General features: G+C 47.0%; 2 protein-coding genes across 9 annotated transcripts in view; both read right to left on the bottom strand.

The window, feature by feature from the left end:
• Nucleotides 1-17,341, bottom strand: part of LOC138358928 (uncharacterized) — an 82,213-nt gene extending 64,872 nt beyond the window's left edge. The window contains exons 1-2 of one of the 5 annotated variants that reach the window (XR_011225649.1): nucleotides 15,114-17,330; nucleotides 4,018-4,103 (exon numbers count right to left, since the gene is read on the bottom strand). Coding sequence is in view for 1 of the 5 variants with exons in the window: in XM_069317374.1 (XP_069173475.1) it covers nucleotides 4,018-4,103; nucleotides 15,114-15,342 (315 nt within the window). In the remaining 4 variants the exon portion in view is untranslated. Of the gene's footprint in view, nucleotides 1-2,067; nucleotides 4,104-5,135; nucleotides 5,349-15,113 lie in introns of those variants that run through there. The other 4 variants (XR_011225648.1, XR_011225647.1, XM_069317374.1 and 1 more) reach the window with 4 other exon arrangements.
• A 55,908-nt stretch (nucleotides 17,342-73,249) lies between these two features.
• Nucleotides 73,250-126,708, bottom strand: LOC138358925 (uncharacterized). Of its 4 annotated transcripts, XR_011225634.1 has the most exons (3): nucleotides 126,408-126,549; nucleotides 125,118-125,203; nucleotides 73,250-73,994 (listed from the first exon to the last, which is right to left on the bottom strand). XR_011225634.1 is itself a non-coding variant. In XM_069317366.1 (2 exons), the coding sequence occupies exons 1-2, from the start codon at nucleotides 74,338-74,340 to the stop codon at nucleotides 73,601-73,603; spliced, it is 594 nt and encodes a 197-aa protein (XP_069173467.1). In that variant the 5' UTR covers nucleotides 74,341-74,372; the 3' UTR covers nucleotides 73,282-73,600. The 4 variants fall into 4 exon arrangements, 1 of the variants encoding a protein (XP_069173467.1); XR_011225640.1 differs by lacking the exon at nucleotides 125,118-125,203 and having other exon boundaries at nucleotides 73,282-73,994; nucleotides 126,404-126,708; XR_011225630.1 differs by lacking the exons at nucleotides 125,118-125,203; nucleotides 126,408-126,549 and adding an exon at nucleotides 86,710-86,875 and having other exon boundaries at nucleotides 73,282-73,994.
• Nucleotides 126,709-144,179: the final 17,471 nt, after the last annotated feature.

The raw sequence follows: 144,179 nt of genomic DNA, 5'->3' as shown, positions 1-144,179 counted from the left end.
TCACACATTCGTTTACACATTTGACTGCTATTCGTCTATTAGGTCACTAAATAATTAGGCAAAGCAAAACTAGACCAAATTATGTTTTTTTTTTCACAGCCAGGATTGTGCAGCAAACACTACTGACAGAACTCATCAATAGCATCAACTGAGAGAAAACATGAAACCAGGAAGTCTGTTCTATCCTTGTTTGTATGTGATAATGATGGAACTAGTACTCGGAGCAGACCTAGATGAATTATGGACTTTGACTATAGATTTCAAAGAGTACACAGGACTAAGATTCTTACAGCAGGCACCCAGGACACAGCAGAAAAAGTATATTTCTGTCGATTGAAAGAATAAAAGATTGTCGATTGAACAGAAATAATGGATAAGGCAAACAGGCTGGAGACAATGATAGGCCCAGACCAAGAGAAGGAGACGCCTGGTCACCAGGACCAGTTACATTACAAAGCAGCTATAGATGAAACAGACCATGTAATGTCCTGCGGGTATTTGATAACAGGGGCCATCCCCTCCCCCAGAAAAGGCTGTGGTTCTCCCCCCGAAATAGGAACCAGGTCAACTGATTCAACAGTGTGTGACAACCCATGGAATGACCGCCAATTGTAACATTAGCCTCAGAGGGGCATTACACTTTTGAAGACTGTCACTACGAAAAAAGGAATTAGAGATACGAGAGCTACACAAGAGACAACGACTATGGGTACAACGGAGAAAAAATATTGGTACAACAAAATGAGGTAAAGTCCCATACAAAAGATTTGGTTCCTTAGAAGATTCTCTGGTGCAAGTGTTACGACCTAGTTGGTCTATGTGATAAGCAGTATATAATAAATACATAAAAATATTGTTATACAATTAGTATACAGTGCATATTTAGGCATTAGTTAGGTTAGGTGTTTAGGTTATGTTGGCAATTATTTGTATTTGTAGTACGTGGGTGACGCATTTACAGCATTGTGGTTCAAACAAAAGTCGTCAACGAATCAGTGTTAAAGATGTATGTTTGAACGTCGTCAGTTGTGACCTACCTGATCAACCAGGCTGTGATTCGTACGTCAGACTGCGAGCAGCAGCGTCCAACGGGCTGGTTCACCAGTCCAGCTACCAGGAGGCCTGGTCGACGACCGGGCCGCAGTGATGCTAAGCCTCGGAAACACCTCAAGGTGAGACATGTGAAAACAGGTTTTTCATTCAAAAACCTTGGGGGGGGCGGGGGGTTAGTAGGTGTATGGAATGTACTTTAGCCTTTGTTTACGAAGACGAGCTTTTACACTTGACTCTATAGATCGTGTGCGAACGTCTCAGTGCCTAGCTGGCGACCTCTATTAGAATTCCAAGCTCTAACTTTCATTTCACGTACTTCTAATATAAGTTATAGCCAACAGAACCTTAACACCTAATCTAACCTACCCCCTAACTTTACATTGAAATTTAAATTATAATAACTCTTGGCAACCAATTGTTTACACAATGTTAAACGCGGATGAATACATTTGACCGGGAGGGAAGGAGGGGCGGTCACCACCAATGACCCTAACCCGAGGACGGATGCTGGAAACGAACATTTGACCTTTGTCGAAAAAGACAGGTTGGTTTACTACAGTTTACTGCAGTTAAACCCATCCATGAATGGGCTAAGGGGCCATATCACCCGGATTTAAAAAATTGTTGTAGGGTATTCATAATTTATTATCCTGATACATGTGAAAGGTGCTGCACCTAGGCCAAGTTTCAGCATCTCAGCCTAAATAGAGACGGAGAAAAAAAAAAAAAAAAAAAAAGACGAATTTTTCAACCATGTTCAAAAAATTTCACAGCCCACAATTGTGAACCAAAATCATTTATACGACACTCAGCTATGACCTTACTATATAATAAAGATTTGCATGTCACATTATTATCCCAGATGTATTTAGTGCAATAATACATTTTATAAAAGTTTCCCAAAAACGTATGCAACAAAATGAGGTGTATCATTATTTATAAAAAAAATAAATCTACGTAGATAAGAATAATGACATGCGTTTATAGAGGCGTAAACTCTACATATAATGTGCAAGTTTCATGTAAATAGAATAATAAATAAAGGCTGTGAAATTTTATCTAGTTGTAAAAGTTGGAGTTGCGTAGCGCGCTCTCAAAGTTTCTCAACCTGCGGTCACTCGTGAGTGGTGATTTACGCATTGCGGCCAGCTCGTATGGAGAGCTCGCATGCATCTAGCTGTCAATGCTTCTCTCTTGTTCGTTTGGCAAGTCATATTGCAGTACAAATAGCTAAAAATAGCAAAAATAGCATGTTCTGGGAGATATTGTGTGAGCGCGTCAGCATACATCCTCTCTCCATGAGAGACACGCAGTCACTGACTGCACCACCCTCGTGTCAGACCATATGTGTTAGTTTATATTCATTTTATGCATAACATGTTATTTTCAACGCTATTACGAAAAATAAGACATCTACAACGTAAGATACAATACCCCGCGGCGTACTCACGGCGCGAGGACCAGATTCACGAAAGTTGCAGCGGGAAATTTGACTAATTACGTTATTTTTCAAGATATCATTAAACGGTTTGGACCACAGTGTTGCCAGAACGTTGTAGTATTTTTCGTAATTTTTCGTAAATATTCCATTTTTCATCGGATTTTCGGGTGATATGGCCCCTAAGTTCATCCAGACCTGAAATTTACCATTTGGAGGAGCTGCCATTCCTAGGTACCTGTGTATATAAATATATATATATATAGATGGAGAAAGAGGTCCATAAAAATTTATTACAAAGTCTGAAACCTTCACGTTTATAAACATCCTGCCACCTGGTTTCTCTCTCAAGAGATCTACCTTTCTCCCTGGGAACCCGAGTCAAAGGTATAACTAGTGATCAGAGTAATCAGGGGAAAGGCTTGGAGGAGCTCTGGGGCAGTCAAGTGACTGCCCAGAATCTACCATAGGAAAAGCTGCCAAGAAACTGGCCCCTCTTCAGTGACAACATTTTGTACGGGAACACACATCCAGTCTATAGAGGAAGGTTTTACCCAAGTTACACATTCCAACAACTTCAGAAAGCATCCGAAAGGAAGTTAACACGCTCTAGTCTTGGATGAAGGAAACCTTCGGTGAACATCCGGCCTGGAACTCGCTTCCTTCGGAGCCTCCTTTGTTAGCATGGACAAAGGGAATATCCCCCAGTGACATTAGTAACGGCTTCATTCCCATCAAAACCATAGACCCCTTGAGTAGTCTGGTGTCCCTGCTTTAAAACCTTTTATCCTGTGGTCATAGGAGCCCTGCCAATTATATAGTCTCTTCTTGCAATAATGAGGGACACTTAGCACTAACACCACACCAGGTAAACTGTTACGCAGTTCTGGAGACCCAGAAACGTTCACCTCTAACACTTCACAGGGCTTCCACCTGACCACAATATCTGTTGATCTGTAGAAATGCTGCAGCGTTCCAGAGCTACCAATACCTTGTGCAAGATGCGGATGATGGCCACGTAGCTGCCAAGTGGTCAGCCTCCCGAAACTGTGCCCGACGGTATATTCAGCTTGTAAGGTTTTGCCCCGACACTTTCCCCTCATGCAATAACTTTCCTCTCGCAGGATAGTCTTCTAACCCCAGCTGAAGCATCACCCTCCTGGGTAATTTTTGTCTATAATTGATTGGACTGGTGGGATAGAAGAGACTAACAGAAGGGTGGATGGAGAGGGGAGGCAAGAGGATTGAAAGGTACCCAAAAATGTTAGATTAACATTAACCATGTTACACTACCTACCACTAAATGGTCAAATTACTGGCCAAAATAATGGTTTACCACTTAAGTGGTTGATGCACAAATTACATTAGACTATACCTGTTAGAAGATCACTGCCTCATGGTATAGTGAGTTAAATGATTAAAATTATTAAACCCTTCACTTATTGTACTTGTGGGAATATATACACTACATTATGACCACTGCGATTCGAGAGAAGTTTTTCCAAGTAACTTTAATCCCTCCATACCTGCAGTGCCGTTGTACGAGACCAATTTCTTGGGTCTGATTGACCCTTGCTGCAGTGCCGTTGTACTGATGCACTCTCGTACATATCTGAAATTACAAATTATATTAAATGCCTCAATAATAAAATGAACACATCTTCATGTAAAGTTTGAGAAATATCCCGCTAAACAATCCATCAGGTCAGACATTGGTTGATCTAAAAAGCCGACTTACCACTATGGCAAAACCTAACCTCAGACTTGACTCGTCCACAAGCCGTTCTCAACAACGGCCAAGTGATCGTTAACCCGGGCAGCCAAACATGAACGTGAAGAACGCTTCACACACAACTTGTCCTCAATCTATGCTCCTCCGTGCTCTGACCCACAACAGTTCATACATTTTAACACTAGATTTATTTAAAATAGTTTTTCATACGTGAACTATTATTATACATAGTTATTTATTACGCGAGGGAGACTGGTTGGAATACACTCGGGAGCTATAATGTCCAACTATCAGACCTATACACTATATAAATATACATTAATATTTACTTGTATTGGACAAAATATAGTGCTTAGTTACACAGGAGGTTAATGTTAATTATGGCGTCTCTGGTATTGGCTGCAGCGTGGACGACATTGAGTCAGGATGGCTAGTTGCATTCACATAGGATTGTCGAAGGGGGGGGGGGTGAAGAGTGACACTTTCTAAATTAAAAATCTTTGGTCTGAATTTCAAAGCCTGAAGTCTGATAATTCACAAGAAACACCTTGTAACTGCCAGAATTAAACTATAATTGTAAACTTTTTCCACCTGCTTTTGGTCGAAGGTTCAATTTCACTATAAAGTTAACACGCCGCTGTTATGGAACAGTTAATCACGTAACCAGTCATTTTAGAATTTAATTTTGTTTTAATAAGCTTCATGAAAAGTCTTGAGCAAGGTAAAAGTGTCTACTAATAGACAAGGGTATATTACACTATCATATTTACTAACAAGTAAACCAGAGCTAATTGAATTATTTTAAATAAAGTTTTAATATTTTGTAGCCATGGTTAATTAGAAAATCAGCAAATATTGTTCTACCAACAGAAAACAATGTGATAAAATAACTAAACATCTAGAGTAACTTGCCTGTAAGCTTGGCGCAGGTAACCTGATCTACAGCACTGTCCAGGTGACTAATTAGTAACACCAGTGAGGCGGGCGGTGAGCAGCACCTCTCCCCACGACGGCCCGGGCCACACTGCCCGCCGCGCCTCTTGACTACCTTGACCTGATGGGTCAACTACCTGTGACGTCATTCACCTCACCTCACATGAGGCCACCTCACTTACAAATAATTCACAAGTAACAAGTCACTTCAACAATATTAATATAGTTTATTTCTATTAATGTGAAGTATGAGCAGGTATGAGTATGTATTAAGGGCACATATTTCACTACTGGACATTAAACCCACTACCACACCCACCAAGTAGCTTGGAGGCTCCATAACGCCTTCTGTAACTGTTATGTTGGGGTCTAGGCCAGGGGCCAGGTACAGTAACCGGTTATGGTGTTCAGCCTCGTGTGTGTGTGTGTGTGTGTGTGTGTGTGTGTAACTGTTATGTTGGGGTCTAGGCCAGGGGCCAGGTACAGTAACCGGTTATGGTGTTCAGCCTCGTGTGTGTGTGTTGGGGTCTAGGCCAGGGGCCAGGTACAGCAACCGGTTATGGTGTTCAGCTTCGAGTGTGTACTCACCTAATTGTGCTTGCGGGAGTTGAGCTCTAGCTCTTTGGTCCCGCCCCTCAACTATCAATCAACTTATATACAGGTTCCTGAGCCTACTGGGCTCTATCATATCTTCACTTGAAGCTGTGTATGGAGTCAGCTTCCACCACATCACTTTCTAATGCATTCCATTTCACTACTACTCTTCAATGAAAAAATCTTTCTAACGTCTCTATGGCTCATTTGGGCACTCAATTTCCACTTGTGTCCCCTACTGCGTGTGCCCTTGTGGTAAATTGTCTGTCTTTATCTACCCTACCAATTCCACTGAGAATCTTGTATGTGGTGATCATGTCCCCTCTAACACTTCTGTCTCCCAGTGACGTGAGGATTAATTCCCGTAGTCTCTACTCGTTGCTTCCTCATGACCCATACGAGGCATCAACTATTGACCCACACGAGGCAGCTACTATTGGCCCATGTGACGCAGCTACTATTGACCCACAAGAGGCAGCTACTATTGAGCCACACGAGGCAGCTACTATTGACCCACACGAGGCATCAACTATTGACCCACACGAGGCAGCTGCTATTGACCCATGTGAGGCAGATATTATTAACGCATACGAGACAGCCACTGTTGACCCTTGTGAGACAGCTACTATTGACCCAAACGAGGCAGCTACTATTGACCCATACGAGGCAGCTACTATTGACCCACGTGAGGCAGCTACTATTGACCCACACGAGGGAGCTACTATTGACCCACATGAGGGAGCTACTATTGACCCACACGAGGGAGCTACTATTGACCCACATGAGGGAGCTACTATTGACCCACACGAGGGAGCTACTATTGACCCACACGAGGCAGCTATTATTGACCCACACGAGGCAGCTATTATTGACCCACACGAGGCAGCTACTATTGACCCACGCGAGGCATCAACTATTGACCCACACGAGGCAGCTACTACTGACCAACGAGGCAGCTTCTATTGACCCACACGAAGCAGCTACTATTGACCCACGTGAGGCAGCTATTATTGACCAACACGAGGCCGCTACTATTGACCCACACGAGGCACCTTCTATTGACCCACACGAGGCAGCTACTATTGACCCACACGAGGCAGCTACTATTGACCCACACGAGGCAGCTACTATTGATCCACACGAGGCAGCTACTATTGACCCACACGCGGCAGGAACTATTGACCAACACGAGGCAGCTACTACTGACCCACACGATGCAGCTACTATTGACCCACACGAGGCAGCTACTATTGACCCACACAAGGCAGCAACTATTGACCCACACGAGGCAGCTACTATTGACCCACATGAGGCAGCTACTATTGACCCACATGAGGCAGCTATTATTGACCCACATGAGGCAGCTACTATAGACCCACGTGAGGCAGCTTCTATTGACCCACACGAGGTAGCTACTATTGACCCACACGAGGGAGCTACTATTGACCCACACGAGGCAGCTATTATTGACCCACACGAGGCAGCTATTATTGACCCACACGAGGCAGCTACTATTGACCCACGCGAGGAATCAACTATTGACCCACACGAGGCAGCTACTACTGACCAACGAGGCAGCTTCTATTGACCCACACGAAGCAGCTACTATTGACCCACGTGAGGCAGCTATTATTGATCAACACGAGGCCGCTACTATTGACCCACACGAGGCACCTTCTATTGACCCACACGAGGCAGCTACTATTGACCCACACGAGGCAGCTACTATTGACCCACACGAGGCAGCTACTATTGATCCACACGAGGCAGCTACTATTGACCCACACGCGGCAGGAACTATTGACCAACACGAGGCAGCTACTACTGACCCACACGATGCAGCTACTATTGACCCACACGAGGCAGCTACTATTGACCCACACAAGGCAGCAACTATTGACCCACACGAGGCAGCTACTATTGACCCACATGAGGCAGCTACTATTGACCCACATGAGGCAGCTATTATTGACCCACATGAGGCAGCTACTATAGACCCACGTGAGGCAGCTACTATTGACCCACACGAGGTAGCTACTATTGACCCACACGAGGTAGCCACTATTAACTCACAAGAGGCAGCTACTATTGACCCACAAGAGGCAGCTACTATTGACCCACACGAGGCAGCTACTATTGACCCACAAGAGGTAGTGACTATTGACCCACACGAGGCAGCTACTATTGACCCACAAGAGGCAGCTACTATTGACCCACAAGAGGCATCTACTATTGACCCACAAAAGGCAGCTACTATTGACCCACACGAGGCAGCTACTATTGACCCACACGAGGCAGCTACTATTGACCCACACGAGGCAGCTACTATTGACACACAAGAGGCAGCTACTATTGACCCACACGAGACAGCTACTATTGACCCACACGAGGCAGCTACTATTGATCCACATGAGGCAGCTACTATTGACCCACAAGAGGCAGCTACTATTGACCCACACGAGGCAGCTAGTATTGACCCACAAGAGGCAGCTACTATTGACCCACAAGAGGCAGCTACTATTGACCCACAAGAGGCAGCTACTATTGACCCACAAGAGGCAGCTACTATTGACCCACAAGAGGCAGCTACTATTGACCCACACGAGACAGCTACTATTGACCCACAAGAGGCAGCTACTATTGACCCACAAGAGGCAGCTGGTCACTCCCAGGAAAGTGTTATCATGGTATTCACACACAAGTGACTGAGTCTCTGTATGTAAACAAACGTTGCCTCGCCTCTTACAAACGTCAGTCTTTAATATCCCTCGTGCTCATGTTCTACCACTGTGTCCCTTTGGTATTTGGTGTTGTGTGGGATAGGCAGCCCGTCCGGCGTACCAAGGTGGCCGTTGTCAGTGGCTCATCGTCCCCAGAACGCAGCTCACATGAGTTAGCTCACCATCACGTATCTATCCACCAAGGCCTGATGGACAAAGGCATCCGCTCATATTATCAGTAAAACGTTGACAAACGTCTCACCAAGCCCGGGATTCGAACGCCAGACGAATGTATTGTGGCCCGGTGGACTAGCTCCTGCTCTACTGGTGCTCCAGTGTTGTTCCAGGACAATGGATTGTGAGCCAGTGGACTAGCTCCTGCTCTACTGGTGCTCCAGTGTTGTTCCTTGACAATGTATTGTGAGCCGGTGGACTAGCTCCTGCTCTACTGGTGCTCCAGTGTTGTTCCTGGACAATGTATTGTGGCCCGGTGGACTAGCTCCTGCTCTACTGGTGCTCCAGTGTTGTTCCTGGACAATGTATTGTGACCCGGTGGACTAGCTCCTGCTCTACTGGTGCTCCAGTGTTGTTCCTGGACAATGTATTGTGAGCCGGTGGACTAGCTCCTGCTCTACTGGTGCTCCAGTGTTGTTCCTGGACAATGTATTGTGAGCTGGTGGACTAGCTCCTGCTCTACTGGTGCTCCAGTGTTGTTCCTGGACAATGTATTGTGAGCCGGTGGACTAGCTCCTGCTCTACTGGTGCTCCAGTGTTGTTCCTGGACATTGTACTGTGGGCCGGTGGACTAGCCTCTGCTTGTGAGGGAATGAATGTTCCCTCAGCTAGTTTTTCTAGTTTTCTAGATAAGGCTAGAGTAGCTCTAGGGATTCTAGACAAGAAGTTTTCAAAATACATGCACTTGTGTGGTGCTGGATGAAAGCTTATGTTAAGGACCATCTTTTAAGACTAGCCAAAGGTCTGTGATTGCTCTGTAGAGAGAGTTACAGAATTTTTCCTGTTTTTTGGGGAAAATGAGATTTGAGAGTGAGTGGGTACTTGGGTACTTGAGTGGGTATGAGAGGGTACTTGACTCTTAACGGTTTCGAGGGGGGGGGGGAGAGAGGAGTGAACGTCGCCTGCCCCACCATGTGAGACAAGGCACCACTGTCCTAGGCCTCCCCCTTCTTGTAACGTCACGGGACTACTCATGTTGATGGCGTCTGTGATTGGTCTAGGCACCTCCGCCTCTAGGTGAGTTTTGGCGCGAACAGCTGTACTTGGAAGCAGCACCATAGGGTTGTACCGGCTTTGTGCTGATTGGTCAAGACAAGGTAGGGGGGGGGAGATACGGGTATTTTGAGTTTCCCTAGCCCACCAAATCACCAGTCTGAGCTGGGCGGCGAGCTGGGGAGAAAGGGACTCTAGGTGGAGGTGGCGGCTGCCACCTCCACCACCGTTAATCTCTGTGTCATCCTTATTATTCATCGTGCATGGCACTCCTGACATCATGGGATGTGTCAAGGCCCAATTTGCGTGAAATGGGGCCAAAGAGTACGGAAGTAAGAAGTGAAAATCTAAGAGACAGTTTACAGTGTTCACCCATGAGGCAGCTGGCAGGCCTCATGGGGCATCAGATTGGTTCCTCACATCGCGTCCGAGTATCCTGTCTATGTTAATGGACAATTGGTGGAATAAGGGCAGGGCCTCTTAGTGTAATTGTGGTGATATTACAGGCCCCTGTTGGACTTTGAATTCCACCTTGCTGTGTGGGCTATGTGGTGACGCCGGCCATTGTCACCCCCAGTGTATGAGCGAGGCATGCTCTGGTATGTTGCGGGTGTGGGTGCTAGCCAGCCAGCCTGAGGCAAGCCCCATGTGCGCGCCACCCCGTGCCGCACCAGCCCCGCACTGCCCGCGCCACCCCCGCGCTACCTCAGCCCGGGTGGGGCGCTGTGATGCCACGCGCTTACCCCGTGGCCACTCCTTAGGGCCACGCGGTGGCCACATGCCTTGGCCACCCCCTTGGGCCATGTTTGGCCACCTGCCCTGGACACCCTAGGGCCATGCCTAGTCGACGCACGTGGAGTGAGCCAGGTGTTCTTCAGCCAGTGAGGTTGTGACCGGGAAAATGAATGAAATGAGAGTGGAAAGCGTTAGTACCATAATCATTGTTAAGGAGTCTAGTCCTAGCTTCGGAAGGGGAAGGACGTGGTGAATCGGCGCTCCGGCTGTTGGTGGTGTTTACCTATTTGGCCGGTTGAGGGCGGGTGTGTCTCTGCCTGCCTGTGCTGACGTGGAGTTAACGATGGGGGTCCCCCTCCCCCCTGTACTGCGGGCTCAGTCTGTGGGCCTCGAATTTTCCGGCCGGGCTGGGTACCCAGAGATAGCGCTGGTGTGTGAATTGCTTCATGTCCCTGTGATAAACATTTATGGGGTCGAGCTGGTGACAGCTCGTCGAGCGATATTAAAGTTTACTGAGGAATTGGCATATCACGACTTTCTCCGTCGTTACGAGGGGCGGAAAATGCCCCTGCCGGATGGTGCGGGCACTGTGTCACTATCTGATTGGAGTGGTGCCCTCACGTACGTCAGTGTGCATGGGGCTCCGTTGGAGTTTCCAGAGAGTCTGCTACGGCGGTACTTCGGCCGGTATGGCACAGTGGTTAGTGTGCGAGTGAACGTGGTGTCTTCCAGTCCACTTAAGGGTGTGAGGACCAACATTTACACCCTGGGCATGAGGCTCCAGGAAGATGTTCCGTCCTCTGTGCGGCTTATGGGCTACAACGTTCGGGTGTTTTACGCCCGCCAGCTGCGGACGTGTTATCGTTGTAGCCTCTTGGGCTATCAGGCTGCTGACTGTTCTGCGCCTGCCGTTGCACCCGTGAACCTCTTCAGTGAGGAGAATTTTCCACTGCTTCCTGTGGAGGAGGATTCAGTGGATGTGGACGTCTCTTCAGCCGCAGATGTGCCCCGTGTATCGCCTGTTGTGCCGCCTGGTGCGCCCCCTGTTGTTGTCGCCTCTCCTCAAGAGGTTGTGGCATTGCAGGGTGATCGTCCTGCTCCGACTAGTGTCCCTGGGGTTCTTCAGACTGCCTGCTGCTCGATTCCCCCGTCTTCCAGTTCGTCCTCTGCTGCGTCTGACCCTGTCCCTGCACCCTTGCCAGCTGTTCCGGCTTTGCTGGGTGATGGGGTGGATCCGGCGCTTCCTCCTGTGCCTGGCTTGGTGCCCCATGTGGTTGAGGATGATGCCGTTCTGCGACGTGCGTCGGTTCGCCCAACTTGTGTTGCGCGTGTCTCTGAGTCGGCCTCCGGGTCTGATGATGTGCGGCCAGAGCCTAAGCGTTCCCGGCTTTCGTCTTCAGCTTGGGCTGACGTTGGCGATTTCGACGCTTGTGGATCTGCCGGCGACGGAGGGGTGGCTCCGGTTGCGTTGCAGACTATGGTAGTGGCGGAGGTGCATTTGCCTGAAAGTGCCAGTGACGGTGTTTCGGCCTCCACTTCAGATTTGGTGTCTGCGGATCCTGCTTCGGGTGCGTCGCCTGCCTCAGATGGCTCCGGTTCTTCGTGGGGGGTGGTTTTCCCTGCTGAGGTTCGCAGTGAGCGGGGTGGCCTGGTGATGGTGTTGAAAAAGCTCGCTCTGGGGGTTCTGTAACACCTTCCTCGGTCCCCGTTTCATCGACTGGGGTCTCGACGCCTCTTCCGTCTCCGGCCATCTCTTCAGTGTCTCCTGCGGTCTCGGTTGGGACGTTACCATCTCGTTGCTTGTCTCCTGCTCCTGTGCGTACGGCGACGCGGCCGTCCCGACAGCCCTCGTACGCTTCATCGGTGTCATCTGCTACCTCGAAGGACGTGGTTTGCGCTTCCCAGCTTCGTTATGCGACTTGCGTCGGTGACCTTCAGGAGTGGCCGTTTCCACCTGATCTGGAGGTTCCCGAGTTTATGCTGGGCCCACGGCGGCGGGGGATCGCCCCCCACCGACTTGGAGTATTTGATTTGGGAGGCCTATAAGCGACGGTATCCTTGGGATTCGTTCCCTGATAAATATCTTCCTGTCTCTGAGATAAGTATTCCTCACTCATGATTCCTTTGTGTATTGTGGTGCATGGTTGTGGGGTGCGGGTCGGGTGTGTGTGTGTGTGTGGGGTTGGGCAGGTTTGTTTCCCGGTTCCTGCGTGGCCCGGTTTGTGGTTATGGGTTTGTGTGGCTTGTGTGTGTGTCCGGTTCCTGTGCGGTCCGGGGTTTGATTGGTGGGTGTCTGGTTGTGGATGTCGTGTGCTTATGTTGTGCTTTGTGGTTCTATGTTTTTTTTATGTTCCTGCTTGTGCGCTTGTTTGTGTCCTGTTGAGTGCCCTTCAGGCTGTTGGCGTGACCCGGTCTGGGTTTATGCTTTTTGTCGAGTTTTGCCATTGTGCTTTTCTTTGTTTGTTGTATATTTGTTCATTTCTAGTTGTTATATTTATTTTTATTATTATTATTGTTATTGTTATTATTATTATTATTTTTATTGTTATTGTTATTATAATTATTTTCGTTTTGTGTTGGTGCCTCTCTGTGTGGGTTTGAGGTGCTGATAGCCTTGTTCTGAATATATCATATTTTGGTGTGTTATTTCTGCATTGTATTCCACTGTGTTTTAACTTGCTTGTTGTGATTTGTTTGTAATTACTATTGTTTTGTGGTCGGCTCTTCCGGTCGGCGTTTTTGTGTTTAGTACATTTGTTCCATTATGTTTTTGCACGTTTGTGCTTTGTTATTTTGGTCTGTTCTATGTTATTGTTTACTTTTATTGTACTTATCAGCATGCTTGCATGTAAAAATAAATATAAAACAAAAAAAAAATAATCATTGTTACAGTGTCTCTGGACTGTTGTTAATTTCGGTAATAGCTGTGTTGTCCCATAGCGCCTGCCAGGCGAAGGAAGCAGCTGAGAGACAGCTGTCTGTACTGACGTCCAGGTGACTGGTTGAGATGTACCTGGAGATGGATGCTGTACACGGTACCACACATGTAGATGTATATAGATATATGTTGTGTGTAGACTGACTCGAGTATGTAACCGGTCAGTGTAGAGATTTACCATATAAGTGATCCAGTTCTGTCGATTCTATATATTCATTCAATCTAGATTAATGCTATGTTGCCGCATGTTAATTATATCATTGCAGAGGTAGGCAGGCCAGTGTTGCAGGGTTGTCAGTGGATACCCTGAGGTCTGTATAATTATGTATAATTTATCTGGTGATATAATTTTCATTGATTATATGAATGCCATTTCCATGTGTTTTATTTACATGTATATGTATGTACTGTGTTGTGTGGTGAGTCAGTAGATGTGATTGCTGACTGATTGCCTAATGATGTCATTAGCATGTGGGGTATGCTGATGGCATCATTATGTTGTAGGTTTGGGCAGTGTTGTTGTTGGTATACGTAATATTACTGCCCCTAGGATTTGTGTTGAGGATTTAAGGGGTCCCTTTGATTATTCAGGGGAATTCACAGTACTTAATGAGAGCAAGCAATTGATTGGTTAATTGCCTAATTAAGAGAATTAGTGCCAGCTGTCTGCGTAGCGACGGTGTTTTATATTAATGTAAATTGTCTTGCTGAAGTAGTAGTGATTGCACACAGTAGTCCCTTGCAACTGTTGCAAGATTAGAGGGGGTAGTAATGTGGGTATACTTTTGTTGTTGCCTAACCGTGTGTCATTACTGTGTGGGTACAGTAATTAACGTGTTGCAGAAGCTGCAACCGTATGTGGGCTGTGCATTTATGTTGTTATGCATGCCACTGTAAGTGTGACCTATGTAACCTGGGGTTACTTTGTATTCCTTAAGATGTGTTGAGGACTTGAGGATTCAGTGAGTTAATAAATGGGAATTAACTTTATAAGGGGTGCACATTTATTGATGAGTGAAAGAGCTGTTAATGGAGAACAGTGTTGAGCTTGTTGAGATACGTTTCCGGTGCAATTAATTGTTCGTGTGACAACTAATTGACCACTCTAGCTAATTATGTAATTAGCATTCTCATCATGAATTCACATAGTGGGAGAGGAACTGTCAGAGTCGGTCAGTATTTGTGTTAACGCAATTAGCTCGAGACTAAGTACCTTTCTGGGGTATAGCATTAGTGGCTCATGTTAATTAGTGGAGTAATTAACGTTCGGGGTCTTGAGGACTCAGATGACTCGGTAAAGCGAGGTCAGGGAGCAAGCATAACTCGTTATATTAATCATATCCTGTCTGGTGACAGTGCATTAAGATGCACTCTTGTTAATTAGTGAAGTAATTAACTCCTCGCCCGTGAATTCACAGTGTTTGATGAGACCTGCTTAGGCAGTGCGGAGTGAGACGTATTTATGTATGATTAATTATCGGTCCTGGTGACAATTAATTAATTGCTCAGGGTTAATTAGGGTAATTAACACTCATTAAATTCAATTTTGACATAGACTGTTGAGAAGTAACCAAGTTAGTGGTAGGCTTAGTTAACGTAAGTCGATGGGGACTTAATTAGTGGTCCGTTTGACATTAATTAGGAATTACTCACTAAATACTTGCAAGGAGTCAAGTGTGATGTAATGTAAGAGGCTTTGAGTTATTGTTAACAAGATGACTTGTGCTAAGAGATGAGACCCACCTGAGCTGCCGTAGGGTGAAGACGTGTCGTCTGACCACTCCGGCAGTTTGGGGAGGTTGCAGTTTTCGCCAGCAGGGGGTGTGGGTGTCTCTACCCACCCTGCTGTCCCTGCCTGGTGTTGACGTGGCGCTTTTGTGATGAGCGGCCATCTTCCTGCTGTCGAGAGGGTAAACTCCGTGGGGTTGGAGTTTACCTGCCGTGCAGGGTATCCTCTCGTTGAGCAGGTCATGTGTGACGTGCTACATGTCCCGATCGAGGAGGTCTACGGGGTTGAGCTGGTGACTGCTCGCCGGGTGATCATCAAGTTTGTGGGTGAGGAGGCGTACCGTGGATTTCTCCGGCGGTACGAGGGCCGTACCTTGAAGTTGTTGGATGGCACTGGTTCTGTGGCCATATCTGATCGGAGTGGTGCCGTGACGTATGTGAGGGTCCATGGGGCCCCCATGGAATTCCCCGAGTCCCTTCTCCGGCGTTTCTTCCAGAGATTTGGCTCCGTCGTCAGTGTGAGGATGCACAAGCTGTCTTCTGGAAAATATGCAGGGTTGAAAACGAACATTCGTACCCTCAGGATACGCCTGAGGTCGGACATTCCATCCTCTGTCCGACTTTTAGGGTACTACGTGCGGGTGTACTATGCCCGGCCCCCTCCTGTAAGGGTGTGTGGTGGGGACCTGGGGGACGTGTTGCCGGCGTCGGTGATGCCACCGAGTCACTGGTCGGCGATTGCTGAGTTACTGCTGAATGACGAGCCGGGGGAATTTCATGGTGGGGGTGTTCCCATGATGTGGGGGATTGTGGCAGTTACTCGCGTCAGAAGTGATACCATTTGGGTCCCCTGCTTGTGGGTGTTTGTAGCTAGGGTTCCGGATGACATGGCGTCCCCGGTGGGTGAACGAGACCCTTGGGAGTGGTTACGTTGGGAGGCGTTCAATGTGCGATTCCCACGGGTCTTGTTCCCGGGCAAGTATGTCCGCTGATTCCCTGTTTTTTATTTTGTTTTTTTCCCCTATATGTTGTGTTGTGTGCCCCTCTGGCGTTTTGTTTGCCCTACTGTGCATAATATTTGTCTTCTGTGCCCGTGCCTCTCCCTTTGTGGAGGGGCTGGTGTTTTGCAGAGTGTGTATTCTCTTCCTGAATTACTATGTATTACCATGTTGTATTGTGTTTTCTTTTTAATTTTCCTTTTTGTTTATATATATGATTTGTTTGTGTGCGCATTGTCTTGTGTTATGTTTCATTTTATAAATTATGTTGTGTTTTGTTGTCGGTCCTTCAGGCCGGTGTTTGTTTGTTTTGTTTTATATTGTTCCTAAGTTTTGTTTATTTGCTTGTTTGTTATTGTTTTTTAATTTGTCTTGATGTATGCTGTGTTTCTCATGTGTTCCTCCATTTTTGCTAATTATTGTCCTGTGCTGTCGGTCCTTCTGGCCGGTAGCTTCTGTATTTTGTTTTTGTTTTCTCTGATATTTTATTGTATTTATTGTCTTTACCTTGCATGCTTGCATGTAAAAATAAAAAAAAAAAAAAACTTGTGTTAAGAGAGACAAGTGTTAATGATTAATGGAGAGTACCATCATGTTGTTGTCTAAGAGAGACATGTGTTTGTGATTAATGTAGTACTTTGTTGCTGACTGCTGTGATCAGTCAATTCACGTAATTAATCACATAATCAATTTTGTAATTGATTAAGGCAATTTCTTTTGTTTATCGTCTGGTGACGAGAGTAAAGTAATTTAGGGATTACTGGAGCTGTGTCTCAGAATCCCACCTTGCCTGGCTTTGTTTACTGTTTACAGTGCAACTTCTTGCAGGGAGTTGCAAAGAGTGTTCACATTAGGTTGTGATAGGGGGGTCACTGTTGGACTACCCGCCTAGTTACGGTCTCTCCTGTAAGGTTGGAGGACCCGTAAGATTGTGATTATAGTATTTGTTCACCGTGACAATATTGATTGCAAGCTTGTGTCATCAGTGGGCATCCATCATTGTTCAGTTAGTTTATGTAATCAGCCCGCAGTGCGAGGGGCTGTTGAATAGCTGTGTTGCAATTGCCACTCGAGAGACAATAACGTAACGAATTACTCTCTGTGGTGTAACTTAGTCTGTGAATTTTTTTTTTATTAGCAATATTGCGTCGTCAGTGGGCACACCTGTGTTCAGGTTAGTTCAGTGTGCAGCCGCACAGCATGGGTTGCTATTTAACTGTTTGTTATAGTGTCACTGGATGGACATTAACGTAATGTAAACTCGATGTTGTAGTAGTTTAGTCTCTTGTTATTAATAAATTGTTTATTTTATAGAAAACGGTCTTTGATGCCAACCCTTCAACCATTCTTTTCCATCCATGTTCTGCTTTATACGATTGAATGTTGATGTGATCTTTTGATATGACGGCTGTTCTTGGGAATTCGAATTCCAGCTCATAGCACCACATCAAATATAAATATTTGATTGTGAGAACCCGTCGGTTACCCTTTATTAGTTTCAACGTCCTGTTTAACTAGGAGGAACCAGCGGCCTATGTTGACAGGTCTTCACCCTAGTGGTGGAAGCCTGGCGGTTTGCTCCCGCTCTTCCTTTTTCTATTGGACTCATGCTTATCTGCCGTGTGCAGCCTTGAAACTTGAGGCTGCACACGGCAGATAAGGCCGTGTGCCTACCTCCCACTTCCTAAGGGAGGTAGGCGTAGAAAAAATATCACACTGCTCTACTGGTGCTCCAGTGTTGTTCCTGGACAATGTATTGTGGCCCGGTGGACTAGCTCCTGCTCTACTGGTGCTCCAGTGTTGTTCCTGGACAATGTATTGTGGGCCGGTGGACTAGCTCCTGCTCTACTGGTGCTCCAGTGTTGTTCCTGGACAATGTATTGTGGGCCGGTGGACTAGCTCCTGCTCTACTGGTGCTCCAGTGTTGTTCCCCTTCTGTCCCATAGAAGGGGACAAGTGTAAAGCTTGTCCTGGCTTTAGTATCGAAAAAAATGTTATGTCCAGGAATATTATCCAAATATTAAACCACTTTAGGTGGTAATATTTGTTACCCACATATATGATGGAAGTATTAGAAATACTTAAAGATCCAAACTTGTTGGGCACTATCACTTACAATGTGGCTAATCTAAAACCTAGATATTATAGACTAAAATCTGAAACGAATGAAACATTATGAAAATCTATTCCATCTGGGTCAAGTGTTAGACGAATTGTACTAAAATTAACTGGTCAGATCCTATAATTAGCTTATTATCGCTTTAAACATACCGAGTGCGCACACAACTTACAACAAGAAATCACAACTATTAAAATAGTGAGCCGTTTTAGTAAAGGAATCCTTAACAGCGTTCTTATTTTAAATTATTTTAAAGAAATGTGGTACGTAAGACTAAGGGAAGGTTTAGGAGACTAATATGGAGGCTGGCCGTGTTTGGGACGTTACTCTACGTTAGTAAGTATATTTTACAATCTCGTAGATTTAAAATCCATGAACCTTTTTTTAGATTTAAAAATATTTAGGTTTTATAATTAGGACCCAGAGTGGTATCTGTATGTAAAGAACATTACCTGAGAAAACAATGGGCATTATTGATATTTTTGAGCGGTAAAAATATGAACTTTAAGCTAGATAAGCCAAGAAATAAGGAATCGCATGCAACAAGGCAAGCAGAGTAATTGAAGGGTTCTGTCAATCATCTAAGACTGCGGGATGGATAACTGCCAAATCCCTCATAAGGTTGCCAACAATTCTCTAGTTTACAACTAAGAGACATCAATAAAATCTAAAATGATCTAATTTTGCGAATACACAACTAAAAATTCTTGTGTACTACTAATTCTCCAGCATAGTTTACGAAAATAAATTCCATAAATGTAATAAAAAAAAACTAAAAATGCTACTTAATATTTTTACATTAAGCAACAAACAATCTTCAACTTTATCTTCGGCACTCTATGGGCCAGGTTAAGAAGACACTTCAAGGTGTTGAGTGGGAAGAGTGTTCCCATCATTCACAACTTGGAAGTTTCTAAGAGTAGCAACATTCCTCTAATCTGGATAAACTATTTTATTAAAATGGTATATAGCAGTTCCAAATTCATTCCAGAGAATTTGATTTTATGTAACTCAACCTGAAAACCTTTTCTGCTTCAGCATTTGCCTGTGTTAATATTAATGCAGAGATGGCGGCACATTTGATAATTTCTTTAAATGGATTTTAACCGGAAGGCATCTATAAAGTGAAGAAATTCTTTGCAGAAGAAGTCTGAAATTCCAATCTCTTAAATTTACAAATTTATGACGTCTTTGTTTGCCTGCAACACTTGCCATAAGAAGTCTTTGTTTGCCTGCATCACTTGCCATAAGAGGTCTTTGTTTGCCTGCATCACTTGCCATAAGAGGTCTTTGTTTGCCTGCAACACTTGCCATAAGAAGTCTTTGTTTGCCTGCACTACTTCCCATAAGAGGTCTTTGTTTGCCTGCATCACTTGCCATAAGAAGTCTTTGTTTGCCTGCAACACTTGCCATAAGAGGTCCTTGTTTTGCTGCAACACTTGACGTAAGAGGTCTTTGATTGGCTGCAACACTTGCCATAAGAGGTCTTTGTTTGGCTGCAACACTTGCCATAAAAGTTCTTTGCTTGGCTGCAACACTTGCCGTAAGAGGTCTTTGTTTCGCTACAACACTTGCCATAAGAGGTCTTTGTTCGGCTGCAACACTTGCCATAAGAGGTCTTTGTTTGCCTGCAACACTTGCCATAAGAGGTCTTTGCTTGGCTGCAACATTTGCCATAAGACTAGCATACACATCCAATCGAGTGATATAACTTACGTTTTCCATGCGTAAACTCAATAATTAATTGGAATCGTAAAACTCTTGTTCCAGTTCCAATAAGGTTCTTCACATCCAACTTTCTATTCCAGAAGAATTCCCTCTACAGTACTATTAGCGCATATTTCAAGCAGAACCAGTCCAAGATATGTTGACAACTATGATTTTGACTATAGTAAATAATATTACTTCTGAACTGATATGTCATCAGACAAACTGTATTTTTACTTTTACCGTCAACTCTTGCTCAAAATAGCTACACAAAACACTACTTCACGTTGTGCAATGTATCTTCAAATCCGACAATTTTACCGTCACCAATATTGTTCATGCACAACTCAACTAGATGGTGGCAGTTACTCAGAGCAGTGAAAACACGAGTGCCTGGTGACTGCTCTTTGTAGCGTTGACGACTAGTGTTCAGCGAGTGTGAACACTCAAGCAAGTAAGTAATTATCAAAAGAAGGCACCAAACCGGGAAGGCTATGTAGCACCATCAAATGCGCAGAATAATCAGAGGGCGCTAAATATCATCAAGGATGCCAATACGAGAACAAAAACGCATAAGGCGAACAATATCAAAAGTATCCGAGTCACCAAGAATTCTATTGAGGGACAGGTGACTGCGAGGGGCGGTTGGAAAGCAAGACACACGCTCGTCCTGGAAGTCAGGACATTCAAGAAGGACATGCACAACTGTAAGAGGGACAATGCAACTAGGACAATAAGGAGAAGGGCGGCGCTCCATCAAGTGACCATTGGTTAAGCGAGTATGGCCAATACACAACCTCGCCGGAGCTGTTTCCCATCGCCGGTTACAGTGGCAGGAGGACGGCTACGAGGAAACACAACATTTAAGAGTACATAGTTTGTTACCAGTAACAGACGAACAAGAAGCCTGCCAACGGGTTAGGATGGAAGAATGGGTAACCGGGTAAAAGTCGGAATATGGAATACCTTTACGAGAGATGGGACAAGAGCGGACAGCTTCCTTGGCGGCAGCATCCGCACGCTCATTTAAAGACACACCAATATGGCTGGGAATCCAACAAAACTCAACCGACTTAAATTTACTGTGAACAAGAAACAGCCAATGCTGGATCTCGACAAATACTGAATGAACCGGATTAAAGGACCCGAGAGCCATGAAAGTACTACGAGAGTCAACAACAACTACAAAGGAAGACTGACAACGAGAAAGCAGGAGACGAAGAGCATAGAGAATAGCATAAAGCTCCGCTGTAAAGATGCTAGTCTCCGGACGTAATCGACACATATAAGTGCGATCAGGAAAAACAACAGAGTAGCCAACACCGTCCGCAGACTTAGACCCATCAGAGAAGACAGAAACGGAGCGGGAGTGAGAAGAAAAGTGCTCAAGGAAAAGGCGTTCTAGAACCGTAGGAGGGGTAAAAGCTTTAGTGATATGGGTCAAGGATGTACAAAACTGCAGAAAAGGGACTCTCCACGGGGGCAAAGAAGGAACAACACGAAGAGAAACATTAGAAATACGAACGGAAAGAGAATCCTGTAGGCGAGATAACCGGACAGAAAGAGGGAGGTGGTGAAAAGGAACAGGAACCGCAGGAGGGGTAAAAGTTAAAGCACGACAGAGGCGAGAGGAAGGATGTTGTAGGGACCGCGCAAGATAGCGAAGACAGTAGCGATCACGGCGGTCCTGGAGAGACAGGAAGTCAGTGTCAACATACAAGCTAAGGACGGGAGTCGAACGAAAGGCACCAGAACTGAGGCGCAACCCAGTATGGTGCAAAGCATCAAGACGACGAAGAGTAGAAGGAGAAGCAGACGAGTAAGCAGGGCAACCATAATCGAGCTTAGACAGGACGAGAGAGGAATGTAAAGCAAGGAGAGTGCGCCTATCTGCCCCCCAAGAAGTATGGGACAAGACCCGAAGGAGGGTAAGGGCCTTAGAGCACTCAACACGGAGGTAAGAGATATGGGGAGACCAAGACAAACGAGTGTCAAGGAATAACCCAAAAAATCTTGCGCAATCTTTGTACTCAAGGGGATGACCATAAAGTGACAAAGAGGGACGAAGAATGACCTGTTTCCGCGTAAAAGTCATGGCACAAGTCTTAGAAGTAGAGAACTTGAAGCCATGATCGGTGGCCCAAGACGACACGGCATCAATTGCAAGTTGAAGCCAGCGCTGAAGGAGAGGCGAATCATCACCCTGACAGCAAAGGGTAAGATCATCGACATAGAGAGCGGAGAAGACACCTGAAGGAAGAGAGGAAAGACGACCATTGAGGGCAACCAGAAAAAGAATAGTGCTCAGAACACTACATTAGGGCACACCTTCGTATTGCTGAAAAGAGGCAGAGAGAGCGGTACCAAGGCGCACCCGAATGGAAAGACGAGAGAGGAAGCTGCGGAGAAAGAGAGGGAGATGACCCTGAAGGCCAAAGGATTGAAGGTGAGATAGAATATGATATCGCCAAGTGGTGTCGTAAGCCTTTTCCAGGTCAAAAAGGACGGCAACAACGGAGGTCTTCGTAGCAAAAGCACTACGAATATAGACCTCCAAGTTCACCAGGACATCTGTCGTGCTGCGGCACTTGCGGGAACCAAATTGAGAAGGGGAGAGGAGGTGATGGTGTTCCAGGAACCACATCAGACGAACGTTAACCATACGTTCAAAGAGTTTGCAGACACAACTTGTGAGGGCAATAGGGCGAATGTCCTTAGGGGAAATACCCAGAGACCCCGGTTTGCGAACAGGGAGGACAACGGCATCGAGCCAGTCCTCAGGGACTGACGATGACTCCCAGATCCGATTATACAGACTCAGTAAATACTGAGACGTGCACGGAGGGAGATGGCGAAGCATCTCATAATGAATACCATCGGAGCCCGCCGCCGTAGAACCTCAGAGGGCCAGGGCAGAACGAAGTTCAGAGAGAGAGATGGGATCATTATAGGGAAGCTGAAGACGAGTGCAGAAGTCTAAAGGACGAGACTCAAGGACATGTTTACGAAGAAGGAAAGATTGGGGAAGATGAAGACCAGAGCTAACTGAAGAAAAGTGGGAACCCAGTTCGGAAGCGACCTGCAACGGGTCCGCCACAAGAGTATCATGGAGGTAAAGGACCGGTGAAACATCGGGAACGGACTTACCCGCTATCTTGCGGATACGCTTCCAGATCTGGGGCAGAGGAGTTTCGGACATAATAGTTGAGACATAAGATGCCCAACATTCACGTTTAGCCATACGGATGGCCCTACGGGCCACCGCACTCGCTTTCCGAAAGAAAAGAAAAGAATCGGCCGTCTGCCGACGGCAGTGCCTCTTCCAGGCTGCACGCTTACAGCGGACAGCCCGAGCACAATCCGCATTCCACCAGGGAAAGCACTTCGGCGGACCCCGAGAGGAAGAGCGAGGAATAGAGTGGAGGGCAGCGTTGAAGACAGTGACATGAAAAAGGAGGAGAGCACGAGGGAGAGGCAGAAAGGAGGGGTCAGAAAAAGCAGCACTGAGGGTAAATAGGTTCCAGTCCGCCTTAGCAAACTGCCACTAGGGAAGGAGAGGGAAGGGTGAAAAGAGAAAAAGGAAACAAGGATTGGGAAATGGTCACTGCCATGGAGGTCATCAAGAACCTGCCACGTGAAATCTAAGTAAAGAGAAGAGGAGCAGAGAGAAAGATCAAGACAGGAAAGGGTGCGAGTCCGAGAGTCCAAGTGAGTGAGCTCACCAGAATTCAGAGGAGACAGGGAAGAAGACAGGATAAACGGCTCAAGAAGGCAACCTCGGGTATTCGTCAGAACATCGCCCCAAAGAGAATGACGGCAATTGAAATCGCCCAGCAAGAGCACAGGCTCCGGCAAGGAGTCCAGGAGGTGTTTCAAATCAGGAAGAGAAAGCGGGACACTCAGGGGGAGATAAATGGAACAAACTGTGTACCATTTCCCCACAGAGATACGAGCAGCAGAACAATGGAGAGGCGAAGGAAAAAGTAAGGGGACAAAGGGAACATCAGCGCGAATCAAGAGAGCAGAAGAATTAGGAGCCCTAGCATCGGCTGGGGGTGGGGAGAGAAAGGAATAGCCACGAAAACGCCCAGGACGAGCACCAAGCATCGGCTCCTGAAGACTGACACAAAGGGGCGAAAACCGCGAAATTAGAAGTTGGATTTCGAGGAAATTGGCGTAAAAACCTCGAACGTTCCATTGAAGAATAGATATCGACGAGAAGAGAAAGGACAACAACAGAGAACAAGGAAGAAACAAAGGCGAAAGAGCAACAGAGCACGTTAAAGAATATCAGGGTCGGGATCAGGGTCAGCAAAGTCAGGGTTAGGGGGCATGGGTAAACTGAGCAAAGACGGAGGGAAGGAAGCGGGAGAACAGACTAGAGGTGGGCGGGTGGGGTCCGGAGGAGGAGGAAGAGGAGACAACGGAGAGGAGCAGTCAAGGACAGCAGCAGGAAGAGGGGATGTAGAAAGAGGGGAGCGCACCTCAGCAAGGGCAGCAACCGAGAGGGAAGCGGGGGCCAAAGAAACCTCCATAGCAGGAACAGGGGGCGCAACCACTGAAACGGGAGGGGAAGGAGCATTAGAGCCAGTAGTAGGGGCCGAGGAAGAAAGCAAAGCCTTCTTACCCGCCAGGGAGGAGGAAGGAGAGGAGCCAGGCTTACGCTTCTGACGCAAAGAGACCAGTGTCCCAGCAACTACGTACTGGGCAACGGATTCCAGCGTCTCAACAGAAGCTGAACGAGAGCACACACGACGGCCGTTGGGAGAGAGATGGACATCCGCCTGCACCGACAGGTGGCGGGGAGAGTCAATAGATGGAGGAGAAGGATGGGAAGGAGGACCGGAGGGAGACGAGGAAGAAGACACAGGAGACATGACAGACTGGGTATAAAGAAGGGGAAACCCAGACAGAGGACCAGGAGGGGGACCCTTCCGGACAGAATTCAAAGGAACAGAGGAGGGGGCAGTGGGCGCATCAGGGTTCAAGGCCCGGAAACAGTTGAGAGTCTGAGGAAGGTGGGAAGGACGAGGAGAGGAAGAGCGCAACACACGAGCATAAGAGACGTTAGCATAAGGCAGGAGCCGGCGAACCTGGCACCTCGCGTCGGGAAAAGATAAACGCTCCCCATGCTTCAAATTGAGGACGGCAGCCTCAAGCTTGTAATGGATACAGGCACGGGAGAAGGTAGGATAGGCCTCACAGCAGTTGAGGCAGCGAGCTTGGGAAGAAGTGCACTCCGACTTAGAGTGACCTTCATCCCCACACAAAGGACAGAGAAAGACAGTCCCAGAGCAGCGGAGGGCACCATGCCCAAACCTCCAGCACTTGTTACAAAGCCGAGGAGAAGGAACATACTCCTGGACAGAGCATCTGGCACCAGCAAGAATGACAGAGGATGGAAGGGACCTACCATCAAAGGTGACCTTCACAACTCGAAGGGGTTGACGGCGACGACCACGAGGCGGACGAGTAAACGAGTCTATCTGGAGGACAGAATGGCCCTAGGCATCAAGGATATGTCGAATATCGTCGTGGCAGTCTCGCAGATCTCGAACACCGGTCGCAACATGGGACGGGAGGAGAATAGTGCCAACACTGGCGTTCAACTGAACGTTCTTTGAGACCCGAACAGGGATCTCGCCAAGGCATGATAAGGCAGCCAAGCGGGAAGCTGCAACCTGAGAAGGAGCAGCAACGACACGTGAACCGAGACGAGTGGGGTTGAAAGTAACAGACGCATCCACGGAATCAACAAGATGCCGATGGAGGGAGAAATCGTCAGGCGGCACAGAATCAAGAGGGAGGAGATCAAAGAATTTGGCCCACGAAGCAGGACCAAATAAGGCCTGATACGCATGAGTACAGGAAGGAAACGAGCGAGTGCGGCCGTGGCGCTGACGGCGTTGAAAACCCCCAGAGAGAGAGAGAGGGGTCAAAAGGCGCAGTAGTCACAACGAGAGACTTAGCCGCACCAGGGAACGAAGTGGTTACCACTGGGGGCGTTAGGCTCGACCCAACCACAGAGGGAGGGGAGCTGAGGGAAGAATTCAGGACAGTCAAAGGAGGAGCAAGGTCGGGGCCCAATGCAGCGGGGGCTACAGAGCCCGGTCTTCCAATACAGGCCGACTCGGGGTCTTGGTCGCCCACCCCACGAGCCTGAGAGGGTACAACAGAAACTTTTAACGACATAGAGACGTAGAGAAAGAAATTCATCCACGAATGTGCCCCCATACCCCACCATGGAGCCACAATTAGAGGCAGGACACCCAACAGGAAGCTATTGCCATTCATGCCGGGGCCCCCTAGGAGTGCGTCGTGAGTATACGCCCCACAAACGCCACCTTAAGAACCGTCAGTCCGTCGAGATCGGGTTCAGCAACGAAAGGGGGATTGACAATAAAAGGTTCCCCTCGCTCGAGACGTCGGGTACTACAGTTCTACGGGTGCAAGAGTATGCCTCCTCAAGCACCCGGGCATCAAAATAGAAGAAGTCCAAAGGAAGAACTAAAACAAGCAAAAGGTCTGCAGGAAAAGTCAAGCAGATAGGAGAAGAGGGGGGAGAAAAACGTAACAAAAGGAAAAGGAAAAGCGATCCGGCACAATTAGAGAAGACAGCAGCAGGAGTGCAAGGAGACCAAAGGACAGAGGACTGTCCCACGGAGCATCACACTCCAGCAGCTGTCCACTATGCCCCCCTCACGACGCCAACGGGCCGGATGGGGAGGGGGGAACACTCAAGCAAGAGCTGTGTATGATGGGGTGGCAACCACCAGCCGGGTCGGATGCTCCTGAGGTCGCTCCGCTCCTAGCTAGTGTTTACATTGGACGATTGCTGGTTGTCCTGCCTGGTGATGGTTTGCCACTGACAGGATGGCGTTTGGATTTGCCATGGGGACTCCTCGGCCTACAACGAAGACGACATCGTCGGCTGGTCTGGCCTTTACGGAGCATGTGGATCATCTGTTGGTTGGTGTCGCCCTAGTGGACGTGCTACATGTGTAGCTGTCGGACATAGTGGGCGTCCAGGTGCTTCAGGGCAACCGTGCTGTGGTCAAGTTCCGCCACAAGGCTGCCTTTCCGACGTTTTTTGGGTGGTGTGAGGGGCGTGTTTACCCTCTCCCTTATACTGCCGGTTCTGTTTAAGTGGTGAATCTTAGTGTCACCTGAATGCATGTGGCGGTGTATGGTGCCCCCTTCGAGTTTCAGGACGATCTTTTGACCGCCTGTTTTGATCGGTTTGGGACTGTGATAAGTGTTCGTTGGAACAAGGTCCTTGCCAGACACTGTGCTGGGATGCTTGACGGCTCCCACACCCTGACAATGTCGCTGAAGTGTAGTGTTCCGTCGTCAGTGACCGTCTTGGGTTACACTCTCCGCTCTCTGTATCAGGGACAACTGCACACTTGTTATCGGTGTGGTCACGTGAGTCATCTGGCTGCAGCGTGCGACGTGGGACCAACTGGTAGGGTGCACGTTTTTTTGTGCATAGGATTTTCCGCCCGTGTTGCGTTCGGACGGTACTGAGGATGGAGTGGGTACTGTGCTTGAGGCGCCTGATTGCCCGTCTGCTGCTCCGCCTGTTGAGGCGGGTTCTACAGTTTGTGCGCTGCATCTGGTAACTGCTGTGGCCCGTTTCATTTTGTTTTGTTTTTTGGCAGGGATATTCCTGCGCGGGCCCTAAGCCTCTGGCTGGCCCACTAAGTGTTGCTTGTTTCTGTTTTACTTGGGCGGAGTATGAGTATTTATGACTTGTATGGTCGCTTCAGTAAGATTTTACCATGTGTTTAACAACTTCTTCTGCTCTGTTGAATCTAAGTTGAAATCTTAATGGGTTTGTAACTGTGCAGTGTGTTAGATAATGTTTCCGTGGTCCGTCGGGCATTTCTCCACAGTGCTCCTGGGGTTGTTGAGCCGGTGTGTGTGGTTGTCGGGCCATCGCCTGCGCTGCATGTAATGAAGGATGTCCTATTTTTTTTTTATTATTATTTTCTACCACAGACGTGGCCACACATTTACAATGCTAACCAGCATATATACATTTTCTTCTGTCCTCCATGGACAGGGTTAGAGATGTGTTAAACATATAGTTCAAGGGTTTATTGAACAATCAGCCACAGAAGGTGATTCTGTGCTTTTAAAATGCTAAGGTAACCTACATACGTAAATACATAGATACACAGATTTACATATGCCCTACATAAAGTGTTTGATGTGTCTTTTACATAGTGTCATTAATGTGCATTTACAAAGGTGAAATGTAATTCTGATCAGCTTCCATATATACTTTATACACACTCATTATATATATATATAACTGAAAACTCACACCCCAGAAGTGACTCGAACCCATACTCCCACAACTGGTATGTACAGGGACGCCTTAATCCGCTTGACCATCACGACCGGACAAAAGGAAGTGATAGCCAAGGCTATTTGAACCACTTCCCCGCCGGCACTCGGGGAGTATGTTGGAGTTGTGGGAGTATGGGTTCGAGTCACTTCTGGGGTGTGAGTTTTCAGTTGTATATAGTCCTGGGGACCATTCAGGCTTGTTTGCATTTGTGTTCCTCACGTGTGCCCCAAAGAATGAGGTGATTTGATAAAATGCTATGCCCAAGATTACCATCCGAGTGCCGGCGGGGAAGTGGTTCAAATAGCCTTGGCTATCACTTCCTTTTGTCCGGTCGTGATGGTCAAGCGGATTAAGGCGTCCCTGTACATACCAGTTGTGGGAGTATGGGTTCGAGTCACTTCTGGGGTGTGAGTTTTCAGTTGTATATAGTCCTGGGGACCATTCAGGCTTGTTTGCATTTGTGTTCCTCACGTGTGCCCCAAAGAATGAGGTGATTTGATAAAATGCTATGCCCAAGATTACCATCCGAGTGCCGGCGGGGAAGTGGTTCAAATAGCCTTGGCTATCACTTCCTTTTGTCCGGTCGTGATGGTCAAGCGGATTAAGGCGTCCCTGTACATACCAGTTGTGGGAGTATGGGTTCGAGTCACTTCTGGGGTGTGAGTTTTCAGTTGTATATAGTCCTGGGGACCATTCAGGCTTGTTTGCATATATATATATATATATATATATATATATATATATATATATATTATATACATACATACATGTATACATTGTGACGGGAAAGTGTAGATGGTAATGCAGTCCTCACTTTGGCTGATGTTAATGCCTAATCACATTTAGAGAAAAAAAAGAAAAACAAAAATGTTGACTGCTTGGCTTGTACCCTGTGGTAAGTAAGAGGGAGGAACACGTAAAACAAATCGTATAAAAAATGAAACTTTAATTTACTTTAAACACAAATAAAAAGAAAGACAAGTCCCATGGCAATGTACAGTGCAATAAAAAAAACGGAGATAAATGCAAGAATACAATATAAAAAAAATAATGTATATGTAAAACAAAATAATAAATGGTGCTGAGAATATTAGCCTCGGCTGTGACCTTTCTTAGTATACAGAGCCAGAAAGCTTAGTATGCCAGAGAAAATGTCAATTCTTAGAGCACTAGGATATTCTGAAGTCCACAGCTCGTGTGTATCTATTTATATGGGGGTGTAGATGGCGCTGGCGTCGAGTACAGTCGTTGATCCACCAATCGGGAAGAGCGCTGGCTTGGAGTGGTAGTTTGGTTGTTGACGACGGTGGCGAGCCGGCCAGAGGGAGTGTGGAGTGGAGCGAGTTTAGGGTACGTTTACCCCCCCGGAAAAAAACGTTTTGTGCTACTGGTATACGTATCTTGAAGTTAGCATCTTCTTGTTGTATATATATGAGTAACTTTATATAGGGGAAGAGCAGGCTCAATCTCTCTTGAAAGAGATTACCGTCACAACTCTCCCCCGAAGCCTGCTCTTATGGCTTAAGTTACTCCTTCAGATAGTAGAGTGGTATGTGTAACTGCCTCTACCTCATAGACTCTGGAGAGGGCGTCTGCAATGATGTTGTCAGAACCCTTGATGTAGAAGATTTCCAGGTTGAAATTCTGCAGATACAAAGCCCATCGTAGAAGTCGTTGATTGTTGAATTTGGCTTGCTGCAAGAAGCGTAGGGGATTGTGGTCCGAGTAGATGGTGGTAGACCGAGTGCCTTGTAGGTAAGACTCAAAGTGCTGTAAGTTCAGGACGATGGAGAGAAGTTCCTTTTCGATAGTGCTGTAGTTCTTTTGGTGTGTCTTCAACTTGTAGCTGTAGTAGCTAACAGGAAGAACCTCATTGCCTCGTTGTTGCATTATGACGCCCCCGATGCCGGTGCCACTTGCGTCGACATGAAGGATGAAAGGCTTTGTGATATCTGGCGAGGCGAGAATGGGATTAGAACAGACCAGAGATTTTAGTTGTTCAAAAGCAATGGTTTGCTGAATTGTCCAATGATACCGTTGCTTGGGGCTGGTTAGAGTGATCAATGGTGTCGCTACCGTACTAAAATTCTTCACAAACCTATGGTAATAGGTAGCAAGACCAAGGAAGGGCAGGAGCTGCTTCCTGGTGGTAGGCTGTGGGGTAATGCTGGATGGCTTGAGTGTGTATGTTTAACGGAGCTAGGCTGCCACTCTCTATCACATGACCAAGATAACGCACTTTACCTTTAGCAAAGGTTGACTTGCCCAAGTCCGGTCGGCCGAGCGGACAGCACGCTGGACTTGTGATCCTGTGGTCCTGGGTTCGATCCCAGGCGCCGGCGAGAAACAATGGGCAGAGTTTCTTTCACCCTATGCCCCTGTTACCTAGCAGTAAAATAGGTACCTGGGTGTTAGTAAGCTGTCACGAGCTGCTTCCTGGGGGTGGAGGCCTGGTCGAGGACCGGACCGCGGGGACAATAAAACAGCTCGACAGCTCGCTGGAAGGTGGCCGGGGCATTACATAGTCCAAATGGAAGGCGTTCATATCTGTAAAGGCCAAAAGGAGTGGTGAAGGCAGATATTTCCTTAGCTCGCTCTGTCAAACATACTAGGTAGTATCCCTTGAGTAAGTCTAGTTGGCATAAATACCGAGCATTACCAATGGCATCAAGGATGTCATCTATTCTAGGTAATGGGTAAGCATCCTTGACAGTCACAAGATTCAATTTCGTGTAGTTGGTACAAAGCCTCACTTTACCGTGCAGTTTCGGCACCAAGATGCAAGGCGAGGCCAAAGGGGACTCACAAGGGGTGGCCAGCCCATGATCCAGGAGGTACTGTACTTCGGCACACATAACTTCCTTTTTGCTCGGGCTGATTCGGTAGAAAGGTTGACGAATCGGCCGGGTGTCAGGAAGTAGCTGGATGTCGTGCTGAACCACATTACACTCCTGTGGATCATCGCTGAACAACTTCTGATGTTTCTTGAAGATTCTGATTAGAGGAGCACTATTACAGTCCTGCAAATATTTATGAAGATTAGTTAGGATTTCCGAGTTGGAAGGCACTGACTCATTGTTAGTGCTGGGAGGATAAGCAGGCAAGGACTGCTTATCATACCTCCAACAAATTGGTGTTGGCAAATTTATGCACTCTCTCGAGAATGTGCTTTAAGTTTTGAAGAAACTGGGGCACATTCAGATGGTCACTGAAGGTGGCATCACGCAAAGAGTCTTTAAAAGCTTTGAGAGGAGTACGGCACTTACGTCCGTAGAGCATCTCATAAGGAGATACTTCTAGAGACTCATTTGGAAGACTTCTGGAAATACACATGATGCTGTCAAGTTGTTTGTTCCAGTCTTTCATGGTTTCACTGCAAAATTTCTTTAGGAGTGATTTAATCGTTTGGTGACTACGCTCAAGAGAACCCTGTGAAGCAGGATGATAGGGGCTGGACAATACCTGAGTGATGTTGAACTCTTCCAGCGTCTTCTTGAAGTTGGTGCCACAGTCACTTTGAACCTCTCCTGGAAATCCATACTGGGTGAAGAGCTTCAATAGTTGTTTCACCACAGTAGCAGCCGTAATGTTCTTTACGGGAACTGCTTTGGGGAATCTGGTGGTAGGGCACAGGATAGTTAGTATATAAGCGTTGACAGAACTGATCCGGGGTAAAAGACCAACATAGTCTATGATGAGCCTGTGGAAAGGTTCCGAAGGCACTGGGATAGGAGTCAACGGAGCCCTAGGAATAGAGATGTTAGGTTTACCTGCCATCTGACATGTATGACACTGCTGTACATAGATTTTCACATCTTTAACCATACCTGGCCAGTAATAGTCTTGTCTGATGGCGTGATAGGTCTTATTAAAACCGTAGTGAGAAAGTGCTCCATGGGCCAGGTGTAGAATCTCAGGATGCAGGCTGGTGGGAATAACTAGTTGGTCGACATTGGCCCACTCGTCATCCTCCGTCAGCTTACTGGGTCTGTACCTCCGATAGAGCAATTGGTTCTCTAAGAAGAACCCAGGAATACTGTCAGGTTGAGTCTCAGCTTGGAAGAATAATGGTGTTAATGAAGGATCCTCCCTCTGTAACTTACAGAACTCCAACGTAGTACGATTCAGTGGTAGGTTCTGATGGTCTTGAGGGACAGCGGTTGCAGTAGTGTCAGCTGGTTGCGGGTGTGCAGCTTGTGCACGGGTGATCACCAAAACCAGAGGAGAAACTTCATCACTTTCTTGAACCTCTGCTGGAACATACTTTAAGATGGGGTTGTCCACTACAGAGTTACATTCCTGGGGTTTGTCCATGATGATCAGGTTGGAAGGTTGTAGATCTTCGCCCAAGTCATTGCCCAGGAGAAGTTGCACTCCTGACATGGGAAAAGGTTTTTTCCTGATGGCCACTTGGACTTCACCGGTTACGAAAGGACAATCCAGATGGACTCTGGCGAGTGGATACGGAGTGGTAGCAGTGAGGTCAGTGATAAGGACGGTTTCCCCGGTGTAGGTGATGTTAGGCACAGCCGATTTCAATATTATTGACTGAAGAGCCGCTGTGTCCCTCAAGATCTTCACTTTAGAACGTCCCTACGAATCTGTACGGTTGGCAGAGACAGTTCCAGGGTACAGGTGTTTGCTGAAGAGAGAAAGATCATTAACAGGAACACCAACATTCATCACAGGCTTACCGGACTTAGGAGTCAGTTTGGGTTTAGGAGTTTCACTATAGCCTTTGTATTGAGCTTTTCCACATTTATCTAAGGTATGTCCATAGAGCTTGCAATACTTACAATACAATTGGGAGCTCGCTTGATCGGTACTCACTTTGTCAAAACTATATGAAAACTTCTTACTGGAAGGTGGGTCTGGTGTTAGCCGGTGTATGAGGCTGTAGGTGTCAGCCGAATTCGCACATCTGATGTAGTCGGTTTCTTCTTTGTCTGCTAAATATAAACGGATTGAAAGGGGAGCACGTCTAAAGAATTCCTCAACTAGAATGAGGTTAACGAGTTCTGGAAATGTAGAGACATGTGCTGCTTCCAGCCATTTCATGAAATATCTTTTCTTTGTATTGGCAAATTCTAAAAGGTGGTGGTACTTCCCTTTAGATAATCACGGAATTTTCGTCTGTAGCTTTCGGTGGAGAGAAGGTAGGCGTCCAAAACTGCTTGCTTCAGGGTCTGGTAGTCATTCTCAGACGCTAAGGTACTGAGAGTAACCGCATCTCTACCTGTGAGATGCACTCTGAGAAAGGTAGACCATTGATCTTCAGGCCAGCTAAGTTTTATAGCTAGGGTCTCAAAAGTGATGAAAAACATGTCTATCTCTGTCTCAACGAATGGTGGCATTAATTTACTTGCATGGGAGACATTGAAACTTACAGGAAGACTAGCGGTAGCTTGTTGGCGCTGAGTGTGGTGTGCAGTTTCCAAGGTGAGTTCTTGTCGACGATATGCTAGAACACTCTCAGCTTGCTGTTTATCGTGCTAACGTTGCATCTCCAGGTGAAGTTTTCTTGCTTCAAGCTGTTCTCTTTCCAGCTCACGCTGTAGAGCAGCGTCACGTTCCTTTCGTTGCAGAGCTTCTTTCGCTAGGGCCGCCTCGCGTTCCTGTTCTTCCTTCCTTAGGGCAGCCTCCTCTTTCTTTAGGGCAGCCTCGCGTTCTCGTCGTTGTAGAGCTTCCTTCTCATGTGCAGCTTGTTCTTGCAGTTGTTCCCGCTCGATTTTCGCTAGTTCGAGCTTCAATTTCATAGTTGCCCGAGCATGTTTATCTGCAATAGAAGAGTTTTCGTGAGCTTCAGAGTCTTTAGTTCCTTCATCTAAGAGGTAATCCAAGATAAGATTATGCAAGTCATTTTTGTTGGCTCCATGGGAACATCTAGGTGATACTCGTGTGCAAGAGTTTGTAATTCGGTCCTCTTGGCATGACTTAAGTTCTCTACTTCACTTGCTGGGTCGTTACGAAATGCTTGGAGACGAAACATGTTGAAGATAGCAAATAAATGTACAACAAATATACCGGTGATAATGTAAGTGTCAGTAACAGGATGACGTGGCAACTGGTAACTATCCTGTGGTAATTTTAATCATAAATAATTAACGTTAATATTAGTATGGTAAATGCTTAGTCAATCAAAATCGTAGGAAATCTTGTACCCGGTACTCAATATAAGGGCAAGAAAAATCCTACTAAATAAATTAAACCAATAGTTTCTAAAACAAATGAAACTTTTAATTGTTTCAAAAGTGAAAAGGGTAGTCCAAGTATGTAGGGATACCTTGCCGAGTCTCTATAGGAAAGAAGCAAGGGTTTTCCTACTTTAATTATATGATACTTACAGAATTAGCGTTCCTTGTGCTCTGAAAAAAGAAAGCTATTTCCCTTTCTGAGTAAATATCATCATCTCTGACCGACGTATAGGGGTGCGAGTGTCAACTGGTGACAAGAACTGCTGTTGAGGTCCCAACTCAACAGCGTAGTCCGTGCTAGAGGAACTATGGCCCTCTGTATCCTCCTGTGGTCGGATTGCAGAAGATAGGGTGCTTTGGCCCGAAGAGAAATCAAAGTACCAGGGTACCAAAATGATGATTTGCCGAAATTGAGAAATATCCTGGGGACGAGAATAAGGTGGATACACAAGTAATAACACCGAGAGATGAACAACCAATAAAGAGAGTGACTATGGCCACCAGCCATCACGCAATCCAAAGTCATCCAACACTCGTAATATGCAACACTCGGAAAGCAAATACACAGCACCCAAAAATTTAAGTTATGAAAATTAGTGACAAAGCAAAATGTACAAAGTCAGATTCACTTACCACAAATTGAAATGTTAATCTAGAAGCATTACCTGAGTGAGGCTCTTGGACAGGCCCCCATAGAATGTGACGGGAAAGTGTACATGATAATGCAGTCCTCACTTTGGCTGATGTTAATGCCTAATCACATTTAGAGAAAAAAAAGAAAATAAAATGTTGACTGATTGGCTTGTATCCTGTGGTAAGTGAGAGGGAGGAACATGTAAAACAAATCGTATAAAAATGAAACTTTATTTTACTTTAAACACAAATAAAAAGAAAGACAAGTTCCAGTGCAATGTACAGTGCAATCAAAAAACCAAGTTAATGCAAGAACACAATATAAAATAAAATAGTGAATATGTAAGACAAAATAATAAATGGTGCTGAGAATATTGGCCTTGGCTGAGACCTCCCTAAGTATACAGAGCCAGAGAGCTTTTATGCCAGAGAGAGATGTCAACTCTTACAGCACTAGGATATTCTGAAGTCCACAGCTCGTGTGTGGCTATTTATATGGGGGTGGCATCGAGTACCGTCGTTGATCTACCTATTGGGAAGAGCACTAGCTTGGAGTGGTAGTTTGGTTGTTGACGACGGTGGCGAGCCGGCCGGAGGGAGTGTGGAGTGGAGCGAGTTTAGGTAAGTTTTCCCCCTGGACAAAACGTTTTGTGCTACTGGTATACGTATCTTGAAGTTAGCATCTTCTTGTTGTATATATATTAGTAACTTTATGTAGGGAAAAGCAGGCTCAATCTCTTTTGAAAGAGATTACCGTCACAACATACATATATACACACACACATGCATTCACATACATTTGTCCCTTTTACTCTGACAGGGTAAGATAGCTGATAGAGAAACTAGTGTGCAATTAAGCACTTAATCACTGAAGGCGATGAAGGTGCTTTTACAAGCTCAGGTTATATAGTTACATCACATACATTGTATAATTGATACATTACATGGTTAATCTTGGGTACAAGTCCATTATATCATCAAGTGTTCCAGTACTCGTATAGTAATTACACAATTCAACATACCTTAGCCCAGGAGGGCGAAAGTCAGTCAATATGGGACATTCTACAATATAATGTTCAAGAGAGTGCATGTTTTTACTTTCACAAAGTTGACACATTGTGTACTCGACATTTGGGTTTTTTAGAAAGCTGCCAGATACGTCTATATCCCAGGCGTATTCTGGCCACTATAACATCACATTGCCGGGTTCTTGCTCTATTAGTCCCATATGTGAATGTCTCCTCACGATATCTTTCATAATATTTAATGCTACAACTTTCCGGTCTGTGTGAATTTGTAAGGTCTGTGAGATCTTCATTAGATATTTGTTTAAGTATTCTCTTTGTCACTGCTAATGAAACATCCATATCAATTTCTACCACTGGTTTTCTGCAGGTTGTCTCTGCAAACATATCAACAGTGTCATGCCTTGAGATGCCAACATGTGATGGTATCCATAGGAATTTAATTTCAAATCTGTTTTCTTTAGCAGCTAAAACATTCACTCGAATATCACTGATTATTTTCTGGGTGTCACTACTATGTGCGTTCAATGCCAGGAGTGCACTCTGCGAGTCACAGTATATAAGTCCACTGCCTTTGTCTTTTAAAAATTCAGTGGCAAGGTATATGCCTGCAAGTTCGGTTTGAGTTGTACTTGCCCAGTCATTGACGCGCTTCATTGCTGTATGTACGAGAGAAGATTGTTCATATATATTGCATGCACATCCGGTACATCGTCCGCCTTCTTCTACAGAGCCGTCCGTATAGCACTGATACGCATCGTTACCCATTCTCTGAGTACTTTCTGTGATGCTTTTCAGTGTTCACTGTTTTAATAATGTAGAGTGCACACTATCTTTCTTGGGCGCATTTACAAAATCAACTGATAGATCCCAGTTATCCCATAGAGTAATTGGTTGATTAATCATTAATTGAGTTGGGTACATATTTAATATTTTGATGGAGTTGGCTACCTTGTAAACCAAAATACATAATCAGATTTCGTTCTTCTGGTATAGACCTCAGGTGAGTGCAGCATATTAGAAAGTTCAGCTTGAAATTTCATGTGTTGTCTAGACCTATTCAATGCCTTCACGCCAAAAACTGCGCTAATAGACAAAATTCTCTCACTTATGGTAGGTAATTTTAACTCTGCTCTCATATTAACTATTCTCGTGGACTTTGCAGCCCCAAGGATGAGACGCATAGCTTCATTTTTGTAAGGTTTCAAGAGATTTCAGCTCTTTGTCAGTATACAGTGTGAGATGTAGAGCATTGTAATCAATCACAGAGCGAATAAATGATACATAAAACATTCTAGCAAGTCTCACGTTAATTCCATGATTGACACCAACAAGGACCCGCAAGGGGTTTAATTTCTCCCACAGTCTCCTCTTGAGAGAAGAAAGGTACCCAGGGTCGTTAATGGGGACACCAAGGTATCTATAAGACTATCAGTTCTCAAGCGCTCGCCCATCTATATGATAACTGGGTGGTGGAATACCACATGGAATGAGGGCACGAGTTTTCTGTACAGAGATAAGGAGGCCACATTCCTCAGCTCTAGTAGCAAAAGCATCCAGCAGAACTTGCATTCTAGGCTCGCAGGCAGCCTGTAAACATATATCATCAGCATAACAAATGACAATATCTTCATTATTAGTTGGAAGATATTTAATAAGTTTATGCATCAGAATGTTGAACAACAAGGGGCTGAGGACCCCTCCTTGTGGAGTTCCCAGTTCAAAGTGTTTGCTCTCCGTGCTTTTAACACCATTAAACAAAACATATACTGTTCGATTAGACAAAAAGCCCTTTATCCATTTCAGTAATTTTCCTTGTATTCCCAGCTCGGCAAGCTGTTTCAGTATGATTTCCCTGTTTGCTGTATCAAAAGCTGCTGCTAGGTCGATGAAGACTGTTTGAGGGGAAGCTTCAATATGTGCGAAGTATTCAGCAAAACAGTGTTGTGTACTGAGCCCAGGCATAAATCCAAACAGTTGGGGTGACAGGTGCCCCTGTATACGATACATAAGTCTGTTAAGAATAATACGTTCAAGTACTTTACAAACACACGATGTTAGAGATATGAGTCTGGTTTGGGGATGGGAACAATGATACTCTTTGTCCAAGCATCAGGTAATACTCCTTCACGTAAACTCATTCTGTACAACACTAGTAGTGGATTACCTGGTACGTGTGAGACTAATCTCAGTAGACTGTAAGTAATACCGTCCTCTCCAAGAGCAGTTGATTTTCCCATCTTTAGTGCATGATTTAATTCCCATTCAGTTACATCATTAAGGTCCGACACGTCGATAGCTGTACAGGCAAGATTGATGGTTCGTTGTCTGTTGGGGCGTGTGTCATTAAGTTTGTGCTGTATGTTAATTGGGAGTGAGCTGTAGCTTGATGTTATTCCCTATTGATCAAGGAGAATGTTTGCTTGTTCTAGTGGGCTGTGGTGCAGTGGTTTGATTGGGCTGCTTCTAGAGATTTTTCGTATCTTTCCCCAAACTTCAACAAGTGTTGTTTGCTCATTTATACTTTGTAGGAACTCTTCCCAATGTTTATTACGTATAACGTTGCTCATATCTCTCGCCTCTCTATTTGCAACTAGAAATGCATGCAAGTCATCTTGTGCTTTGGTTCGTTTGTACGTATCTCCAAGTTGCTTTACTCGTTCATGTTCTTTAACAAATACGGGGTCAAGGACCCACTTGGGTGGTGGTAGGTGTTGCCCACTTCTGCTAGGCTTATGGCTTGTTCCCCAACACACCCATGTGTCGTAGTAGGTAGTAATCGTATCAACGAGATCTCTAGAGAAGGCTTGTACATTCGTTATTGTGTAATCTTGATACCATTTTGATATACAATTAATAAAGTTTTCATGCAAGCCATATGGAATATTAATTTTCCGTCTCTGATGTCTATTAGGTACATCACACTGTACCTCATAGGAAGCAGAAACTGCATAGTGATTACTAACTAAGTGATTTACCAACGAACATTCCATCCTATCTTGCACAAGGTTTCTACCCATTACATAATCAAGTCTGCCTCCCAATAAATGAGTTTGGGTATCTGTAGTATACATGGTTAATCTGTTGTCATAAACATATATGATAAATTTGCATCCATTATCGTTGTTAGTAATGTCTAACATTAAAATCTCCCATGTATATTGACAACGTAAATTCCTGGCTGCGCCACAAGAGGGTGCAGACGTCGAGCTCTGGCTGTCAGTGGTCGTCTGCCGTTGCTGAGTGGCGGTTGCTGTGGGGGGGTGTGGAGCTCCCGCTGGTCGGGGCCCCACCTGCCAGTATGGACGGGGCTGGTACTAGCCGTATTCGAAGAATAGACACAGTGCGGCTGGATTTTTATGCTGATGCGGACTGGCCCGTTGTAGAAGTTGTCCTCCTCGACGTCCTCCGTGTTGACGTCCCCGAGCTCCTGGGTCTAGAGAAGTTGTCGCCCACCCGTGTTGCGGTGTCGTTCGCCACGTCACATGTATACCGGGAGTTTGTGGCTCGCTGGAATGGCCGCACGCTTCATCTTCCGGCTTTGGCTGTGTCTGTCGAGATCTCGGATCCCTAGGGGTCCTTGACGTTTGTGAGTATTCACGGCGTGCTGGTGACCTTCCCCGAGACGGCCCTCATGGCCTTGTTTAAGCGGTTTGGGTCGGTGGTGAAGCACTGGTTCAACACACTGAGTGCGGGCCGGCTGAAGGGGATCCGGCTGGGTTCATGCACGCTTGTCATGCGGCTCACAAGCCCTATACCGTCCAGGATCTCGTATCTCTGGGCTGTCTCTGCGGACTTTCTATCAGGAGCAGACCCGAACGTGTTTCCGGTGTGGTGCTGAGGGCCACGTCGTGGCCGGTTGTGACGATCCTCATACAGAAGCCCCTTCAGTTTTTCTAGAGGATGATTTTCCTCGCTTATCTGTGCGTGTGGACTCCCCAGCGGATTCTCGCTCTGTGCAGGTGCCTGGTGTGGATCCCGCGGCGGTTCCGGATGTTGCTACGTCTGGACCGGATGTGTCTGCCCCGCCGGTGAGCTCGGGGAACCTGGGGGCGCCTGTTTCGGACCTTCATCGTTCGATGACTGTGGAGGTGCATCCACATCCGATGGCCTTGGGGGATGCTGTAGGGGTGGTGCCTGCGCCTCCTGCTGGAGGCCATGTGCTTCCCGGGGCTGACGGTGCGGTGGTATGTGTGTCTCCACCCACGTCCTCTGCCTCGTCGTCTCTGGGAGTTTCCTCGTTGACGAGTACCTCTTCTCTTCTGCAGGTTCCGTCGCCCTCCCTGGATACCTCACGTGTGCTGAAGTCTTCCCTTCTGCCTGTTGTGTCTCTTCCTACTCCGAATCCGGTCTCCGTTCCTGTTGGTGGCTTTTTGCCCCGCGTTTTTGAGGCTGCTGTTCTGCGTGAACGTGCTGCCCCGGTTTTGGGGCCGCCTGTCAATGGTTCTTCTGGGACACCGCTTGTTGGGGGTGACAGCTCCGATGATCAGCAGCCTCTTTTTAAGCGCCGTCGCTCGGCTCGGGGTGCGTCACCTCGTCGGTCGTGGACAGAGGAGCGTGATGCAATGGATGATGATGCTGTGGCCGACGCTGTGTTGCCTTCTGAGTTGGATGCTGTGCCTCCTGCTGGTGGCTCCTCTCAGTGGGCAGTTGCACCTGGTAAGAGCGACCTGGTGGTGGTGTTTACGAAGGATGTGAGGCGGGGGGCCTCTGCTCCTGTTCCGGTTGGTGGGGGCACTGGGGCCCCTGCAGAGCCACCATCCACGGGTCTCGGTGCGGTTCCTGACACCGAACGGTGTGCACTTCCTAGTGGGCGGGCCGGTGTGCGGCCTGCCGTGCAGTCAGATGTGCTTCCAAGTGTGCGCCCGTGTGTCCAGCGTCCTCGGGGGAAACCCGTCCCTTTCGTCCTCTCGACCGGTGAGGTGCTCCACGGATCTACAGCAACTGCGACTTTTGAGTGTGATGACTTGGTGCGTCCTGTTCCCTGGTGCCCATCTACCATCTGGGTTCCACGAGCGCAGTGTTTTGTCTCGGGAGTGCCAAATTCGATGCCTCGGCCTACTGCAACTCCTGGGTGTCCGCTTCCTGAAGGTGACCAACTTGTTTGGGAGGCTTATCGTTTACGGTTTCCTGCTCGGGAGTACCCGGAGAAGTATGAGTGATTGGTTTATTTGTGTGTTTGGTTTCTGTCTGTGTTGTGCGTGATGTTTCCCCAGTGCTTGAGTACACAGGTGGGTGTCCTTGTCTGTGCGTGTGGGTGGTGTGGGTGTTGTTCTTGCCCCTGCATGGCTTGTTTTCTTGTATGTTTTGTGCTTTGCATTTGGTGTGTGTGTTTGTGTTGTGGTTGTGTGCGGTTGTGGGTGTTTGGTGTTATTTCTTTCGTGTCGTTGCGCTCGCCCTGTGTATTGTGTTGGGGTGGCGTGGGGTGTGGTTGTGTGTCGCTTGTGTGCGTGTGTTTCTTCTCTTGTCCTTGTGACATTGCTTTGTTATGTGTGCGGCGTTGGTGTGTTTATGTTATCTCTGTATTTCCATGTTTATGTATTTACATGTTTTTTTGTTGTTGTTGTTTCCTGTAGCTTTGTACTTTTGCCTCTGTGTCGGTGGTTTATGAGGCCTGTTGTTGTTATGTACTAATCTGCAACCGAGTTTGGGTTGTTGGGATGGGCTTGTTTTGTGTTTACTGTCTGTATTTCTGTACTTACGCTTTTTGTGAATGTGACTGTTTTATGTTATTTATGTCGTGATATTTATTTGTAACGTTCTGTTTTTTGTTTCTTTGTGTGTGTGTGTGTGTACCCTCCAGTGCCCGTTTCAGGGTTTTCTCAGTGTGCCATATTTTATGTGTTTTCTTTTTTGTTTTTTTGTTGAATATGTTTAGTTTGCATCCGTGTTTCCGTACTTTGTTAGGTTTGTCCTGTATGTATGTATGATTTGTTTTCTATTGTCTGGTTTGTATATTGTGTATTTCTTTTATAAAAATAAAATTTTGTATATGTGTGAGTGTCTGGTTTATTCTGTGTATGTTAGTTGTGTCTTTCCATGTCCGTATGCGTCCGTTTGTTATATGTCCATTATTATGTTTACTTTTGTATTCGGACTTATGTCCCTGGAGTTTCTGGGGTCTTGTACTGCAATGTTCTCTTTTATGCATGTGTTTCTGCTTATGTTTTGTTGTTATGTTCTTGTTTATCTGTTCATGTCTTGTATATTGTGCTATACTTTGTATATTTCTTTTATAAAAAAAAGAATGTATATTGTCCCATGATTGTCTAAATCTAGGAGCAATGTTACATTGAGTTTCCCCCTCCCCGCTCAGCTCGTTGTCGCCGTGTGGGGGCTTAGTGGGCGGCTGCCGGAGTGTGATGCTCCTTGGGACAGTCCTCTGTCCTTTTCTAGCCTTGTGCTCCTGCTGCCGTCCTCTCCAATTCTGCTGGGCATCTTTTCCTTTTCCTTCTGTTTCGTTTTTCTCCCCCCTCTTCTCCTATCTGCTTGCCGTTTCCTGCCGACCTTTTGCTCGTTCTGGTTCTTCCCTTGGACTTCTTCTATTTTGACGCCCGGGTGCTTGAGGAGGCATACTCTTGCACCCGTAGAACTGCAGTACCCGACGTCGAGAGCGAGGGGAACCTTTTATTGTCAATCCCCATTTCGTCACTGAACCCGATCTCGACGGACTGTCGGTTTCTTAAGGTGGCGTTTGTGGGGCGTATACTCACGACGCACCCCTAGGGGGCCCCGACAAGATCGGCGATAGCTTCTTGTTGGGTGTCCTGCCTCTAATTGTGGCTCCATGGTGGGTGTGGGGGCACATTCGTGAGTGAATTCTTCTTTTCGTCAAGATGACAACCCCTGTTTCGGCTTCTTCTGGTTTACCTTCTCAGGCTCGTGGGGTGGGCGACCAAGCCCCCGAGTCGGTCCGTATTGGAAGACCGGGCTCTGTAGCCTCCGCTGCATTGGGCCCCGACCTTGCTCCTCCTTTGGCCTCTCTGACTCCCCTCCCTCCTCTGTGGTTGGGTCGAGCCCCAAGCCCCCAGTGGTGACTACCTCGTCCCCTGGCGCGGCTCCTTCTCTAGCTGTAACTACTGCGCCTTTTAACCCCTCTCTGGGGGTTCTCACCGCCGTCCTCGTCACGGCCGCCCTCGCTCGATTCCTTCCAGTTCTGCTACCTATCAAGCCTTGTTTGGTCCCGCTTCGTGGGCCAAATATTTTGATCTCCTCCCTCTTGATTCTGCGCCTCCTGACGATTTCTCCCTCCATCGACATCTCATTGATTCCGTGGATGCCTCCATTACTTTCAACCCCACTCGTCTCGGTACACGTGTCGTTGCTGCTCCTTCTCAGGATGCTGCTTCCCGCTTGGCTGCCTTATCCTGCCTTGGCGAGACCCCCGTTCGGGTCTCGAAGAACGCTCAGTTGAATGCCAGTGTTGGCACTATTTTGCTCCCGCCCCATGTTGCGACCGGTGTTCGGGACCTGCGCGACTGCCACGACGATATTCGACATATCCTCGCTGCCCAGGGCCATTCTATTCTCCAGGTGGACACGTTTACTCGTCCACCTCGTGGTAGTCGCCGTCAACCCCTCCGGGTTGTGAAGATTATCTTTGATGGTAGGACCCTTCCACCCTCTGTCATTCTTGCTGGTGCCAGGTGCTCTGTCCAGGAGTACATTCCTTCTCCTCGGCTCTGCAACAAGTGCTGGAGGTTTGGGCATGGTGCCCTCCGCTGCTCCGGGACTGTCTCTCTCTGTCCTTTGTGTGGTGGCGAAGGTCACTCTAAGTCGGAGTGCGCTTCTCCCCAGGCTCGTTGCCTCAACTGTGGTGAGGCCCATCCTACCTTCTCCCGTGCGTGTGTCCATTACAAGCTTGAGGCAGCCGTCCTCAACTTGAAGCACCGGGAGCGTTTATCTTTTCCTGAGGCGAGGCGCCAGGTTCGCCGGCTCCCGCCTTATGCTAATATCTCTTATGCTCGCGTGTTGCGCTCTTCCTCTCCTCGTCCTTCCCGCCTTCCTCAGACTCACAACCGTTTCCGGGCCTTGGACCCTGATGCGCCCACTGCCCCCTCCTCTGTCCCTTTGGGTTCTCTCCCGAAGGATCCTCCTCCTGGTCCTCTGTCTGGGGTTCCCCTTCCTTCTACCCGGTCTGTCGTGTCTTCTGTGTCTTCTTCCTCGTCCCCCTCCGATCCTCCTTCCCATCCTCTTCCTCTATCTATCGGCTCTCCCCACCGCCTGTCGGTGCGGGCGGATGTCCATCGCTCTCCTAACGGCCGTCGTGTGTGCTCTCGTTCGGCTTCTCCTGTTGAGACACTGGAATCCGTTGCCCGGTACGTAGTTGCTGGGACACCGGTCTCTTTAAGTCAGAAGCGTAAGCCTGGCTCCTCTCCTTCCTCTTCCCCGGCGGGTAAGAAGGCTTCGCTTTCTTCCTCAGCTCCTCCTTCTGGCTCTGTTGCTCCTTCCCCTTCCGTTTCAGTGCTTGCGCCCCCTGTTCCTGCTATGGAGGTTTCTTTGGCCCCTGCTTCCCTTTCGGTTGCTGCTCTTGCTGGGGTGCGCTCCCCTCTTTCTACTCCCCCTCTTCCTGCTGCTGTCCTTGACTGCTCCTCTCCGTTGTCTCCTCCTCTGCCTCCTCCTCCGGACCCTGCCCGCCCACCTCTGATCTGTTCTCCCGTTTCCTTCCCTCCGTCTTTGCTCAGTTTACCCATGCCCCCTAACCCTGACTTTGCTGACCCTGATCCCGACCCTGATATTCTTTAACGTGCTCTGTTGCTCTTTCGCCTTTGTTTCTTCCTTGTTCTCTGTTTTTGTCCTTTCTCTTCTCGTCGTTGTCCATTCTTCAATGGAACGTTCGAGGTTATTACGCCAATTTCCTCGAACTCCAACTTCTGATTTCGCGGTTTTCGCCCCTTTGTGTCTGTCTCCGGGAGCCAATGCTTGGTGCTCGTCCTGGTCGTTTTCGTGGCTATTCCTTTCTCTTACCCCCCCCCAGCCATTGCTGGGGCTTCTAATTCTTCTGCTCTCTTGATTCGGGCTGATGTTCCCTTTGTTCCTTTACTTTTTCCTTCGCCTCTCCATTGTTCTGCTGCTCGTATCTTTGTGGGGAAATGGTACACAGTTTGTTCCATTTACCTCCCCCCGAGTGTCCAGCTCTCTCTTCCTGCTTTGAAACACCTCCTAGACTCCTTGCCGGAGCCTGTGCTCCTGCTGGGTGACTTCAATTGTCGTCATTCTCTTTGGGGTGACGTTCTGACGAATACCCGGGGTCGCCTCCTTGAGCCGTTTCTCCTCTCTTCTTCTCTGTCTCTTCTGAATTCTGGTGAGCCCACTCATTTGGACTCTCGGACTCGCACCCTTTCTTGTCTTGATCTTTCTCTCTGCTCTTCTTCTCTTTACTTAGATTTCACGTGGCAGGTTCTTGATGACCTCCATGGAAGTGATTATTTCCCCATCCTTGTTTCCTTTTTCTCTTTTTGCCCTTCCCTCTCTTTCCCTAGGTGGCAGTTTGCTAAGGCGGACTGGAACCTATTTTCCCTCAGTGCTACTCTCTCTGACCTCTCCCTTCTGCCCCTCTCTCGCGCTCTCCTCCTTTTTCATGACACTGTCTTCAACGCTGCCCTCCGCTCTATTCCTCGCTCTTCCTCTCGGGGTCCACGGAAGTGCGTTCCCTGGAAGAATGCGGACTGTGCTCGGGCTGTCCGCTGTAAGCGTGCAGCCTGGAAGAGGCACCGCCGTAGGCAGACGACCGATTCTTTTCTTTTCTTTCGGAAAGCGAGTGCGGTGGCCCGTAGGGCCATCCGTACGGCTAAACGTGAATGTTGGGCATCTTATGTCTCAACAATTACGTCCGAAACCCCTCTAAACCCAGATCTGGAAGCGTATCCGCAAGATAGCGGGTAAGTTCGTTCCCAATGTTTCACCGGTCCTTCACCTCCATGATACTCTTGTGGCGGACCCGTTGCAGGTCGCTTCCGAACTGGGTTCCCACTTTTCTTCTGTTAGCTCTGGTCTTCATCTTCCCCAATCTTTCCTTCTTCGTAAACCTGGCCTTGAGTCTCGTCCTTTAGATTTCTGCACTCATCTTCAGCTTCCCTATAATGATCCCTTCTCTCTCTCTGAACTTCGTTCTGCCCTGGCCCTCTGCGGTTCTACGGCGGCGGGCTCCGATGGTATTCATTATGAGATGCTTCGCCATCTCCCTCCGAGCACGTCTCAGTATTTACTGAGTCTGTATAATCGGATCTGGGAGTCGTCGTCAGTCCCTGAGGACTGGCTCGATGCCGTTGTCCTCCCTGTTCGCAAACCGGGGTCTCTGGGTACTTCCCCTAAGGACTTTCGCCCTATTGCTCTCACAAGTTGTGTCTGCAAACTCTTTGAACGTATGGTTAACGTTCGTCTGATGTGGTTCCTGGAACACCATCACCTCCTCTCCCCTTCTCAATTTGGTTTCCGCAAGTGCCGCAGCACGACAGATGTCCTGGTGAACTTGGAGGTCTATATTCGTTCTGCTTTTGCTGCGAAGACCTCCGTTGTTGCCGTCCTTTTTGACCTAGAAAAGGCTTACGACACCACTTGGCGTTATCATATCCTATCTCAACTTCATTCTTTTGGCCTTCGTGGTCATCTCCCCCTCTTTCTCCGCAGCTTCCTCTCTCGTCGTTCCTTTCGGGTGCGCCTTGGTACCGCTCTCTCTCCCTCTTTTCAGCAATACGAAGGTGTGCCCCAGGGTAGTGTTCTGTGCACTACTCTTTTTCTGGTTGCCCTCAATGGTCTTCTTTCCTCTCTTTCTTCTGGTGTCTTCTCCGCTCTCTATGTCGATGATCTTACCCTTTGTTGTCAGGGTGATGATTCGCCTCTCCTTCAACGCCGGCTTCAACTTGCAATTGATGCCGTGTCGTCTTGGGCCACAGGTCATGGCTTCAAGTTCTCTACTTCTAAGACTTGTGCCATGACTTTTACGCGGAAACGGGTTGTTCTTCGTCCCTCTTTGTCACTTTATGGTCATCCCCTTGAATACAAAGATTCCGCGAAGCTTTTGGGGTTATTCCTTGACACTCGTTTGTCTTGGTCTCCCCATATCTCTTACCTCCGTGTTGAGTGCTCTAAGGCCCTTACCCTCCTTCGGGTCTTGTCCCATACTTCTTGGGGAGCAGATAGGCGCACTCTCCTTGCTTTACATTCCTCTCTCGTCCTGTCTAAGCTCGATTATGGTTGCCCTGCTTACTCGTCTGCTTCTCCTTCTACTCTTCGCCGTCTTGATGCTTTGCACCATACTGGGTTGCGCCTCAGTTCTGGTGCCTTTCATTCGACTCCCATCCTTAGCTTGTATGTTGACACTGGCTTCCTGTCTCTCCAGGACCGCCGTGATCGCTACTGTCTTCGCTATCTTGCGCGGTCCTTGCAACATCCTTCCTCTCGCCTCTGTCGTGCTTTAACTTTTACCCCTCCTGCGGTTCCTGATCCTCTTCACCACCTCCCTCTTTCTGTCCGGTTATCTCGCCTACAGGATTCTCTTTCCGTTCGTGTTTCTGATGTTTCTCCTTGTGTTGTTCCTTCTTTGCCCCCGTGGAGGGTCCCTCTTCCGCGGTTTTGTACATCCTTGACCCGTGTCACTAAAGCTTTTACCCCTCCTACGGTTCTAAAACGCCTTTTCCTCGAGCACTTTTCTTCTCACTCCCGCTCCGTTTCTGTCTTCACCGATGGGTCTAAGTCAGCGGACGGTGTTGGCTACTCTGTTGTTTTTCCTGATCGCACTTATATGTGTCGCTTGCCTCCGGAGACTAGCATCTTTACAGCGGAACTTTATGCTATTCTCTATGCTCTTCGTCTCCTGCTTTCTCGTTGTCAGTCTTCCTTTGTGGTTGTTGTTGACTCTCGTAGTGCCCTCATGGCTCTCGGGTCCTTTAATCCGGTTCATCCAGTAGTTGTCGAGATCCAGCATTGGCTGTTTCTCGTTCACAGTAAATTTAAGTCGGTTGAGTTTTGCTGGGTTCCCAGCCATATTGGTGTGTCTTTAAATGAGCGTGCGGATGCTGCTGCCAAGGAAGCTGTCCGCTCTTGTCCCATCTCTCGCAAAGGCATTCCGTATTCCGACTTTTACCCGGTTATCCATTCCTCAGTCCTTACCGGTTGGCAGGCTTCTTGGTTGTCTGTTACTGGTAACAAGCTACGTACTCTTAAATGTTGTGTTTCCTCGTGGCCATCCTCCTTCCACCGTAACCGGCGGTGGGAAACAGCTCTGGCGAGGTTGTGTATTGGCCATACTCGCTTAACCCATGGTCACTTGATGGAGCGCCGCCCTGCTCCTTATTGTCCTAGTTGCATTGTCCCTCTTACGGTCGTGCATGTCCTTCTTGAATGTCCTGACTTCCAGGACGAGCGTGTGTCTTGCTTTCCGACCGCCCCTCGCGGTCACCTGTCCCTCGATAGAATTCTTGGTGACTCGGATACTTTTGATATCGTTCGCCTTATGCGTTTTTGTTCTCGTATTGGCATCCTTGGTGATATTTAGCGCCCTCTGATTATTTTGCGTATTTGATGGTGCTACATAGCCTTCCCGGTTTGGTGCCTTCTTTTGATAATTACTTACTTACTTACATTGAGTTTCTGGCTTCTGGCATATACGTTGAAGAATAAGAAGTGGCCTGCTGTAGTTTGTACATGAAAGTGATGGTACTGTGTGTGTATATTGTGTGACGTGCTCACAAGAATGTGCGGTAAATCACGTCCGATGTATGTTAATAGGCCTGTGGCGTTACTGTTATTATAGGATGCATACCCTCTGATCTTTGGTGGGGTTTTGTTTATCATGTTGGACGTGTAGGGCTCCTGTAAAGCAATGATATCTATGTTGTTACTGGTAACATATGCAATTAGGTCGTTCAGTCTTTTGTTGATGCTACGAATGTTCCAACTGAGAAACCTAATGGTTCTTGTGTCAACAGCAGCCATCGTCTTGGTGTTGTTCCTCCCTGGGACTGGTGGTCCCATTGTTGTCCTCGTCCCACACACCTCCAAAGGATACCTGTACACACACCTCCAAAGGATACCTGATCAACCAGGCTGTGACTCATACATCAGGCTGCGAGCAGCCGCGTCCAACAGCCTGGTTGATCAGTCCGGCAACCAGGAGGCCTGGTCGACGACCGGGCCGCGGGGACGCTAAGCCCCGGAAGCACCTCAAGGTAACCTCAAGGTAGGTCCCACTTGCACAATGTATCAATAAGTGACTCTACGACGTAAAGAGCCACACCAACCTGGCGTTTGGTGACGTCAGGAATATCTGGGGACATCATCAGTTTCTTGATCACTGAGCAACTCGGGATGGTCCGCGAGTGAATGTTCTCTGTAAGTCGTATGGCATAATTACTGTCACTCAGAGTATTATCTTTTTAATTCTCGTACTTGGCTTCAGCGCGTTCGTTAAGGTCAATAATCATTTTAATATATGCTGATGCAGATCTACTTCCTTTTCCAGTTAATATTTCTGTGTCACTAACACTGCTGTCATCCCTGAGTTGACTGACTGCGTTGCTGCCACCCCCTCCGTTGTCGCTCTCATCTCTGGTGCCTCTGCTGCCGCCGCCGCTGCTGCCGCCGCTGCCACTGCCGCTGCCGACGTCACCACCACCGCAGGAACCTTTACCAGCGCGGGCCACGGCTGTGACACAGCAGTGTGGAGGCTGCTGTATCTCTTGTTAAGGAGCCCGACGTAGCGTCTGTATAATTTCAGCCAGTTCTGCTACCTGTGCTTGCAAGGTTGCCAACTGTCCTTTAACTGTTGTCTCAGGCTGTTGTGTTTACTAGTTGTGTTTACTAGTTGTGTTTTTACGGGGGTTGAGCTTTGCTCTTTCGGCCCGCCTCTCAACTGTCAATCAACTGTTTACTAACTACTTTTTTTTTTCCCCACACCACACACACACACCCCCCAGGAAGCAGCCCGTGACAGCTGACTAACTCCCAGGTACCTATTTACTGCTAGGTAACAGGGGCATTCAGGGTGAAAGAAACTTTGCCCATTTGTTTCTGCCTCGTGCGGGAATCGAACCCGCGCCACAGAATTACGAATCCTGCGCACTATCCACCAGGCTACGAGGCCCCTTGTGTGTTGTCAGGAGCGTTGCTGGTACTGTCACCACTATGGGATGGGTCAACAGTACTAGAGCTGGCATCAGTAGGCACTTGTTGTCCTAGTGGAGGTCCTTGTCCCGCCCCCGCTAGTGGATGTGGTCCCGGCTCCCGGGGATGCGGGTTCTTCTGTTATAGAGGGGGTGCTTCGGCAGCGGGAGGTGCCCTGCCGTGCCTGTGTGTATCAACGACTGTAGTTCTGATGCTTTCATCCCTTTGTAGAAGCGTGCACGCCAGTGTTTTGAGGTTGTTTCCCTGGATGACGTGGACAGTGTGGGCGATGTGGCCTCTGTGGATTCTTCGGACGGTGAGGGTGTGGACCATGGGGACGCGAAGATGGTGGCCGTGCCTTAGGAGGGGCCTGGTGGGAGTGGTGTGGTGCGGCCTGTCTTGAAGCATTCATGGCAGGCTCGGAGTGTGTCTCCCCTTCGTGGAGTGCCTTGAGAGGAGGTGGGGAGGGTATGGTGCTCTGGCGTTTCCCGCCGTAGATGACGAGACTTTGAGAGGGCTCTGAGTTGCTTCCTGTGCCTCCTGCTGTTGAATCCCCGCAGTGGGGGCTTGCCCCTGATGATCGGGACCTCGTTGTGTTGTTGGGGAAGGATGTGTGCCGGGGGCCTCAGCTCCTGTGCCCAGTGGTGGGGTCGATGCCGCGCCTGCATCCCCTGTGGTTCCCCCTACTTCGTTGTCCGGTCTGGGGTAAGCCTTGTTCCGGTTGCTGGGGTTGTTTCCCGTGAGAGTCAGGTGTTTGGCCCTTATCGGGATGCCCGGGCGCTTCCGATCCCTTGGTGCTCTACCACTATCTGGGTGTCACAGGCGAAAGAGTTTGTTTATGGGGGTGCGGATAAGATGTCTCAGCTAAGGGTGCCGCCTGGTGGCTGGGTGTCCTCTGACACGTTGATGATTAGGGAAGCGTACTGTTTGCGCTTTCCGATACGGAAGTTCTCGGATAAAATATTAGTAGACGTGTCCAACTCCTTGGATCAACTGACACCATAAACACAACATACTGCCCTACGGTGCGGCAAGTCTCCCTCTCACATCCACCTCTGTTTTAGTCGCCGTTCTTCTATCTGCAGCACAACGCAACAAGCACTTTTGACACACTAATCCTCCTCAACATAAATGCGTCTGCCAACATCAGTACTGGTGCAGTCATCAAGAAGGTAAACCCTTCATGCAAACTGTACCTACCATCATGAAGAAGAAAGAGCTGTATACGTCTTTATCCCAATTTCAATGATGCGTTTTACAATTATTTTTCAAGTCTACATTTTCCATTTAGCTCAGTTTTTTAGTACTTTTAGTGTGCTCTTGTCTCCTTGAAGAACCATTATCCAATCCTTGAGAATTTGGTCTTGCAACCACTTCTGAGTTATTTTTATCATATTGCATAACTTTTGACATTATTGTAGAGGGTTATAAACTGCAAATGATAATATCCAAGGCAATAAACTTTGACAACAAACGTTTATATAAACTGATCAGCATATATATGTATAAGCTCTCACTGTACACCATTACTCAAAATGTGTTGCAAAGCCGCAGACGCCACTGTCACTGGTTGTACTGTTCAGTCCTGAACTAGGCTTATGTACTGTATTCACCTAGTTGTATTCACCTATTTGTGCTTGCGGAAGTTGAGATCTGCTCTTTCGGCCGGCAACTGTTACTAACTAATTATTTTTTCCTCCATACACACACCTACACCCAGGAAGCAACCCGTAGCAGCTGTCTAACTTTCATGTACCTATTTACTGATAGGTAACAGGTGCATCAGGGTTAAGGAAATTTCGCCCATCTGCCTCCGCCGGATGCAGGGATCGAACCCCGGTCCCTAAGTCCACGAGTCTAAAGCGCTGTCCACTCAGCCACCCAGTCCCCTACTCAGCCACCAGGTCCCCCAGTCCCCCAGTGCACTGTGTACACTCATGCTAGTTGCTGTGTACACTCATGCCAGTTGCTGTGTACACTCATGCCAGTTGCTGTGTACACTCATGCCAGTTGCTGTGTACACTCAAGCCAGTTGCTGTGTACACTCATGCCAGTTGCTGTGTACACTCATGCCAGTTGCTGTGTACACTCATGCCAGTTGCTGTGTACACTCATGCCAGTTGCTGTGTACACTCATGCCAGTTGCTGTGTACACTCATGCCAGTTGTTGTGTACACTCATGCCAGTTGCTGTGTACACTCATGCCAGTTGCTGTGTACACTCATGCCAGTTGCTGTGTACACTCATGCCAGTTGCTGTGTACACTCATGCCAGTTGCTGTGTACACTCATGCCAGTTGCTGTGTACACTCAAGCCAGTTGCTGTGTACACTCATGCCAGTTGCTGTGTACACTCAGGCCAGTTGCTGTGTACACTCAGGCCAGTTGCTGTGTACACAACAAGACCTAAAAGTGAAAAAAGAACACAACAGCACGCTGAGACTTCCGCTTATCTGCTCTTGTACAATTTGGGTAAAATCTGTAAATCAAAGTTTCTATTAAAATCATCTAAATTTACGTCTAAGACGGAAAGAGCATTTTCTGCCATCCAGACATTAATAAAATCTTGAAGCAAAACAAAGGTTGGCAACACTGCAGCAATACCCCAGAGGTCTTCAGTGAACCAAGGAGCCAGGTGAAGGTTGGCAACACTGGGGCAATACCCCAGAGGTCTACAGTGAACCAAGGAGCCAGGTGAAGGTTGGCAACACTGCAGCAATACCCCAGAGGTCTTCAGTGAACCAAGGAGCCAGGTGAAAGTTAGCAACATGGCAGCAATACCCCAGAGGTCTTCAGTGAACCAAGGAGTCAGGTGAAGATGGACCAGTGGCTGTCCAGCACCTCCACCTGGCCCCTTCCTCACCCTCATCTGCTCCCACACCAGAAGTTTGTACTCACTTTACCACCTTACTGTAGAGCATCCTTGGAGGGAGAGGCGCGCTGTGAGAGTAACCCACACGCTGTGAGAGTAACCAGCAGGCTGTGAGAGTAACCCACACGCTGTGAGAGTAACCAGCGGGCTGTGAGTGTAACCCACACGCTGTGGGAGTAACCCACACGCTGTGAGAGTAACCAGCGAGCTGTGAGAGTAACCCCACAAGCTGTGAGAGTAACCCACACACGCTGTGAGAGTAACCCCCACACGCTGTGAGAGTAACCCACACGCTGTGAGAGTAATCCACACACGCTGTGAGAGTAACCCCCACACATTATGATAGTAACCCCACACGCTGTGAGAGTAACCTGCGGGCTGTGAGAGTAACCCCATACACTGTTATAGTAACCCACACGCTGTGAGAGTAACCTACGGGCTGTGAGAGTAACGCAACACGCTGTGAGAGTATTCCGCACGCTGTGAGAGTAACCCAGCACGCGGTGAAAGTAACCCCGCACGCGGTGAAAGTAATCCACACGCTGTGAAAGTTCCCACACGCTGTGAGAGTAATCCACACGCTGTGAAAGTAATCCACACGCTGTGAAAGTAATCCACACGCTGTGAGAGGAACCCACACGCTGTGAGAATAACCCACACGATGTGAGAGTAACCAACACGCTGTGAGAGTAACCCGCACGCGGTGAGAGTAACCCACATGCTGAGTGTGTAACCTGCACGCTGTGAGAGCAACCCCGCACGCGGTGAGAGTAACCTCGCACGCGGTGAGAGTAACCCCGCACGCGGTGAGAGTAACCCCACACGCGGTGAAAGTAACCCCGCACGCGGTGAAAGTAACCCCGCACGCGGTGAAAGTAACCCGCAAACGGTGAGAGTAACCCCGCACGCGGTGAGAGTAACCCTGCACGCGGTGAAAGTAACCCCGCACGCGGTGAGAGTAACCCCGCACGCGGTGAGAGTAACCCCGCACGCGGTGAAAGTAACCCCGCACGCGGTGAGAGTAACCCGCAAACGGTGAGAGTAACCCGCACGCTGCGAGAGCAACTCGCACGCTGAGAGTGTAGCCCGCACGCTGCGAGAGTAACCCACGTGCTGTGAGAGTAACCTGCGGGCTGTGAGAGTAACCCACACGCTTTGAGAGTAACCTGCGGGCTGTGAGAGTAACCCACACGCTGTGAGAGTAACCCACACGCTGTGAGAGTAACCCACACACTGTGAGAGTAACCCACACGCTGTGAGAGTAACCCCACACGCTGTGAGAGTAACCCCACACGCTGTGAGAGTAACCCCACATGCTGTGAGAGTAACCCACACGCTGTGAGAGTAACCCCACACGCTGTGAGAGTAACCCCACATGCTGTGAGAGTAACCCACACGCTGTGAGAGTAACCCCACACGCTGTGAGAGTAACCCGACACGCTGTGAGAGTAACCCCACATGCTGTGAGAGTAACCCCACACGCTGTGAGAGTAACCCGACACGCTGTGAGAGTAACCCCCCACGCTGTGAGAGTAACCTTCGGGCTGTGAGAGTAACCCCACACGCTGTGAGAGTAACCTGCTTGCTGTGAGAGTAACCCCACACGCTGTGAGAGTAACCTGCGGGCTGTGAAAGTAACCTGCGGGCTGTGAGAGTAACCTGCATGCTTTGAGAGTAACCTGCACGCTGTGCGAGTAACCCAACTCGCTGTGAGAGTATCGTGCACGCTGTAAGAGTAACCTGCGGGCTGTGAGAGTAACCTGTGGGCTGTGAGAGTAACCTGAGGGCTGTGAGAGTAACTTGAGGGTTGTGAGAGTAACCTGCGGGCTGTGAGAATAATCTGCGGGCTGTGACAGTAATCTGCGGGCTGTGACAGTAATCTGCGGGCTGTGACAGTAATCTGCGCGCTGTGAGAGTAACCTGTGGGCTGTGAGAGTAACCTGAGGGCTGTGAGAGTAACCTGAGGGCTGTGAGAGTAACCTGAGGGCTGTGAGAGTAACCTGCGGGTTGTGAGAATAATCTGCGGGCTGTGACAGTAACCTGCGCGCTGTGAGAGTAACCTGCGCGCTGTGAGAGTAACCTGCACGCTGTGAGAGTAACCTGCGCGCTGTGAGAGTAACCTGCGCGCTGTGAGAGTAACCCTCGCGTTAGTGTGTACGTCTCAACATTTGTGGATATATTAGTAAGTAGTGTCCATGGGATGAAATGGCGGGGCAAGATCTTGGTACAAGTGTACCAAGTGTACCAACTTGGTACTCTCAGGCGACCCTCCCTCCCTCCCAACCATCCCCTCCTCCTCTCTCACCAGCCAACACCTTACGGGGTCCAGATAAAACAATGCCGCCCGATATGGAAGCAATGATTACCCAAGTGATAAAAAAAATCACCCATTCATGCAAGAATTAATGACCAAGCAAAATAAACTTGAACATATCCTATGTACAATCCAAAAGACCCAGAAGGACATACATCAAATTCTTCAGGGTCTGAATTTGTCTCAGGCGAGTTCAGTAGGTTGCAACTTGGTGCATGAGGATGCAACACGAGCAACGGCACATAATAGCAGACTCAGTGCTATCGTTGCCCCAGTGAACACATCAACACAAGTGAACGTAACACCTCTAGTGAACACATCAACACCAGTGAACACAACGACACTAGTGAACACACCACCACCACCACCAGTGAACACACCGCCACCAGTAAACACACCACCACCACCTGTGAACACAACGACACTAGTGAACACACCACCACCACCAGTTAACACACCACCACCACCAGTTAACACACCACCACCACCAGTGAACACACCACCACCACCAGTTAACACACCACCACCACCAGTTAACACACCACCACCACCAGTGAACACAACGATACTAGTGTACACAGCACCATTGATCACTGGCACCCATACAAACAGTACCACCAGCACATGACGGTGGTGCAACACCACATTCAACACCAGTGCGCACACTCTCTCACCAGCAACAACACCGCACATCTGATGGCCAACACCTCCACGATTGATAACCACGGTGAAGAAAGTCTCACTATCCTACAATGGAATTGCAATGGCGTTCGTGGTAGACTTAATGACATCATACAATACGCTCGTGAACACCAAACTGACGTCATAGTGCTACAGTAGACACTGGTGGGTAATGACTTCAACCCAAGGTTCAGCAGTTATCGCAAGTTTTCCCTGCCCTCTGGGGACAGGAAACGGGGTCTTATTATCTATGTTAACAATAACATACCTGCTCAGATTATTGATGATCTTCACGTGGAGGATGACTATGAATCACTGGGGGTAACCCTTCACTTAAACAATAATGCCCTAAATATAATCAACCTATGTGCCACGAAGTAAACTTGACCTTGACACACTACCTGAATTTGTTAATGAAGAACCTATCCTGCTGGTCGGTGACCTTAATGCCAGGCACCCACACTTTGAAGACAACTATCATCAGCTCAATGTCAGTGGACGAAAACTGTCACTCTATGTCAGGGGGAGTGAAAACCTTGAAGTCCTGGGTGATGAACAGCCAACTCACTTGAGAGGCAGAAGATTGGACTATGCTTTCCTGCTGAATGTAAAGGACACGGATTCCAGTACACACATTGTGCCCAGTTTATGTAGTGACCACTGGGCACAGATTACTACTGTCGACATGTGCAAGAGAAGGAAAGAGACAAATAAAAGAAAAACGTTATCACTCGGACCAGATATGAGGCCGCTTTTCATAAGCAGGATGAGTGACTGGTTCACAGAATACCAAATCCCAGAAGACACTGATACATTTGTTGATGACTTTAATAACCAAATTGAGCACTGTCTCGGAGTTCCGCGCCGTACGCCTGGGCGCAGTAACCCTCAGAAGAAGAAAATAAAATGGTATGAGAATGACAACATAAAGATGCTCAATGCAAATGTAAGGAGCATGAGCAGAGAGTACCGGAGACATCCCACTGACAGCAACCAAGAGCTGTTTAAAAGTGTTTGTCAAGGAGCCAGGAAAGAGAAGATTAAGAGTGGGAAAAACAATGGCTTGAATTCACTAGCTCTATTGGAAGAGAAACATCTGCAAGACAAGTGTTGGCAAAAATTCAGATAGCTAATGGGGGCAGAACCCGGCTGAAGACCCTAAGGGTAAGGCTGAAGAACTTATTCACAAGTGGAGTGATGCAGCATACACCACTTCCCTCCCTGTAGAAGTAAGCAGGGAACAGCTCCTCCGACATAATGACAGAAGGATTAGGATAACAAGAGCACAATCTAGTGATGACGAGTATGGGGAACCAATCACAGCCCAGGAAGTAAAAGGCGCTATTAAAAAGGGTAAAAGTAGAGTGTGGGACATTTGGGGCTTGACTATTTATTTAAATATTAAAGTAATGAAATCAATTACGAAGGACCACCCGCTTTTATAGAAAAGAGGGAAACTAATAAAAAAGTGATCATTGGAAATTCCAGGAAGAACCAGTGTTTATGGCTAAATATTAGGAAGTATAATCACTTAAATAATTAATGGGCTGTATAGATAATTAACCTGAATCAAAGCCTCAAACACCTACATTGGGGGGTTATTGCTAGAACTTCATATACGTCTAGGAACTAGTGTGGTTCGTGCACCAGTTCATTGTGTAATAACTAATCTTATGACCAAATTAAAGAAATCTATAGAAGATTATCACCAGTAATTATAAAGATCATTAACATCAGAAATTAATTATTCTAATAAACACGTATTATCTCCAGTGTACATGATCAGCATCCAATTAAATGATAGGATAAAAGTAATGAAAATTTGAATAAAGAAATGAATACGAAAAGTCTTAGCTTTAAGACGATTTCAATGACATCATTTACGAATCATCCTCGGGATCTCCGGAATTCCTCGTAGAACACTGGGAGATGAATAACACGGGTAAGGTAACAGCTCGTGGATTCCTCACACGCGAGCTGTAATTTAAGGGATATTACGTAGCATTGAACTAGGCTACGGGAATATCTATATTCATGGAAATGGAAAATAATATAATTATAATACTAACATGGGTTTTGTTTAGGTCACTCGATGTAATGACAAGCTGCCCCGACATATACAATCTCTAATGATGCATCAAAAGGGAAGTATATATACTTAGCTAAGGGGTACAGATTATGTTGAGGCTTGCCGAAACCGCATCCCAAGCTCCACTCTCACAATGGCGGACACGTGGTTGATAGCTTGGCTTGAATGTCGACGCGTTTTAGTTGGCCGGTCACGATAGATCACATAGAACAATATTAACTAGTTCTATGATGAGTATCAGGGTAATTCTTGCTGACAACTTCACCGTAAAGTGTCCCAGACTCTGACACCAAGACCTTGTTGCTCAATTCCGCAACACGAGACTCCACGCCGCACTCAGGCGTCTCGTCCTCAACAAATCACAATGGCTTCTCTCTCTCACCCACTAGCGTCCCGCATTCGCCACAGAAATTATTTATCACGAATAATATTATTTCTCGTAATTGTGGCTGAAATGCTTTAATAAAGACTGGGTTGTAATTCTAGGGAGTTAAATATTATTACTTTCTCGTCTTATGGTAGTAAACAAGAAATGGAGAAGATTTTAGTTTTCTCCATGGCATTCACGCGTGACGGTAAATTTATTAATTGATAACAATTGTAACTAAAAACTCTCGATTTGAAATTATTTGTGAGTTATGTTATCCGTAAATAATTATCACACGGAATACTGATGATTTTAGAGAATCACATTCAATTCTCTAACACACTGGATATAAATGTTTTTAACTAGGTAGAATCTGACACAATAATGGCGCTTGGTTTCGTAAGAATTCCAGTATTCTTATACAGACATAATAATTAGTTCATGTGAACCCTACTGTTAGTAAATTTTAGTAACTACAGTAATTAGTATATTTTAATACTAGTTTATAATAATACAATAGTATTGTATTAGTGTTGAAAATTTCCAACATAGAGCACCTGGTGAAGATGGCGTCATCTACGACATACTCAATGGTCTGTGTGAAGTGTCTGGGAATTCACTACTCCACCTGTTTAACAAATCAGTCCTAAGTGGTGTGTTGCCCACACAATTGAAACATGTAATAATTATCCCCATACCGAAGCCCAATGACCCTGGCAATTACAGACCTATCAGTCATATGTCATGCACTTGCAAGATGCTTGAAAGGATCATTCTAAACCGACTATTGCTCAAAATAGGCAGGCCAGGGGAGGGGTCAATGGAGTTGTTAAAGGACGGATGTTATGATCTCAGCCTGCAGGAGAAACGAGTCTCCCTTCTTGAGAGTTATTCAGCAAGCCTGACCTAACTAGAAGGTCTAGCAAGTATTGAGGTGATAACGCATATGTAAAATAGTTGGTTGGATATGTGTAACAGTTTGAGATTATGGGCAATGCAGAAGAAAATAGATAAATGACGGGCTAGGAGATGTGGACATTTTGCTGGAGGCTTGAGGCTCGCTTCCGGAGGACCTTGACCTCACTTGAGTGCCAGACATCGCAGGGGGAAGCCGCGCTCCGTTGAGCTCCCGTCAGAAGGGAACCCCTAGTGATATATCTCTAAGAGAAGAGAAGTGTGCAGACGTGCCAGCTGTGGAATCGAGCTGGGGACGTGTGGTCTCAAGTCGTGGACGATAATTAGTGAATATTAAATCGCCCAGAAGCATTATTGTGGGCTGTGTGGAGCGCCCTGACCAGACGCCGTCAGAGGAAAAGCGCCCTCGATCAGTTAATCTGTGGTTTGTTCTTTGGGGAAGAAGTTGCTGAGAACTTCGAAGCCAGCAGAGGAAGTAGCTGATGAGACTCCAAGGTAGTGGAGCAGAGGACCTCGAGCTGTGAGGAGAAGCAGCAGTGAAGAGGAGTGTCACGTGCTTCTGCAGAGGTGGAGAAGTACCACAGTTGCTCGGGGAAACTTCATGGTGTAGCAGCCAAGAGAGCTGTGGAGGAATCTAGCAGAAGGGTGAAGCACCGTAGGTACTCAAGGAAACTTCATGATAGCAGCCTGGAGGAGCTGCAGAGGTTCCTGGTAGTGAAGCCCGGAAGAACCTAAGGATATTAGGGTTGTGAACTTCCAGAGGTGGAAGGGGAAGTTCTGGTGGATTACTGATAGGGAGTTGATAGTGTTTGGTTGTCAGTAGCGTGCAAGACGCAGTGAGAGGTGAGTGACTGTTGGCATCCTTATGTCAAGGAGTTTTTTTTATATTGAAGTATCAATGAACATTTATACTGGTATATGTTATTGCATTCAAATGCTGGTTTTCTATATATATATGTTATCTTGCTGATGGTGCAACAGTGTGTAGGCTTGACCAACTTGAGGAGGTTAATAGTATCAGGTGGTGAACCAGGAGATAGGATACCACTTGATAAGCTGATAATAGAGTTCTGATGGTATTGGAGTGCAACCTGATTGTGATATTATAGAGTATAGGATTCATTATTATTATATGTGTGTATGTATCGTGTATGTGCTTTGTTCAGTAAATGTGTCACAATTTGCTGGTGTTTGCCCTTGTCCTAGTGAGGCTTCCCAGGAGGTAGTAAAGAAGGAGAGAGAGAGAGAAAGAACCATGAACCACTGCTGTGGACAGGGTAGGAGGTAATACTAGTAAGTCATAGGGGGATTGAGGAGATCATATCTCATAAGGAGAGAGTGGGGAGTCACAGCGGCTCGAGTGGGTGTGTGCACGTGACAACGAGGCTAAGTGTTGGAGCCGCATCCCCTGAACGTGTGACGTTGAGCCCCTCTCCAAGAGCCAGAAGCGCCAAGGGTGATCTCCTAGTATAAGCACTCTGCCGAGATGTGGGTTGGGTTGTCCATAGAGAAGGATCAACGACGACAACACCAACCAACCCACAGTCTATAATACGGAGCACAGCAAATTGTATAGTTAATTACCTGGCTAATGACACAGGTAATAACTCTGTATTTGTCGACATGAAAGGAGCTTTCGACAAAGCACAGGGGATTGCGATCCTGGGCGAGCTTGCATGCATGGGTGTCAAGGGGAGACTCATGAAATGGATTGAAGACTACCTCACTGGGAGGAAAGCCAAGGCCTGCTTCAATGGAGCAATCTCAAGAACAATGAATATGGAACTCGGTACCCCCCAAGAAGGATTCTTAAGCCCCACACTATTCAATGTACTTATGAACGCAATTGCAAATATTTATTTTCCGGAAGGAACACAACAAGTAGGATATGCAGATGATGTTCTAATACAAGCTCCCACCTTGGGAAAAATTAAACAGTCCATTGAATTGCTGGGAAGGAAATGTATTGAGCTTGGGTTCACTCTCTTCATAAACAAGACAAAAGTATACTCTCATCACAAGCGGGGAGAAAATGAAGTACAAATTAATAGTGTAACACTTAAATGGGTTGACCACTATCTTTACCTTGGCGTCACTGTCGGCTTTAACAAGGGGAAGAAAGAGGAGCTCAACCAACTCATAGGAACATGCAAAAGTCGACTCAGGGCACTGAAAGCCATGACCTGGAATGGACATGGAGCCTCTATTGCCGTGCTGAAAATGATGTACACAGCCTATGTGCGCTCCGTCATAGACTATGCCGCACCAGTCTTATGCACCTATCCCAAAGCGATATGAAAAGGCTCGAAAGTATTCAGAATGAAGCCATGGCAATCATTCTTGGAGTTCCAAGAACTGCCCAAACGTCCAATCTACGAGAGGAGTTGTCCCTCCCCAGTGTTAAAAGCAAAATTAAGGAGCTGAATGCTAAGCTTGCACTTAGGATAGCCAGAGATCCCCATTACAATGATATTGCTAAGAAAAAACTGAGTTCTGTGCTACTTTCAGGAAGAAACAGAAGAAACAAAAAATGGCATCAAAGATCAGTCTGCTACCTCGAATAACTTCACCTGCTTGAGCAAGCTCGTGAGATCCTGCCTGTAGAGAGGTTACTTCCCTGGGAGGATGACTCATGCAAAATTATCATCAATGAAATGGCAACGAAAACATCCAACATGATACCACAAGAAATGAGGCACAAGTATCTCCAGGAAATTTATAATGAAGCCGGTGATGAACTAAATGAAATCTACACTGACGGGTCATCTAATCCTCTCAGTTCAAGTATGTTTGAACCCCCTCGGGGCAAAATTTAATTTAAGTGTTACACTCTTTTAACTATAATAACTTAAAGTTCTCAATTCTGTTGTTAGGTAAATATATTGGCTAATATATTTAACTGAGAAACCTGACCATGGGCCAGGCAAAGACCACACAACCTGACGACAGGTAAAAGTTCAGAGACTTACTCAAGAATCCTTAGTCTAATGAAGGAAAATACTGCCCGGTTAAAAAAAAATAACACCTATACCTTTCTTCCCTCAGTGCTCAACATTTATTTATATATAATTATGGTATTTAAGAGAATAAAAACGGCTTGAGTAATCACACTAACATGACTGCAACAATGAGAAAATCCGTCTGAGCAGTGATGAGGATCTGAACTTGTGCACTGTGTGTTCCCAGACACACGCATTTCCTAAACGTTTTCTCAAAAACACCAGGAAAGGCGAATTTGACTGTAATTTTCTAACTTGGTTACGTAAAGACAAGGCTTCCCGTAACTAGTGTTTAAACAATCAAAATGTTCTCGAGTAAACTATGATAAAATGTTTCCAGTGCAAGTTAATGGGATTAGCTTGAGTTCTGTATCCCACCTTTTATCCCTGAATTTACCAGCACACAGGTTTGAAAGAATTTTACGGTTTAAGTGCATCACTGAAATGTTACGGGAATTTAGCCACGACCTTGCTTGGAGTAGAACTTAGTTCACTGCCGGTATACCACCTTAATGCATCCCATTTGTTCTGTATCTATTTTTATTTCCGCCGTTCATTCGAGCAGCTATGAACGTTGGGTTGGGTGGTGCAGCAATGTAGCACAGTTCACCCACTTTTTAGCTTTTTCTCTGGCTAAAGGAGAAAAATTAGTGAAACTACTGAGACATAAGGTTCTGTGTATGAAACTTTTCTGAGGAAGCCTCTTTTGTCCCTGTTCCATCTTTTCTGTTCCAACTTCTATTGATTGCTGAGAAAATTGTCAGCATGAAGGGTCCAAGACTTTTCAACACTTTCTACACAACTTGGCGACCGCGCATGGTAATCTAGACGATGCATTCTTTCAAAGATATCTGCTACCTGTGATTCAAACGGTCAGTTCTGCGAGCTGCTGTGTCTGACAGTCTGGCGCCCCCCTCCCCCGCCAATTTCCTCACAAGTATTTCTCTTGTGGGACAAGTGTCATTGTGTTAAGTGCCACTTGTGGGACAAGTGGCGGGGTCGACACTTAACCCACAGGAAAGTAATCATCAAAAGTAGACACCGAACCAGAGAGGCTATGTAGCACCGTCAAATGCGAGGGATATTCAAAAGACACTAAATATCACAAAGTATGCCAATACGAGAACAAAAGTGCTTAAGGCAAACAACATCAAAGGTATCCGATTCACCAAGGATTCTATCAAAGGACAGGTGATTATGAGGTGACAGTCAGGAAGCAAGACGCACACTCGTCCTGGTGTGTGGACATTCATCATGAATATGCACGACCGTAAGAGGCAATACAGTTTGGACAATAACGAGCAGGGCGGCGCTCCTTTAAGTGCATGCGAGTTAAACGTGAATGGCCAATACGTAAACTCGCCAAAGCCGTTTCCTACCGTCGGTTATGGTGGTAAGAGGAGGGCCACGGGGATACACTACTCAGAAGAGCACGGAGTGTGTTACCAGTAACAGAAGAAAAGCGATCATGCCAATGGGCACAGAGTGAGGAATGAATAACTGGGTAGAAGTCGAAATAAGGAACACGTTTGCAGGAAATGGGAAAAGTGCAGATAGCCTCCTTAGCGGCAATGTTCACACGCTCATTTAAGAAAACACCAATTTAGCTGGGCACCCAACAAAACTTTTATGTCATAAATATGCTGGAGATAATAAACAGCAAATGTTGAATTTCGACGACAATGGACAGGATTAAAGAACTCTAGAGCCAAGAGGGCACTGCATGAGACAACTACAACAACAAAGGAAGATTGACAGGGAGAAAGCAGTTGACGAAGAGCATACAAAATTGCATAAAGTTCAGCCGTGAAGATGCTAAGTATCTGGAGGCCGGCGACACACATAGGTGCTGCCAAGAAATACAACGGAGCAGCCTACCCCGCCGGTAGACTCAGACCCATCTCTGAAGATGGAAACGGAGTGGGAGTGTAAAGAAAAGTGAGCAAGGAAAAGGTCTTTCAGAACGGAAGGAGGGGCAAGAGATTTTGTCATGTGGGTCAAGATTTTACAAAACTTAGGAAGAGGGACCTTCCATGGGGGCAAGGATTGATCGGCACTTGGAGAAACTTTGATAACACAAACCGAGAAAGAACGTTGCAAGCGAGACAATCACATAAATAGGGGAATGCGGTGAAAGGGAAAAAGGGCCCACAAGAGGGGTAATGGTCAAAGTACGACATAAGTGAGAGTGTGTGTTGTAGGGACTACAATAAAGTAGTGAAGACAGTAGCGATTACGGCGATCTTGTGGTGACAGGATGCCGGTTTTATCATCCAAGCTTAAGGCAGACTCGACCAAAAGGCACCAGAGCTAAGTCGGAGCCCAGTATGAAGAGCATCAAAGCGACGAAGAGTTGAGGGAGAGGCCGACGAGTATACAGGACAACCATAATCGTGTTTAGACAGCACAAGCAAGTAATTATCAATAAAAGGCATCAAACCGGGAAGGCTATGTAGCACCATCAAATGTGCGGGATAATCAGAGGGAGCTAAATATCACCAAGGATGCCAATACGAGAACAAAAACGCATAAGGCGAACGATATCAAAAGTATCTGAGTCGCCAAGAATTCTATTGAGGGACAAGCGACCGCTGGGGACGGTCGGAAAACAAGACACATGCTCGTCCTGGAAGTCAAGACATTCAACAAGGATATGCACCACCGTAAGAAGGACAATACAATTTGGACACCAAGGAGCAGGGCGGCGCTCCATTAAGTGACCGTGAGTTAAACGAGTATGGCCAATACTTAACCTAGCCAGAGCCGTTTCCCACCGCTGGTTACGGTGGCAGGAGGAAGGCCACTGGGACACACGACTCTTAAGAGTACGCAGTTTGTTACCAATAACAGAAGACCAACAATTCTGCCAGTGGGCAAGGATGGAGGCATGAATAACTGGGTAAAGGTCAGAATAAGGAATACCTGTACTGGAGATGGGACAAATGTGGATAGCGTCCTTAGCGGCAGCATCCGCGTGCTCATTTAAAGAGACACCAACATGGCTGGGAACCCAACAAAACGCAACTGGACTTAAATTTACTGGAGATAAGAAACAACCAATGTTGAATCTCGATGGCCACTGGGTGGACAGGATTAAAGGACCCTAAAGCCATGAGGGCACTATGAGAGTCAACTACCACCATGAAGGAGGATGGACACCGGGAAAGCAGGAGACGAAAAGCATAGAGAATAGAATAAAGTTCTGCTGTGAAGATGCTAGCCTCTGGAGGAAGGAGACACATATAAGTGTGGTTAGGAAAAACAACAGAGTAGCCCACACCGTCAGCATACTTTGACCCATCGGTGAAGATGGGAACAGAGTGGGAGTGAGAAGAAATGTGCTCAATGAAGAGGCGTTTCAGAACTTTAGGAGGGGTAAAAGCTTTAGTGATGCGGGTCAGAGAAGTACAAAATTTAAGAAGGGGGGACTCTGCACGGGGGCAAGAATGGAACAATACGAGGAGAAACATTAGTAATACGAACCAAAAGAGAATCTTTTAAGCGAGACAAAAGGACAGAAAGAGGAAGGTGGTGAAGAGGAACAGGAACTACAGGAAGGGTAAAAGTGAAAGCACGATAGAGGCAAGAGTGAGGATGCTGTAAGGATCACGCATGATAGTGAAGGCTGTAGCGATCACGGCGGTCCTGGAGAGACAAAAAACCAGTGTTAGCGTGCAAGCTGAGGGTAGGAGTTGAACGAAAAGCACTAGAGCTGAGGCGCAACCCAGTATGGTGCAAAGAATCAAGACGGCAAAGAGTAGAAGGAGAAGCAGAAGAGTATGCAGGGCAACCATAATCGAGGTTAGACAGGACGAGAGGAATGCAAATAGAGGAGCGTGCATCTATCTGCTCCCCCAAGAAGTATTGGACAAAACCTTAAGTAGGTTAAGGGCCTTTTAACTTCATGTTGAATGCTCCGAGACATGGGGCGACTAGGACAAACGAGTGTCAACGAATAATCCTAAAGCTTCGTGGAATCTTTGTACTCAAGGGGATGACCATAAAGTGACAAAGAGGGATGAAGAACGACCCGCTTCCGAGTAAAAGTCATGGCACAAGTCTTAGTAGTAGGGAACTTGAAGCCATGATTGGTGGCCCAAGATGACACGGCATCAATCGCAAGTTGAAGCCGCCGTTGAAGGAGAGGCGAACCATTACCCCGAAAGCAAAGGGCAAGATTGTCAATAGAAAGAGCGAAGATGCCAGAAGGAAGGGAGGAAAGAAGACCAATGAGGGCAACCAGAAAAAGAGTAGTACTAAGAACACTACCTTGGGGCACACCTTCATACTGCCGAAAAGAGGCAGAGAGAGTGGTACCAAGCCTGACTCGAAAGATACGACGAGAGAGAAAGCTTTGAATGAAGAGAGGGTAATTACCACGAAGGCCAAAAGAACGAAGTTGGGACAGAATATGGTATCTCCAGGTTGTGTCATAAGCCTTTTCCAGGTCTAAAATAATAGCAACAACGGAGGTCTTCGCAGCAAAAGCAGTACGAATATAGACCTCCAAGTTCACCAGGACATCAGTCGTGCTGTGGCACTTGCGAAAACCAAATTGAGAAGGAGAGAGGAGGTGATGGGGTTCCAAGAACCACATCAAACGGTCATTTACCATACACTCAAACAGCTTGCAAACAACTCGTGAGAGCAATAGGGTGAAAGTCCTTATGGGACGTACCGAGAGACCCCTGGTTTCCGAATACGGAGTACAACGGCATCGAGCTAGGCCTCAGGGATGGACGACGACTCCCCGACCTGGTTATACAGACTCAGTAAATACCGAGACGTGCATGGACGGAGATGGCAAAGCATCTCATAATGAACGTCATCCGAGCCCGCCGCCGTAGATCCGCAGAGGGCCAGGGCTGACTGAAGTTCAGAATGAGAGAAAGGATCGTTATAGGGAAGGTGGAGATGAGTGCGGAAATCTAAATGATAAGATTCAAGAACAGGCTCATGAAGAAGGAAGGATTGAGGAAGATGAGAACCAGAGCTAACAGAAGAAAAGTGGGAACCCAGTTCGGCCACGACCTTCACTGGATCCACCACAGGAGTCCCACGGAGGTGGAGAACCGGCGAGACATCTGGAACGAACTTGCCCGCAATCTTGCAGATCTTCTTCCAGATCTGTGTCAGAGGAGTATTGAACGTAATGGTGGAAACATAAGATTTCCAACTCTCACGTTTAGCTTTACGGATGGTCCTACGGGCCACCGCACTTGCCTTCCGAAACAAAATAAAAGAATCAGCTGTCTGCCGGCGGCGGTGTTTCTTCCAGGCTGCACGCTTACAGCGGACAGCCCGAGCTCAGTCCGCATTCCACCAGCGAACGCACTTCCGTGTGCTCTGGGAAGAAGAGCGAGGAACAGAGCGGAGGGCAGCGTTGAAGACTGTCATAAAAAAGAAGGAGGGCGAGGAAGAGGGAGAGAGGAGAGGTCAGAGAAAGTAGGCCGGAGGATAAATAGGCTCTAGTCAGCCTTGGCAAACTGCCACCTAGGGAAGGAGAGGGGAGGGTGGAAAGAGAAAAAGGAAACGAGGATAGGGAAATTATCACTGTTTTTGGATTTCATCAAGAACCTGCCACGTGAAATGTAAGTAAAGGGACGACGAGCAGAGAGAAAGATCAAGACAGGAAAGGGTGCGAATTCGAGAATCCACATGAGTGGGCTCACCAGAATTCAGAAGAGATAGAGAAGAAGCGAGGACGAACGGTTCGAGAAGACAGCCTTGGGTGTTTGTCAGAACATCACCCCAGAGGGAATGTCGACAGTTGAAGTCACCCAAAAGGAGCACCGGCTCTGGCAAGGAGTCCAGAAGGTGCTTAAGATCAAGAAGGGAAAGCAGGACATTTGGGGGCAGATAAATAGAACAGACTGTATACCATTTACCCACATAAACACGGGCAGGAAAACAATGGATAGGTGACGGAAGATGTAGGGGGACGAAGGGAATATCAGATCGAATTAAAAAACCAGTAGAGTTACGGGCCCCAGCAAGAGCTGGGGGGGGGGGGAAGAAAGGAATAACCACGAAAGTGACCAGGACCAGCACCCAGCATTGGTTACTGGAGACAAACACAAAGCGGTGAAAACTGTGTAATTAGAAGTTGGAGTTCATGGAAGTTGGCATAAAATCCACGAATATTCCACTGAAAAATAGACATTACCAAAGAGAAAGGACAGTAACAGAGAACAAGATAAAAATATAGGTATTAAAAAACACAGTTTATTAAACAATTTCAGGATCAGGGTCAGAGCTCAGAAGCAGGGTCGGCAAAATCAGGGTTAGGGAGGCATGGGTAAACTTAGTAAGGATAGAGGGAAGGGAGCGAGAGGACAGACCAGAGGCGGACTGACGGGGTCCGGAGGGGGAGGAGACAACAGAGGGTCAGGCAAGGACAGCTGGAGGAGGAGGGTGGGGGGGTAGAAGTCAGGGAGTGCACTTCAGCAAGGGCAGCAACCGAGAGGGAATCGGGGGTCGAAAGAAACCTCCATATCTGGGACAGGGGGTTTGACCACAGAAATGGGAGGGGATGTAGTGAGAGTTAGAGGGAGGGGGTTATCTTGAGATGATTTCGGGGCTTTTTAGTGTCCCTGCGGCCCGGTCCTCGACCAGGCCTCCACCCCCAGGAAGCAGCCCGTGACAGCTGACTAACACCCAGGTACCTATTTTACTGCTAGGTAACAGGGGCATAGGGTGAAAGAAACTCTGCCCATTGTTTCTCGCCGGCGCCTGGGATCGAACCCAGGACCACAGGATCACAAATCCAGTGTGCTGTCCGCTCGGCCGACCGGCTCCTTTGTGAAAGTGAAACCTTCTTACCTGCTGGAGAGGAAGAAGGAGAGGAGCCAGGCTTACGTTTCCGACTCTAAGAGACAAGCGTTCCAGTAACAACGTACCGGGTGACTCACTCAATGGTCTCAGCAGGAGAAGAGGAACAGGAGCGAACAACACGAAGATTGCTGGGAGGATGATGGATATCAGCCAAGACAGACAGGTGGTGTGGAGGGTCAAGAGACTGGGGGGAGGGTCGGGAAGAAAGAGTGCGGGGATATGGGGAAGAAGACAAAAGAGATATGGTGGACTGGGTAGGAAGGGGAAAACCCCAGATGGAGAACCGGGAGGGAGACCATCCGGGACAGGAGGCAAAGAAATAGGGGAGGAGGGGGGGTGGGTGTGGTCGGGTTTAAGGCCTGGAAACGGTTGTGAGACTGAGGAAGACGGGAAGGACGAGGAGAGGTAGAACGCAACACGCGAACGTAGGAGACTCCCGCGAAAGGGGCGAGACGACGAACTTGGCGTCTCGCTTCAGGAAAAGACAGACGATCATGGTGCTTCAAATTGAGGACGGCTTCCTCGAGTTTGTAGTGCATACACGAGCGTGAGAAGACAGGGTGGGCTTCAATGCAATTAAGGCAGCGAGCCTGGGGAGAAGTGCACTCTGACTTAGAATGACTATCGACCCCACACAAAGGGCATAGATACACAGTACTGGTTCATTTGAGGACACCGTGCTCGAACTTCCAACACTTATTGCATAGTGTAGGAGAGGGAATGTACTCCTGAACGGAGCATCTGGCACCAGGAAGAATAATAGAGGGCGGAAAGTCCCTACTATCAAAGGTGATTTTTACAACTCGAAGGGGCTGACGGCGACGATCACGAGGGGGTCGAGTAAACATGTCCACCTGGAGAACAGAATGGCCTTGGGTTTCGAGGATATGTTTAATATCCTCATGGCAATCTTTGAGGTCCTGAACACCAGTTCCAACATGGTGTGGGAGGAGAACAGCGCTAACACTGGCATTTAACCGAGCGTTTTTGGAGACCCGAACAGAGGTCTCTCCAATGCAGGACAAAGCGGCTAAGCGAGTAGCTGCATCCTGAGAAGCAGCAGTGACGACACGCGTACCGTAACTGGTAGAGTTAAAAGTAACAGAGGCATCTACTGAATCAACAAGGTGTTTATGGAAGGCGAAACAGTCAGGAGGAGGAGTAGAATCCAGATGGTGAAGATCAAAGTATTTAGCCCACGTAGCGGGACCAAACAAGGCGTTACAAGTATTATTACTGGAAGGGATCGTGAGAGTGCGGCCGTGGCGGGGACGGCGTTGAGAACCCCCAGAGAGCGGGTAAAAGGCGCAGTAGTCACAATGAGAGACGAAGTCTTGGCAGGGGACGAGGTGGTCACCACTGGGGGCTGGGGACTCGACCCTACCGCAGAGGGAGGGAGGGGAGTAGTCAGGTCGTCGGGGCACAATGCAGCTGGGGCTACAGGGCCTGGTCTTGCAATACAGTCCAACTCGGGGGGCTTGGTCGCCCACCTCACGAGCCAGAAAGGGTACAAGAGGAACTTTCACAGACAAATACAAGAAACACTTTCATTCACGAATGTGCCCTCACACCCACCATGGATCCACAATTAGAGGCTGGACACCCAACAAGAAGCTATCGCCGATCATACCGGGACCCCCTAGGGGTTCATCGTGAGTATATGCCCCACAAACGTCACCTTAAGAACTGTCAGTCCGTCGAAATCGGGTACAATGACGAAAGAGGGATTGATAATAAAAGGTTTCCCTCGCTCGAGACGTTGGGTACTACAGTTTTACGGATGCAAGAGTATGCCTCCTCAAACACCCGAGCGTCAAAACAAAAGAAGGCCAAAAGAATGATCAAAACAGGGACAAGGTCAGCAGTTAATGACCACTAGAAAGAAGGGGGAGAAAAACGAAAAAGGAAAAGGTGTCCAGCAGAATTAGAGCGGACAGCAGCAGGAGCACAAGGTTACAAAAGGACAAGACTGTCTTAAGGAACATCACACTCCAGCATCCACCCACCAAGCCCCTCTCACAGCAACAACGAGCTTGATAGGGAGGGGGAGCCGCCCATTAAGCCCCCCCCCCTTTCACTGTGGCTACGGCCTGGAAAGAGAAGGAGGCACTTCACAAAACAGCATTGCTGAGAGCAAATGGCTGCTCAGAATATAATGTTTTCCCACAGAAAGCTATGTGCAGCCTGATATGCAAATGGCGCCGGCAGGGAATCTAATGTACGATTTGGCATTGTCCAAGAATTGCAGTGTGTGTGTGTGGGGGGGGGGGGGGTTAGGGATGGGGGCTACAGCTGCAGTCTCAACCCATCTTTGACTTGTCCATTGCATCCAGCAGTAGACACCCACAGACGCATTTATAAATTTTAAACCATGCTGTTAATTTTAATCAGGAATTCTTAAGTAAATTAATATTAATGTATTAGCATATATATAGGCATAGATTAGGGTAGGTGTTTAGAGTTCTGTTGGCAATTATTTGTATTTGCAGTACGTGGGTGAAGCATTTACAGCGTCGCGTTTCAACCAAAAGGCGTCAGTGAAGCACTTTCTGGAACTGTTCAAACGTTATCATTCGCGAGACTTGTGTAAACCGTTTTTCCATTCATAAACAGAGGGTTTGGCGGGTGCATGGAATCACTTTTGGGTCTTTGTTTGGAGGCCAGGCTGGCAGGCTTTATAGTCCGATAACGAACCCAGTGAAGGATCTTTGTCAGAGTTGCCTCTCAAACTTTTTATCTATAGTATAATGGTCCAAGATGAAGCCGGTTGTGAAATTGGGCGTCTACGTACCATATAAACGAGCAAGACTTATATTCGGCTTTTATTTGTGTTTGTAGCGATGGAATGATAGGGGACGAACATACACGGGTTTGCACCAAATTTGTTTAAAATAGTCGTCGCCTCCTCCCTTTCCTTGCAATCTTGACATTCTCCACAGCAAACTTCCCTTAGTCCTTTATAGGAAACTCTGTACAGTGTGGTTCTAGTTGTGCCTATGACCTTTGTAAAAAGGTCATCTTAAATTATTACATTTTTTATTATTCCGCCTTCCAAAGATGTTGTTGTCTTCAGTGTTCACTTTCCAGGTTAAAATTCACAACATGAAACTGAAGCAAAAGATTAAGCTAGTGACATTTACTGCCAAAATCTCAAACCCTCAGTAAAGTCGGAATTCAGTTAAATAGATTATATACCGCACATGCAAAACGAATGTGAGTGAAGTAATTGTTTAATATCAAGATTAGAAAGTAGCAAGCAAAACCGATTGGGTATTTGTGGCCACCGAGTATATCAATCTCAACAGTCTAGTGATATTGTGGCTTCTGTCTGTAAATAATTCGTCAACATGGCTAAGTAGCTTGGAACGTTACATAGAATGCAATTGTAAAATAGTTATTATTGGCCAAAGATATGTGTGGATCCTCCTCAGTGTGTTGACGTTAGCAAGCCTAACATTGTAACAATCACTTTTGGCAAGCTATTATTGGTGCGTTCATGTCAACACCAGTGAGTGCTGTATTGCAAGTCAAGCATGAAGTTTACCGTTCAATAAAATGCTTCACAACTTTTTCGAGTCTTTTTTGTAGATTAGATTTGTTAATATACTGCAAATTAAATATCTAGTATTAATAGTGGAAACTTTTTATACAAAATTCCCCATTTACCTCAACACCCAACCCGCATCCCTTCTCCATCAAACTGACCAACTTTTTACAACCATGACCATGTTTAGCTCTTACAATACTGGCGGCAGCGGCAGGCAGGACCAAGGTCACTACAGTTACCAATTTAGAGCATTATTTGCCTGGTCTAAAATATTTGTCCCGACTGAAGTTGTCAAGACATTAGATGTCAGGGCGAAAAGGAGCCATGTTTTAGGTCCCACATTTTAAAGACCTTTCCAAATTTAATAACTATAAAAGGGAGAGAATTGACAAGTACAAGAATGCCTATTAATTTTATAATTAGATCATTAACAATTTATAGATATTTATTTGGTATTAAAGGACAATGGTGGAACTATCAACTTTCTAAGCAAGTGAAAGGGTAAATTGTTACCCTTATATATACACGAGGACTTCAGAAGTCCGAGTAAAAGTTGATACTTGCCAAATTTGGTACTCCAAGTAGTAATTAGTTACATTCATAGAGATACTTTCGGTAGGTTCTGGGTCCGAGGCTCATGCAAAAGCACCGACAGTTCAGGTTCAATGTCCACCACATTGCCACAGTCTGCTACAAGGCCGAATTCATTAGGTATAAATAAATTTCCTGCCATTTCTTCACTGGGCAACACTAAAAACGTGATCGCTCTTGCTCAATCAGTTCACCATACAAGGCGAGGAACCGAGATAGAAATTGTGGATTTTTCTTCTTCTCGTCCAGGGTACTGGAGCTCTCCCTCATCACCAACGACACCGTCATTGACCCATACAGCATACCGTACTCCATCTTTTTTCTGTACTCCTCATGGAGCTCCTTTAGGGTGAAGGGCATCCCCCTACCCCCAGCCTCCATCACACTTCTGAAGGTGTCATAGTAGTAGGAGAGGAAGTCCCGCCAGTTCGCCTTCCTGTCTTTGCCGTGGAGGCTGGTGTAGAGAAGGTAGTTTAAGTCTGTGGCCGGGGAAGCCAGACGGTTCAGCTGGAGGTCAAGGAGCATTACATCAACCGGTTTACCTTCACTGTACCTGGAATTATGAGGTAAAACATTAGTGGCACACGAACTATTTTGTATATCATTTAAAAAAAAAATACTGATTTGAGCGAGTTAAATTTTCAAAATTGAGAGCCAAAATACATCTAAAAAGTGTAGGATGAACAAACTTCTGTGTACCAGAATTGTACGTTGTTCACCCAGCAGTCGCCATGACAAATCACATCAAACTTGGGATTTCTGACCAGAAAGTGTTTGACAAGATCAAGAGAGTTGTTCTGATGCTTGGCCAACCACCGCCTCGCCACCTCGTAGCCCTTCATGTTGGTCAACAAGGCCTCGGCACCCGCTAGACTTCCCGAGCATGTCTTGTTATGCATTTTCTTTGCATTTTCCGAAAACTGGTCCAGTCTTCAGCAATGTGCGGGAATGTTTGCGCCAGGTCTTGCAAGGGCGTTTTTGCCTTCAGCAGGAGAGAGGCTGCATGGAGTCGGGCCAGCTCCTTCAGGACCAGGTTTGTATGGTCTACATCGAGGCCCACTGTGCAGTCGAACACTTTAAAGCCCAAAGGTCGGAGGTCTTCCAAGAAGATCAGCTCTTTATCCTCTTCTAAAGATGTGTATAACCACCTTGGCATTCTCAAGTTACTGTGCCCCAAGGAATTCAGCTCCGAGTTGAGTTGCGGAAGGATTTCCTTGAAAAATTCATTTTCTTTCTTCATCATGGATAAATGAAAATCAGCCAAGTGGTCCTCTGATCTATGTGGGCTTATTTTTACCACATAAGACACTACGTTATGCTTCCCCATCAGGGAGAATTTGACTTCAACACTGGTAACTGTTGAAGAAAAGTGGTCGCCCTTGCCAGCAAGGTCTCTTACGCTTTGAAAGATTAGTATGGCCTCTCTGCCCTTGTCCATCTTCAGTGCCTCCTTCACATGATCGTCCTTTATGTTGGCCTGCGGACCGACAGCGCCCGCACTTCCTGCAGAACCCACTGCCAAACATACATCTCCTAATTTTAGAAACTTGCTCGCGACTTTCTGGCTTTTGCACGATAACCATTACATATTCATATTACCTTTCATAAAAATACAAAAAAAAGTTACATTAATAGCACAACACTTATAATTTTATCATGGACTATGAGGGTAGCTGTTAAAGGCTCTGGATCCCTCCTGCCAATTCAACATCTCTTCCCTCTCTCCAATAAGCAGATTTACACATTTATGTACAAGCAAAGGTAACAGTCTACCCCAACCTCTCCACCATTGAACCCCTTATCTTTCATATTTCACCCCCACCCACCCTCTTAATTTGTAATTAAGGGGGTCATAATAAGTTGTTCAAGGTCAAACTTTTTTTACTAGTTTAATATGAAAATGGCTGCAACTGTTTCAAGTTTCAGTATTGCAGCTTCAATAGAAAGCAAATTTGTTTTTTTTTTCAACGAATTTCACATTCAGTAAACTGCTACAACCACAATAATTAATAATCAAAGGAAGGCACTAAACTAGGAAAGCTATGTAGCACCGTCAAATGTGCTGAATTATCAGAGGGTGCTTAATAACACCAAGGATGCCAATACGAGAACAGAAATACACAAGGCGAACGACATTAGAAGTATCCGATTCGCCAAGAATATTATCGAGGGAAAAGTGATCGCGAGGGACTGTCGGAAAGCAGGACACACTTGTCCTGGAAGTCATGGTATTCAACAAGGATATGCGCGACTAAGAGGGACAAGGCAATTCGGAAAATAAGGAGCAGGGCAGCGCTCCATTAAGTGACCGCAAGTTAAGTGCTTATGGCCAATACGCAACCTCGCCACAGCCGTTTTCCAGCGCTGGTTACAGTGGTATGAAGGAAGACCATGGGGGACACTACGCTTAATAGTACACAGTTTGTTACCAGTAACAGAAGATCAACAACCCTACCAACGAGCAAGGATGGAGGAACGAATAACTGGGTAAAAGTCTGAATAAGGTATACCTTTACTGGAGATGGGACAAAAGCCGATAGCTTCCGTAGTGGCAGCATCCACACACTCATATAAAGAAACAATAATATGCCTGGGACCCCATCAAAACTACCGATTTAAATTTACTAAGAGATAAGAAACGGCCAATGTTTAATCTCGACAGCCACCAGATGGACTGGATTAAAGGACACTAGAGCCATTAGGGCACAACGAGAGTCAACTACAACCATAAAGGAGGATTGACAACGAAAATGTTGGAGACGAAAGCATAGAGAATTGCATAAAGTTCTGCTGTGAAGATGCTAGTCTCCGGAGGTAGGCGACACAAGTGTTGTCAGGAATAAAAAAATAACAGTGGCCTTCACTTTCTGCAGATTTAGACCCATCGGTGAAGATGGAAATCTAGTGGTAGTGGGAAGAAAAATGTTCAAGAAAAAGGAGTGTCAGAACCATAGGAGGGGGTAAAAACTTTAGCGATACGGGTCAGAGATGTACAAGATTTAGGAAGGGGGGACCTCTACAAAGGGCAAGGACGGAACAATACGAGGAGAAAAAGCGGTAATACGAATCTAAAAAGAATTCTGTAAGCGAGATCACCTCCCTCTTTTTGTCCGGTTGTGAAGAATAACAGTAACTACTGGAGGGGTAAATGTCAAAGCACGATAGAGACAAGAGTAAGGATGTTAGAACCGCGCAAGATAGGGAAGACGGTAGCCATCATGGCGGACCTGAAGATATAGGAAGCCAGTGTCAACAAACAATACGAGGGCAGAACGAAAAGTGCCAAAGGTGAAGCACAACCCAGTATGGTGCAAAGAATCAAGACTGCGAAGAGTAGGAGATGCAGACGAGTAAGTAGGGCAACCATAAATGAGTTTAGCAGGATGAGAGAGGAATGTAAAGAGGATCATGCTCTTCTCCGGTACAAGAAGTATGGGATAAAACCTTAAGGAGCTTAAGGGCCTTTGAGCATTCAACTCCTACATCAGAGATATGAAGCGGCTAAGACAAACTAGTCAAATATTAACCCCCAAAAGCTTAGAGGAATCTCTGTACACAAGGGGATGGCCATAAAATGTAGGACGAAGAAAAACCACGCTTCAGAGTTTAAGTCATAGCACAAGTCTTAGACTTTTAGAGAACCTGAAGCCATGATCGGTGGCCCAAAACGATACGGCATCAATCTCGAGTTGAAGCCACCGTTGAAGGAGAGGCGAATCATCACCGACATACTTTAAGATAGTCGACAGAGCGGAGAAGACGTCAGAAGGAAGAGGAAAGAAAACCATTTAGGGCAACCAGAAAAAAGTAGTGCTCAGAAGACTACCTTAGGTACACCCTCACATTGCCGAGAAGAGGCAGAGAGTGGCACCAAACCTCACTAAATGAACGACGAGAGGAAACTGGAGAGAATGGGAGATTACCACAAAGGCCATAGGAATGAAGTTGGGACAGAATATGATATCGCCAAGTGGTATCTAAAGCCTTTTCCAGGTCAAAAAGGACGGCAAAAAACTTAGGTCTTCGGAGCAAAAGCAGTACGAATATAGACCAAGTTCACCAGGACATCTGTTGTGCTGTGGCATTTGCAAAAACCAAATTGAGAGGGAGAGATGGTGAAAGTGTTCCAAGAATATCAAACGAACGTTAACCATACGTTCAAAGAGTTTGCAGACAACTCTCGAGGGCAATAGGGCGGAAGTCCTGAGAAGATGTCCCTAGAGATACTGGTTTCTAAACAGGGAGGACAACAGCATCGAGCCAGTCCACAGGAACTGACGACGACTCCCAGACCCAGTTATTCAGACTCTTCAAATAGGGAGACGTGCACGGAGGGAGATGGCGAAGCATCCCATAATTAATGTCTTCAGAGCCCGCTGTCGTAGAACCGCAGAGGACCAGGGCAGATTGAAAATCAAGAGAATGGATCGTCATAGGGAAATCTGAGATGATCACGGAAATCCAAAAATGAGATTCAAGAACAAGCTTACGAAGAAGGAAAGACTGAGGAAGACGAGAACCAGAGCTAACAGATGAAATGTGAGAACATAGTTCGGCTGCAACTTGCACCATGTCTGTCACAAGAGTACCACAGAGGTAAAGGACCGGCGAGATATCGGGAACGAACTTTACTGATACCTTGCAGATACGCTTTCAGATCTGCAGCAGAAGAGTTTCGGACGTAATGGTTGAAACATACGACTTCCAACTCTCACTTTTACCCCATACGGATGGTCCTACCAGCCACCACTCCCCTTCCGAAACAAGAAAAAAGAATCTGCCGTCTGCCGGCAGCGGTGTCGTTTCCAGGCTTCATGCTTACAGTGGATAGCCCGAGCACATTCCATTTCCCACCAGGGAACTCGCTTCTGCGTGCCCCAAGAGGTAGCGCTAGGAATAGAGTGGAAGGTAGCGTCGAAGACTCTTGAAAAAGAATGAAGATACGAGGGAGAGGCAGAATGTAGAGGTTGGAGAGAGTAGCTCAGAGGGTAAAGAGGTTCTAGTCTCTCTTGGACAATTGCCACCTAGGGAAGGAGAGGGGAGGGTGAAGAGAAAGAGGTAACAAGGATTGGGAAATAGTCACTGCCATGGAGGTCATCAAGAACCCGCCAAGTGAAATGCAAGTAAAGAGACGAGCAGAGAGAAAGATCAAGACAGGAAGGGTGAGAGCGAGTCTACACGAGTAGGCTCACCAGAAATCAGAAAAGACATGGAAGAGAGGATGAACGGTTCGAGAAGACGAACCCAGTAGTCAGAACATCACCCTAGAGGGTATGTCAACCATTTAAATCACCCAGCAGGAGCACAGGCTCTGGCAAAGAGTCTAGTAGGTATTAAAGATCGGAAGGTAAAGTGGGACATTTGGGGGAGAAATTTAACAAACCGTATACCATTTACTCCCAAAGACTGGCAGCAGAACATCGGAGAGGCGACGAGAAAAGTAGGGAAACTAATGTTATATCAGAACGAATCAAGATAGCAGTAGAGTAATGGGCCTCAGCAAAAGCCTGGGGTGGGAGAGAGAAAGGAATAGCCATGGATGCGACCAGGACGAGCACCAAGCATCTGCTCGTGGAGACAAAGGGGGGAAAACTGAAATCAGAAATTGGAGTTCATGGAAATTGGCGTAATATCTACGAACATTCAATTCAAGAATAGACGTCGACAAAAAGAGAGGACAGCAACAGAATTAAGAATACGCAAAGGGTTAAAATGGAACAATATGTTAAAGAAGCTCAGGAAAGTCAGAAGACATGGGTAAACCGAGTAAGGATGAAGGGAAGAGAGCAGGAGGGCAGACCAGAGGCGGATGAGCAGGGTCTGTAGGAGGAGACATCCTAGGGTCAATGACAGCAGGAGGGACAGAAACCGGGGAGCACACCTTAGCAAGGGAAGCAACCGTGAAGGAAGCAGGGGCCAAATAAACCATAGCAGGAACATGGGGGAAACTACCACAGAAATGGGAGGGGGTGGAGCAATAGAGTCAGAAGTCGGGTGCGAGGAAGAAAGTGAAGCCTTTCCCGCTGGGGAGGAGGGAGACGAGCCAGGCTTTCGCTTCTGACTCAAGACAGGTATTCCAGCAACAACGTACTGGACAACAGACCTCTAGCGTGTGAACAGACAAGAGGGAACAACACGATTGCTGGGAGTGATGGAAAGCAGTTCGCACATATAGGCAGCGTGGAGAGCCAAGCGACAGGGGAGAAGAACGGGAAGGAGGATCGGAGGGAGATTAGGAAAGATACAGGAGACATGACAGTTGGTAGAAAGTGAACCCCCCCCCCCCCCAAGACAGAAGCAGCTGGTGAACCCTCTGGATGTAAAGGAACAGGGGAGGAGGTGGGCGTGTCCGGGTCTAATGCCTGGAAACTTGCGAGACTGAGGAAGGTGCGAAGGATGAGAGGAAGATTACAACACACAAGATGTCAGCAAGAGTGGGGTAGACGGCGAACTTAGCGCCTCGCTTCGGGAAAATAGAAACGTTCCCGGTGCTTCAAGTTGAGGATGGCTGCCTCAAGTTTGAAATGTATACACGCACAGGAGAAGGTAGGGTGGGGTGGGCTTCAATGCAATTGAAGCAGCGGGCCTGGGGAGAAGTGCACGCCAACTTATAGGCCCTCGCCCCCACACATGAGGACGAGACAGTATTGGAGCATCGGAAGGCACCATGTCCGAACTTCCAGCACTTATTTCAAAGCCGAGGAGAGGGAATGTACTCCTGAACAAAGCATCTGGCACCAACAAGAGTAACAGCGGGCGAAGTGTCCGACCATCAAAGGTAATCTTCACAACCCAAAGGGGCAGACTGGGACGGCCACGAGGGGGTCGAGTGAACGTCTACCTGGAAAACAGAATGGCCTAGTGCCTCGAGGATATGTTTAATATCCTCGTGGCAGTACTTTAGGTGCCTAATACCGGTCGCAACATGGTGTGGTAGAAGAACAGTGCCAACACTGGCATTTAACCGAGCGTTCTAGGAGACCCAAACAGGGGTCTCCCAATGCAGAACAAAGCAGGCAAGCGGGTGGCTGCATTTTGAGGAGCAGCAACGACACATACCAAGATGGGTGGAGGCTAAAAAATAACAGGTAATTACTGAATCAACAAGATGCCTATGGAGGGAGAAATCCTCAGGAGGAGAAGAATCCAACTGATGGAAGTCAAAGTACTTATTGTATGTAGCAGGATCAAGCAAGGCCTGGTACGAATTAGTATGGGAAAAGCGTGCGAGAGCGGCCGTGGCGGGAACAAAGATTAGAACCCCTAGTGAGGTGTCATAAGGCGCAGTAGTCACCGAGAGATGGAGCCGTGCTAAGAGACGAGACGGTCACCACAGGGAGCTTTGAGCAAAACCCTACCATAGAAGAGGGAAAGGGGTGGGGGAAAGGAAGAGTAATTCAGTCTGAGCCCTAATAAGCAGGGGCTACAGAACCTGGTCTTCCACCACAGTCCGACCCAGGGACCTGGTCGCCCACCCCTTGAGCCTAGATAAGAGAAGTCATGTCGTCAGCCATGCATTAGTCACAACGTTTGGGGCCTGAACCCAAGGGATACCACCTACCAAGTCAGGGAGGTGGAGCGAGGGCCAGTGCAGGAAGGGGGCGTCGTCCCCAGCAGTGCTCCCCTTTTCAAAATGGAAGTCCTACTCCATCGTTCATTCTCCCATATTGGTGCCAAGACCCCATTCCCCCTATCGCCCCAGCCTTGACCCCTAACCATCCACTCGGGACGACCCCTCACGGGCGACCCCCTCCAGCGAGTGGTCCGATGGCTCACAAGGCCCCTACGGTATGACTTTCTGCATATACACCACCCAAAGAGGGGTAGGAGAGGGGCCAAAGGCAAACCTCACATGTCCCTAGTACGCAAGCCTCTCACTACGACGAGGCGACATCACAGAGGGATCTACAACCACAAGTGTGAAATGAAAATTTCTATGGCACTATCACATTAGCATATAATAAAGTATCCAAGACTATTCTCCAAAATATGTTTAGTAAAAACTATTACAGGTAGTCCAAGTTCCTAAAAATTTTTACAAATATGTTTATTACCATTTATAAAATCATTAAATGAACTATAGAAAAAAAACGCTTCTTGCAGACTGTAGAGAAACTACAAAAGGTAAGTTTCATGTAAATTGAATAAAAGATGGGAGTAAATGTTACGTTTATATTACTTTAATAGGAATTAAAAAACGAAGTCTAAGGTGCTGCCATCCGTGGCTGGGGTTGATAACTAATTTCCTTCAAAATTGGCATTCTTACAGATAGGCTTACGTGCAGTCAGGTGTACAAGTTTCATGCAAATCATTTGATAAACAAGGAAAATTAAATTTTTTTTGGATACAACTAAATATATTTATTATATGCTATTTTGATAGCCGATAGTAAAGATTTCAGTCGACACTTGTTTGATTTTAATTTAACATTTTGGTAAATTGTTGACACTAGTAAATATTTTGTTTCTCCCCATTTATGCTACGATGCCGATACTGCCCAAATTAAGCCCTTTACATAAAAAACTAGTTGAAATTTTTTGAAATCTAACTAGTTTTCAGTTATTGCATACTTGAAGATTATGTCCGCTTAAACCAAACTATTGCATGGGTTAATATGCAATTACTACATTAAAGGCAACTTGCCTTTCACCATGAAAATCTAAAGTACTCTGAAATAAATTTAAGTAGTTTAACTTAAGCTTATCGGACAACGCCTTGTTGGTTCCGTAACATAGTAAATTACCCTTTTAGTTTGAAGAGCTACCCAACAGTAGCTCTTCAGGTTCTTCATGGACACTTTGGTAAAAGGTGCAAAGTCTACTATAAATATTATGGTTAAATATATTTCGAAGTTCATTAATAAAGTGAAATGTGTATCTACATTTATATATTAATGAATCTTTAAGTCACTTCATGCACGCAACGTGGTTCAAATTCAGCAATTATTGTAATATATTATAAATATGTATATTATAAATATTTATATTTTATAAAAAAGACACGGGAGATCCAAGACACGAGACGGAGCAGTGTGTATTAGAAATACATTAAAAATCAATTAAGGATGCGTGACAGTATCCATGGCAATTAAAAACACATTAAGAAAACTGCACTTGGGGATAAGGTGCACTAGGGGGAACAAAATGGCTACATGACAAGGTTGAGTCGAGGCCCATCAATTAAAATCCTTTTAAAAATTAAATACCTTTAAAAAAATAAATAAATAAAATATTTATATTATAAATATTTATATTATAAATATTTATATTATAGGTCCACTACGGGTTCACCATAGCCCGTGCTACTGGGAACTTTTTGTTCCAGGTAGCGAATCTGTTAAGTCTAGCCCTAGCTTCGGTAGGGGAAGGACGTGGTGAATCGGCGCTCCGGCTGTTGGTGGTGTTTACCAATTTGGCCGGTTGAGGGCGGGTGTGTCTCTGCCTGCCTGTGCTGACGTGGAGTTAACGATGGGGGTCCCCCTCCCCCCTGTACTGCGGGCTCAGTCTGTGGGCCTCGAATTTTCCGGCCGGGCTGGGTACCCAGAGATAGCGCTGGTGTGTGAATTGCTTCATGCCCCTGTGATAAACATTTATGGGGTCGAGCTGGTGACAGCTCGTCGAGCAATATTAAAGTTTACCGAGGAATTGGCATATCGCGACTTTCTCCGTCGTTACGAGGGGCGGACATTGCCCCTGCCGGATGGTGCGGGCACTGTGTCACTATCTTTTTTTTTTTTTTTTTTGAGATATATACAAGAGTTGTTACATTCTTGTACAGCCACTAGTACGCGTAGCGTTTCGGGCAAGTCCTTAATCCTATGGTCCCTGGAATACGATCCCCTGCCGCGAAGAATCGTTTTTTCATCCAAGTACACATTTTACTGTAGCGTTAAACAGAGGCTGCAGTTAAGGATTTGCGCCCAGTAAATCCTCCCCGGCCAGGATACGAACCCATGACATAGCGCTCGCGGAACGCCAGGCAAGTGTCTTACCACTACACCACGGAGACTGCTAATCTGATCGGAGTGGTGCCCTCACGTACGTCATTGTGCATGGGGCTCCGTTGGAGTTTCCAGAGAGTCTGCTACGGCGGTACTTCGGCCGGTATGGCGCAGTGGTTAGTGTGCGGGTGAACGTGGTGTCTTCCAGTCCACTTAAGGGTGTGAGGACCAACATTCGCACCCTGGGCATGAGGCTCCGGGAAGATATTCCGTCCTCTGTGTGGCTTATGGGCTACAACGTTCGGGTATTTTACGCCCGCCAGCCTCGGACGTGTTATCGTTGTGGCCTCTTGGGCCATCAGGCTGCTGACTGTTCTGCGCCTGCCGTTGCACCCGTGAACCTCTTCAGTGAGGAGGATTTTCCACCGCTTCCTGTGGAGGAGGATTCAGTGGATGTGGACGTCTCTTCAGCCGCGGATGTGCCCCGTGTATCGCCTGTTGCGCCGCCTGGTGCGCCCCCTGTTGTTGTCGCCTCTCCTCAAGAGGTTGTGGCGTCGCAGGGTGATCGTCCTGCTCCGACTAGTGTCCCTGGGGTTCTTCAGACTGCCTGCTGCTCGATTCCCCCGTCTTCCAGTTCGTCCTCTGCTGCGTCTGACCCTGTCCCTGCACCCTTGCCAGCTGTTCCGGCTTTGCTGGGTGATGGGGTGGATCCGGCGCTTCCTCCTGTGCCTGGCCTGGTGCCCCATGTGGTTGAGGATGCTGCCGTTCTGCGACGTGCGTCGGTTCGCCCAGCTTGTGTTGCGCGTGTCTCTGAGTCGGCCTCCGGGTCTTATGATGCGTGGCCAGAGCCTAAGCATTCCCAGCTTTCGTCTTCAGCTTGGGCTGACGTTGGCGATTTCGACGCTTGTGGATCTGCCGGCGACGGAGGGGTGGCTCCGGTTGCGTTGCAGACTATGGTGGTGGCGGAGGTGCATTTGCCTGAGGGTGCCAGTGACGGTGTTTCGGCCTCCACTTCAGATTTGGTGTCTGCGGTTCCTGCTTCAGGTGCGTCGCCTGCCTCGGATGGCTCCGGTTCTTCGTGGGGGGTGGTTCCCCTTGCTGAGGTTCGCGGTGAGCAGGGTGGCCTGGTGACGGTGTTGAAAAAGACTGCTCACTCTGGGGGTTCTGTAACCCCTTCCTCGGTCCCCGTTTCATCGACTGCGGTCTCGACGCCTCTTCCTTCTCCGGCCATCTCTTCAGTGTCTCCTGCGGTCTCGGTTGGGACGTTACCATCTCGTTGCTTGTCATCTGCTCCTGTGCGTACGGCGACGCGGCTGTCCCGACAGCCCTCGTACGCTTCATCGGTGTCATCTGCTACCTCGAAGGACGTGGTTTGCGCTCCCCAGCCTCGTTATGCGACTTGCGTCGGTGACCTTCAGGAGTGGCCGTTTCCACCTGATCTGGAGGTTCCCGAGTTTATGCTGGGCCCACGGCGGCAGGGGGATCGTCCCCCCACCGACTTGGAGTATTTGATTTGGGAAGCCTATAAGCGACGGTATCCTTGGGATTCGTTCCCTGATAAATATCTTCCTGTCTCTGAGATATGTATTCCTCGCTCATGATTCCTTTGTGTATTGTGGTGCATGGTTATGGGGTGCGGGTCGTGTGTGTGTGTGTGTGTGTGTGTGTGGGGTGGGGCAGGTTTGTTTCCCGGTTCCTGCGTGCTCCGGTTTATGGTTATGGGTTTGTGTGGCTTGTGTGCGTGTCCAGTTCCTGTGCGGGCCGGGGTTTGATTGGTGGGTGCCTGGTTGTGGATGTCGTGTGCTTATGTTGTGCTTTGTGGTTCTATGTTTTTTTATGTTGCTGCTTGTGCACTTGTTTGTGTCGTGTTGAGTGCCCTTTAGGCTGTTGGAGTGACCCGGTCTGGGTTTATGCTTTTTGTCGAGTTTTGCCATTGTGCTTTTCTTTGTTTGTTGTTTATTTGTTCCTTTCTAGTTATTTTTATTAGTATTATTATTATTATTATTGTTATTATTGTTATTGTTATTATAATTATTTTCGTTTTGTGTTGGTGCCTCTCCGTGTGGGTTTGAGCTGCTGGTAGCCTTGTTCTGAATATTTCATATTTTGGCGTGTTATTTCTGCATTGTATTCCACTGTGTTTTAACTTGCTTGTTGTGATTTGTTTGTAATTAGTATTGTTTTGTGGTCGGCCCTTCCGGTCGGCGTTTTTGTGTTTAGTACATTTGTTCCTTTATGTTTTTGAACGTTTGTGCTTTGTTATTTTGGTCTGTTCTATGTTAATGTTTACTTTTATTGTACTTATAAGCATGCTTGCATGTGAAAATAATAATAAAAAAAAAGGTAGCGAATCTTAAAGAACAGTCAACAATAAACTTTAGGAATTACATACTGTTAAGTTTCACTACATCAGTCACAGGGATACTGTGATCAAGGCGACCTTTAATACATTTTGAAAAATATTTACCAAACCAAATTGTCGGCAAGTCATCCGATAGTTCATGAATGTCATTCATCCATCTTTGTCTCCAAAGACGTTCTTACATATTACACTGAATTTCATTCTTAGTCAAGCCGATATTTCTGATCAAGTAAGATTCGACGGTGATATTCTTAGACCGGGGAAAAAAAAGAAAGAAACAGATATGTGCATAGGATTTAGTCCGCTTGTCAACGGGCCAATAGTTAAACTCCCAGCAAAAATTTAATTTAAATAATACCCTTCAGCAGAAGGAACATTAGCTTACTAGTCATGTTACTGCAGCTGAATCTCTTAAAACTCATGTCACTTCAACCCGTTCTCGCAAATTCGTAAAGTCAATATTGACTTATTAACTACGTGCATAGGTGATATACTAAACATAATAGATACCCTTAAAAAGATTCATAGAAAACACCGACCTTACCTAACCTTGTTAGTATCTTAAGATAAGCATCTTATTGCTTCGTAATTACAATTATTACTTAACCTATACCTATTATAGGTTAGGTAATAATTGTAATTACGAAGCAATAAGATGTTTATCTTAACATACTAAGTAGGTTAGGTAAGGTCGGTGTTTTCTATGAATCTTTTTAAGGGTATCTATTATGTTAAGTATGTCACCTATGCACATATTTAATAAGTCAATATTGACTTATTAAATTTGCGAGAACGGGTTGGTCACTTACAGGTGCGGAAGCTCACTAATCAAATATAGTCATTAGCGTAACAATTACAGTGAAGCACCAGAACACAACCTCAGTGGGTAACCATGTTACAATAAACTAGAGGACAGGTCGTAAACACCGGATGACCCACGTTGTGACCACCCAACACCAACTTACTTCTGCTATGCTAGAAGGCCTTTATGGAGGAGGCCAACTGTTGACGGAGAACTCGTCCACAAGTATACATGTCCACCAACCAGTAACGCGACCCTCGAACTGCGCCTAGTGTCGGCCTACATGTCCTCAGGTCAGTTTGTCCAACTGGCGGTCGTCACTTAAGACACTTAAACTAAAAACAGTAACTATTGTTTGTTCTCATATAAAATTAGTATCATTATATATAAAATTTCAACGTATAGTTAGGCGTAGACTAGGTTAGGTTGGGTTCTCTTGGCGGTTATTTGTAGTACATCGGTGAACCATTTAACAAATTGCAATTCAAACAGAGATCGTCAGCTGAGCAATGTTCGAACGTCATCAGTTGTGAGTCGTGTCTAACCGTTTTCCTTCATAGACAGGGGGTTTGGCGGCTGTATTAACGAGCATTTGCCCTTTGTTGCAGCACATCATCAGAAACAAAGGGCAAAGTCGATTCCATGCACACGCCTAACCCCTGTTTATGAATGAAAAACGGTTTATACACGATTCACAACTGATGACATCCGAACACTTCTAAAATAAGTGCTTCGCTGACGACTTTTGTTCGAACCACAACGCTGTAAATGCTACACCCACGTACTACAAATACAATAATCCGCAACAGAACCTAAACACCTAACATAACCAATGATAAATATGCACATTATGCTAATAAATAATAATAATAATTTATATTTGAGAACATTCCTTTATCGAATAAAAAGCATGTTTATGCGAATTAATGTCAATTGATGAATGCGTCTTTGGGATCAACCGTTGGATGGAATGGACTTGGTCTGAGAACGGGATGCAGCATGACGACGACGGTAATGATACCAATATGCCCTCTTGCAATTCCCTGACCGTATAGCACTTGACGTTATTCTGTTGGGTTATGTGTGGAATTAATAACTGCATGACGCTTCGTGATGCTTCATGCGGTTGGTACATGAACAAGGGGGCACAGGTGGAAACTGAGTACCCAAATGAGCCACAGACACATTAGAAAAGAACTTTTTCACAGTCGTCATGTAAATGGAATGCAATAGGAAGTGATGTGGTGGAGGCTGACTATACAGTTTCATATGTACATATGATAGAACTCGAGAAGCTCAGGAATCTGTACACCAGTAGATTGACGGGTGAGAGGCGGGACCAAAGAGGCAAAAGCCCAACACCGCAAGCACAACTAGGCAAGCACACACACACACACATACACACACACACACACACACACACACACACACACACACACACACACACACACACACACACACACACACACACACACACACACACACACACCTCCCCCCCCTCTCTCCCTCTCCATCTCTCTCCCTCTCCTCTCTCTCCCTCTCTCCCTCCCGCCTCTCTCTCCATCTCCTCCCCCCCCCCCACCCCCAGTCCGCCGCATCACCCATACACACACTCTTCCCCTCCCCACTCTCCCTCTCTCCCACTCCCTCTCTCCCACTCCCACTATCTCTCTCCTGCTCTCTCTCTCTCTCTCTCTCTCTCTCTCTCTCTCTCTCTCTCTCTCTCTCTCTCTCTCTCTCTCTCTCTCTCTCTCTCTCTCTCTCTCTCTCTCGCTCTCTCTCTCTCTCTCTTTCTCTCTCCCCCTCTCCCTCCCTCTCTTTCCTTCCCCCTCCCTCTCTGCCCACACACACACACACACACACACACACACACACACACACACTCACACACACACACACACCTCCCCCCCCCTCTCTCCCTCACCCGCTCTCTCCCTCACCCGTTCTCTCCCTCACCCGCTCTCTCCCTCACCCACTCTCTCCCTCTCCATCTCTCTCCCTCTCCTCTCTCTCCCTCCCGCCTCTCTCTCCATCTCCTCCCCCCCCCTTCTACTTTCTTCTCACTTCAGTGGAAGGGTCGGATCCCCCCACCCACCCATTTATCTCTCCCTTTTATACTCCCTTTCTCTCTCTCTCTTTCTCTCTCTCTTCCTCTCTCTCTCTCCCTCCCTCCCCCATCCCAACAGGGTCAAGCATGGCAGCCAGAGGTACCAGGGGAACAGGAAAGAGCCAAGGTGACGAGATGAAGGAAATGTTCGCCCAGTTTCTGGAGGACATCAAGAGTGAGATGCAAGAAATGATGCAGGAAATGAAGAACGGAATAAGCAACCTGAAAAGAGAGCGGACAGCAGCAAAGGAGGAGATTAGAGCCCTCAAAGAGAATGGTATCGAGGCTGAGAATCAGAAAACCATCCAGGGAGAAGGTGGTAATAGTTTTTTGGATGAGAATGCCACAATAAAAGCAACATTTGCGGAAATACTAAAAAAAAATAACTCTGAAGTAATGACTGCAGTGATGGAGGTGGCCATGAAAGGAGCCACCTCACAGGAGGCGGCATGCTCCACTAGCCAACTGCTGGAAAGGAACAGGTCAGTGGTTGCTGTGGGTATTAAAGAGCAGGAAGGATCTAATAGGACAGAGTGGAATGACAAGGACAAAGCAGCAGTGAATGAAGTACTAAAGGCACTAGAAATGGAAGGGGCTGAGCATAGCATTGAGAAGGTTTTCAGGCTAGGCTGGTACAACAAAGACCGAGACCGAATGATAAAGATAGTGTTTGCAAACGAGAACACAAAGGAGAAGATCCTATCAAGGAAGAGCTCCCTGAAAAACGTGGGAAAATTCAAAAATGTATTCCTCCAGAGAGACATGACAAGGGAGGAGAGAGCCGTGGCGGCAGAAGCAAGGAAGAGGCGCAGGGCGAGAGGGGAAAACCAGGAAGTCACAGCTCCCAACACAACACCCCCAGAGGCGAGGGGGGAACCCACAACCAGCTACACAGTAACACCAGAAGGGAGGACAACCCCGCCTCCCTCCTCGGCATAGAAAACCCCCCTACCCCAAACCCTCCCTGCCCCCACTCAAATGTTCAGCCAAATCTCCCTCTCCCCACACCCAATCCCCACCCTTCTACCCCTCCCCTCCTCCCGAGTCCTCCCTCCCCCCCCCTTTCCTTCCCGTCCTCCCTCCCCTTTCACCCCATACCCTCCCTGTCCCTCCCCCTTCACTGGATCCCCCGCCCCTCATCCCAGTATCCTCTGAGACCCTGTTATCCACCTCACAGGTCCTCACACCCATGGAACAGCCTCCCCCACCAGCAGAACACTCACCAAGGAGGCGATTTGAGAAGGGACAGAAGAAAGTGAGCCTCAAAGCGATGTACACTAACATAGATGGAATTACAAATAAAGCAAATGAGCTTGGAGAACTGGTGCTAGAGGAAAACCCAGACATAATAGCCCTCACAGAAACAAAGATCACGAAATTGATAACAAATGCAGTGTTCCCACAGGACTATTATGTTATGAGGAAAGAGAGAGAAGGAAGAGGTGGGGGTGGTGTAGCTCTGCTGGAAAGAAAAGGCTGGGATTTTGAGGAGATGGATATTCAGGGCTGTGAAGGTTTCAGTGACTACATAGCAGGTAGTGTAACAAATGGAGGGAAAAAAATTATAGTCGTAGTCATATATAATCCACCACCAAATGACAGAAGACCTAGACAGGAATTTGATAGAAACAACATGGCCACCATTAACATAATAGAAAGAGCAGCTTCTGTTGCTAGCAGGAATGGATCTGGACTACTAATTATGGGAGACTTCAACCATGGGAAGATAGATTGGAAGAACAGAGACCCGCATGTAGGACCAGAAACATGGAGAGCTAAGCTGCTGGACGTGGCAACAAGAAACTTTCTAAGCCAGCACACCAAAGAACCAACAAGAATAAGAGGAGAAGATGAACCAGCAGTGCTTGATATGATATTTACCCTAAATGAATGGGATATAAGGGAAGTTAAGATGGAAGCGCCCTTGGGAATGAGTGACCACAGTGTATTGAACTTTGAGTACCTGGTAGAGCTAGGACTTATCTCCCCCTAAAAAGAACAAGGAATTAAAAGGCTGGCATACCGAAAGGGGAATTATGAACAGATGAGAAGTTTCCTAAGTGAAATACCTTGGGACACAGACCTCAGAGACAAGTCTGTACAGGGTATGATGGACAATGTCACCCAAAAGTGTCAGGAGGCAGTAAACGGGTTCATCCCGGCCCAAAGGAAAAAAATCCGAGAAGCAACAGAAGAATCCATGGTATAATAGGGCATGTATGGAAGCGAAGAAACTGAACAAAAAGGCGTGGAGGAACTTCCGGAATAACAGAACACCAGAAAGCAGAGAGAGATACCAGAGAACCAGGAATGAGTACGTCAGGGTGAGAAGAGAAGCAGAGAAAAATTTTGAAAATGATATAGCAAACAAAGCCAAGACCGAACCAAAGCTACTCCACAGTCACATCAGAAGGAAAACAACAGTGAAAGAACAGGTATTGAAACTTCGAACAGGCGAGGACAGGTATACAGAGAATGACAGAGAGGTGTGTGAGGAACTCAACAAGAGGTTCCAGGAGGTCTTCACAATAGAACAGGGTGAGGTCACTGTGCTAGGAGAAAGGGAGGTAAACCAGGTGGCCTTGGAGGAGTTCGAAATTACGAGAGAGGAGGTCAAGAGACACCTGCTGGATCTGGATGTTAGAAAGGCTGTTGGTCCAGATGGGATCTCACCTTGGGTACTGAAAGAGTGTGCAGAGGCACTTTGCTTGCCACTCTCCATAGTGTATAGTAAGTCACTAGAGACGGGAGACCTACCAGAAATATGGAAGACGGCGAATGTGGTTCCAATATACAAAAAGGGCGACAGACAAGAAGCACTGAACTACAGACCAGTGTCCTTGACTTGTATACCATGCAAGGTGATGGAGAAGATCGTGATAAAAAACCTGGTAACACATCTGGAGAGAAGGGACTTCGTGACAAATCGCCAACATGGGTTCAGGGAGGGTAAATCTTACCTTACAGGCTTGATAGAATTCTACGATCAGGTGACACAGATTAAGCAAGAAAGAGAGGGTTGGGCGGACTGCATTTTCTTGGATTGTCGGAAAGGCTTTGACACAGCACCGCATAAGAGGCTGGTACATAAGCTGGAGAGACAGGCAGGTGTAGCTGGTAAGGTGCTCCAGTGGATAAGGGAGTATCTAAGCAATAGGAAGCAAAGAGTTACGGTGAGGGGTGAGACCTCCGATTGGCGTGAAGTCACCAGTGGAGTCCCACAGGGCTCTGTACTCGGTCCTATCTTGTTTCTGATATATGTAAATGATCTCCCGGAGGGTATCGATTCATTTCTCTCAATGTTTGCGGACGATGCTAAAATTATGAGAAGGATTAAAACAGAAGAGGACTGTTTGAGGCTTCAAGTAAGTAATTATCAAAAGAAGGCACCAAACCGGGAAGGCTATGTAGCACCATCAAATACGCAAAATAATCAGAGGGCGCTAAATATCACCAAGGATGCCAATACGAGAACAAAAACGCATAAGGCGAACGATATCAAAAGTATCCGAGTCACCAAGAATTCTATCGAGGGATAGGTGACCGCGAGGGGCGGTCGGAAAGCAAGACACACGCTCGTCCTGGAAGTCAGGACATTCAAGAAGGACATGCACGACCGTAAGAGGGACAATGCAACTAGGACAATAAGGAGCAGGGCGGCGCTCCATCAAGTGACCATGGGTTAAGCGAGTATGGCCAATACGCAACCTCGCCAGAGCTGTTTCCCACCGCCGGTTACGGTGGAAGGAGGACGGCCACGAGGAAACACAACATTTAAGAGTACGTAGCTTGTTACCAGTAACAGACAACCAAGAAGCCTGCCAACGGGTAAGGACTGAGGAATGGATAACCGGGTAAAAGTCGGAATACGGAATGCCTTGACGAGAGATGGGACAAGAGCGGACAGCTTCCTTAGCGGCAGCATCCGCACGCTCATTTAAAGACACGCCAACATGGCTGGGAACCCAACAAAACTCAACCGACTTAAATTTACTGTGAACGAGAAACAGCCAATGCTGGATCTCGACAACTACTGGATGAACTGGATTAAAGCACCCGAGAGCCATGAGGGCACTACGAGAGTCAACAACAACCACAAAGGAAGACTGACAACGAGAAAGCAGGAGACGAAGAGCATAGAGAATAGCATAAAGTTCCGCTGTAAAGATGCTAGTCTCCGGAGGCAAGCGACACATATAAGTGCGATCAGGAAAAACAACAGAGTAGCCAACACCGTCCGCTGACTTAGACCCATCGGTGAAGACAGAAACGGAGCGGGAGTGAGAAGAAAAGTGCTCGAGGAAAAGGCGTTTTAGAACCGTAGGAGGGGTAAAAGCTTTAGTGATACGAGTCAAGGATGTACAAAACCGCGGAAGAGGGACCCTCCACGGGGGCAAAGAAGGAACAACACGAGGAGAAACATCAGAAATACGAACGGAAAGAGAATCCTGTAGGCGAGATAACCGGACAGAAAGAGGGAGGTGGCGAAGAGGAACAGGAACCGCAGGAGGGGTAAAAGGTAAAGCACGACAGAGGCGAGAGGAAGGATGTTGCAAGGACCGCGCAAGATAGCGAAGACAGTAGCGATCACGGCGGTCCTGGAGAGACAGGAAGCCAGTGTCAACATACAAGCTAAGGACGGGAGTCGAACGAAAGGCACCAGAACTGAGGCGCAACCCAGTATGGTGCAAAGCATCAAGACGGCGAAGAGTAGAAGGAGAAGCAGACGAGTAAGCAGGGCAACCATAATCGAGCTTAGACAGGACGAGAGAGGAATGTAAAGCAAGGAGAGTGCGCCTATCTGCCCCCCAAGAAGTATGGGACAAGACCCGAAGGAGGGTAAGGGCCTTAGAGCACTCAACACGGAGGTAAGAGATATGGGGAGACCAAGACAAACGAGTGTCAAGGAATAACCCCAAAAGCTTCGCGGAATCTTTGTATTCAAGGGGATGACCATAAAGTGACAAAGAAGGACGAAGAACAACCCGTTTCCGCGTAAAAGTCATGGCACAAGTCTTAGAAGTAGAGAACTTGAAGCCATGACCTGTGGCCCAAGACGACACGGCATCAATTGCAAGTTGAAGCCGGCGTTGAAGGAGAGGCGAATCATCACCCTGACAACAAAGGGTAAGATCATCGACATAGAGAGCGGAGAAGACACCAGAAGGAAGAGAGGAAAGAAGACCATTGAGGGCAACCAGAAAAAGAGTAGTGCTCAGAACACTACCCTGGGGCACACCTTCGTATTGCTGAAAAGAGGGAGAGAGAGCGGTACCAAGGCGCACCCGAAAGGAACGACGAGAGAGGAAGCTGCGGAGAAAGAGAGGGAGATGACCACGAAGGCCAAAAGAATGAAGTTGAGATAGGATATGATAACGCCAAGTGGTGTCGTAAGCCTTTTCTAGGTCAAAAAGGACGGCAACAACGGAGGTCTTCGCAGCAAAAGCAGTACGAATATAGACCTCCAAGTTCACCAGGACATCTGTCGTGCTGCGGCACTTGCGGAAACCAAATTGAGAAGGGGAGAGGAGGTGATGGTGTTCCAGGAACCACATCAGACGAACGTTAACCATACGTTCAAAAAGTTTGCAGACACAACTTGTGAGAGCAATAGGGCGAAAGTCCTTAGGGGAAGTACCCAGAGACCCCGGTTTGCGAACAGGGAGGACAACGGCATCGAGCCAGTCCTCAGGTCTTGTGGGTCAATAGTAGCTGCCTCGTGTGGGTCAATAGTAGCTGCCTCGTGTGGGTCAATAGTAGCTGCCTCTTGTGGGTCAATAGTAGCTGCCTCGTGTGGGTCAATAGTAGCTGCCTCGTGTGGGTCAATAGTAGCTTCCTCGTGTGGGTCAATAGTAGCTGCCTCGTGTGGGTCAATAGTAGCTTCCTCGTGTGGGTCAATAGTTGCTGCCTCGTGTGGGTCAATAGTAGCTGCCTCGTGTGGGTCAATAGTAGCTGCCTCTTGTGGGTCAATAGTAGCTTCCTCGTGTGGGTCAATAGTAGCTGCCTCGTGTGGGTCAATAGTAGCTGCCTCGTGTGGGTCAATAGTAGCTGCCTCTTGTGGGTCAATAGTAGCTGCCTCGTGTAGGTCAATAGTAGCTGCCTCTTGTGGGTCAATAGTAGCTGCCTCGTGTGGGTCAATAGTAGCTGCCCCGTGTGGGTCATTAGTAGCTGCCTCGTGTGGGTCCATAGTAGCTGCCTCGTGTGGGTCAATAGTAGCTGCCATGTGTGGATCAATAGTAGCTGCCTCGTGTGGGTCAATAGTAGCTGCCTCGTGTCGGTCAATAGTAGCTGCCTCGTGTGGGTCATTAGTAGCTGCCTCGTGTGGGTCCATAGTAGCTGCCTCGTGTGGGTCAATAGTAGCTGCCTTGTGTGGATCAATAGTAGCTGCCTCGTGTGGGTCAATAGTAGCTGCCTCGTGTGGGTCAATAGTAGCTGCCTCGTGTGGGTCAATAGTAGCTGCTACCTCGTGTGGGTCAGTAGTAGCTGCCTCGTGTGGGTCAGTAGTAGCTGCCTCGTGTGGGTCAATAGTAGCTGCCTCGTGTGGGTCAATAGTAGCTGCCTCGTGTGGGTCAATAGTAGCTGCCTCGTGTGGGTCATTAGTAGCTGCCTCGTGTGGGTCAATAGTAGCTGCTACCTCGTGTGGGTCAGTAGTAGCTGCTTCGTGTGGGTCAGTAGTAGCTGCCTCGTGTGGGTCAATAGTGCCTGCCTCGTATGGATCAATAGTAGCTGCCTCGTGTGGGTCAATAGTAGCTGCCTCGTGTGGGTCAATAGTAGCTGCCTCGTGTGGGTCAATAGTAGCTGCCTCGTGTGGGTCAGTAGTAGCTGCCTCGTGTGGGTCAATAGTGCCTGCCTCGTATGTGTCAATAGTAGCTGCCTCGTGTGGATCAATAGTAGCTGCCTCGTGTGGGTCAATAGTAGCTGCCTCGTGTGGGTCAATAGTAGCTGCCTCGTGTGGGTCAATAGTAGCTGCCTCGTGTGGGTCAATAGTAGCTCCCTCGTGTGGGTCAATAGTAGCTGCCTCGTGTGGGTCAATAGTAGCTGCCTCGTGTGGGTCAATAGTAGCTGCTTCACGTGGGTCAATAGTAGCTGCCTCGTGTGGGTCAGTAGTAGCTTCCTCGTGTGGGTCAATAGTTGCTGCTTCACGTGGGTCAATAGTAGCTGCCTCTTGTGGGTCAATAGTAGCTGCCTCGTTTGGGTCAATAGTAGCTGTCTCCCAAGGGTCAACAGTGGCTGCCTCGTATGCGTTAATAATATGTGCCTCACATGGGTCAATAGTAGCTGCCTCGTGTGGGTCAATAGTAGCTGCCTCGTGTGGGTCAATAGTAGCTGCCTCGTGTGGGTCAATAGTAGCTGCCTCGTGTGGGTCAATAGTAGCTCCCTCGTGTGGGTCAATAGTAGCTGCCTCGTGTGGGTCAATAGTAGCTGCCTCGTGTGGGTCAATAGTAGCTGCCTCGTGTGGGTCAATAGTAGCTGCCTCGTGTGGGTCAATAGTAGCTGCCTCGTATGGGTCAATAGTAGCTGCCTCGTGTGGGTCAATAGTAGCTGTCTCGTGTGGGTCAATAGTAGCTGCCTCGTGTGGGTCAGTAGTAGCTGCCTCGTGTGGGTCATGAGGCAGCTACGAGTAGAGACTACGGGAATTAATCCTCACGTCACAGGAAGACAGAAGTGTTAGAGGGGACATGATCACCACATGCAAGATTCTCAGTGGAATTGATAGGGTAGATAAAGACAGACTATTTACCACAAGGGCACACGCAGTAGGGGACACTGGTAGAAATGGAGTGCCCAAATGAGCCATAGAGACGTTAGAAAGATTTTTTCAGTGAAGAGTAGTAGTGAAATGGAATGCATTAGAAAGTGATGTGGTGGAAGTTGACTCCATACACAGCTTCAAGTGAAGATATGATAGAGCCCAGTAGGCTCAGGAACCTGTATATTAGTTGATTGATAGTTGAGAGGCGGGACCAAAGAGCTAGAGCTCAACTCCCGCAAGCACAATTAGGTGAGTACACACTCGAAGCTGAACACCATAACCGGTTGCTGTACCTGGCCCCTGGCCTAGACCCCAACACACACACACACACACACACACGAGGCTGAACACCATAACCGGTTACTGTACCTGGCCCCTGGCCTAGACCCCAACACACACACACACACACACACACACACACACACACACACACACACACACACACACACACGAGGCTGAACATTATAACCGGTTGCTGTACCTGGCCCCTGGCCTAGACCCTAATACACACACACACACACACACACACACACACTAGGCTGAACACCATAACCGGTTACTGTACCTGGCCCCTGGCCTAGACCCCAACATAACAGTTACACACACACACACACACACACACACACTCGAGGCTGAACACCATAACCGGTTACTGTACCTGGCCCCTGGCCTAGACCCCAACATAACAGTTACAGAAGGCGTTATGGAGCCTCCAAGCTACTTGGTGGGTGTGGTAGTGGGTTTAATGTCCAGTAGTGAAATATGTGCCCTTAATACATACTCACACTTGCTCATACTTCACATTAATAGAAATAAACTATATTAATATTGTTGAAGTGACTTGTTACTTGTGAATTATTTGTAAATGAGGTGGCCTCATGTGAGGTGAGGTGAATGACGTCACAGGTAGTTGACCCATCAGGTCAAGGTAGTCAAGAGGCGCGGCGGGCAGTGTGGCGCGGGCCGTCGTGGGGAGAGGTGCTGCTCACCGCCCGCCTCACTGGTGTTACTAATTAGTCACCTGGACAGTGCTGTAGATCAGGTTACCTGCGCCAAGCTTACAGGCAAGTTACTCTAGATGTTTAGTTATTTTATCACATTGTTTTCTGTTGGTAGAACAATATTTGCTGATTTTCTAATTAACCATGGCTACAAAATATTAAAACTTTATTTAAAATAATTCAATTAGCTCTGGTTTACTTGCTAGTAAATATGATAGTGTAATATACCTTTGTCTATTAGTAGACACTTTTACCTTGCTCAAGACTTTTCATGAAGCTTATTAAAACAAAATTAAATTCTAAAATGACTGGTTACGTGATTAACTGTTCCATAACAGCGGCGTGTTAACTTTATAGTGAAATTGAACCTTCGACCAAAAGCAGGTGGAAAAAGTTTACAATTATAGTTTAATTCTGGCAGTTACAAGGTGTTTCTTGTGAATTATCAGACTTCAGGCTTTGAAATTCAGACCAAAGATTTTTAATTTAGAAAGTGTCACTCTTCACCCCCCCCCCCCTTCGACAATCCTATGTGAATGCAACTAGCCATCCTGACTCAATGTCGTCCACGCTGCAGCCAACACCAGAGACGCCATAATTAACATTAACCTCCTGTGTAACTAAGCACTATATTTTGTCCAATACAAGTAAATATTAATGTATATTTATATAGTGTATAGGTCTGATAGTTGGACATTATAGCTCCCGAGTGTATTCCAACCAGTCTCCCTCGCGTAATAAATAACTATGTATAATAATAGTTCACGTATGAAAAACTATTTTAAATAAATCTAGTGTTAAAATGTATGAACTGTTGTGGGTCAGAGCACGGAGGAGCATAGATTGAGGACAAGTTGTGTGTGAAGCGTTCTTCACGTTCATGTTTGGCTGCCCGGGTTAACGATCACTTGGCCGTTGTTGAGAACGGCTTGTGGATGAGTCAAGTCTGAGGTTGGGTTTTGCCATAGTGGTAAGTCGGCTTTTTAGATCAACCAATGTCTGACCTGATGGATTGTTTAGCGGGATATTTCTCAAACTTTACATGAAGATGTGTTCATTTTATTATTTTGAGGTATTTAATATAATTTGTAATTTCAGACATGTACGAGAGTGCATCAGTACAACGGCACTGCAGCAAGGGTCAACCAGACCCAAGAAATTGGTCTCGTACAATGGTACTGCAGGTATGGAGGAATTAAAGTTACTTGGAAAAACTTCTCTCGAATCGCAGTGGTCATAATGTAGTGTATATATTCCCACAAGTACAATAAGTGAAGGGTTTAATAATTTTAATCATTTAACTCGCTATACCATGAGGCAGTGATCTTCTAATAGGTATAGTCCAATGTAATTTGTGCATCAACCACTTAAGAGTGGTAAACCATTCTTTTGGCCTGTAATTTGACCATTTAGTGGTAGGTAGTGTAACATGGTTAATGTTAATCTAACATTTTTGGGTACCTTTCATTCCTCTTGCCTCCCCTCTCCATTCTTCCTTCTGTTAGTCTCTTCTCTCCCACCAGTCCAATCAATTATAAACAAAAATTACCCAGGAGGGTGATGCTTCAACTGGGGGTTAGAAGACTACCCTGCGAGAGGAAAGTTATAGCATGTGGGGGAAAGTGTCGGGGCAATACTTAACAAGCTGAATATACCGTCGGACAGTTTCGGGAGGCTGACCACTTGGCAGCTACGTGGCCATCATCCGCATCTTGCACAAGGTATTGGTAGCTCTGGAACGCTGCAGCATTTCTACAGATCAACAGATATTGTGGTCAGGTGGCAGGCCCTGTGAAGTGTTAGAGGTGAACGTTTCTGGGTCTCCAGAACTGCGTAACATAGCACTAACACCAAACCAGGTAAACTAAGTGTCCCTCATTATTGCAAGACTATATAATTGGCAGAGCTCCTATGACCACAGGATAAAAGGTTTTAAAGCAGGGACACCAGACTACTCGAGGGGTCTATGGTTTTGCTGGGAATGAAGCCGTTACTAATGTCACTGGGGGATATTCCCTTTGACCATGCTAACAAAGGAGGCTCCAAAGGAAGCGAGTTCCAGGCCGGATGTTCACCGAAGGTTTCCTTCATCCAAGACTAGAGCGTGTTAACTTCCTTTCGGATGCTTTCTGAAGTTGTCGGAATGTGTAACTTGGGTAAAACCTTCCTATATAGACTGGATGTGTGTTCCCGTACAAAATGTCACTGGAGAGGCCAGTTTCTTGGCAGCTTTTCCTATTAGATTCTGGACAGTCACTTGACTGCCCCAGAGCTCCTCCAAACCTTTCTCCAGATTACTCTGATTACTAGTTATACCTTTGACTCGGGTTCCCAGGGAGAAAGGTAGATCTCTGGAGAGAGAAACCGGGTGGCAGGATGTTTATAAACGTGAAGGTTTCAGACTTTGTAATAAACCTTTATGGGACTCTTTCTCCATCTATATATATATACATACACAGGTACCTAGGAAGGGCAGCTCCTCCAAATGGTAAATTTCAGGTCTGGATGAACTTAGCCCATTCATGGATGGGTTGAACTGTAGTAAACCAACCTCTCTTTTTCGACAAAGGTCAAATGCTCGTTTCCAGCATCCCCGTCCTCAGGCCAGGCTCATTAGTGGTGACTATCCCCCCCCTCCCCTCGTTAGCTCCCGGTCAAAGTATTCATCCGGTTTAACTGTGTAAACAATTGGTTGTCATGAGTTAATATAATTTAAATATCAATGTAAAGTTAGGGGGTAGGTTAGATTAGGTGTTAAGATTCTGTTGGCTATTACCTATATTAGAAGTACGTGAAATGAAAGTTAGAGCTTTGGAATTCTAATAGAGGTCGCCAGCTAAGCACTGAGAAGTTTGCACACGATCTATAGTATAGTGTAAAAGCTCGTCCTCGTAAACAAAGGCTAAAGTACATTCCATACACCTGCTAATCCCCGCCCCCCCCCCCCCGAAGGTTTATGAATGAAAAACCCGTTTTTAAACGTCTCACCTTGAGGTGTTTCCGGGGCTTAGCATCACCGCGGCCCAGTCATCGACCAGGCCTCCTGGTGGCTGGACTGGTCAACCAGCCCGTTGGACGCGGCTGCTCGCAGTCTGACGTACGAATCACAGCTTGGTTGATCTGGTATCACAGCCTGGTTGATCAGGTAGGTCACAACTGATGACGTTCAAACATACATCTTTAACACTGATTCGTTGACGACTTTTGTTTGAACCACAATGCTGTAAATGCTTCACCCACGTACTACAAATACAAATAATTGCCAACATAACCTAAACACCTAACCTAACCAATGCCTAAATATGCACTGTATACTAATTGTATAACAATACTTTTTTTGTATTATTATATACTGCTTATCACATAGACCAACCAGGTCGTAACACTTGCACCAGAGAATCTTCTAAGGAACCAAATCTTTTGTATGGGACTTTACCTCATTTTGTTGTAACAATATCTCTTCTCCGTTGTACCCATAGTCGTTGTCTCTTGTGTAGCTCTCGTATCTCTAATTCCTTTTTTCGTAGTGAGTCTTCAAAAATGTAATGGCCCTCTGAGGCCAATGTTACAATTGGCGGTCATTTCATGGGTTGTCACACATTATTGAATCAGTTGACCTGGTTCATATTCTGGGGGGGGGGAGAACCACAGCCTTCTCTGGGGGAGGGGGTGGCCCCTGTTACCAAATACCCGGAGGTCATTACATGGTCTGTTACATGCTATAGCTGCTTTGTAGTGTAACTGGTCCTGGTGACCAGGCGTCTCCTCCTCTTAGCCTCTTGGTCTGTGCCTATCGTTGTCTCCAGCTTGTTTGCCATATGCATTATTTCATTTCAATCGACAGAATCTTTTATTCAATCTTTTATTCTTTCAATCGACAGAAATATACTTTTTCTGCTGTGTTCTGGGTGCCTGCTATAAGAATCTTAGTCCTGTATACTCTTTGATATCCATAGTCCAAGTCCATAATTCATCTAGGTCTGCTCCGAGTACTAGTTCCATCATTATCACATACAAACAAGGATAGAACAGACTTCCTGGTTTCATGTTTTCTCTCAGTTGATGCTATTGATGAGTTCTGTCAGTAGTGTTTGCTGCACAATCCTGGCTGTGAAAAAAAATCCGTAATTTGGTCTAGTTTTGCTTTGCCCAATTATCTAGTGACCTAATACACGAATAGCAGACAAATGCGTAAACGAATGTGTGACGGGAAACATTGGTGGCCGTGCAGTCTCTAATTCCAGTCACAAAATATATAAAAAAAAAAATTAAACTGCAAAGGTGTCTTCACAGTGAGGTAAACTGTAGGATAAAGCAGAGGGAAAAAAATATTTTAAAAAATACTTTACTTTAAAAATTAAACAAATTACAAAAATATCCAGGCTTGGCTCTAATACAAAGTGTGCAAAACAAACAGGATGAACAATCAAATTTACATTACGTTAAGGTGCAAAATATGGTGCAGAATACTATGGGCTAGTCTGACTAAATCCGTTACCACACTCAGATGTTAACAGGTCTACTTAGTTGAGCACACAGGAGTAATGTAACTCATGATGGGAAAGAACGCCCAATTTATACAGAATATCAGCCGGGCAGATGGAGCTCGTGACTTTTTTGACTATTAACCGGCTGTTAAACTGCTTGTTTCGGAAGGCGTGGTCTCCCAGCGACCCAGGTGCAAGGTGGGGTGAGGGTCGATGGGGTAGGTAGACTGGTGGTATTGTCTAGACGTCTGGACGTAGTTGTTCTTGGCTGCAGTTCTTGATTAAATAGACGTGAATGAATAGGTGATAATGGAGTAGGCCGAATCTCTTCCTAGAGATTTGACCATGACAAATGGCAATTCCATAAAGTAATGTCAAGGTTTTATGGTGTCGTGGACTAGTAACAAGGAAGGTTAGACCTGCCTTAACGTGTGAGTGAACCCTTCAGGCCTGGGTGCACGAAACTAACCCTCTACGTTCTCTCCCTATGATGGGAACAACCGAGTGCCACTGATGACTTGCATAGTCTCCTCTGGTGATCTGGGCGTGCAACAACTCTTGCAATATCATTGGCCAGCCCAGCCAGAGTCCAGCCCATGGAAACCCAGCAAGGCAGACCTTGGTCCCAGACCAGAGAATACAGGAGAGTGCACGGATGGATGTGCACTCCTGTAGATTCCACGCTGATATACATCTGGTCATACTCACTCACCCAACTTAACACAAGTGAAAATCCTTTCTCTCATACCAGGACAAACTTGTGCCACCTCCTTACACTTCTGGGTGATGTAATCAATAACGTCTGTGCAGTCTTACTTTTTGAGCTTTGCTACCTGTGTTTATATTATAAACTGTTTCCTTGTAATTTCAATTTAGATATTGCAGGCTTTGGCTTTCTGGTCCCTTCCCTGAGCAAGTTATCCCTTCTTTCACCATATATTTAAACGTAAAGAGTGTTCATTCATTCCCATGGGTCTTCGAACTTTATTTCCCATGTATGTGAATCGTTCAGTGAATTCGAGGTAAAGTCAAGCTGGTTAATCATTACGTGTTGATTACATGTTGGATTAAAACGTTTGTCATGTCCAATAGTTTAGCTCGCTCGCTGTGCCACCATATAGTTCTTGTATCTTTTAATGGGTGGAGTCCCTATGATTGGAAGTCGGAATCGATTTTTAACAGGCGACAGTCTGCCCTTTCAGTTATGGTAGGAACTGCAATGGTTGTCATTTAATGGTTATATATCACAGCTACTGCCTTTGGTCCTGCCATCGTCATGGTGACTGTTATGTAGTCTCTGAACTCCTCGCAGCATGGGATATCAATCTCCTGGAAACCCTTATCCTTTATCAGCAGGTCCGCCACTCCTCCCCTTCCTTCCCTCGGTAGTGTGAGGTGTAATGTTGGCGCGAGTACACAGCCTTGTGGCACTCCAGCATTAGGGTCCAAATAGTCAGTGTATTGTTGGAGGAATCTTTTATTTTGTAGTTGTCAAAGAAGCATTTTATCAGACGTGGGTCATTCATAATTTACTTCTAGTAGTCAAGCTAGTGTCAATGGCTTTTTCAGTCAGTGTTATGATATATTCTGTGATAAATGTGCAGCTTCTCAGTATGTTAATGTCTTGTGTAGGTCGGTTTGGCCTGACTCGGATTTTCAAAAACGTCGCCCAGTCTTGGGAACGTTTTGTGCTGCCCATATACATAGGATTCTGATCTAAATAAATCACAGGTTTTTATGCTGGTGTTTTCAGACCGTTGGGAGTCGGTAATTTCTCTTATACCCGAGTGTTAAACAATATAGTCTTGTCAAGAGATGGACACCTATGTCTAATTCAACTTCTTCCTTGTTACACGCAAATTTGGCTACAATGTCAGTCATTATGGTGGGTTATATATGTGAGATGGTATCCATACATGAATGAGATTTTGAACCCTTTATTCTGCGACTATTTATAAGTGCAATTATGAAGCTCTTACTGTCGATCATGCTGGAAATGTTTTAAAGAGCAGACTTTGAAACACAATTATTTCACCACCTCCTGTGACTTTATATATACTGAGAGCTAGTTGTAGTGCAGCAGCAGTTTGTACAGAGGTCAGCCAGTTGTTAAACCTGACACTTGGGTATTTGGCTTGTGTATTGAGTCAGTGTCCAGCTGTCAGGTAAGATACTATGCCTAAAACTAAGATTAAATAATAATAGCAGAGGATCATTGTAGGGGTTATTGAGGATGTAAAGGATGCCTCCCGTCCTGGGTTGCAAATTTGCAAAGCAATACCGAGGATTTAAAACGTGGTTAAGTCATGCTGCAATGATGCATGCAACATTAAAAAGGTGAAATTATAGGAAACCAAATGTTTTTGGTTAGATGCAAGATGTTACTGTAACGAAAAACGGAAATTAATAGCTCTTCTGTCCATTAGCCCGGTCGTTATATTAACTATTCTAGAGTTCCCCAGAGTTCATACTACACGCTCCAGTTCAACACCCTGTAACCTCGAGGATTGATCACCAAGGTACCACAAAAACAAGGCATTGTACCTGATCAGCTACCAGTAAACTAGAGAGACTAATACTTTTCACAGCCACCATCCATTCTAGTAAACCTATGTAATACAAGGAATAGAACTTGCCTGTACAACACTATCGGAGATTTTCATGTATCAACTGTAAGTTTGTACTCGTATATAATCAAGCCTTCAAGTCCATAAGCATCTGAGAACTCTTCCCCCTCCGCCCCTCCCTTTCCAACCTGCAACCAATCATAGGAAACCCAAGATCGCGGGATCGGAATTAAAGCCAATTTACAGCAACAAATTAATCATTAATGTTTACTATTAGGTCTTCACTTAAATGGGTAATACAATTCAACTATATCATTACATGTTCAGTATCAACATGAATACACAAATGTGAATCACCATACAGGAAATTGACAGTTCTACGGCTGACTGCCCCAGAACAACAACACAACAGAACAGAACACAACACTTAAGTTGGAAAACACACTATACGTCACCTCACAAGCTCACTCACCCAAGACTGAGCCAAAGTTTGATAGAGAGGTGAGAGGGTGGGATAGTTACAGTTGAGTTCCCCATCCGGCCTGTGTAAGCCTGGCCTGGCTGTGGGACTCACGACCAGCGGTCTCCACTACTGTTCTGCTCAACATTCAATGTTGTCTTCTCTCAAAAGTACACTTCCATGGGTATTTGTGGGGGATCCTGGAGCCAAGCCCTGCCTACCCGGTAAGATAGCCTCAGGCTCTCTCTTAAAACAATAGGCAGCTGCTTGTCTGAAAGGGACACCCCAGCCAGCCGTCTGCAATTATCGGCTTATCAAAAGGCAAGGTCACCTGTAGTCATTACTTCTAAAGGGTGAGATCCCTTAATTACTAAGACCAGACAGTATGGCGCCCTCAACTATCCTGTTTCGTTGTATGTGAATATTACTAAAACACATTTATAGGGGTACATTACATGATAAAATAGTAGGGTAAGAAGGGCATAAGTGACGAAGTTAAAAACTTTCAAACCCAAAATGTTTGTTTTATCAATGTTTTATACAGTTTTAAAATGTTTCGTATATTAGGTAGTGTAAGTATGGTTTTTCAACTGTAATTATCATTGCAACATGCCTGGGAATGAGGGGAAGGGAGGAAATTCGAAGAGAATTCCAAATGTTTTAAACCGATTCATACAGTTGATCATTTCATATACTGTAACAAAGAATTAGCGTGAGATATACAGCAAACATTAGACTTTAATTTCGGGAGGAGAAACGTTTAGGGAAGAGTTTCAAATTGGTTTAGTCAGTTTCAATGAGGTTATCATGATCATCTTGAGATGATTTCGGGGTTTAGTGTCCTTGCGGCCCGGTCCTCGACCAAGCCCCCTTTTTGTTACACACCCCCATGAAGCACCCCTTAGCAGCTGTCTGTTAGGTACCTATTTATTGCTAGGTGAACAGGCTAATCAGGGTGAAAGAAACGCTACCCATTTCTTACCGCCTCCGCCGGGGATTGAACTCGGAACCTTAGGACTAGGAATAATGAAAGCTGTCCACTCAGCTGTCAGGCCCCTTTGCAGCAATTAGGCAAATAAGGATTCACAGAGGAAAAAAACATTTTTCAAGGTCGCTTCAGGGAACATTTTAAAGTAGATTGTGTGAAGCCATTAAGGTTTAGAGTGAGAAGATAAGCATTACCAGGTTAGTGTCGGCATGAAGGAAGGTTTAGGGGGTGTGAGATGCAATACCTGTTAGCAATGATTACTTACCGTACAAGTGTAACACCCAGTCGTGACTGTCTGTCCTTCCGTTCATCGGCTGACTGTGGTGACTGACTGCCCTTCCGTTCGTCAGCTGGCAATCGTGACTGTCTGCCCTTCCGTTCATTGCCTGACTGTGGTGACTGTCACCCCCCCCCCCACCCCCGCTTCCTCCCACTACACATTTAACGTGTAAATAATGTCGATGCATCACCAACTGTCCTGACTTAACCTAAATAGTCTTATTGTGTACAAGAGCGAATTGTGTGATATTAACACCATTATCCCTCGGTGCCCCGTGTTAAAGCTCCATTTATCTACCAGTGAACCATCGCCCTGTTAATCTACCATGCATCTACCAGTGAACCATCGCCCTGTTAATCCACCATTCATCTACCAGTGATCCATGGTTCAGTTAATCCACCATTCATCTACCAGTGATCCATAGTTCACTTAATCCACCATTCATCTAACGGGTCACACTGTTGTCCACCGCCTACCAGCTCCTCCGTCTAACAGTGACCTATAGTGCTAGCCCCAATTTTTTTTTTTTTTTTAGTTGAAAATCTTGTATTAACGAACCAACCAAACCTAACCTGCAAGGTTGGGTTGGATCGTTAATCAACCTAACATAACTGTGACGTATTTCGTCATCCAGTGTAATAAGCATAATGCATTATGCTGCGATAGCTCTGTATATCAGAGGCACATAACAATACAACTGGATGGGTACTCAACCCTCTCGAGGGAAATCTTTCCTTAACCCTTTGACCTGCCTCACCAATATGGCTTCTCTCTCCCCAAATTTCAAAGATTTAGACACGTTCCAATCAAGATAATTGTTCTTTGTTATGCATAGTTTATACATTAAATAATCTGTACAAAGTGTTGAAAAGTGAGTTGTTAAATAAGATATTTCCGCTATACTTACCCACTCACCTGAGGACACCTCGCCCAGTGCTGGACACGCCAGGGATGGTCAGGTAATCTTCGTCTCCAAGACTCGGCCTTCACCTGTTCTGGCACTGACAGGCTAATCGCTGTGGACATGGACAAGTCAGTGGAAGACAATTCAACACACAAATAGTAAGTTCGTGATAATCAAATCCACATCCAGGAGTCTTTATTTACACAAGATGGTGGCTGTGATCACACCCAGGTGTCCTTATTTACACAAGATGGTGGTTGTGACCACACCCAGGTGTCCTTATTTACACAAGATGGTGGCTGTGACCACACCCAGGTGTCCTTATTTACACAAGATGGTGGTTGTGACCACACCCAGGTGTCCTTATTTACAAAAGATGGTGGTTGTGACCACACCCAGGTGACCTTATTTACACAAGATGGTGGCTGTGACCACACCCAGGTGACCTTATTTACACAAGATGATGGCTGTGACCACAGATAGGTGACCTTATTTACACAAGATGGTGGCTGTGACCACACCCAGGTGACCTTATTTACACAAGATGATGGCTGTGACCACAGATAGGTGACCTTATTTACACAAGATGGTGGCTGTGACCACACCCAGGTGACCTTATTTACACAAGATGGTGGCTGTGATCACACCCAGGTGTCCTTATTTACACAAGATGATGGCTGTGACCACAGATAGGTGACCTTATTTACACAAGATGGTGGTTGTGACCACACCCAGGTGTCCTTATTTACAAAAGATTATGGCTGTGACCACAGATGGGTGACCTTATTTACACAAGATTGTGGCTGTGACCACAGATGGGTGACCACTGCGGTCAAGCACTTACAGCTGCTCGAGGTTCAGGAACCACCAGGAGGATGATGGTAACGTTTGTACCTGAAGTACTGAGGCGTGAAGCTGCTAGAGATTGTTGGTGGTGTACACAGTGGTGTACATGTGTACCTGTAGTACTGGGGCGTGAAGCTGCTAGAGATTGTTGGTGGTGTACACAGTGGTGGACATGTGTAAGAATGTTACTTGGCTGCCCGCACTACTCTTCTCTTGAGGTTATCTTGATATGATTTTGGGGCTTAGCGTCCCCGCGGCCCGGTCCTCGACCAGGCCTCCCTTTTGCTACACACCCCCCCAGGAAGCAGCCCATAGCAGCTGTCTACCTCCCAGGTAGCTATTTACTGCTAGGTAACAGGGGACATCAGAGTGAAAACTTTTTGCCTATGTCTCCGCCGCCCCCGGGGATCGAACCTGGAACCTCAGGACTACGAATCCGAAGCGCTGTCCACTCAGCTTTCAGGCGCCCACTCGTCTGTCGTCTGATACAGTTTGTTACTGTACACTCTCTTCCAAAATGCTAAGTTGTCCTGGATCTGACATGCTGCGACAAAACAGCCAGGAACTTGTCTCCACTATTGCGGGATACCTTCTGACCCTCCTCGGTGCTCTCAAATAGGCACTGTGCCACTGGATCATTAGCCAAATTATTCTCATCCACACGAATAAATAATTTTCTGTAAAATGATGAACCATCCACTCATGAAGGTCCTTCACATCCGTCACAGTGTACACAAGGCCCCCGTTCACGTAGAACATGAATATATTCTGCCTGGAGTGATGCATTGATAATTCTCCATTTGTGCTTGGCTCTTTTGAAGTGTGGATGACGAAACGGGAACATTTTGCTTAAATGTCCTTTCTCAAAGAAATTTGGAAGGTACTTCATTGCATTAGTACGAATACAAGCTACATTTTGATATCCGCCAGGCACATCCTTCTTATCTCTCAAGCCATGAATGCGGTCAACAACAGAGTCTGGCACCTTCACCCGTATTTCCCTGCCTAACATAAGCGTGTCAGGAAAAATCTGGGCAAGTACAACCAACACTCCTCCATAGCCACACACAATGTCAGCAAATTCCACCTTCTTGGTACTATCACCAGATAAGTACTTGGGGAAAGTATAGACTCCAGTCCATTGTAATTCCAATTCCAGTCCGGGAATTGGGGGGTAAGTGAGCACATTGTCGATAATTTTTCTTCTGTGGTCATTTAGGCAGTTTTAGTGAATTACTGGAGAGCTTGGCATGGGAGAATAGGTTGTCTCTGGAGGCCTTTTTCTCTCCATTATTTGAGCAGTATTGTTGGTTGTGGGGCGAAGAGCACACGTGGCCATGTGAGCACCGAGCACCGTAGTCCGGCTCACCACTCAAAACACTCAAACCCAACACGATGGCTGCAGTTGCTCATCACATAGCGCTCATTTGAAGGAATGCTCAACATAGCGCTCATGTCAAGGAATGTTCATCACCTGGCGGTGTTAGCATGAGCAGGAACCTCTTGAGCTCTGAGGTTATGACGACGGGGTCGTCTGCTGGATGAGGTCTTCTTATAGACAATCACTACATAGCATCTGTTGGACTTAATGTTCTTGTATTAAATGTTCTCAGACGAAACATTTTGGGTTCGCAGCAATCTCCAGTGACACGAGGAAGTTAACTTGCACAGCTGTTGATGTAACATGTTGACTGCATATGTGTCGGGCCGCCAGGAGTGCGTGCCGCCAGAAGTGCGTGATGTTCTAGAATCTTTAATAATTGGGAGGGATCATGGATGTTTGGTATGTGTCAAGGCCAAGACGCTAATAAAAGTATACCATAACTTGGTCTATCCATTAAGAATTGAGTGAAGCTATAATACAAATTACGAGTAGTGAAGCATCAGGCGAGAGGTAGAGGTAACTAAGAACTATAGGCTGTGGCTAAAGCTCATAATGACCTACATTACTAGGATGAGCCTATCACAAGCCGTGAGACTCGCCACTGGTACAGCAGAGGACACACGGGTTTGTTCTATGGAAAACTTCAGACTTTGAGCAGTTATGATATCAAATCCTCGCTGTTTTGTGAGGAACAACCAATTAGTACCCATACTCTGATCATATCTTGTTTGAAAGGAACGTTGAAGATTTCGTCTGCAATTCTTTTATACAGTTGATGACTATTTGCTGTTTGCACCTTATGCAGGAGACCCACAGTTACTACAGTGGTCTGGTAGCTCAGCTCCCTAGACCTGTTATTTTGTGTGAGGGTATTACCACTGACCAGGACCTAGATTCAGGAAGCTCTGTGTATTTCTTCGTAAGTGGGTTTGCTACGAAGGTTCCTAAGTGCGCCCTAAGAAGATACTTAGGTGCGATTCAATAAGGTATACTTAGGAAGAAAATTGTTGGTTCACCTGCGTGCCGATAGAGGTCACTACTGTGTTTCGTTTGGCCAATCAGAGAGCAGCAACATTCTTCATATTGAAGATTTAGCGCTGGCTTATAGGAGCTCTACTGCCTCCTATTTACGTCGAATTTTCTTATAAAATTAGTATATTTCGAAGTAAAACTGTTTTTTCAACTTCTTCAGCCAGCACCGACATTGTAGTAAACAAATATGTTACATTTGTTGTTTACCTACGTAATTCTAAGAGATACTGTGTAGCTGTCCTTGTTGCTCGGAAGATGCGCTGACAATTATTGTATATATTTACTGAATTTACCCAATGGCCACTAACTATCTAGTGACCTCGAAGAGGACAGAAAGCCGGTGGCTTGTTAAAGGGCCCGCCAATTGAATTAATGTTATTTTTTTGCTGGAATTTGGCATTTACGGCTTCAGCGGGTAGGCGGTTCCATGGGTTTATAGCCCTCTTGGTGGAAAAAAAAACATCTGTTTTCAGTCCTACTTGAGAGAACATACTCTCCAACACTATATCTGTGATTGTCCTGTTATCAGTGACTTCATACCAAATGGTATGAGGTACTTTGAGCTCTGTAATTACTTCATACACTCAGGAATATTGGAAGATATTCTTGTGCTGCACCCAGATTTTGCCAGTGGAGGCTAATAGATCAGCATTAAGTATTTTGTTCTCTCCTAATTCCATGTATGACTGGCCATCCTGTGAGGTGAGGATGTTGGGTGAGCTTGTAGCTGGTTTTTGATCTACACTGTGTGGTCCTTTATACAGAATAGGGAAGCAGCACATTGCTGTGTATACCTAAACATGTTTAAAAATACATTGTTTGAGAGGAGTTTTGTAGAAACTGGTAAGAGTAATTATAATGTTTCCATGATTCAGTGCTTACCTCTTGTGAAAATTGCTTAGAGTTGTTTAGTCAGAGTTGATTTGTTTTTTGTATTGAGGCTGGTATTTTCTAAATTGATTCCATGTACAGTATGTCTAACCATCCTGTGAGATGGGAGTATTAGATAAACTTATAGCTAGTTTTTTATCTACACTGTGTAATATTCCATATAGAATTGGGTAGCAGCACATTGCTGTGTATACCTAATCTTCTTAACAAAAAAAATCAGTAATAAAGATTTTAAATTATAGTTTGTATTACAAATACAGTACTGTATTATCCTTATTAAATCATGTTGACCATGGATCATTAAGATCTCATGTTGATATGTAATACAAGTCATATTCTTTTGAACTGCTAATCCATGCTAATCATTCATTAAATTGTGCATTATGTCTTAATTTTTCACTTCCTTGGATATACTGTACAGTACAAAAAGATAGGATAAAAATAAACCAGTAATATTTCTTTCATTATATTTTTCATTTAAATAACTGCATCAATATTTTTAGAGCTGACAGGATTTGTTTTCCCATACAGGTGCATTATTTGTTAAAAAAAAATTTGGTTTATTGTTACACACAATGGTGCTACATAGCCTTCCCAGCTTGGTGCCTTCTTTTAATACTTACTGATTAAAAAATAAATAATAAATACATTTTATTCAGGAAAAGTACATACAGTTGATTTACAAACATAATGTTGGATTTATAGGCAGAGCTAGTACATACAATACCTAAAGCCACTAATACTCATAGCATTTCGGGCAAGGTGTGGGGGGAAAAAAACACGGACTAAAACTTAATAGCAATCGAGATTAGGTATAAATTGTGTTGAAAGAAGGAATAAAAAATACAAAAAGGGGGTTAACATAGCATAAATCAGCAATTGCACATGTTGGTGAACAGCGTTGTTTAAAAACTAGCAAGACATGGGTTGACATTTAGGAGGTAAGTTAGGTTACATGGAGTTAATTAGGCAGTACTTCGTTTAACTCTTAAACTGGTTGAGAGAGGTACAGCCTTTGACATGATTCGGGAGGTCATTCCACATTCTGGGTCCCTTGATTTGTAGAGCACTTCTAGTTTGGTTACACACAGCCAAATTGAGTAACAGGAAGAGGTCTTGGACACAAATTTGTTCCATGCTAAATGTAGAGGAATCAGCTGAGTATTCCTCAAATAAAATAAGTTGCCTCAGCTTATAAGGTAAGTAAGTAAGTAATTATCAAAAGAAGGCACCAAACCGGGAAGGCTATGTAGCACCATCAAGTACGCAAAATAATCAGAGGGCGCTAAATATCACCAAGGATGCCAATACGAGAACAAAAACGCATAAGGCGAACGATATCAAAAGTATCAGAGTCACCAAGAATGCTATCGAGGGACAGGTGACCGCGAGGGGCGGTCGGAAAGCAAGACACACGCTCGTCCTGGAAGTCAGGACATTCAAGAAGGACATGCACGACCGTAAGAGGGACAATGCAACTAGGACAATAAGGAGCAGGGCGGCGCTCCATCAAGTGACCATGGGTTAAGCGAGTATGGCCAATACGCAACCTCGCCAGAGCTGTTTCCCACTGCCGGTTACGGTGGAAGGAGGACGGCCACGAGGAAACACAACATTTAAGAGTACGTAGCTTGTTACCAGTAACAGACAACCAAGAAGCCTGCCAACGGGTAAGGACTGAGGAATGGATAACCGGGTAAAAGTCGGAATACGGAATGCCTTTGCGAGAGATGGGACAAGAGCGGACAGCTTCCTTGGCAGCAGCATCCGCACGCTCATTTAAAGACACACCAATATGGCTGGGAACCCAACAAAACTCAACCGACTTAAATTTACTGTGAACGAGGAACAGCCAATGCTGGATCTCGACAACTACTGGATGAACCGGATTAAAGGACCCGAGAGCCATGAGGGCACTACGAGAGTCAACAACAACCACAAAGGAAGACTGACAACGAGAAAGCAGGAGACGAATAGCATAAAGTTCCGCTGTAAAGATGCTAGTCTCCGGAGGCAAGCGACACATATAAGTGCGATCAGGAAAAACAACAGAGTAGCCAACACCGTCCGCTGACTTAGACCCATCGGTGAAGACAGAAACGGAGCGGGAGTGAGAAGAAAAGTGCTCGAGGAAAAGGCGTTTTAGAACCGTAGGAGGGGTAAAAGCTTTAGTGATACGGGTCAAGGATGTACAAAACCGCGGAAGAGGGACCCTCCACTGGGGCAAAGAAGGAACAACACAAGAAGAAACATCAGAAATACGAACGGAAAGAGAATCCTGTAGGCGAGATAACCGGACAGAAAGAGGGAGGTGGTGAAGAGGAACAGGAACCGCAGGAGGGGTAAAAGTTAAAGCACGACAGAGGCGAGAGGAAGGGTGTTGCAAGGACCGCGCAAGATAGCGAAGACAGTAGCGATCACGGCGGTCCTGGAGAGACAGGAAGCCAGTGTCAACATACAAGCTAAGGATGGGAGTCGAACGAAAGGCACCAGAACTGAGACGCAACCCAGTATGGTACAAAGCATCAAGACGGCGAAGAGTAGAAGGAGAAGCAGACGAGTAAGCAGGGCAACCATAATCGAGCTTAGACAGGACGAGAGAGGAATGTAAAGCAAGGAGAGTGCGCCTATTTGCCCCCCCAAGAAGTATGGGACAGGACCCGAAGGAGGGTAAGGGCCTTAGAGCACTCAACACGGAGGTAAGAGATATGGGGAGACCAAGACAAACGAGTGTCAAGGAATAACCCCAAAAGCTTCGCGGAATCTTTGTATTCAAGGGGATGACCATAAAGTGACAGAGGGACGAAGAACAACCCGTTTCCGCGTAAAAGTCATGGCACAAGTCTTAGAAGTAGAGAACTTGAAGCCATGACCTGTGGCCCAAGACGACACGGCATCAATGGCAAGTTGAAGCCGGCGTTGAAGGAAAGGCGAATCATCACCCTGACAACAAAGGGTAAGATCATCGACATAGAGAGCGGAGAAGACACCAGAAGGAAGAGAGGAAAGAAGACCATTGAGGGCAACCAGAAAAAGAGTAGTGCTCAGAACACTACCCTGGAGCACACCTTCGTATTGCTGAAAAGAGGGAGAGAGAGCGGTACCAAGGCGCACCCGAAAGGAACGACGAGAGAGGAAGCTGCGGAGAAAGAGAGGGAGATGACCACGAAGGCCAAAAGAATGAAGTTGAGATAGGATATGATAACGCCAAGTGGTGTCGTAAGCCTTTTCTAGGTCAAAAAGGACGGCAACAACGGAGGTCTTCGCAGCAAAAGCAGTACGAATATAGACCTCCAAGTTCACCAGGACATCTGTCGTGCTGCGGCACTTGCGGAAACCAAATTGAGAAGGGGAGAGGAGGTGATGGTGTTCCAGGAACCACATCAGACGAACGTTAACCATACGTTCAGAGAGTTTGCAGACACAACTTGTGAGAGCAATAGGGCGAAAGTCCTTAGGGAAAGTACCCAGAGACCCCGGTTTGCGAACAGGGAGGACAACGGCATCGAGCCAGTACTCAGGGACTGACGACGACTCCCAGATCCGATTATACAGACTCAGTAAATACTGAGACGTGCTCGGAGGGAGATGGCGAAGCATCTCATAATGAATACCATCGGAGCCCGCCGCCGTAGAACCGCAGAGGGCCAGGGCAGAACGAAGTTCAGAGAGAGAGAAGGGATCATTATAGGGAAGCTGAAGATGAGTGCAGAAATCTAAAGGACGAGACTCAAGGACAGGTTTACGAAGAAGAAAAGATTGGGGAAGATGAAGACCAGAGCTAACAGAAGAAAAGTGGGAACCCAGTTCGGAAGCGACCTGCAACGGGTCCGCCACAAGAGTATCATGGAGGTGAAGGACCGGTGAAACATCGGGAACGAACTTACACGCTATCTTGCGGATACGCTTCCAGATCTGGGCCAGAGGGGTTTCGGACGTAATTGTTGAGACATAAGATGCCCAACATTCACGTTTAGCCGTACGGATGGCCCTACGGGCCACCGCACTCGCTTTCCGAAAGAAACGAAAAGAATCGGTCGTCTGCCTACGGCGGTGCCTCTTCCAGGCTGCACGCTTACAGCGGACAGCCCGAGCACAGTCCGCATTCCACCAGGGAACGCACTTCCGTGGACCCCGAGAGGAAGAGCGAGGAATAGAGCGGAGGGCAGCGTTGAAGACAGTGTCATGAAAAAGGAGGAGAGCGCGAGAGAGGGGCAGAAGGGAGAGGTCAGAGAGAGTAGCACTGAGGGAAAATAGGGTCCAGTCCGCCTTAGCAAACTGCCACCTAGGGAAAGAGAGGGAAGGGCGAAAAGAGAAAAAGGAAACAAGGATGGGGAAATGATCACTTCCATGGAGGTCATCAAGAACCTGCCACGTGAAATCTAAGTAAAGAGAAGAAGAGCAGAGAGAAAGATAAAGACAAGAAAGGGTGCGAGTCCGAGAGTCCAAATGAGTGGGCTCACCAGAATTCAGAAGAGACAGGGAAGAAGAGAGGAGAAACGGCTCAAGGAGGCGACCCCGGGTATTCGTCAGAACGTCACCCCAAAGAGAATGACGACAATTGAAGTCACCCAGCAGGAGCACAGGCTCCGGCAAGGAGTCTAGGAGGTGTTTCAAATCAGGAAGAGAGAGCGGGACACTCGGGGGGAGATAAATGGAACAAACTGTGTACCATTTCCCCACAAAGATACGAGCAGCAGAACAATGGAGAGGCGAAGGAAAAAGTAAAGGAACAAAGGGAACATCAGCCCGAATCAAGAGAGCAGAAGAATTAGAAGCCCCAGCAATGGCTGGGGGGGGGGGGGGAGAGAAAGGAATAGCCACGAAAACGACCAGGACGAGCACCAAGCATTGGCTCCTGGAGACAGACACAAAGGGGCGAAAACCGCGAAATCAGAAGTTGGAGTTCGAGGAAATTGGCGTAATAACCTCGAACGTTCCATTGAAGAATGGACAACGACGAGAAGAGAAAGGACAAAAACAGAGAACAAGGAAGAAACAAAGGCGAAAGAGCAACAGAGCACGTTAAAGAATATCAGGGTCGGGATCAGGGTCAGCAAAGTCAGGGTTAGGGGGCATGGGTAAACTGAGTAAAGACGGAGGGAAGGAAACGGGAGAACAGATCAGAGGCGGGCGGGCAGGGTCCGGAGGAGGAGGAAGAGGAGGAGACAACGGAGAGGAGCAGTCAAGGACAGCAGCAGGAAGAGGGGGAGTAGAAAGAGGGGAGCGCACCCCAGCAAGAGCAGCAACCGAAAGGGAAGCAGGGGCCAAAGAAACCTCCATAGCAGGAACAGGGGGCGCAAGCACTGAAACGGGAGGGGAAGGAGCAACAGAGCCAGGAGGAGGAGCTGAGGAAGAAAGCGAAGCCTTCTTACCCGCCGGGGAAGAGAAAGGAGAGGAGCCAGGCTTACGCTTCTGACTTAAGAGACCGGTGTCCCAGCAACTACGTACCGGGCAACGGATTCCAGTGTCTCAACAGGAGAAGCCGAACGAGAGCACACACGACGGCCGTTAGGAGAGCGATGGACATCCGCCCGCACCGACAGGCGGTGGGGAGAGCCGATAGATGGAGGAAGAGGATGGGAAGGAGGATCGGAGGGGGACGAGGAAGAGGACACAGAAGACACGACAGACCGGGTAGAAGGAAGGGGAACCCCAGACAGAGGACCAGGAGGAGGATCCTTCGGGAGAGAACCCAAAGGGACAGAGGAGGGGGCAGTGGGCGCATCAGGGTCCAAGGCCCGGAAACGGTTGTGAGTCTGAGGAAGGCGGGAAGGACGAGGAGAGGAAGAGCGCAACACGCGAGCATAAGAGACATTAGCATAAGGCGGGAGCCGGCGAACCTGGCGCCTCGCCTCAGGAAAAGATAAACGCTCCCGGTGCTTCAAGTTGAGGACGGCTGCTTCAAGCTTGTAATGGACACACGCACGGGAGAAGGTAGGATGGGCCTCACCGCAGTTGAGGCAACGAGCCTGGGGAGAAGTGCACTCCGACTTGAGAGTGACCTTCGCCACCACACAAAGGACAGAGAGACAGTCACGGAGCAGCGGAGGGCACCATGCCCAAACCTCCAGCACTTGTTGCAGAGCCGAGGAGAAGGAATGTACTGTAGAGGGAACCACATTCAAAGTGCCCGCCAAGGAGACATTTTACAGTATAGGCAGGGCTGTGCCCTGATTGGTGGACGACGACGGCGCACGGCCTACCCGCGCGGCAGCCCGCGCAGGCCGAGTGGGCCAGATTTGAACTGCATGTGACCCAACGCGGACGACGCCTGCCCGGCACCACTGGCACTTAGGATATGTGCCCATAGGACCCCTAAGAGGCATTGATTCCCTCTGTCCTACCCTTCCTGAGGAGCCTAGACTTGCTCCACCTACCCTACCAGCCCTTCCTCTCCCTACGACGACAGTTCCAGGTGAATTACTGTACTATTGTTGTAACACGTGGGTCACCTCTACAGTACTCCTGGACAGAGCACCTGGCACCAGCAAGAATGACAGAGGGTGGAAGGGTCCTACCATCAAAGGTAATCTTCACAACCCGGAGGGGTTGACGGCGACTACCACGAGGGGGACGAGTAAACGTGTCCACCTGGAGAATAGAATGGCCCTGGGCAGCGAGGATATGTCGAATATCGTCGTGGCAGTCGCGCAGGTCCCGAACACCGGTCGCAACATGGGGCGGGAGCAAAATAGTGCCAACACTGGCATTCAACTGAGCGTTCTTCGAGACCCGAACGGGGGTCTCGCCAAGGCAGGATAAGGCAGCCAAGCGGGAAGCAGCATCCTGAGAAGGAGCAGCAACGACACGTGTACTGAGACGAGTGGGGTTGAAAGTAATGGAGGCATCCACGGAATCAATGAGATGTCGATGGAGGGAGAAATCGTCAGGAGGCTCAGAATCAAGAGGGAGGAGATCAAAATATTTGGCCCACGAAGCAGGACCAAACAAAGCTTGATAGGTAGCAGAACTGGACTGGCCCACCCCACGAGCCTGAGAAGGTAAACCAGAAGAAGCCGAAGCAGGGGTTGTCATCGTGACGAAAAGAAGAATTCACTCACGAATGTGCCCCCACACCCACCATGGAGCCACAATTAGAGGCAGGACACCCAACAAGAAGCTATCGCCGATCTTGTCGGGGCCTCCTAGGGGTGCGTCGTGAGTATACGCCCCACAAACGCCACCTTAAGAAACCGACAGTCCGTCGAGATCGGGTTCAGTGACGAAGTGGGGATTGACAATAAAAGGTTCCCCTCGCTCTCGACGTCGGGTACTGCAGTTCTACGGGTGCAAGAGTATGCCTCCTCAAGCACCCGGGCGTCAAAGTAGAAGTAGTCCAAGGGAAGAACCAGAACGAGCAAAAGGTCGGCAGGAAACGGCAAGCAGATAGGAGAAGAGGGGGGAGAAAAACGAAACAGAAGGAAAAGGAAAAGATGCCCAGCAGAATTGGAGAGGACGGCAGCAGGAGCACAAGAGCTTATAAGGTAAATAAAATAAGCATTTCTCAAATAAGTAGCTGCCTCACCTCACTGCCTTACTGCTACATAGCCTTCCCGGCATGGTGCCTTCTTTTGATAATTACTTGTTCCACACCCAAATTGTATAACAGGAAGAGGTCTTGGACCCCTACTTCCCTCTCTCTTTTTTAGTAGTTTATATAGCCATAATTATAGCTTTAAGTATTCAATGAATAAAGTTTTTGACATTTTTACCCTTTACCTTACCTAACATCATTTGTGCAGCATATTTTTATTTTATGTCTCACCCAGATTTAATTTCAAAATAAAACCAAACTAAATAAATTAGAAATGGGTATGTATAGCTAAGGTACACCCTTACTACTAGGTGAACAGGGGCATTTGGTGATAGTAAATGATCCCATCAAGCAGGGCTCATCACCTTCTCTCATATTTCATGTTCACCAGTGTTTATTTACTTAATAACTACTGGTATAATATCTTGCTATTATAAAACTAATTCTACTATCATCAAACACATATTTACTTCAAGTTTCAAGCAGAGAATGCATATATAACTAACACGAAGGACTCCTCTTCACTAGATTCACCAGCTATAATATTTTGGTCATGTTCCAATATCATAAATCGATCCCAGTGTTATGTAGTAGAGAAAAAATGACTTATATCCAGTTTACGTAAAGCTACGAGTGGTCGAAACCACACTTAAATCCCGGAATGAACTTACGAAGATTTTTCCACTTAGGGTAGTTAATTGAATACGGACGTAGCCGCCACGAAGGCGCTAAGATGGAAAACGCTCTTAGCTAAGAGGAAAAACCTTCGTAAGTACTTTCCTGAATCCGGCCCCAGGTCACTTAGTCATACCCTGAAGGGCGAAGCAATACCCTGTGGATATTGCCACAAAGGGGCATTTTACAAGGTGCACTGAGCTTGCCTGTGAAAGGTAGACCAAACAGCTCAATTAGGTGTTAGGTATCCCTGATTACAATGTTAAAATCACTTTAGACCTCCGTTGGAGTGAAATGAATTTCTCCGGACCTACGAGTGACTTTGAGATTAGGGAGGGCAGTGAATCTGTCCTCACTATGGGGAAACGACATGGAGAAGTTCAGGAGAAAGGGGAAATGGAAGCCTTTTCCTGACAACGAGGGACAGTGCACCGAGGAACATTAAGTAGAGAAGGAAACTGCTATCAAGGCTACACAAAGTTTTTCTACCAGCAAGACACCAGATATAATGTACCTAGAGAGGATAACACCAGTCATACACCATCCACTGTCAGACTCAGCACATTTTCCCAAATTCAAGATAATGCACAGCCAACTTTCCTATAACATGTGTAGTAGTAACGGCAATGGAAGAGGCAACCAGAGCTCAAAATTCCCATCTCAGTCAACCTAAAAGGATAAATTATAATGACACAACCAGACCAAAAGACTGCAATTTATCTAGAAATGGTAATATTCCTGCAAGGAAAATCTGTGTGCTTGCTGAAGCTGAACCCTTCAGAAAGACGCGCACGAGTCGTGCTGTTGGGATACCCAGTCGACGTAACAGTAGATCCAATACTAAAACACAAGCAAATCTTGAATGCAGAATGATGGCTCACAAAAATATACAAAAGCAGCTACAAGTCAGGTTCTTGTGACCGTCATGGGATATGCGCCAGAAACATTGTCATGGAAGTTGGAGAATGTACAGAGACCATACGTCTCGGAACCCCTGCGCGGCTTCAGATGTCAGAAATACGGCCTCCATCAAACACGCTGCACCGAGCAGGAGAGATGCGGAGTGTACAGCCTGAGGCATCCAACCAAAGACATTATAGCAAAGCACAAGGCAACCCAGACCACAGCCGCCAAATGTCCAAGTTATGGCGGCAAACATCGTGCATGGAGAACAACCTGAGCCACACGGAAAGAAAAGGAACAGACAGCTGAGGTCAGGATAATCAGACCAGCACCACATACATAAACACCAACGTCTGGAACACTCGTGCACAGCCACGACAGAAACGCGTAATCGGAACAAAATTTCCCAACTCAATCAACTCCAAATAGGATAATAAACAAAAACACTGCAGAAATACATGGTAACAAAATACAATTAGCAGCCGATGATTCACAATAACGGGAATGAAGTATTTTGACCAATCCACACTAGAAAATGAAAAGACGACGACACTCCGGTCTGTTCTGGACCATTCTCAAGTCGATTAAGACAATCGACTTCAGAATGATCCAAAACGGACCGAAACGTCGTCGTCCCTTCATTTTCTAGTGTGGATTGGTCAAAATACAATTACTTTGAGTCAACACAAGATTTACAGTTTTACAGAGGTCCAGCTGAGAAACTTTGTGAAGATCATGGCTGAAGACCATTATTAAGTGCTTACAGATAACGCAGACTCTCCCAACAAGACTCGATAAATCACTTGTAATAATAGACACGGTCGTGCATTAGACCACAGTTACATAAGCAACAATATGAGAATAGACGGAGCACAAGAGGACAAACACGACATGGACAGACTACCAATAAGAGTCTGGTAGTAAAGACATCAGACCATAACGATCCACAAAAGCAGCTGCAGGAAGCAGTAGCCACTCAGAATCAATGATATCTTGTAATTCAAGAGACATGAACAATCACTGCAGTTTGATATGTAGCAACAACGAAATACTGAATGGCCGAGATGCATTCAGACAACACCAGAAACAGGCATAAATAATCAATGCAGAATCAATTTCTGTTGGTGTTACCTGTCTTAGTAGAACTTGGCTATGGAATCGACTTCCATATTCTCCACTTCCCTAGTAGACATTGCAAATCGGACTGCATTGATTATATAATAATTATAATTATTTTGTAGACATTGGCTCTTAGGCACAGGCGCACATGCTATAGTAAAGCTGCAAGGCCAAGTGCGAGACAACACTTGTATGAGAGTGGAACTCTTCGAGGAGTCCTCCTCTGCCATGGTCCTTTTGCCATCCTAACTTTCGCCTTAGTCATGAGAAACCCTGCATCTCCTGCATTACTTTGACATTATTCAGTGTTGTTAACACCCTAATGACGGGTGCCAACTTAGACTCGCGCCTTTTGTGATTAATGGCTGAGCAAAAATGCCTACAATCTCATCAAATTCGACATTCCTTTTACATTCAATCTACTTGTCTCCGATATTCCTCTTCATCTGTACCTCACCACTCTGGTGTTTTACACACCAGTCACCAAAAAAGGTTACGAGAAACTTGCTCTTCTCAAAAAAGTTACACTTGAAACAATTGCCTCCTTCAAAAAAAAAAAATTAAGATCTCACGAGCACTGTCTACCCTGACGGTACTGTACAATCTTCTACTGGACGGATTGCCGCAGCATAAATGTTTTATAGAAATAACACATGCACACAGACTGTCGGTGTCCGGTTAAACAACTGGCTGTACTCCACACAAGCAGAACTAGCAACACTTGAACTAGCTACCAGTACATTAAAACACATAGGAGGAAGAAAAATATTTAGTGATTCAAAGTCTGGTCTTCAAGCAATCCAAAACTTGTGGAATATCGATGGCAAGAGCTTCATACTACCACTTAAATAACCTAATCGCTGCACAGAGTAAAGGGTTTCGAATCTACTTTGCATGGATACCATCACACAAATATCATAATGCTCACATAAATATAAGCCATCATAATGACATAGCAGCCAAAATAGCGTGTAACAAAGATGAAGTTAAATTAGATCTGGGTATCACAATCTCTGCTGTCAAAACTATATTGTTCCAAACACTCGGGTCTGATAGAGAAATTAGACTCCCAACAACCTGAAAGTACCAGAAAAAAAGTTATTTGTTCAGATATGAAACTGAAACATGTTTATAGGCAGTACTAAACGTCCACCAGACTGTGCGACACAGTGGTTGCCAGGATCAGGTTGGGTTAGTTACCTGTGGCAGGTGGCTACAGGTGACAGATCTCCCAATCCTGAGCACTCCTGATGCAAACTGTGAGCAGGAACTGGGGTATGATCTTGCACACATCACCGAATGCCCAGTTATCAGACCATTCAGACCCTTTAGCATGAGGTACCTGGAGATTTGCAATAACTTTATTCACAATCGTGTTCTTGGGGATATCCTAATAATGCACCCAAAATTTGCCAGTGCAGGCTACTGCACATATGGCCCCAAATGACTAACCATCCTGTGTGATGGGGATTTAACCATCCAAATGTCCTTTTTGACACACTGTACTCTTCCATCATATTGTCTAGGATAGCTGCACAAATGCAGATGTACCTAAATATGTTAATAATGATAAAAAGTTACCATGGCATTCGCAGGAGTTAAATTAGAAAGCTATGCTGATACAGCATTAGTCGCCAAAGGTCCTTCACTCTTGAATAAAGCACAAGTAGCACTAGATAAAGTAACGGCCGAATTTTGCATTTTAGGGCTAAACATATCTGCACAGAAACCTAAGGCAATGAAACAAGGTGACAACACTCCAGACAGGCACCTACGCATTCATGACATTAACCTTCGGTGGGTTACACAACTCTGGTATCTTCGGGGGATTAATTCTAAAATGACATTCAGCCAGTAAATTCAATATCAGAAGGCATAATTGCGACTGAACAATTATCACATGGTACATGGTATGGAATGTACTTTAGCCTTTGTTTACGAGGACGAGCTTTTACACTATACTATAGATCGTGTGCAAACTTCTCAGTGCTTAGCTGGCGACCTCAATTAGAATTCCAAAGCTCTAACTTTCATTTCATGTACTTCTAATATAGGTAATAGCCAACAGAATCTTAATACCTAATCTAACCTACCCCCTAACTTTACATTGATATTTAAATTATAATATTAACTCATGACAACCAATTGTTTACAGTTAAACCGGATGAATACATTTGACCGGGAGCTAACGAGGGGAGGGGGGGGATGGTCACCACTAATGAGCCTGGCCTGAGGACGGGGATGCTGGAAACGAGCATTTGACCTTTGTCGAAAAAGAGAGGTTGGTTTACTACAGTTCAACCCATCCATGAATGGGCTAAGTTCATCCAGACCTGAAATTTACCATTTGGAGGAGCTGCCCTTCCTAGGTACCTGTGTATGTATATATATAGATGGAGAAAGAGGCCCATAAAGGTTTATTACAAAGTCTGAAACCTTCACGTTTATAAACATCCTGCCACCCGGTTTCTCTCTCCAGAGATCTACCTTTCTCCCTGGGAACCCGAGTCAAAGGTATAACTAGTAATCAGAGTAATCTGGAGAAAGGCTTGGAGGAGCTCTGGGGCAGTCAAGTGACTGTCCAGAATCTAATAGGAAAAGCTGCCAAGGAACTGGCCTCTCCAGTGACATTTTGTACGGGAACACATCCAGTCTATAGAGGAAGGTTCTACCCAAGTTACACATTCCAACAACATCAGAAAGCATCCGAAAGGAAGTTAACACGCTCTAGTCTTGGATGAAGGAAACCTTCGGTGAACATCCGGCCTGGAACTCGCTTCCTTTGTTAGCATGGACAAAGGGAATATCCCCCAGTGACATAAGTAACGGCTTCATTCCCAGCAAAACCATAGACCCCTTGAGTAGTCTGGTGTCCCTGCTTTAAAACCTTTTATCCTGTGGCCATAGGAGCTCACCCAATTATATAGTCTCTTCTTGCAATAATGAGGGACACTTAGTTTACCTGGTTTGGTGTTAGTGCTATGTTACGCAGTTCTGGAGACCCAGAAACGTTCACCTCTAACACTTCACAGGGCATGCCACCTGACCACAATATCTGTTGATCTGTAGAAATGCTGCAGCGTTCCAGAGCTACCAATACCTTGTGCAAGATGCGGATGATGGCCACGTAGCTGCCAAGTGGTCAGCCTCCCGAAACTGTCCGACGGAATATTCAGCTTGTTAATTATTGCCCCGACACTTTCCCCCACATGCTATAACTTTCCTCTCGCAGGGTAGTCTTCTAACCCCCAGTTGAAGCATCACCCTCTTGGGTAATTTTTGTTTATAATTGATTGGACTGGTGAGAGAGAAGAGACTAACAGAAGGATGAATGGAGAGGGGAGGCAAGAGGAATGAAAGGTACCCAAAAATGTTAGATTAACATTAACCATGTTACACTACCTACCACTAAATGGTCAAATTACAGGCCAAAAGAATGGTTTACCACTCTTAAGTGGTTGATGCACAAATTACATTGGACTATACCTATTAGAAGATCACTGCCTCATGGTATAGTGAGTTAAATGATTAAAATTATTAAACCCTTCACTTATTGTACTTGTGGGAATATATACACTACATTATGACCACTGCGATTCGAGAGAAGTTTTTCCAAGTAACTTTAATTCCTCCATACCTGCAGTACCGTTGTACGAGACCAATTTCTTGGGTCTGGTTGACCCTTGCTGCAGTGCCGTTGTACTGATGCACTCTCGTACATGTCTGAAATTACAAATTATATTAAATACCTCAAAATAATAAAATGAACACATCTTCTTGAGGTTATCTTGAGATGATTTCGGCGCTTTAGTGTCCCCGCGGCCCGGTCCTCGACCAGGCCTCCACCCCCAGGAAGCAGCCCGTGACAGCTGACCAACTCCCAGGTACCTATTTACTGCTAGGTAACAGGGGCATTCAGGGTGAAAGAAACTTTGCCCATTTGTTTCTGCCTCATGCGGGAATCGAACCCGCGCCACAGAATTACGAGTCCTGCGCGCTATCCACCAGGCTACGAGGCCCCTCGTAGCCTGGTGGACCTCAGACTTGACTCATCCACAAGCCGTTCTCAACAACGGCCAAGTGATCGTTAACCCGGGCAGCCAAACATGAACGTGAAGAACGCTTCACACACAACTTGTCCTCAATCTATGCTCCTCCGTGCTCTGACCCACAACAGTTCATACATTTTAACACTAGATTCATTTAAAATAGTTTTTCATACGTGAACTATTATTATACATAGTTATTTATTACGCGAGGGAGACTGGTTGGAATACACTCGGGAGCTATAATGTCCACCAACTATCAGACCTATACACTATATAAATATACATTAATATTTACTTTTATTGGACAAAATATAGTGCTTAGTTACACAGGAGGTTAATGTTAATTATGGCGTCTCTGGTGTTGGCTGCAGCGTGGACGACATTGAGTCAGGATGGCTAGTTGCATTCACATAGGATTGTTGAAGGGGGGGGGGGTGAAGAGTGACACTTTCTAAATTAAAAATCTTTGGTCTGAATTTCAAAGCCTGAAGTCTGATAATTCACAAGAAACACCTTGTAACTGCCAGAATTAAACTATAATTGTAAACTTTTTCCACCTGCTTTTGGTCGAAGGTTCAATTTCACTATAAAGTTAACACGCCGCTGTTATGGAACAGTTAATCACGTAACCAGTCATTTTAGAATTTAATTTTGTTTTAATAAGCTTCATGAAAAGTCTTGAACAAGGTAAAAGTGTCTACTAATAGACAAAGGTATATTACACTATCATATTTACTAACAAGTAAACCAGAGCTAATTGAATTATTTTAAATAAAGTTTTAATATTTTGTAGCCATGGTTAATTAGAAAATCAGCAAATATTGTTCTACCAACAGAAAACAATGTGATAAAATAACTAAACATCTAGAGTAACTTGCCTGTAAGCCTGGGGCAGGTAACCTGATCTACAGCACTCTCCAGGTGACTAATTAGTAACACCAGTGAGGCGGGCGGTGAGCAGCACCTCTCCCCACGACGGCCCGCGCCACACTGCCCGCCGCGCCTCTTGACTACCTTGACCTGATGGGTCAACTACCTGTGACGTCATTCACCTCACCTCACATGAGGCCACCTCACTTACAAATAATTCACAAGTAACAAGTCACTTCAACAATATTATTATAGTTTATTTCTATTAATGTGAAGTATGAGCAAGTATGAGTATGTATTAAGGGCACATATTTCACTACTGGACATTAAACCCACTACCACACCCACCAAGTAGCTTGGAGGCTCAATAACGCCTTCTGTAACTGTTATGTTGGGGTCTAGGCCAGGGGCCAGGTACAGTAACCGGTTATGGTGTTCAGCCTCGAGTGTGTGTGTGTGTGTGTGTGTGTGTGTAACTGTTATGTTGGGGTCTAGGCCAGGGGCCAGGTACAGTAACCGGTTATGATGTTCAGCCTCGTGTGTGTGTGTGTGTTGGGGTCTAGGCCAGGGGCCAGGTACAGTAACCGGTTATGGTGTTCAGCCTCGTGTGTGTGTGTGTGTGTGTGTGTGTGTGTGTGTGTGTTGGGGTCTAGGCCAGGGGCCAGGTACAGTAACCGGTTATGGTGTTCAGCTTCGAGTGTGTACTCACCTAATTGTACTTGCGGGAGATGAGCTCTAGCTCTTTGGTCCCGCGTCTCAACTGTCAATCAACTAATATACAGGTTCCTGAGCCTACTGGGCTCTCTCATATCTTCACTTGAAGCTGTGTATGGAGTCAACTTCCACCACATCACTTTCTAATGCATTCCATTTCACTACTACTCTTCACTGAAAAAATCTTTCTAACGTCTCTATGGCTCATTTGGGCACTCCATTTCTACCTGTGTCTCCTTCTGCGTGTGCCCTTGTGGTAAATAGTCTGTCTTTATCTACCCTATCAATTCCACTGAGAATCTTGTATGTGGTGATCATGTCCCCTCTAACACTTCTGTCTTCCAGTGACGTGAGCATTAATTCCCGTAGTCTCTACTCGTAGCTTCCTCATGACCCACACGAGGCAGCTACTATTGACCCACACGAGGCAGCTATTATTGACCCACACGAGGCAGCTATTATTGACCCACACGAGGGAGCTACTATTGACCCACACGAGGGAGCTACTATTGACCCACACGAGGCAGCTACTATTGACCCACACGAGGCAGCTACTATTGACCCACACGAGGCAGCTACTATTGACCCACACGAGGCAGCTACTATTGACCCACACGAGGCAGCTACTATTGACCCACACGAGGCAGCTACTATTGACCCACACGAGGCAGCTACTATTGACCCACACGAGGCAGCTACTATTGACCCACACGAGGCAGCTACTATTGACCCACACGAGGCAGCTACTATTGACCCACACGAGGCAGCTACTATTGACCCACACGAGGCAGCTACTATTGACCCACACGAGGCAGCTACTATTGACCCACACGAGGCAGCTACTATTGACCCACACGAGGCAGCTACTATTGACCCACACGAGGCAGCTACTATTGACCCACACGAGGCAGCTACTATTGACCCACACGAGGCAGCTACTATTGACCCACACGAGGCAGCTACTATTGACCCACACGAGGCAGCTACTATTGACCCACACGAGGCAGCTACTATTGACCCACACGAGGCAGCTACTATTGACCCACACGAGGCAGCTACTATTGACCCACACGAGGCAGCTACTATTGACCCATGTGAGGCAGATATTATTAACGCATACGAGGCAGCCACTGTTGACCCTTGGGAGACAACTACTATTGACCCAAACGAGGCAGCTACTATTGACCCACAAGAGGCAACTACTATTGACCCACGTGAAGCAGCTACTATTGACCCACACGAGGAAGCTACTATTGACCCACACGAGGCAGCTACTATTGACCCACGTGAAGCAGCTACTATTGACCCACACGAGGGAGCTACTATTGACCCACACGAGGCAGCTACTATTCACCCACACGAGGAAGCTACTATTGACCCACACGAGGAAGCTACTATTGACCCACAAGAGGCAGCTACTATTGACCCACAAGAGGCAGCTACTATTGACCCACACGAGACAGCTACTATTGACCCACACGAGGCAGCTACTATTGACCCATACGAGGCAGGTACTATTGACCCATACGAGGCAGCTACTATTGACCCCCACGAGGCAGGTACTATTGACCCCCACGAGGCAGCTACTATTGACCCCCACGAAGCAGCTACTATTGACCCACACGAGGGGGCTACTATTGACCCACACGAGGGAGCTACTATTGACCCACACGAGGGAGCTACTATTGACCCACACGAGGCAGCTACTATTGACCCACAAGAGGCAGCTACTATTGACCCACGTGAAGCAGCTACTATTGACCCACACGAGGAAGCTACTATTGACCCACACGAGGCAGCTACTATTGACCCACGTGAAGCAGCTACTATTGACCCACACGAGGGAGCTACTATTGACCCACACGAGGGAGCTACTATTGACCCACACGAGGGAGCTACTATTGACCCACACGAGGCAGCTACTATTGACCCACACGAGGCAGCTACTATTGATCCACACGAGGCAGCTACTACTGACCCACACGAGGCAGGCACTATTGACCCACACGAGGCAGCTACTACTGACCCACACGAGGCAGCTACTACTGACCCACACGAGGTAGCAGCTACTATTGACTCACACGAGGCAGCTACTATTGACCCACAAGAGGCAGCTACTATTGACCCACAAGAGGCAGCTACTATTGACATACACGAGGCAGCTACTATTGACATACACGAGGCAGCTACTATTGACCCACAAGAGGCAGCTACTATTGACCCACACGAGGCAGCTACTATTGACCCACACGAGGAAGCTACTATTGACCCACAAGAGGCAGCTACTATTGACCCACAAGAGGCAGCTACTATTGACCCACAAGAGGCAGCTACTATTGACCCACAAGAGGCAGCTACTATTGACCCACAAGAGGCAGCTACTATTGAACCACACGAGACAGCTACTATTGACCCACACGAGGCAGCTACTATTGACCCATTCGAGGTAGGTACTATTGACCCACACGAGGCAGCTACTATTGACCCACACGAGGCAGCTACTATTGACCCACACGAGGTAGCTACTATTGACCCACACGAGGCAGCTACTATTGACCCACACGAGGCAGCTACTATTGACCCAAACGAGGCAGCTACTATTGACCCACACGAGGCAGCTACTATTGACCCACACGAGGCAGCTACTATTGACCCACACGAGGGAGCTACTATTGACCCACACGAGGGAGCTACTATTGACCCACACGCGGGAGCTACTATTGACCCACACGAGGGAGCTACTATTGACCCACACGAGGGAGCTACTATTGACCCACACGAGGCCGCTACTATTGACCCACACGAGGGAGCTACTATTGACCCACACGAGGGAGCTACTATTGACCCACACGAGGCAGCTGCTATTGACCCACACGAGGCAGCTACTATTGACCCACACGAGGCAGCTACTATTGACCACACGAGCAGCTACTATTGACCACACGAGGCAGCTACTATTGACCCACACGAGGCAGCTACTATTGACCCACACGAGGCAGCTACTATTGACCCACACGAGGCAGCTACTATTGACCCACACGAGGCAGCTACTCATGACCCACACGAGGCAGCTACTATTGACCCATGTGAGGCAGATATTATTAACGCATACGAGGCAGCCACTGTTGACCCTTGGGAGACAACTACTTCTGACCCAAACGAGGCAGCTACTATTGACCCACAAGAGGCAGCTACTATTGACCCACGTGAAGCAGCTACTATTGACCCACACGAGGAAGCTACTATTGACCCACACGAGGCAGCTACTATTGACCCACGTGAAGCAGCTACTATTGACCCACACGAGGCAGCTACTATTGACCCACACGAGGCAGCTACTATTGACCCACACGAGGCAGCTACTATTGACCCACACGAGGCAGCTACTATTGACCCACACGAGGCAGCTACTATTGACCCACACGAGGCAGCTACTATTGACCCACAGGAGGCAGCTACTATTGATCCACACGAGGCATCTACTATTGACCCCCCCCCCTCCCCGCTCAGCTCGTTGTCGCCGTGTGGGGGCTTAGTGGGCGGCTGCCGGAGTGTGATGGTCCTTGGGACAGTCCTCTGTCCTTTTCTAGCCTTGTGCTCCTGCTGCCGTCCTCTCCAATTTTGCTGGGCATCTTTTCCTTTTCCTTCTGTTTCGTTTTTCTCCCCCCTCTTCTCCTATCTGCTTGCCGTTTCCTGGCGACCTTTTGCTCGTTCTGGTTCTTCCATGCACTTCTATTTTGACGCCCGGGTGCTTGAGGAGGCATACTCATGCACCCGTAGAACTGCAGTACCCGACGTCGAGAGCGAGGGGAACCTTTTATTGTCAATCCCCACTTCGTCACTGAACCCGATCTCGACGGACTGTCGGTTTCTTAAGGTGGCGTTTGTGGGGCGTATACTCACGACGCACCCCTAGGAGGCCCCGACAAGATCGGCGATAGCTTTTTGTTGGGTGTCCTGCCTCTAATTGTGGCTCCATGGTGGGTGTGGGGGCACATTCGTGAGTGAATTCTTCATTTCGTCAAGATGATAACCCCTGTTTCGGCTGCTTCTGGCTTACCTTCTCAGGCTCGTGGGGTGGGCGACCAAGCCCCCGAGTCGGTCCGTATTGGAAGACCGGGCTCTGTAGCCTCCGCTGCATTGGGCCCCGATCTTGCTCCTCCTTTGGCCTCTCTGACTCCTTCCTCTGGCTCCCCTCCCTCCTCTGTGGTTGGGTCGAGCCCCAAGCCCCCAGTGGTGACTACCTCGTCCCCTGGCGCGGCTCCTTCTCTAGTTGTAACTACTGCACCTTTTAACCCCTCTCTCTCTGGGGGTTCTCACCGCCGTCCTCGTCACGGCCGCCCTCGCTCGATTCCTTCCAGTTCTGCTACCTATCAAGCCTTGTTTGGTCCCGCTTCGTGGGCCAAATATTTTGATCTCCTCCCTCTTGATTCTGCGCCTCCTGACTATTTCTCCCTTCATCGACATCTCATCGATTCCGTGGATGCCTCCATTACTTTCAACCCCACTCGTCTCGGTACACGTGTCGTTGCTGCTCCTTCTCAGGATGCTGCTTCCCGCTTGGCTGCCTTATCCTGCCTTGGCGAGACCCCCGTTCGGGTCTCGAAGAACGCTCAGTTGAATGCCAGTGTTGGCACTATTTTGCTCCCGCCCCATGTTGCAACCGGTGTTCGGGACCTGCGCGACTGCCACGACGATATTCGCCATATCCTCGCTGCCCAGGGCCATTCTATTCTCCAGGTGGACACGTTTACTCGTCCCCCTCGTGGTAGTCGCCGTCAACCCCTCTGGGTTGTGAAGATTACCTTTGATGGTAGGACCCTTCCGCCCTCTGTCATTCTTGCTGGTGCCAGGTGCTCTGTCCAGGAGTACATTCCTTCTCCTCGGCTCTGCAACAAGTGCTGGAGGTTTGGGCATGGTGCCCTCCGCTGCTCCGGACTGTCTCTCTCTGTCCTTTGTGTGGTGGCGAAGGTCACTCTTAAGTCGGAGTGCACTTCTCCCCAGGCTCGTTGCCTCAACTGCGGTGAGGCCCATCCTACCTTCTCCCGTGCGTGTGTCCATTACAAGCTTGAGGCAGCCGTCCTCAACCTGAAGCACCGGGAGCGTTTATCTTTTCCTGAGGCGAGGCGCCAGGTTCGCCGGCTCCCGCCTTATGCTAATATCTCTTATGCTCGCGTGTTGCGCTCTTCCTCTCCTCGTCCTTCCCGCCTTCCTCAGACTCACAACCGTTTCCGGGCCTTGGACCCTGATGCGCCCACTGCCCCCTCCTCTGTTCCTTTGGGTTCTCTCCCGAAGGATCCTCCTCCTGGTCCTCTGTCTGGGGTTCCCCTTCCTTCTACCCGGTCTGTCGTGTCTTCTGTGTCTTCTTCCTCGTCCCCCTCCGATCCTCCTTCCCATCCTCTTCCTCCATCTATTGGCTCTCCCCACCGCCTGTCGGTGCGGGCGGATGTCCATCGCTCTCCTAACGGCCGTCGTGTGTGCTCTCGTTCGGCTTCTCCTGTTGAGACACTGGAATCCGTTGCCCGGTACGTAGTTGCTGGGACACCGGTCTCTTTAAGTCAGAAGCGTAAGCCTGGCTCCTCTCCTTCCTCTTCCCCGGCGGGTAAGAAGGCTTCGCTTTCTTCCTCGGCTCCTCCTTCTGGCTCTGTTGCTCCTTCCCCTCCCGTTTCAGTGCTTGCGCCCCCTGTTCCTGCTATGGAGGTTTCTTTGGCCCATGCTTCCGTTTCGGTTACTGCTCTTGCTGGGGTGCGCTCCCCTCTTTCTACTCCCCCTCCTCCTGCTGCTGTCCTTGAAGGCTCCTCTCTGTTGTCTCCTCCTCTTCCTCCTCCTCCTCCTCCTCCAGACCCTGCCCGCCCACCTCTGCTCTGTTCTCCCGTTTCCTTCCCTTCGTCTTTGCTCAGTTTACCCATGCCCCCTAACCCTGACTTTGCTGACCCTGATCCCGACCCTGATATTCTTTAACGTGCTCTGTTGCTCTTTCGCCTTTGTTTCTTCCTTGTTCTCTGTTTTTGTCCTTTCTCTTCTCGTCGTTGTCCATTCTTCAATGGAACGTTCGAGGTTATTACGCCAATTTCCTCGAACTCCAACTTCTGATTTCGCGGTTTTCGCCCCTTTGTGTCTGTCTCCAGGAGCCAATGCTTGGTGCTCGTCCTGGTCGTTTTCGTGGCTATTCCTTTCTCTCCCCCCCCCCCAGCCATTGCTGGGGCTTCTAATTCTTCTGCGCTTTTGATTCGGGCTGATGTTCCCTTTGTTCCTTTACTTTTTCCTTCGCCTCTCCATTGTTCTGCTGCTCGTATCTTTGTGGGGAAATGGTACACAGTTTGTTCCATTTATCTCCCCCCGAGTGTCCCGCTCTCTCTTCCTGATTTGAAACACCTCCTGGACTCCTTGCCGGAGCCTGTGCTCCTGCTGGGTGACTTCAATTGTCGTCATTCTCTTTGGGGTGACGTTCTGACGAATACCCGGGGTCGCCTCCTTGAGCCGTTTCTCCTCTCTTCTTCCCTGTCTCTTCTGAATTATGGTGAGCCCACTCATTTGGACTCTCGGACTCGCACCCTTTCTTGTCTTGATCTTTCTCTCTGCTCTTCTTCTCTTTACTTAGATTTCACGTGGCAGGTTCTTGATGACCTCCATGGAAGTGATCATTTCCCCATCCTTGTTTCCTTTTTCTCTTTTCGCCCTTCCCTCTCTTTCCCTAGGTGGCAGTTTGCTAAGGCAGACTGGACCCTATTTACCCTCAGTGCTGCTCTCCCTGACCTCTCCCTTCTGCCTCTCTCTCGCGCTCTCCTCCTTTTTCATGACACTGTCTTCAACGCTGCTCTCCGCTCTATTCCTCGCTCTTCCTCTCGGGGTCCACGGAAGTGCGTTCCCTGGTGGAATGCGGACTGTGCTCGGGCTGTCCGCTGTAAGCGTGCAGCCTGGAAGAGGCACCGCCGTAGGCAGACGACCGATTCTTTTCTTTTCTTTCGGAAAGCGAGTGCGGTGGCCCGTAGGGCCATCCGTACGGCTAAACGTGAATGTTGGGCATCTTATGTCTCAACAATTACGTCCGAGGCCCCTCTGGCCCAGATCTGGAAGCGTATCCGCAAGATAGCGGGTAAGTTCGTTCCCGATGTTTCACCGGTCCTTCACCTCCATGATACTCTGGTGGCGGACCCATTGCAGGTCGCTTCCGAACTGGGTTCCCACTTTTCTTCTGTTAGCTCTGGTCTTCATCTTCCCCAATCTTTCCTTCTTCGTAAACCTGTCCTTGAGTCTCGTCCTTTAGAATTCTGCACTCATCTTCAGCTTCCCTATAATGATCCCTTCTCTCTCTCTGAACTTCGTTCTGCCCTGGCCCTCTGCGGTTCTACGGTGGCGGGCTCCGATGGTATTCATTATGAGATGCTTCGCCATCTCCCTCCGAGCACGTCTCAGTATTTACTGAGTCTGTATAATCGGATCTGGGAGTCGTCGTCAGTCCCTGAGGACTGGCTCGATGCCGTTGTCCTCCCTGTTCGCAAACCGGGGTCTCTGGGTACTTCCCCTAAGGACTTTCGCCCTATTGCTCTCACAAGTTGTTTCTGCAAACTCTTTGAACGTATGGTTAACGTTCGTCTGATGTGGTTCCTGGAACACCATCACCTCCTCTCCCCTTCTCAATTTGGTTTCCGCAAGTGCCGCAGCACGACAGATGTCCTGGTGAACTTGGAGGTCTATATTCGTACTGCTTTTGCTGCGAAGACCTCCGTTGTTGCCGTCCTTTTTTACCTAGAAAAGGCTTACGACACCACTTGGCGTTATCATATCCTATCTCAACTTCATTCTTTTGGCCTTCGTGGTCATCTCCCTCTCTTTCTCTGCAGCTTCCTCTCTCGTCGTTCCTTTCGGGTGTGCCTTGGTACCGCTCTCTCTCCCTCTTTTCAGCAATACGAAGGTGTGCCCCAGGGTAGTGTTCTGAGCACTACTCTTTTTCTTGTTGCCCTCAATGGTCTTCTTTCCTCTCTTCCTTCTGGTGTCTTCTCCGCTCTCTATGTCGATGATCTTACCCTTTGTTGTCAGGGTGATGATTCGCCTCTCCTTCAACGCCGGCTTCAACTTGTAATTGATGCCGTGTCGTCTTGGGCCACAGGTCATGGCTTCAAGTTCTCTACTTCTAAGACTTGTGCCATGACTTTTACGCGGAAACGGGTTGTTCTTCGTCCCTCTTTGTCACTTTATGGTCATCCCCTTGAATACAAAGATTCTGCGAAGCTTTTGGGGTTATTCCTTGACACTCGTTTGTCTTGGTCTCCCCATATCTCTTACCTCCGTGTTGAGTGTTCTAAGGCCCTTACCCTCCTTCGGGTCTTGTCCCGTACTTCTTGGGGGGCAGATAGGCGCACTCTCCTTGCTTTACATTCCTCTCTCGTCCTGTCTAAGCTCGATTATGGTTGCCCTGCTTACTCGTCTGCTTCTCCTTCTACTCTTCGCCGTCTTGATGCTTTGCACCATACTGGGTTGCGCCTCAGTTCTGGTGCCTTTCGTTCGACTCCCATCCTTAGCTTGTATGTTGACACTGGCTTCCTGTCTCTCCAGGACCGCCGTGATCGCTACTGTCTTCGCTATCTTGCGCGGTCCTTGCAACATCCTTCCTCTCGCCTCTGTCGTGCTTTAACTTTTACCCCTCCTGCGGTTCCTGTTCCTCTTCACCACCTCCCTCTTTCTGTCCGGTTATCTCGCCTACAGGATTCTCTCTCCGTTCGTATTTCTGATGTTTCTCCTCGTGTTGTTCCTTCTTTGCCCCCGTGGAGGGTCCCTCTTCCGCGGTTTTGTACTTCCTTGACCCGTATCACTAAAGCTTTTACCCCTCCTACGGTTCTAAAACGCCTTTTCCTTGAGCACTTTTCTTCTCACTCCCGCTCCGTTTCTGTCTTCACCGATGGGTCTAAGTCAGCGGACGGTGTTGGCTACTCTGTTGTTTTTCCTGATCGTACTTATATGTGTCGCTTGCCTCCGGAGACTAGCATCTTTACAGCGGAACTTTATGCTATTCTCTATGCTCTTCGTCTCCTGCTTTCTCGTTGTCAGTCTTCCTTTGTGGTTGTTGTTGACTCTCGTAGTGCCCTCATGGCTCTCAGGTCCTTTAATCCGGTTCATCCAATAGCTGTCGAGATCCAGCATTGGCTGTTTCTCGTTCACAGTAAATTTAAGTCGGTTGAGTTTTGTTGGGTTCCCAGCCATATTGGTGTGTCTTTAAATGAGCGTGCGGATGCTGCCGCTAAGGAAGCTGTCCGCTCTTGTCCCATCTCTCGTAAAGGCATTCCGTATTCCGACTTTTACCCAGTTATCCATTCCTCAGTCCTTACCCGTTGGCAGGCTTCTTGGTTGTCTGTTACTGGTAACAAGCTACGTACTCTTAAATGTTGTGTTTCCTCGTGGCCGTCCTCCTTCCACCGTAACCGGCGGTGGGAAACAGCTCTGGCGAGGTTGCGTATTGGCCATACTCGCTTAACCCATGGTCACTTGATGGAGCGCCGCCCTGCTCCTTATTGTCCTAGTTGCATTGTCCCTCTTACGGTCGTGCATGTCCTTCTTGAATGTCCTGACTTCCAGGACGAGCGTGTGTCTTGCTTTCCGACCGCCCCTCGCGGTCACCTGTCCCTCGATAGCTTTCTTGGTGACTCGGATACTTTTGATATCGTTCGCCTTATGCGTTTTTGTTCTCGTATTGGCATCCTTGGTGATATTTAGCGCCCTCTGATTATTTTGCGTATTTGATGGTGCTACATAGCCTTCCCGGTTTGGTGCCTTCTTTTGATAATTACTTACTTATTACTATTGACCCATACGAGGCAGGCACTATTGACCCACACGAGGCGGCTACTACTGACCCACACGAGGCAGCTACTACTGACCCACACGAGTTAGCAGCTACTATTGACCCACACGAGGCAGCTACTATTGATCCACACGAGGCAGCTACTATTGATCCACACGAGGCAGCTACTATTGATCCACACGAGGCAGCTACTATGGACCCACACGAGGCAGCTACTATGGACCCACACGAGGCAGCTACTATGGACCCACACGAGGCAGCTACTATGGACCCACACGAGGCAGCTACTAATGACCCACACGAGGCAGCTACTAATGACCCACAAGAGGCAGCTACTATTGACCCACAAGAGGCAGCTACTATTGACCCACAAGAGGCAGCTACTATTGACCCACACGAGGCAGCTACTATTGACCCACACGAGGCAGCTACTATTGACCCACACGAGGCAGCTACTATTGACCCACACGAGGCAGCTACTATTGACCCACACGAGGCAGCTACTATTGACCCACACGAGGCAGCTACTATTGACCCACACGAGGCAGCTACTATTGACCCACACGAGGCAGCTACTATTGACCCACACGAGGCAGCTACTATTGACCCACACGAGGCAGCTACTATTGACCCACACGAGGCAGCTACTATTGACCCACACGAGGCAGCTGGTCACTCCCAGGAAAGTGTTATCATGGTATTCACACTTACGTGACTGAGTCTCTGTATGTAAACAAACGTTGCCTCGCCTCTTACAAACGTCAGTCTTTAATATCCCTCGTGCTCATGTTCTAACACTGTGTCCCTTTGGTATTTGGTGTTGTGTGGGATAGGCAGCCCGTCCGGCGTACCAAGGTGGCCGTTGTCAGTGGCTCATCGTCCCCAGAACGCAGCTCACATGAGTTAGCTCACCATCACGTATCTATTCACCAAGGCCTGATGGACAGAGGCATCCGCTCATATTATAAGTAAAACGTTAACAAACGTCTCACCAAGCTCGGGATTCGAACGCCAGACCAATGTATTGTGGCCCCGGTGGACTAGCTCCTGCTCTACTGGTGCTCCAGTGTTGTTCCTGGACAATGTATTGTGCGCCGGTGGACTAGCTCCTGCTCTACTGGTGCTCCAGTGTTGTTCCTGGACAAAGTATTGAGCCAGTGGACTAGCTCCTGCTCTACTGGTGCTCCAGTGTTGTTCCTGGACAATGTATTGTGAGCCGGTGGACTAACTCCTGCTCTACTGGTGCTCCAGTGTTGTTCCTGGACAACGTATTGTGGCCCCGGTGGACTAGCTCCTGCTCTACTGGTGCTCCAGTGTTGTTCCTGGACAATGTATTGTGGGCCGGTGGACTAGCTCCTGCTCTACTGGTGCTCCAGTGTTGTTCCTGGACAAAGTATTGAGCCAGTGGACTAGCTCCTGCTCTACTGGTGCTCCAGTGTTGTTCCTGGACAATGTATTGTGAGCCGGTGGACTAACTCCTGCTCTACTGGTGCTCCAGTGTTGTTCCTGGACAATGTATTGTGGCCCCGGTGGACTAGCTCCTGCTCTACTGGTGCTCCAGTGTTGTTCCTGGACAATCAGAAATCGGTTAAAGAGAGGGAACAAGCTGAGAGTCTTCAAGTACTATTGAAGAAGTCTGCTAGCCCTCTTGGATCACTTCTCCTCGGGTATCAGTAGTGTGTGTGTGTGTGTGTGTGTGTGTGTGTGTGTGTGTGTGTGTGTGTGTGTGTGTGTGTGTGTGTGTGTGTACTCACCTAGTTGTGTTTGCGGGGGTTGAGCTCTGGCTCTTTGATCCCGCCTCTCAACCGTCAATCAACAGGTGTACAGATTCCTGAGACTATCGGGCTCTGTCATATCTACATTTGAAACTGTGTATGGAGTCAGCCTCCACCTCATCACCCCCTAATGCATTCCATTTGTCAACCACTCTGACACTAAAAAAGTTCTTTCTAATATCTGTGGCTCATTTGGGCACTCAGTTTCCACCTGTGTCCCCTTGTGCGTGTTCCCCTTGTGTTAAATAGACAGTCTTTATCTACCCTATCAATTCCCTTCAGAATCTTGAATGTGGTGATCATGTCCCCCATAACTCTTCTGTCTTCCAGTGAAGTGAGGTTTAATTCCCGTAGTCTCTTCTCGTAGCTCATACCTCTCAGCTCGGGTACTAGTCTGGTAGCAAACCTTTGAACCTTTTCCAGTTTAATCTTATCCTTGACTAGATATGGACTCCATGCTGGGGCTGCATACTCCAGGATTGGCCTCACATATGTGGTATACAAAGTTCTGAATGATTCTTTACACAAGTTTCTGAATGCCGTTCGTATGCTGGCCAGCCTGGCATATGCCGCTGATGTTATCCGCTTGATGTGTGCTGCAGGAGACAGGTCTGGCGTGATATCAACCCCCAAGTCTTTTTCCTTCTCTGACTCCTGAAGAATTTCCTCTCCCAGATGATACCTTGTATCTGGCCTCCTGCTCCCTACACCTATCTTCATTACATTACATTTGGTTGGGTTAAACTCTAACAACCATTTGTTCGACCATTCCTTCAGCTTGTCTAGGTCTTCTTGAAGCCTCAAACAGTCCTCTTCTGTTTTAATCCTTCTCATAATTTTAGCATCGTCCGCAAACATTGAGAGAAATGAATCGATACCTTCCGGGAGATCATTTACATATATCAGAAACAAGATAGGACCGAGTACAGAGCCCTGTGGGACTCCACTGGTGACTTCACGCCAATCGGAGGTCTCACCCCTCACCGTAACTCTCTGCTTCCTATTGCTTAGATACTCCCTTATCCACTGGAGCACCTTACCAGCTACACCTGCCTGTCTCTCCAGCATATGTACCAGCCTCTTATGCGGTACTGTGTCAAAGGCTTTCCGACAATCCAAGAAAATGCAGTCCGCCCAGCCCTCTCTTTCTTGCTTAATCTGTGTCACCTGATCGTAGAATTCTATCAAGCCTGTAAGGCAAGATTTACCCTCACTGAACCCATGTTGGCGATTTGTCACAAAGTCCCTTCTCTCCAGATGTGTTACCAGGTTTTTTATCACGATCTTCTCCATCACCTTGCATGGTATACAAGTCAAGGACACTGGCCTGTAGTTCAGTGCTTCTTGTCTGTCGCCCTTTTTGTATATTGGAACCACATTCGCCGTCTTCCATATTTCTGGTAGGTCTCCCGTCTCTAGTGACTTACTATACACTATGGAGAGTGGCAAGCAAAGTGCCTCTGCACACTCTTTCAGTACCCATGGTGAGATTCCATCTGGACCAACAGCCTTTCTAACATCCAGATCCAGCAGGTGTCTCTTGACCTCCTCTCTCGTAATTTCGAACTCCTCCAAGGCCACCTGGTTTACCTCCCTTTCTCCTAGCACAGTGACCTCACCCTGTTCTATTGTGAAGACCTCCTGGAACCTCTTGTTGAGTTCCTCACACACCTCTCTGTCATTCTCTGTATACCTGTCCTCGCCTGTTCGAAGTTTCAATACCTGTTCTTTCACTGTTGTTTTCCTTCTGATGTGACAGTGGAGTAGCTTTGGTTCGGTCTTGGCTTTGTTTGCTATATCATTTTCAAAATTTTTCTCTGCTTCTCTTCTCACCCTGACGTACTCATTCCTGGTTCTCTGGTATCTCTCTCTGCTTTCTGGTGTTCTGTTATTCCGGAAGTTCCTCCACGCCTTTTTGTTCAGTTTCTTCGCTTCCATACATGCCCTATTATACCATGGATTCTTCTGTTGCTTCTCGGATTTTTCCCTTTGGGCCGGGATGAACCTGTTTACTGCCTCCTGACACTTTTGTGTGACATTGTCCATCATACCCTATACAGACTTGTCTCTGAGGTCTGTGTCCCAAGGTATTTCACTTAGGAAACTTCTCATCTGTTCATAATTCCCCTTTCGGTATGCCAGCCTTTTGATTCCTAGTTCTTTTTGGGGGGAGATAAGTCCTAGCTCTACCAGGTACTCAAAGTTCAATACACTGTGGTCACTCATTCCCAAGGGCGCTTCCATCTTAACTTCCCTTATATCCCATTCATTTAGGGTAAATATCAAATCAAGCATTGCTGGTTCATCTTCTCCTCTCATTCTTGTTGGTTCTTTGGTGTGCTGGCTTAGAAAGTTTCTTGTTGCCACGTCCAGCAGCTTAGCTCTCCATGTTTCTGGTCCTCCATGCGGGTCTCTGTTCTTCCAATCTATCTTCCCATGGTTGAAGTCTCCCATAATTAGTAGTCCAGATCCATTCCTGCTAGCAACAGAAGCTGCTCTTTCTATTATGTTAATGGTGGCCATGTTGTTTCTATCAAATTCCTGTCTAGGTCTTCTGTCATTTGGTGGTGGATTATATATGACTACGACTATAATTTTTTTCCCTCCATTTGTTACACTACCTGCTATGTAGTCACTGAAACCTTCACAGCCCTGAATATCGATCTCCTCAAAATCCCACCCTTTTCTTACCAGCAGAGCTACACCACCCCCACCTCTTCCTTCCCTCTCTTTCCTCATAACATAATAGTCCTGTGGGAACACTGCATTTGTTATCGTTTTCATGATCTTTGTTTCTGTGAGGGCTATTATGTCTGGGTTTTCCTCTAGTACCAGTTCTCCAAGCTCATTTGCTTTATTTGTAATTCCATCTATGTTAGTGTACATCGCTTTGAGGCTCACTTTCTTCTGTCCCTTCTCAAATCGCCTCCTTGGTGAGTGTTCTGCTGGTGGGGGAGGCTGTTCCATGGGTGTGAGGACCTGTGAGGTGGATAACAGGGTCTCAGAGGATACTGGGATGAGGGGCGGGGGATCCAGTGAAGGGGGAGGGACAGGGAGGGTATGGGGTGAAAGGGGAGGGAGGACGGGAAGGAAAGGGGGGAAGAGAGGACTCGGGAGGAGGGGAGGGGTAGAAGGGTGGGGATTGGGTGTGGGAGGAGGGAGATTTGGCTGAACATTTGAGTGGGGGCAGGGAGGGTTTGGGGTAGGGGGGTTTTCTATGTCGAGGAGGGAGGGGGGGTTGTCCTCCCTTCTGGTGTTACTGGGTAGCTGGGTGTGGGTTCCCCCCTCACCTCTGGGGGTGTTGTGTTGGGAGCTGTGACTTCCTGGTTTTCCCCTCTCGCCCTGCGCCTCTTCCTTGCTTCTGCCGCCACGGCTCTCTCCTCCCTTGTCATGTCTCTCTGGAGGAATACATTTTTGAATTTTCCCACGTTTTTCAGGGAGCTCTTCCTTGATAGGATCTTCTCCTTTGTGTTCTCGTTTGCAAACACTATCTTTATCATTCGGTCTCGGTCTTTGTTGTACCAGCCTAGCCTGAAAACCTTCTCAATGCTATGCTCAGCCCCTTCCATCTCTAGTGCCTTTAGTACTTCATTCACTGCTGCTTTGTCCTTGTCATTCCACTCTGTCCTATTAGATCCTTCCTGCTCTTTAATACCCACAGCAACCACTGATCTGTTCCTTTCCAGCAGTTGGCTAGTGGAGCATGCCGCCTCCTGTGAGGTGGCTGCTTTCATGGCCACCTCCATCACTGCAGTCATTACTTCAGAGTTATTTTTTTTTAGTATTTCCACAAATGTTGCTTTTATTGTGGCATTCTCATCCAAAAAACTATTACCACCTTCTCCCTGGATGGTTTTCTGATTCTCAGCCTCGATACCATTCTCTTTGAGGGCTCTAATCTCCTCCTTTGCTGCTGTCAGCTCTCTTTTCAGGTTGCTTATTTCGTTCTTCATTTCCTGCATCATTTCTTGCATCTCGCTCTTGATATCCTCCAGAAACTGGGCGAACATTTCCTTCATCTCGTCACCTTGGCTCTTTCCTGTTCCCCTGGTACCTCTGGCTGCCATGCTTGACCCTGTTGGGATGGGGGAGGGAGAGAGAGAGAGGAAGAGAGAGAGAAAGGGAGTATAAAAGGGAGAGATAAATGGGTGGGTGGGGGTATCCGACCCTTCCACTGAAGTGAGAAGAAAGTAGAAGGGGAGGGGGGGGAGGAGATGGAGAGAGAGGCGGGAGGGAGAGAGAGGAGAGGGAGAAAGATGGAGAGGGAGAGAGTGGGTGAGGGAGAGAGCGGGTGAGGGAAAGAGGGGGGGGGGAAGGTGTGTGTGTGTGTGTGTGTACTCACCTATTTGTACTCACCTATTTGTGCTTGCGGGGGTTGAGCTTTGGCTCTTTGGTCCCGCCTCTCAACTGTCAATCAACTGGTGTACAGATTCCTGAGCCTATTGGGTTCTATCATATCTACATTTAAAACTGTGTATGGAGTCAGCCTCCACCACATCACTGCCTAATGCATTCCATCCGTTAACTACTCTGACACTGAAAAAGTTCCTTCTAACGTCTCTGTGGCTCATGTGAGTACTCAGTTTCCACCTGTGTCCCCTTGTTCGCGTCCCACCAGTGTTGAATAGTTTATCCTTGTTTACCCGGTCGATTCCTCTGAGGATTTTGTAGGTTGTGATCATGTCTCCCCTTACTCTTCTATCTTCCAGTGTCGTAAGGTGCATTTCCCGCAGCCTTTCCTCGTAACTCATGCCTCTTAGTTCTGGGACTAGTCTAGTGGCATACCTTTGGACTTTTTCCAGCTTCGTCTTGTGCTTGACAAGGTACGGGCTCCATGCTGGGGCCGCATACTCCAGGATTGGTCTTACATATGTGGTGTACAAGATTCTGAATGATTCCTTACACAGGTTCCTGAACGCTATTCTGATGTTAGCCAGCCTCGCATATGCCGCAGACGTTATTCTTTTTATGTGGGCTTCAGGAGACAGGTTTGGTGTGATATCAACTCCTAGATCTTTCTCTCTGTTCGTTTCATTAAGTACTTCATCTCCTATTCTGTATCCTGTGTTTGGCCTCCTATTTCCACCACCTAGTTTCATTACTTTGCATTTACTCGGGTTGAACTTCAACAGCCATTTGTTGGACCATTCACTCAGTCTGTCTAGGTCATCTTGTAGCCTCCTACTATCGTCCTCAGTTTCAATCCTCCTCATAATTTTTGCATCATCGGCAAACATTGAGAGAAACGATTCTATACCCTCTGGAAGATCATTTACATATATCAGAAACAGTATAGGTCCAAGGACTGACCCCTGCGGTACTCCACTCGTAACGTCTCGCCAATCTGAGACCTCACCCCTCACACTGACTCGTTGTCTCCTGTTACTTAGGTACTCCTGTATCCAACGGAGTACCTTCCCTTTCACTCCAGCCTGCATCTCCAGTTTTTTCACTAGCCTCTTGTGTGGCACTGTGTCAAAGGCTTTCTGACA

The sequence above is a fragment of the Procambarus clarkii genome, chromosome 8, assembly GCF_040958095.1.
Source record: "Procambarus clarkii isolate CNS0578487 chromosome 8, FALCON_Pclarkii_2.0, whole genome shotgun sequence".
NCBI lineage: Eukaryota > Metazoa > Arthropoda > Malacostraca > Decapoda > Cambaridae > Procambarus > Procambarus clarkii.
Note: the sequence above shows the minus strand (reverse complement) of the source record. Positions and strands in the feature narration are given on the sequence as shown.

Coding starts and splice junctions, on each gene's coding strand:
- LOC138358925 (XM_069317366.1), bottom strand. CDS start 74,340: ATGCATAACAAGACATGCTCGGGAAGTCTAGCGGGTGCCGAGGCCTTG. Junction 73,995..74,140: donor GTGAACAACGTACAATTCTG/GTACACAGAAGT, acceptor TCATAATTCCAG/GTACAGTGAAGGTAAACCGG.